The sequence below is a fragment of the Lytechinus pictus genome, chromosome 15, assembly GCF_037042905.1.
Source record: "Lytechinus pictus isolate F3 Inbred chromosome 15, Lp3.0, whole genome shotgun sequence".
In the NCBI taxonomy this organism is placed as follows: Eukaryota; Metazoa; Echinodermata; class Echinoidea; order Temnopleuroida; family Toxopneustidae; genus Lytechinus; species Lytechinus pictus.
The window spans coordinates 24397173-24541351 of NC_087259.1; the positions used below are offsets into that span (position 1 = coordinate 24397173).

At 37.3% G+C, this 144179-nt stretch overlaps 3 protein-coding genes across 8 annotated transcripts; all 3 read right to left on the reverse strand.

Annotated features, from left to right (window-relative positions):
- Positions 1 to 38296: 38296 nt before the first annotated feature.
- On the reverse strand, positions 38297 to 49023 carry LOC129277600 (sulfotransferase 1A1-like). 5 transcript variants are annotated; one of them, XM_064110327.1, is made up of 7 exons: positions 48836 to 49023; positions 45533 to 45708; positions 44642 to 44904; positions 43305 to 43428; positions 42294 to 42394; positions 41718 to 41901; positions 38297 to 40508 (listed from the first exon to the last, which is right to left on the reverse strand). In XM_064110327.1, the coding sequence occupies exons 2-7, from the start codon at positions 45687 to 45689 to the stop codon at positions 40399 to 40401; spliced, it is 939 nt and encodes a 312-aa protein (XP_063966397.1). In that variant the 5' UTR covers positions 45690 to 45708; positions 48836 to 49023; the 3' UTR covers positions 38297 to 40398. The 5 variants fall into 5 exon arrangements, with proteins under 5 accessions (XP_063966397.1, XP_063966399.1, XP_063966398.1 ...); XM_064110329.1 differs by having other exon boundaries at positions 45533 to 45724; XM_064110328.1 differs by having other exon boundaries at positions 45533 to 45696; positions 48836 to 48995.
- Positions 49024 to 55182: 6159 nt separating this feature from the next.
- Positions 55183 to 80896, reverse strand: LOC129277480 (cyclic AMP-dependent transcription factor ATF-6 beta-like). Of its 2 annotated transcripts, none has more exons than XM_064109978.1 (15): positions 80749 to 80896; positions 77032 to 77129; positions 73815 to 73947; positions 69926 to 70017; positions 68722 to 69052; positions 67946 to 68127; positions 66204 to 66281; positions 64909 to 65016; positions 62831 to 62940; positions 62174 to 62470; positions 60376 to 60460; positions 59842 to 60024; positions 59187 to 59271; positions 58253 to 58535; positions 55183 to 57554 (listed from the first exon to the last, which is right to left on the reverse strand). In XM_064109978.1, the coding sequence occupies exons 1-14, from the start codon at positions 80819 to 80821 to the stop codon at positions 58258 to 58260; spliced, it is 2133 nt and encodes a 710-aa protein (XP_063966048.1). In that variant the 5' UTR covers positions 80822 to 80896; the 3' UTR covers positions 55183 to 57554; positions 58253 to 58257. The 2 variants fall into 2 exon arrangements, with proteins under 2 accessions (XP_063966048.1, XP_063966050.1); XM_064109980.1 differs by having other exon boundaries at positions 55637 to 57554; positions 59842 to 60021.
- Positions 80897 to 92388: 11492 nt separating this feature from the next.
- Positions 92389 to 114040, reverse strand: LOC129277483 (cholinesterase 1-like). Its single transcript, XM_054913653.2, has 8 exons — positions 113394 to 114040; positions 112196 to 112358; positions 104325 to 104402; positions 103205 to 103323; positions 96496 to 96660; positions 95501 to 96111; positions 94887 to 95056; positions 92389 to 93710 (listed from the first exon to the last, which is right to left on the reverse strand). The coding sequence occupies exons 1-8, from the start codon at positions 113814 to 113816 to the stop codon at positions 93574 to 93576; spliced, it is 1866 nt and encodes a 621-aa protein (XP_054769628.2). The 5' UTR covers positions 113817 to 114040; the 3' UTR covers positions 92389 to 93573.
- Positions 114041 to 144179: the final 30139 nt, after the last annotated feature.

Below are 144179 nucleotides of genomic sequence, written 5' to 3' on the forward strand. Positions count from 1 at the left end.
AGCAAGCGTACGCCAGAGATGAGCTGGCGAACAATGTCTCTGTCATGATCTTACGTGTAAACGATGATCAAGAGATGTCGGTCAAGATGTTCTGAACCAACAGACAACGCCAGACATGATACCTCAACAGTTACGTTCCCGACGGAATCGAGTGAGGTAACAACGGCCCTGTCCTATCAAGGTTAGGGACGGAAACTGGCTAGGAGTGTCTAAGTCCTCGCTTGACGAAACAAGCGGAGGAGAAAGGCGACTTGAGGAAAATAATCACCAATATTTCCCTCGTCTGCGATGAGAACCAGTTGTTTACGAAAACAGCCACAAGGCCTGGTTTCTCTGGTGATCGCAAGGGCAAGCACCGCCGGCGCCGGTTGCAACAGCATGGAACAGTCCGATATCGGTAAGATAAGGAGTTCCGAGAAACTGCGGGGGGCGGCGAAAATGACGCCCTAAGCAGCGGGGGATGAGAATCTATGCTTCTAAAAAGAAGAACTCCAGTGAAGTAAATCACTTTCATGGAGAGACTCATCCACAGTCGGCCCGAGAGAAAGCGGGTCGTGGTGATCGTGGTTAGACAGGCATAAGTATGCATACACACAGTATACATTTTATACATAAATGTATATCCACCACGATTACATCATCCTCGGTCACATACATAGCATGGAAGGAGGATGAAAGCAGCCTGCGAGGCATCTCAAGTGTGCCGATTGAAAAAGCTTCTAAAAAGAAGACAACTCGACACACGGGCACGGTAAATGCATCGACCGTAGCCCACTCCACACGAGGAAGCGGCGGAGACGCCCGCAAGCTTGACCCACATAGAGGGCAGTCTATCGGATAGACTGTTCGAGCTCGACCGATGGCCTGGTGGCGGACAGTTTGGTGTGAACTCGCCGACCCGGCACGGTGGGTGCGTCCAGGAAGTAGGCATAGAAATGCCGACAGAAAAAACCTGGGGCTTGAAACAAGCCTGAACGCACGCACACAGCCGACAATCTAAAGAGATATATGGCTGTTTCTTTCCACCGAGATGATGCTTACCCGACCGGGAAAGACTCGGGGAACAAGTTGTGAATGTCAACAGGAGGGGTATCTGGCGTATAAATAGCCGATTCCCTCCGGGCGTTCGGTGCGGGTGCTGCCGGCGGGGTCCGGGGGGACGACCGATGATGGCAGCTCGGGCAGGGCTCGCACGAGTCGCCCGAATACGAGACAAATAGGTTACAAAATAACCATAATGCACCGGGTGGTGAAGGCATAGCGATTATTAAGTATAGGAGAACTATTAATCGCCGTGACATTCAGATCCGATATTTATGCTCATAAGCTCGGCAGAGCTACGAGATAGTGAGACATACCGCTGAGCGGTGATGGTGCTAATATCGGAGTCGCCCTCACTACAGCGGCGATCGCTGGAGGACGGGTGTCTGTACTAGCCCTGACTCTAACCTTGCAAGGAAGAGAAGGAGTTAAAAGTAAAGACAGGGCACCCTTACTTTCGTATAGAAAGTGAGGTTCAGGCCAAAAGCTGACGGTCCCGTCGCCTGGGCGGACGGTCCGCGGGCGTGATAGGTTGCCCTCTCAAAAACAGCCAAACATTCTCATGAGAGAAGGAAGGCATGCGGTATGTTAGAAAATCTTACCTCCAATCTACAGGCCCGCCTAGGGGGTAGAATGGAGAGAGTTACCGCTGAAAGAGCCGTTGCCGAAAGCGATGCCCGGTCAAACTGTGAGGCTTGACGTAGAGGGCGAATTCGGGAGTACCTGCATATTAATGGGGGATACCCATGCAGGTGAACTCGCCGACGGCTCCCCGGAGTGCGGGCTGGCGGGAGGAACTCAATCCGCTCAATGCCCGTCACCGGCAGTAAGACCGACAGAAAACAGTCAAGCGGCTGCAGCGACCAACCAGCGACATACGGGGGCTTGCCGACTTGCTGGGTGAGACCCATACGTCAGCAGCACCTGTGCATATCATGAAAACACCCGTGCGGGTGAAAAGGGGCCGGCAATTTCAAAGAAAAGGGCCGGTGGCTGGTGCGAGGCTGTTGATAAGCCCAGCCGTCGCGTAGCGGCGGTCTGTAATGACGGAGAACACGAGGGTAAGAACCCGTGATGCTCGGGACGTGTTGATGCAACCTGTAAGGATGCAACGTCCAGCCGTCGGTCATCGAGAGCTTGCCGACATGTTGGCTTGAAACCCGTATGTTGGAAGCACCTGCATGGAACGGGGTCACCGTGTAGGTGAACAGCGTTTCAATAAAAGCCCGGCGTGAGAGGGCAGGTGACTGCTTGAACCGCACGGTGCTTAGCACGGCGGCTAAAGCTGACATGAAGCGGGAGTCTGGTGACATAATGGGGACGATGCCCGTATGTCGATAACACCTGTGTATTAGCGGGAATTTCCCTTGCAGGTGCGTGAGCCGGCGAATCATGAAATTGCCGGTGACTCTCCGAGGTATGAGATGGCGAATGTCTGCTTGGCCTGCCCGGTGCTTGACACGGCGGCTGAAGCTGACATGAAGCGTGGGGGAATTTACCCGCACTGCTCGAGGGCGTGTGAAGCAACATGAGAGTTGCGACGCGTGACCAACAATTATCGGGAGTCTGGTGACATAATGGGGGGCGATGCCCGTATGTCGATAACACCTGTGTATTAGCGGGAATTTCCCTTGCAGGTGCGTGCGCCGGCGAATCATGAAATTGCCGGTGACTCTCCGAGGTGTGAGATGGCGAATGTCTGCTTGACCTGCCTGGTGTTTGACACGGCGGTTTTAGCTGACAGAGAGCATGAGGATAAAAATCCGTGATGCTCGAGGGCGTTCTGTTGTAACATGAAGTTACGACGCCTGACCATCGGCACAAGAATTAGAAAGAAAGGGTCTGCCCGCGAAGCGGGGTTAGCAACCTAGAATTTCTTCTTCTTCCTCTTCTATGCGGCCCCCGCTGGGGGGCAGAATAGGGCACAAGAGACAGGGGGGACGTGATATCTCGCATGAGAAAAATCACCCAAATCTGATCAAGCCGTTTAGGCACATGAACGCTAATTCCACGGTTCCACCTTTAAGGGCACGTGGACGCGATTCCACAGTTCCACCCTGATCAGATAATCGTGAGAATGACGGAGTCGAGCTCACGTGTCTCTAGCGACTAGGGGCTGGTAGCCCTTTGCTAATGCTCCCTGAAGGAGACTGACAAAGCATCGAGCCTAGTCTGTGCCGGGAAAAGAGTCCCATGCTCTTAACCCGGACTTGATGGACCCGATAGCCGGTGGGTAAAGCAGCCCTGGAGGAGTGAAGTTTTCTATACTAGTACCACACTCCCCAAAATAGGTTCAGGTCCCGTCGAGGGAGCCTTGGCTATCACCTTTCAGGCACGTGGCCGCTGCGCCACGGTTCCACCCTAAAACGCTCGGGTACGTGGGCGCGGTTCCACGGTTCCACCCTCTTGGGCACGTGGACGCAACTCCACGGTTCCACCCTCCTTTTTCCAAGGCACGTGGACGCAACTCCACGGTTCCACCCTTTATAGAGCCCATCGCAAAGGGTCTCACTCTCTTGCCCTCATACTCACCGCCGCTGATCACGGGAACAATAATACCATGTCTGGTTCTCTCACAGCGGCAGGTTTGGAGTCATCAGGAGATGAGTCAAAAGAGCTCATCTACCTGGTAAGTTCTTAGCTGAAAGAACAAAAGGAGGGTCGAAAACAGAGAGGGGGCGGAGGGGTGGGTGGACAAGAAAGGTGACAAGCAAGATCCTTATCAGAAATATTAATAATAAAATTAATAACTTCGGAAGAACAGGATCGACTTCTTAAACATGAGATCAAACAAAGTTAAGAAGCTGAAGTGAGAAAAAAAAACTAAGTTTTTTTTTTTTTTTTTTTTTTTTTTTTTTTTTTTTTTAATCAATTACACGTAAACATGACGTTAATTAATTAAAAACAGAAACGTCTAAGTCCAAGGACGAAGAGCAGGATCAGCTAAGAAAAAAAAACACATGTTTTTTTTTTTTTTTTTTTTTTTGACAAGGGTCAAAAGAAAAAGTAAAGGAGCTGATCTGAAAGGAAGAAGTAAAAACTTACTTCCCTTAAACTGGAAAGCCGAAAACTCATTAGCGAAAACTTTTTTAAAGGACGCTAATAGAAAACAGGGGGGCTTCCCAAAAAATTTTAAGAGAAAAATTTTTTTTTAAGACAATAAGTCTAAAAGAAAAAATTTCAATACAAAAATAATTATTAAAATTAATTAATAATTAAACAATTAACCAATTGGTTAATTAACAATTAATTAATTCATTAATTAATCAATCAATCAATTAATCAAACAAAAACAAAAGATTGATTGAGACAATCAACCAACTCACAAAGGAACAAGTTGAAAACAAGTTTGAGAACAAACAAGGGCGACGCTCCTATCTGTCCCATAGCCTAAGCTGTGGGGAGGAAATAAAATCAATTCAATTCAAGACGAGGCAAAGGTGCAAGTCAAGAATAATAAAGAATTAAAACGATTTGGCGTCGTATCAATGCCTGCGGCACGCAGGAATAGTGCGCGGAGCTACGGGTAAGGGAAGCGGAAGCAACCCGTCTGTGAGAAAACGAAACTGACGTTCGGAACTCACAAGTTTATTTAAAGAAAAACGTGAATAATAACACGAATGCTCCATGCACTATGATATAAATGACATCAATCTATAGCCGAAAGGCAAGGATTGAAATAGGCTGTAAATACATAGATAAATATGTAAACAACGGACACTTTTTATAGAAAAGTGGGAGTGTACTTAGCTAACGTCTGCTCACGGCGGCAGGCGAAAGTAAAAGAGGAAATGGACGCCTTTTTGCGTGATGATCTTGGGATAGTGCGTGCGTAGGGAGATGCTGCGCGCGCGCAGGAAAAATTGTGTACTTTTATTCGGCGTGCAAGTTAATCGTAATGAACTAGCAAATCAAATGAGTATATCCCAGTTATTGATGTAAATTATTATAGCCAACACTTGTACACTCCCGCACTGCTTTAATTTGTTTTCTTTTAATCAACTAAATGTCCGATGGCAGTTTTTCCTAAGAAAATTCTGAACCACATCATAACCGATAAAAAACAAAACAATGACTAAAGCAAAACTGAAGTGAAAAGACGGCGCTTGCTTCGCACCCACTGGTAGTCTTACTGCATCAGACACATTGCTTCCATTTAGCATAATGCAAAGATAAAGCTGTATCCTTCATCTACTACACCTTGATCATAGGCTAGTTTGACTGCTGCTTATTATTACTTTGAAAAAAGACTGATACAGGTATTGCCTATTCTGCAAATTAACAATAACTTATACCTCAGTCACATTTCCCCTACGGCGGCCGTACGGCGAGTCGAAAACAGCCGTTATATTAATTTTTATTCAAACCACCTACTAGTATACTATATTAGTACAAAAAATCTTAAAATGTACATGTAGGGGAAATGTGACTGAGGTATATACTTTAATCAATTGAACATAATAATTCAGAAAGTACACTCTTAATTGCTTGGATTTAACATAAATCCAGGTGGAGTGTAGATAGTGACCAATCAAAGTTTGGATTTAGTTATAATTCTAAAGATTCATTTTTAAATCTCAAAGGATTTGAATTCAATTCTCTAGAAATATAAAATTGAATCTTTATGATTAAAACTATAGGTTTGTTTTTAAAGCTCAAAGGATTTGAATTCAAATCTCTTGAATTTAGAAATTAATCTTTAGGATTAAAACAAAATTAACGGTTCAATCAATAGACCAGTTCGTAGTTACTTCATGGACAATTTTGGTCAAATGACCTTTCATTTCTTTCATTATGATAGGCAGATTTCAAAGCAAGATATTACGTAAGCTTGCCTTACATAGCAGGATGAAGAAATTGAATAGACCAGGTGACTAGAATAGCACACCAATGAACACTTTATGAAGGTATTTGTTGCATTCCTACTTTGAATGCATATCATAGCATGTTGCACAATGTACTTGGCAAACTGTGAAATACAAGTCGTTCGTAGACGCATTGTTGTTTTTTTGTGGATGTAAATGAAAACCACAATTCAAAAGAATATATGAATAATCAAGACATCAAAGTTGGTGCTTATCTCATTAGATTTTAAACCACCATGTCACTTTGGTACAACTGACCTTCCTCTGATCATGCGTAGAATCTTTTGATCATGCGCAGAAAGGAACTACGAACTGGCTTATACTACAGTCCATCTGGATTTATTTTAAATCCCTGCAATTTAGAGTGTACATTTTGGATATTGGCTTCTGATAGAATGTATTGTACTTTCTGTTTGTGATATAAACAAAAGGCATTTATTTGGTTTGGATATGATGTCTGAAGTGACAATCATAATAATGTTAGAAAATCCACAAAGGAATCTTGCATAGGTTCATTAATCAATGAATATCACTGGTAATAAATGATAAATGAAAACTCACATATTTTTTTTAACAGGGACATGGCATAATCGTTCGATCAATATTAATGTGAACAAAAAATGAGGGAAAATACATGTATTAAAATTGAAATGCTTACCTCCTCCCCTAGTGCACCGCTGGGGCAATCTTTCATGAAATCTCTATGCCTGTAATATGGAAAGAGGGGTAAAAGGAAATGTTGAGGAGAAAGATGAGGAAAGAAGAGGAGGTGATAAGGAAAGATGAATGGAGGAGGGAAGGAAAGGAAGCAGAAGAGGATGAGAGGGGATGTTGAGGAGAAAGATGAGGGAAGAAGAGGGAAAGTAGAAATAAATAAAGGAGAAGATGAAGAGGAGAAGGGGAAGAGGAATGATAGAATGAAAGAAATGAAAGGAAAGTGGGATAGGGAGAATAAGAAAGAGGACGAATTAAAAAAAAATCAAACATCAACAATATGAAATGTATCACAAACGATTCATAAAAGTCATCAGCAGTCACCAAAATCATCTTTAATATCGCGAAACGACAGTGCGAAACCCATTTCAGAGAAAATCGACTTCAAAGTTTACTATAATTTGCATTTTTTCTCCCAAGCTGTGTAAGATTTTAATTGCTAAAAATACATGGGAGAAAAGACAAGTGCTTAAAGGAGAATGAAACCCTTGAAACCAGCTGAATCCATCTCAAAGAGAGAAAAAAAAAAAAACATATTGTTGAAAGTTTGAGGAAGATTGAATGATAATAAGAAAGTTGTGAGCATTTGAATATTGAGATCACTAATGCCATGTAGATCCTCCCATTGGCAATGCGACCAAGATCTGTGATGTCACACACGTACAACTCCCTAATTACTTTAGTACTTATTTCACTTATATTCTCATTTTTATAGAGTCTATCACAAGGTGAGGTGTTCTCTTTATGAGAGGACAAGTACAGAGGTTTCACAACATTATATCATTGATGAATCGTTTGTCATATGATAAGAATGAGCAAAAAGAGATGTTTTGGGGTATATTTTCAGTGTCCAAAAGGGGAGAGTTGTTCATCTGTGACATCATAGATCTTGGTCGCATTGCCAATTGGAGGATCTCCATAGCATTAGTGATCTCGACATTCAAATGCTCATAACTCTTCTATTGCTAGTCCTATTTTACTCAAACTTTTGTTGATCTTATTATTTGATTTTTCTGCTTTCACAAAAGCTAACTTGCTCCAAGAGTTTCATTCTCCTTTAACATTGATATCTTTATTTTTACACACAACCAAGAATTAGAGTTCTAAGATATCGCAAAAGAGGTACATGCTTGTAAATTCGGTTTGAGCGGTTAAGATTTTCTCTGTCCAAAAATACCATACACTGTAGGGCATACAACAGCCCTGACAGCGATTTAAATGTGCACGATCAAGCAAAACAGTGAATCGCTTTTTTACAAGCAAAGTCAATGCAGTGCCAATACGACAGTTTGGCCGAAAGCGCATGCATATTCAGTGCGCGCAGCTGTTGTTTGCTTTGCTTCAGTACACGTTTCCAACGGGATTTCCGCATTTTATTAAAAATTTGTATGGCATTCCCTTGAAAATCCCCTCATATCTAAAACAAATAAAATAAATTGAAGCCTAAAACTTTACTTACGTTTAGATAAGGACTTGTAATTTCATTTTCTGCAAAAATCTAAAAATCAATTTGTATTTTACCATAATTGACTGATATGACGATTTGGATGAACGCTGATTAATTAATAAAATTTACATAAATATTACTCAAGACTCGAACAAGAGAGATCCTACTTATAAAAGGGTGATAATTCACATAATAAAGACAAGCACATACATGTGATTGACTTTTTTTACCATGGAAACACAATCTCTACTTTTGTATTAGGCTTACATTTATAGTACATTTCCCAGCACAACGTAAAGTGCAGGCCTGCTGGAATAGCAGTTTCCTGAAGTGAAAGTTGATTTGAATGAAAAGAGAATAATCCAACAAGCAAAACACTGAAAATTTCATCAAAATCGGATGTAAAAGACATTTTTCAGTTTTGCTTCATTTCACAAAACAGTTTTATAACATTAGAATATGAAATATTCTAATTTTCTCCTCATTGTCCTGTAGACAAAGTTTTATCCCTCACTGAACATGTGGAATTAATATTGTGTTAACTTTTTATGGTTCAGTCAAGTTGGTCATTATTATCAAATCTGTCAAATCTGTAAAAATATATAAATGTTGTATAATTCAAACAATAAAAAACAAAAGAAACAGTAAGTGAAGGACACCATAAACTTTCTCATTTGCATGTCACTGAATTGTGCATAGACTGTTTTGTGAAAATAAGCAAAACTTGACCTTTAAGGAAGAACAGACATCTAAACAAGTGGAATGCCTCTGGCCGTCTCACCTGCATCACGCGATTCAATATAGCAGCAGTGCTGATTTTGAAAACTACTATAACTCGCACAAGATGTTCAGTGATACTTGGTTACTCTTATTTCCACGTTTTATGAACTAGACCAATACACTTATAGAGATTAGATATGATGGCAATTCAACAAATACCCCCAACGTGGCCAAAGTTCTTTGACCTTACATGACCTTTGACCTTGATCATGTGACCTGAAACTCGCACAGGATGTTCAGTGATACTTGATTACTATTATGTCCAAGTTTTATGAACTAGACCAACACACTTTCAAATTTATGGCTGTAATTCAACAAATACCCCAATTTGGCCAAAGTTCATTGACCCTAAATGACCTTTGACCTTGATCATGTGACCTGAAACTTGCACAGGATGTTCAGTAATACTTGATTACTATTATGTCCAAGTTTCATGAATCAGATCCATAAACTTTCAAAGTTATGATGGTAATTCAACAGATACCCCCAATTCGGCCAAAGTTCATTGACCCTAAATGACCTTTGACCTTGGTCATGTGACGTGAAACTCATGCAGGATGTTCAGTGATACTTGATTAACCTTATGTATAAGTTTCATGAACTAGGTCCATATATTTTCTAAGTTATGATGACATTTCAAAAACTTAACCTTAGGTTAAGATTTTGATGTTGATTCCCCCAACATGGTCTAAGTTCATTGACCCTAAATGACCTTTGACCTTGGTCATGTGACATGAAACTCAGGCAGGATGTTCAGTAATACTTGATTAACCTTATGGCCAAGTTTCATGAACTAGGTCCATATACTTTCTAAGTTATGCTGTCATTTCAAAAACTTAACCTCAGGTTAAGATTTGGTGTTGACGCCGCCGCCGCCGTCGCCGTCGCCGTCGGAAAAGCGGCGCCTATAGTCTCACTCTGCTATGCAGGTGAGACAAAAAGCATATAGATTTTGCCCAGCTCAGGTCAATACTACACTTCCAATTTCCATCACTGTCTTTGCAAACTACATTCTGATGATGGAAATGCAGGATTTTTCTGCAGGCTTCATTCAAGAAGACATTTTTTTCGAGACATATCAAGGATAATTTATCTAAAACAATTAAAGAAAAGGGAATGATACTTTGAGCCACTCGATCTGATTTGGACAGTGGAGCTTATTTAAAAGGATGGTCCGGCTGAAAATATCTATATCTTAATAAATAGAGTAAAATTCACAGAGCAAAATGCTGAAAATTTCAAAAAGTTTAAAATTTTTAAAATTATCAATATTTTATGAAAACAGTTATATGCACATTGTCATGAATATCCATTAGGTGGGCTGATGATGTCACATCCCCACTTTCCTTTTTATGTTATTACATGAAATCATAAATGTTTCATTTTTCATACATGTGTAAATGTGTCTCCATTATGATGAAATAAGTTGAGGCAATAAATACATGTAACTAATGCACTTAATCAGTTATCAATCCAATTGTTTTAATTTTTGAATAAACCTATTTTTATGTAATGAAATACAAAAGAACAAGTGGGGATATGACATCATCAGCCCACCTAATGAATATTCATAAAGGCATGCCAAGAGTTGTTTCACCAGAATAATGCAAATCTTTAAAATTCAATAACTTCGTTAGTTATGATATTTGTGATCCAATTTTTGTCAAATTTTCGGCATTTTGCTCTGTGAATTTTACTGTATTTATTGAGATATAAATATGTGCAGCCTGGACCATCATTTAAAAAAGCTGTACTAAGAATTTGTATAAGTTGGAAAATCATGTAGAATGGGCACTTTCGTACAAAAGGTAGCAATTCTCACCCCATATTAATTTTTCTGAAAATGCATCTCTGCTAAAATAACAGAATCACTAAAAATAGATAGGGGAGATTACAAGAAAAATTTAAGAATTTTGTGAATAATTCAATTTGATAAATTTTTCATTTACTTATCAATTATTGATTCATCTTCAATAAATTCTTGAAAACGTATTCATTCGTTGCTTTATTGCTTATTTTTTCATTCATTCATTGATCCCTTTAATCCCTCACACAACACATACACTTTCTCCAGTCCCTGTAATTCCAACAAGATATACCGGTAATGGAAAATGGTATCCCAAGATACCCCCTCCCCTTCCTCACCCCTTCTGATATTCCAGGAATCACCCCAGCCGACGGCTGACCGAGAACATGGTTCAATGGTTCAACGCAGCGTCCACGAGACTGACTTTCAAAGTCGACCTCCTACTGGTTCATGCCATTAGCGAATCAATGCAGGGTTCCCGCAAGCATGGGTATGGCACGTTCATGTACAGAGACAGTAGCGGAGGCTATGTATGAATTGATATCTTCGGGTCTCTTGCACCTCAAATCCTTCCAATCATTAGCAAAATTTAGAAAAGGCACGCTTGACGTTCATGCTACAGTACTACAATCTTTTCTCTCAGATCTCTGTCAAGACCAAATCATGTGGGGATCGGGCTTTCAAGAAAGCTTCAACGGCACAATGGAATTCTCTCCCACCAACTTTAAGAAATTGTACCCAACTTGACTGATTCAAAGCAATAATTAAAAACACACCTAGTGAAATAAACATTTAATATTCTATTATCTTTGTAATGTTTAATATATGTTTATTTAATCTTCATTAAACATAATTTTGCTGTTTTTCCACTATACCTCTTGCATAGAAGATATTTTGTGTTCCTAAAAGATCTGTACTACATGATATCACTATAGTCATACCAATGAAACTGACTTTAAACTGAACCGTAATGTCATTGGATAAATAGGTTTACTTGGTCTGGGGTTGGCTTCTTGGTGTGACTAAAAGTTTGAAGGAAACACATTCAGTCAATTTTCAAGCCACTCTTGTTACATGTCTAGAACAAAAGAATGTTCAGAAACTGGATCTTATCCTAACATTTTCTGAAATAACATCATGGACAAAAAAGCCACAGAAGCATGTCCAAATTTAATTTCTGGTTCAAAGTCATCATACAACAGCTCCCTTCTTTCCAATTTCCCTTCAGACATGGGTTCCGTTGATATTTTTAGAAGTAGGGTGCAAGTACAAGTTCTTAGGTATGCCCATTTACACCAGGTAATTTTGCGATGTTTAATTTTTTGTCACATCATTTCAGCATGTCCTTGAATGATGATATGAGATCAAGCATGAAACTTCCCCTTTAACTTTACATTGGTACATTGTAAAGTCACAATTAACTTGCGCAGTTTATCAATGTCATCTGACAATATCATATTTTAATTTACATACTTGAAATTTGCAAAGGAATTCAAACAATATTACTGAAACATCTAACTCAAGTTTTGGGTGCCTAGGTGGTACATGTATAATTAAAAACTAAGAAACTCCCCCTGCACTAGTTCATGTACTGTACATACTACAGAGTACCGTTTCATACAGACTTCAGTAGCTTTTAACTGTCATTGCAAATCTATTATTGTAACAAGTTCTATGAAATGGGCCCCTGCCTTGTGATTTTTATTCAAGTGTAAATGATCCTCTGTTACCATATTGTCTGGAACTCTGGATAAATTTCAAGGAGATGGGGGATCATATTGATCAATATTGGCTTTCATGAAAATGTGATTGGTCTCGTCATCATATTCAAACTGATGAACAGTGAACACATTGCAAAAAAATCCATATGTGAAGGTCATAACTCAATTCAATAGCAATGTAATAATGTTAAAGGGATTGATTTCAAACTTGTTAGATATTGCAAATATCATGCAACTGCATGGAAAGCCCCTACTGCGCTATTAAAGCCCATTTTGCTACAATTTAGCAAACCTAAAGACTGAGCAAGACCATGGGAAGATTTATCTATAATCGTCAAAATTCATGCTTGAATTATTTTTTCTCAATCTGTGACTATATGAAGAAATATTGACATGATGTATTGCTAATTTGCTATATAGTGTATACCGGTTTATTTTCAATTGGTCTAATGCCAATTCATCCAATTTCCAACTCATGCACTATCATTTGGTCTACCATCAGTTTGTCCACTATCCACATGGTCTAATTGCCATTTCGTCCACTCACCATTTTGTCTAATAACCAGTTGGTCCAATAGCTATTTAGTCCATATACCAATGATTTGAACCAAATAAAATAAATGTTTAATTTGGCAAAATGAATGATATTATAATGGATATTAGACCAACTGGTTATGAGTTGAAATTGTCATGGACGAACAGGTGATTAGACAAAGTGATGATTGGACTAAATGATTATTGGACCAAATGGTTGTTATACGAAATGCTGATGAATAGAATGGCATTAGACTAAAATGAAGGTAGACCATGTGATGAGTGGACGAAGTGACAATAGACGAATTGGCATTTACCGTGTATAATTTACCCATTTAAGGACGTTCCACAGTTATATTTGTGCGCATTATGATCTGCGCATAGTTTACACTCTGCGCGCTGACGTCACAATGGATGAACAGGTGATTAATTAGCTGCGGGTATGAGCTGATTTTTCTCATTTTCTGCACTTTAACTGCAGATCCGATGCGTTATTTCATGAAGCTAAAAAATTGAATTATTCCATGGACCATTCAAAAAAATATTCTCTACAATTTCAAAATACTTAACTCTGCAGTGCTGCCAAGAATCACGAATATTAGCCCGAGTTTGAATAAATGGTAGAGTGGTTTTGATTTTTTCTTCACATAGATACTAAGCATTCGCCCGTTTTTGGTGTTTTAAAAAGCACATTTGCTCTAATTAAAATGCTGATAGTTTAAAAACAAGCACATGAACCCCTATTTTTTAATGTTTGTACCTCTTAGGTATACCTTCCTCTACAACTCTGCAAATTTTGGTGAAAATGACATGGATTTTGAATAAAGTGCAGCATTTATTGTACGTTTGTAGTTTGTTACTGAAATTTTACATTTTTTAGATTGGGATTTTGTTATCTTTTACGCCATTTTTAAGAACTGACTGTGCTGTTAAACTTAAAATTGCAAACAAATAGCACTATTAATAGATTCTCCATTCTAACGATACAATTATTAACTCTCTTGCGAAATTTGATGACTTTTTCATGTATTTTGAATGATCAATGGAGGTTTAAACTCATTGTAGTAATCTTGGGCGGTCTAAAAATGCCAAATTCTTTTGAATGCGCAATTCTTAAGAACATCAATTTGGGTGAACTTTGAAGCTCTATAGCAAAAAATCAAGCACATGGACCTATGTTAATTTTTGCATATTTCGAATATTAAGGTTCTAAAGTATCTATGTGCAAAGTTTGGTGAAAATGACATGGATTTCACTTTAACTGTGGAACGTCCTTAAGACTTTGTTACATAAAAATTCTGCAGACAAGAAACAAACAAAAAATACCATGCATTGTCAATTACAGTATATACATGTATCAAACATTGACATTTTCATTCCACTTTGTTATGGCAAGATAGGTTTTTTGCTACACAAATGGATATCTATAGACACATTCAACAAACAAAAAGTCCTTTTTTAGACTAGTTACGAACAAGTAATTGCTATTTTCATTTCAGTAATTTTGCACCAAGCACATACATGTATATGACTCTTCATGAAACATGTACATGAAAACTAAAAGTTACACATTTGTGATAAATTATAAGGTTTCCCTACTACAGTATTACATTTCTTCAAGTGAAATGCATAAAGTGTGTGATTTCATCTACCTGTATTTGGCTTACTAATTTGCATACATCTACATTCTGCATTATCATGAAAAATAAAAGGTTTAGAAATAGAAATGTAACTTTCTTATTATGAGGCCTCCATTAATTTCAAGCTCCAAGCTTAAGATGGAAGTCTCCCACATTTCAATTTACAATATTGCATAATACAAGTTTTTTTTAAAGGAGAACATTTTCCAAGTATATTTTCTATTTGACTCTGAACAATACTTTGTTAATCATTATGTTAATAATTATCATTATTATGTTTATTGTTATGTATTAAATGTTTGTTTGAAATGTGGAAATAATCATATCAAATCAAATTAAACATTAATCTGTCCATGCTTTTTTATTCAAAGTGTTTGAACGTTTAACTTTCTCTATTCATTCATATAAAATCTTCAATGGCATTGATTTGACTTTAAAATCTACCCCCACCTTTTTAAGAGCAGCAAAGCAAGGAAAATATGGATGAAATTTGAAAAAAAAAAATTTCCTCCATTTTTCCACTCCCAATGCTGCGGTGTCTGAGACAAATTTTCTGACATGATATACACTCTAGTACGGTATCCCTGGCAGGTGTTTCAATGAAATTTGACAAATTCACATCCGGCTCTCTGGGGACTTTGCGAAGTCATATCCCGGTCCATTTGTATGCATGCTACAGACATGATTGATTGATTTCTTTTCCAATGAATATATATTCATTTGTGGCAACATACTACATTGTATAAACTTTGGTGTATTTTCAGTTGTGCATGTACATGATTTCAGTTCTTGCATAGCGCAAGGACAATGATTTCAGTTCTTGTATAGAGCACATCATACACATTTCAAGGAATAAATTCCTGCCAGGTACCTATTTCCATATACCTCACCTGGTTGAGTGCAGCACAATCTGGATCAATTTCACAGACACAGAAGAAATATGACACCTTTTGCAGCTCAAAATTTTAAAGTAAAATTAACTTTAACCAACACCATTATTAAAATTAAACTGAATCAAATATCCTTTTTTTTTGTAGTTTTGTATTATCAAAGTCAATGTTATCTACCACTTTGCTCTACTATCTTTAACATGTTAATTCATTTTCAATGGAATAATACATATCGAAATACAGTGTAAACTTTTGTGAATGTGTAAAAGCAATTTAGGCTGTCAAGTCATGGCAAAATTTGAAAGTTAATGAAACTGTCACTGAAGTGAGATGAAGTGTATTACAGTAGGACAGATATGTAATGTTAAACCATGGTTTGATCCACACCTGAACTAGAGAGTCCCCATTTTTTTTCTATGGGAAACAGAAGAAATCACAAACTTCAGGAAGAACACAATTTTACAGAAAACACAATTTTTCAGCCCCCCCACAAAAAATACAGTACAAATCAGGAAAATGAAAGCAAAATCCAATAAAACAAATCTGTCCATAAGTGAGAAATCTGCTTATCAAACCACATCACTGTGTTAAGCATGTGTTATCTGCATGAACATTTATTGTGTTTTTCTAAGATTTTTATATTTTAAATTTAAAGACATGTGGTAACGACCTCAAAATGAGTTCGAACAGAATCCAGTAAATTTACCGACCACGTATTTGTATATATAAATGAAAAAATATGTGGCAAATGGCTCTGGAAGAAAATGCGAAACTGCTGAGAAATTAAAACGGAATTTCATCAAATGTCAGGTATTTTTCCAAGCAATATTTATACACTGTCCCGCATATGCTTTTCTGTGAATAGTGATCATCAGAATTATCGGCTTCAAGTTAAGATATCATGATTTCACAAAGATAAGTTCATTAAAGTTTATTAATGTACCTGATCTACTTGTAGATATGATATGGTGACAATCAACCTTGATTTAAAAGACATTCTCATGAATAAGTAATTGTTTGCTGCAACTGCTTTCATTTACTTTTTAAGCATGTTTTTCTTATCTTAATCTACATGAACTTTTATTGTATTTTTCTAAGATTTTTCTATAATTTACATTATGCTACACTGTATATGTTGTGTTCACATCAGAATAACATTGAACATGGTAACCAAAATACCACAAAAAAAAAATGGGAAAAGGAAAATCATTTCCTTACTTTATCATCTTTCAAGAGCCAGATGTGCAAATGCAATAGACATGGAAAAGTTGGTAGGCCTACATATTGAAAAGAACTTCAACTCGATGAGGACTGCTGGAAGATGGACTAGTTATACATGTATGTCATTCATACGTGTCAGATGCTGACATTGGAAAACTTGAATGGGAAACCAGGAACATGGCATGTATTCCAAAGACGAACATGTTTCCAGCCATGAGAGAATCTGTAGATACTGTAACAGGCAAACATGATCACTCTTCTTCTTCTTCAAATGTGTTTTAATTTAATTTTAATTAGGCACCAGATTAATATAAATTTTTCATCTAACCTTGCAGATGATATCCTCTAAAACACATTTTCATTTCATATCTTCCATATCATGGTCTAGTAATCAATTTGAATAGTGATTGATGCATAGGGGATGATTTCCAAAGCTTAAGATAATTGGACTGGCTTTAAAGGGTGCAAAAATCACCATTACAAGCTTACAATCAATAAAGCTAAAAGCTTTATAGGATTTAGCCTAAAAACTTGAGAAATACTCTTCAAACTACTGAACTATAATGTACACTGTACTGAAACTTCAATTAACTTTGAAAAAAAAAATCCTATTCATATTTTACTATTAAACAGAGGTATTTTGGTATGCAGCATTTATGATAATTATATACATGTATACAAAGACAATTCCTCAAAATAAATGTATGTATGCAAAATCATGTCATTCACAATGCAATAGAAGTAATCAAGTATAATGAATTCTGCTCGTCTGAATGCAACCATCTATGATGAACAAGTAGCACTCTCCTGGGCACCTGCATGTTCTCCCTGGCTTTTAGATGCAGCTGCTCAGCATCCAAGCTGACAGATAGAAGCACTTAAGAATGACAAAACAGCTCTTTGACTCACCTCATATCAAGTAGTATTTACTATGTCAGTATTTTTTATGTTTAGCATTATGAAATAGAATTATCATAAAAAAGCCTCAGGCCACTATAGCCTAAAACGTGTATCTGAGCAGTAAAATGGTGTATTCAAATTGCTTTTATCACCAGAAATACTCATTGGACTGAAATACCCATCAAGGACTTGTTAGGTCTTAAAAATACCAGATTATTATTTTCTTACAACCTTACAAAAAAAAGACAATTCCTCAACATAAATGTATGTACGCAAAATCATGTCGTTCACAATGCAATAGAAGTATAATGAATTCTGCTCGTCTGAATGCAACCATCTATAGATGAAAATACCCATCAAGACCTAACAAGGACTTGCTAGGTCTTAAAAATACCAGATTATTATTTTCTGCATTCATATCGAAGCAGAACCTTTCAGGGTAAGTTCTTGAAGTTACCAGCATGCACTTATCATCTGATTAAAGCAGGCAAGGCCCACAATTCAAAATTGCGAGCTCAGCAGCCCTGTCTGAGCCACCTACTCACTGGGTTGAGATAAATCTTGTAGTTTGCTTTCACTCTACCAAAACACGTACGAATTTGGAAAAAAAAATTCCTGCAAAATTTCAGCAAGTACCGAGTATTTTAGCGAGAATTTTCTTTCAGGGATATTACAGGTATTTTGCTTTCACACTGGGTAAATCATGGCAAATTTCCCAATCAGAGAATGGGTACCTGGAACTCACAAACTTTGAGGCAATCCAAATTTATTCGCCTAATAGTTATCTGCAAAAATATGGGTATCTGCCAAATGTAAAGGGCAGGTCATGGCTGAGGATGACATGTGGACTGGTCATTAAATGCCCCTCCTACTGGCATAGGAGACACTGTGCCCTTTATTATTTTCCCATTTGTGCTGTTACATGTAATGATGTCTTGTGAAAACTTGGCCCTGCCCTAAAAATATTTGAATTTAAGACCTGTAATTAGTCTGAAATACATATACATGTAACTTCAAATGTTGAGGTTACAAGAATATGGAAGAAATTCTATATTCTTTTTTAAATTACCAGAAATGCACATGTACAAGAAGTAAAAATTTTCTAATATTTTACAATCTTCATAATTTTACATCCACTACGTCTACATCTACAGCTGATAGCAATGTACTATAATCAACCCTAAAATAGACCGTTTCTGTAAAAATCCTACAAAATTCAGAAGTCAACTGCGTTCTTCCTTTTTTACAGAACTGAATAAATTAAAACTGTGAAACAAAGTAAAACTCATACCAAATAATGAGTAATTTTTTTTTCATATCTTTAGTACCCTAAAGATTACTAAAAACAGGAAAGCTCTCTGAATCTTTAACCAACGATCAGAACAACCATGCAGATGTTTTTGCGCTCCTAGAGCAAGCAGGCCGGAGGACACCAGGCCCCATCGGGATGTAGCTGGGAATTCCAGTGAATGATGCAAAAAGTTTATTCTCAGTACCTTTTGCATTTTAAGGTCTAGATGTATGTAAATTTTGTTTTCATTTTTAGTTTGCCTAAAGAGGGCCTACATGTATATGTGAGCGTCTTCAGACGGTGTGTGCACTTAATAAAACAATACCATTATTACTAATAAAGAAGAAACATGCATACATGTAGCTCCCACAAGACCAAGATAATATGTCTTTGAGCTCCCAAAGGAGATCTTGAAACTCATCCTACAATACTGTAGGACAAACATACATGTCTTAATAGCTCTGAGGGATGTCTTTGTGGTGATTTGACTAGAGGATGCTTCACATCATGAAGCATGCGCTACAGCAGAAGAGATGAATTCTCAAGAGAATGATTTGTTTTAACCAATGTGCTAGTCCTTTCGCCTGCATGCACATGGCTTGAATAATGCATGGATTTATTCACAGCTAGGAGGTTGGATTGTGCTATGGTTCAAGCGTTTGCAGACTTGACAGACCAATCTTCCTTTATCTGACCTCTTTTTTCCTTCTCCTACATTTCTTGCTCATTTCTCTATAAACAGTTTTTTGCAGATCCATGGTTGTAGAAAATCAGACATGATTGGTTGAGCACTGGCTTGGCAGAAGCCGTACTGGATAATTATCATTGCATTGAGCATAGTTATATATGGCTCATTTGTCATTACTAATACAAACATAGCCATGGGCATTTTAAGAAAAGACTTCTCAACAAAATTATAATGCAGCTTGGAGAGACCATGAATCTATAGTGCTGTCTATGGCGTTATATAAATGCCTATTATTATTATTATTATATATATATATATATATATATATATATATATATATATATATATATATATATATATTATTATTATCATTATTACAAGTTTTGGTTAAACTTACACTGTATGCTTTTATCCTTTTAATCAAAATCGTGTCATAATTTCCTTCAGCAACAAATTGATCAAAATTCCATTAATATGGCATTGTGCTGCACTCAGCCCTGGTAAGGTAAAGTGGTAACATGGCAGGATGTTATTCCCTGAAATTCGTTCCTCCAGACCTTATAGATTGCCTTTCGCTTTCACAAACAATAATCATTTGCTTCAGAAATTAATGATATCTGAGTTGATTTCATCATTAACTGAATCAACAGGTTAAATTTTCATTAAAATTTTTTTTTTTAAATAGGGAACACAGGTCAAAGATAGGAGTACATCATTCCTTTCAAGAGCATGAAAAAAGGTGATTATCAATACTTATTATCAAGCAATAATTTGCTGATCCAATAAAAAGGGGGAACAAAATAATTTTCTCTTTCCTCTCATAATTTTGAATGATTTTTAAGTGACAGCATCAAAATTGATTAGCCCAATTTAGTACTAAAACTTTTACCATTAAGGAGGGCTCCACACTATGACACTATTAACCCTTTATTTTTTACTGGTCCGAACCTAAAATTTACTGGTCCCCCCAAATAAAGAAAAACATCACAAAATACTTATTTTGCTGTCTTTTATTGCCCCCCCCCCTCAAAAAAAAACGTTCTAACACACATACACACACACAACATAGGTCATAAGAACCATTTCTCAATTTTGGAAAGCCATTTTTAAGATGCCAAAGCCATTTTTATTATTTACTAAAGAGGAGAAAATATCATTTATATTAGTTTGATATATTTTTTGCTGGTCTTGTCAGACCAGTAAATCCGGCTATTTCTGAAAAGTGACTGGTCCGACAGCAATTTTTACTGGTCTGGGACCGTCGGACCAGTGCCAGTGTCGCGCGCTGCCATTGAACAGGTAAAAATATGGACAATGCTACATGTACTCACCATTGTTGTATCTCCTTCTTGTCAACTGCAAAAAAAAAGTGAGAAAGAGAAAGGGAAAGACTTCAGATTAGCATACTTTTTATTCTCTGTGTTCATCTAAATGTCAAATGGATAACAAGAGGTAAATAAATAAATAAAAAAATTAATTCAATTCACTTTCACATGAAACAATATCTGCAACCTTTGAAAAAAACTACCTGCAAAAATTACCAACTTACTGTTATGCAGACATTTTTTTCTGGGGACTGTTTGATAAATCTGAGTGTTTTTAAAGGTCAAGTCCACCCCAGAAAAATGTTAATAAATAGAGAAAATCATACAAGCATAATACTGAAAAGTTGATTAAAATCGGATGTAAAATATGAAAGTTATGACATTTTAAAGTTTCGCTTATTTTTCACAAAACAGTTATATGCAAAACTGAGTGGCATGCAAATGAGAGTCGATGATTTCCATTACTCACTATTCCTTATGTTTTTTTATTGTTTGAATTATAAAATATTTTAATTTTTACCAATTTGAAATCACGGACCAACTTTAAGCTGAACCATAAAATGTTATAACAATAGTAATGTCACATGTTCAGGGAGGAATAAAACTTTGTTTCACAGGACAATGAGGAGAAAATTAGAATATTTCATATTTCATATAATAAAATACAAAGAAATAGTGAGTGAGTGAAGTCATCAGTCCCCTCATTTGCATACTGACCAGGATAACTGTTTTGTGAAATTAAGCGAAACTTTATGTCATAACTTTCTTATTTTACATCCATTTTGATGGAATTTTCTGTATTATGCTTGTAGGAATTTTTATCTTTTTATTCAAATCAACTTGTTATTGAGGTGGACTTGTCCTTTAAATTATGAATGACATCACACATAACCGGTAATCCTTTCTTGTGCTTAATGGTATCCCTATTTAAAACCAACTTAGCACTATATCTTCTGGCCATAAATAAATTTATGTGTAAAGTCATCCTTAAAGGGGAATTTCACCCTGACAAAAAGTTTGTTGTAAAAATAGCAGAAAAAATAATAATATAAACTATTGACAAAGGTTTGAGGAAAATCCATAAAAGAATAAAAAAGTAATTAGAATTTTAATTATTTGATTTGCGACGTCATATGCAAGCAGCATTCCTACATATCATAGGCCTATGCTTTAAAAAATCAATGAAATGTAATTTTCTCATAAAATTGAAAATGGTTTATATTGTACATGTACTGTACCTTCAGTATCAATACACAAATCATTTCACACACGCTCCTAAAAAGAAAATGAAAATAAAAAATAAGTCATCATGAACCATTAGAAAATGTAATTTATGCATTTTATATTACATAGCATATGGGGAAGCTGCTCGTTTATGACGTCACAAATCCACACCTTCAAATTCTAATAACTTTCTTAATATTTAATGGATTTTCCTCAAACCTGAACACCAATATTTTTCTGCTATTTTTACACAAGCTTTTCTTCAGGGGGAACTTCCCCTTTAAGTTTACAAGCAGCTTTACAAAATTTAATCCTGGAATATTAAAATTAATTTGCTTTTGCACTGTCAAAACAAATGTTATTTCTGATCAGGGTAGATCTGAGTATTTGGTGATCTGGATCCCGTAACACAAAGGTTAGCGATTGATCGTACGCTTGATTTCTATGATTGATTGTACATTGTAGTCTATGGAATCAATCGTAGAAAAATGTTCTACGATCATTGCTAAGTTTTGTGTTACGGGCCCCAGGTCTTTAGTCGGTCTGAAATCAAGTAGATACATCCTTGCAGCAAAACCATGTTTACAATCTCTCAAGCCATCTCAATTTTCTACTCTAACACAAATAATTCCCTAGGCATGAATTTGACCTTTGCATCCTCATCATTCTTTTAAAGGGTAAAAGTGGTTATTTTCACCATATAATCACCTTGTGAGCCCTTTGAGGACTTAAGCACTGTGCATTTTGACTAACTTTAGATTCCGAGCTACAGAAATAATATCCATTATACATGTACTATTCATGAAAAGAAGGGAAAAGGATCTCTGGACACGATATCTGAGAGGTCACTCACAGATGAACTACATGTAGTAGGCCTACAAGTTTACAGAACAGGGCTGTTCTCTACATTCTTCACGCTAAATTTTGTCAGCTGCCTTGGGATTCAGGGAAAAAATTGCATACCTTATTCCAAATTCGAAAAATGTATAAAGTGCAATCACATTATAGCCCTTTAAAATCATGCCATAATAAGATTTTAAGGTCAAAACTCATACATATTTGTACACATTTCCATATCTGCCAATATTCAGATTAACATTTCTTTGTATCATTATAAAATTGATTTTAAAATAGAATAATTTGAAGACAATATAATTCAAATCGTATTAACATGTACACATCATACTACTGTGCATACATGTATGCATGGAGGATTGTCTATAAATAATTGATTGGATAGCATTGTTCTCAAGCAAAATACTCGGCTGGTAAGTACTTGGTAAAAATGCATCTACATGTAGGCCTATGCCTAAACCTTGCATTGCTGTGTAAACAATATAGGGCCTATAATATAAGCTTTCAAATAAAATGATCCATGGATCTGTCATTTTATCTTTTGGGTACTGTCAAGGTCTTAAAACAACTCAGTCCGCAATATTTGCAGGTGAATCCAATAAAGGGGTCCATAATAAATAGCTTGGACACAAGACTTGAAAGTGAAACTTTTACATAATTACATCCGTCATATCTCTGCAGGTTTTCTAATTCAGGAATTTTTCGGGGTGGCACAAAGGCATTCTAATAGCAGTTACTTTCTACACAGAAATATCAAACAAATCCTGAAATGCAAAATGAAGGAGAATTCTCTGTAAAATAGACCAACACATGCTGGTTTCAGGTTATTGTTGAAGAGTAGTGGGAGTCTGGGAGAGTAGGTGCTTTGGATATATCGGTATTGAAAAGGTATATCAACTGGTCTACATAACATTACACCCACTTCTTCCACTTTTGCATGTGGGAAAAAATATGAGGAATGGGGAGAAAGAGCCCGCCCCCCCCCCCCCCAACCCATGTCTGAAAGAGCTCTGGAAAACTTGAAAAGGAGCCCTGGAAATTCCCATATAAGCCAATGTACACATGTATGCAAACTGTAATAAAATACAAAGTTTTTAAGCTAGTGAGCTCAAAAAGCATTATCCCTGGAAAGGTTTTTTTCTTTTTAATATTTATCTCCTCTGAACTTTCATCCCCCCCCCCCCCCCACACACACAAACACTACTCCCCATAAGCTATCATTTTTGGATGGATGCCTTGTTTACCCCATATCTTGTTCAACAAGACTTGTTGAGCATTTTGCTGATCATTGTTGCATCAACTTTGACCATGGAAACAAAGGGTCCATGGTCTGGAAACTCTGGATGACCTCTCCCTTTAAAATTACAGCTTTCAAAACCCTTTTTATAATGCAGGGGGCATTTAACAGATATGAAGCCTGACAAAAATGAGTAATATGTACGACAGTGGTCTGTCAGCTACATGTACGGGTCTAGACAACAACATGAAGGAGGAAGCTTTGATTGGTCTCTTTCATTCCCCACTGATTCCATCAAAGACAAAACTCACTCAACACATTAATGGCAGTGTTCATACATGTAGAGGAATATCTACTAAACTCATCAACAACAGTGTTCATACCTAAAACATTTACATGTACAGGAATACCTACCCAACTCATACATGTGTAAATAGCTGTGTTCATACGGAAATATATTCTAAACGCATCAAATGCAGTGTTCATACAGGAATAGCTACTCAATTAATTGCAATGTTCATTAATCATACGATAATGTTTTTTTATTTCAGATATTAAAAGTATTGTTCCTACACTACATACATGTACAGGGTTATTTCTTACTGAATCATACTAGTATATGTATCCACTATCCAGAGGATTACAATAGTTAAAGCTAAATGAAAGTATTTCAGTAAACACTGATTTCATGAGAAAGTCTGTAAAACCAAGATTAATTGTCACTATATCATCCTCAATCTGGATCTGGTACAGTTACATAAATTGAACTTTGTGAAATCATGAAATCTAAGCTGAAAAACGATCAAACTGAAGATCGTGAACACAAATAAGCACACGTGGGACAGTGTCTTATTATTGCTGTGAAAAAGACCCGACAAATATGCCTGAATCCGCGCTTATTTTGCTTATTTCTCAGCAATTACACAATTTCTCCCAGAATCCTTTGGCACATACTTTTCATTCATACAAAGAGACACTTGGGTGGTCATTTTATTGGATTCTGTAAAAACTCATTTTGAGATCGTTACCACAACTGGCATTTATCTTTAAAATGATAAACTCCAGTTTGGGGAAATGATCATAAAAGAACAGAATGACAGTATAATGACAGTATCTAGAGTAATTACAGTGGTGCTCAAAGCGTCAAAAGTTAGTGAACCCACTAGAAAATGAACATATTTAAAGTGTTTATGTTCTGCCATTTTTTTTAGATACCTGGTAATTAATTGTGAAGTCGGATGATAAAATATCACATTCAATAAAGTTTGTTTCTCAAGGCTTGCCCGACATTGTTGTGTTGTTGTCTACATTTCATGTAGCATGAAGGAGTGCAAACTTTTAAGCACAAATGTACATTATCCATCAAAATTTGTGTGTGTATGTACACGTACCTCTTTTATGCCTTTCATATCAAGCTCTTCCCCTCAACCCTTGGAGTTCACCACTCGAAACTTTACGAAAGCGAATGAGCGCACTGTGCGTGCACATCAAAATAGAAAGGCTATTCTGATATAATTGAGACCAGACAATCCAAATTATCAAGACTTCATCACCAGGACTGCAGTCAGTGTGAGCCTCGTATTTATCTTTCTAATGGTAAATTGCCAATTCGTCTACTGCCAACTCATCCACTCACCACATGGTCTACCTTCATTTAGTCTAATGCCATTCCGTCAACATTTCGTCTAACATTAACAACCACCTGGTCCACTAACCATTTGGTCCAATCATCACTTCGTCTGATCACCAGTTCATCTATGACCATTTCATCTCATAACCAGTTTGTCTAATATTTGTTTTATTTTCATTCATTTTGCCCAATTTGTCAGTGATTTTATGAACTGGCTCAAACCTTGGCTGGTCTCCAAAACATGATTTCAAGATAATCGCGTTTAAAGTTTGAATGTTTTTCAGACCCTCATAACTTTGCACTTTGAAAGAAACCAGATCAATTATTTATATACTATTACCAACAATATACAAAATTTTGTCTGCAATTTGTATTCATTCTCTCAATATTTGAAATTTCAAAGCACATTTATGCATTTCAGAAGCTGTTAATTTTTACCCAATACAGGTGGTTTGAGCCAGTTCGTATATTCATACGCACCATGCCCACTGTTAGCAACACAAACCACGGTTTTAGCCAGTTCGTAAAATCATTCATGCCACGCGCATGATTTTTTAGAGGCACAAAACCTGCGCCAACCACATACGCACAGCATCTACATGTAGGTCGGGCCTTTGACTTGTGCGCGCCATTCCAGAGACTTTATAGTACACAAAGTATGGTTTGAGCCCGTTTGTAAAAAAAAAAAAAATATGCTCTTATTCTTCAAACTCAAATTTTGATCTAAAATTTAGCAAATCAATGAAGTGAATCATGGGCTCTCGGAATATGCATAAAAATGAATTTCGAAAATTTGACTTTGAGTCGGTTCATAAAATCACTGATGAATTAAAAGTCTAATTAGACCAATTGGTACGTGGACTAAATGGCTATTTGACCAACTGGTTATTAGACAAAATGGTGAGCGGATGAAATGGCAATTAGACCATTTGGAAATTGGACAAACTGATGGTAGACCAAATGATAGGAGACGAGTTGGCAATTGCACGAATTGGCATTGGACCAAATGAAAATAAACCCTTCTAACCACATGAATCATACAGGTGATTGGTCAAAACACTGTCCATCTCTTCCCTTCACAAATCAAAGGCCAACCATACAAGTAACAAAAATAGAGAAAAATCAAACAAAACATCAAACTGAAGTCCATCTCTAAATCATGAATTATGATGATTAAAGGTCTACCTTCAAACTAAGTTACAGTACGTTTGAAAGAAAGAATGTGTATACCACCTAAGATAATAGACCTGGGACCAGAATGTCATTTTTACCATTCCATTATTTCAATCAATCGAATAATTTGATTGTTCACTGGGAATCACGTCTTCTATTAGTCACAATAGTTGACCTACTAATAACCTCCCAAATGCAGAAATTATCCAGCAAACTGGGCAAAACCACATGTTACAAGAGTATTGTCTGTTCCTGTTTTTACAAATTACCTCGGTAACATCATGTGTCAAGTATTTCAAAACAATTGTTATCATTGTTATCTTGTCATTTTGTTTTTATTATTACTTTGTGTATTCGAGTTATCTCATATGTCAAATTGGGATCTGCCCAATAATCAAGCAGTATAAATTCTGCTAATCGATTAGTGATTGGCGGTAAGCCATTCCATCAATCAAATTTTACTCTGGGGCCTACCACTTGTTCACTGCAACCCTGCCTGTGGGGAATCTACAGGTTGGACTATGGCATGCCAATGCTGTACAGAGCACACACTTTAAAAAATGATTAAAATATCACTTTTGTGACCAAAATTACTAATTTCCATACAATTGCAATTTATTTTTCATTAGTAACTTGGGAATATTTTTTGTATTCACTAGAGCGCTCAAAAACTTGAATTTTGGGCATATTTTTGTGTACGCCCTCTATTGGTGGAAAATAATATGGCAAGAAAATTTTCATTTTTTATCTCTATTTTTAATTAAGAAAAAAATAATTTAAAGAATCAAATTTACTTAAGGGCCAAGTTGTATGAAAAATAGGTGTAATGGAAACCGTCAGTGTAAAAAAATTAAGCATTTGTCCCAAAGAAAAAGAGAAAATTATCCAAACATTGTCAACCTTATTTTGCCACACATGGAGATATAACAGAGAACAAGGTTATATATATCATAACCTTGTTCATTGAATGAGTGGGGCCTACCAGATATACATGTGAAATTATGTAATAATTATTATTTACAATCAATATTTGAATATTATTATTTAGTAAATGATAATTCTAATCTGTGAATTGTTTCCCAAAACGGCACTTCATAATATAGCTCATCGAAGGCGTAGCTTCCTGAACGTCATATCGAAGCGCTTCATGAGTCAAGTGTTTACGAATGGATACACGAGATCGGTCTGGTAAGAAACCTCTCATTTTTCTTTTTTTTGTGTGTGAAATAGTAGTACCTTTAAATATGCATATAGACCAAAAGCTTCGGTCTCTGTTATGTTGGTTGTTCAGCTGAACTCCTTTGGCTTCACTCACCAAATACAGAGACCGAAGTTCTAGCGCGATCTGTACAGGGGACTCAATGGCCATATGTTTATGTGTATTAAGTTCGGATAAAACAGGGCAGTGAAGTTGCGCAACAGCCGAGGTAAGTCACTGTTTTTGTTCCTTTTAACTTGATTTTCCCTGTTTTTTGGCAATTAATGCCAAGAGGGAATATTAATTTGCATTTCGGTCGCGTTAATTTTCAAAAGTTTGATTCATTAAAGACAAAAATTGAAGAGACCCGACGGGGGGATTTTGCATTGTAAGTCCCCTAATGGTGGCTGCACGATAGCGAGCCGTCTGTGTACGAGGAGAAATTTAAAAAAAAAAAAAAATGTTAAAAAACTCCTCGAAACAGACGGCTGCCAGCTGTCTAATACACATTAGGTGTAACTTTTTATAGATTCTAAAGGTATGTAATTCAATAAAATTTTAATGTTAGTCTTACGTTCAATTTTTTTTTAAATGTGGTTGCAATTAAAATAAAATACAAACAAAAATAGAATTAGAATAGGCCTACAGAGTACAGTACATGTTAGATATGAAGGGAATTCCCTTCTTCTTGACTTGTGAGTTGTGTATTAAGTTCGCTAGGCACAGTCCCATATGCGTATCTCGGCTCCGTAATGTAATGACGAAATCATTACATCAATACAAAATCATAAAACTACTAACAAGTTACATCATCTACACTACGCCGTGATCTTGGTGATGAGGCCATTTTGTTACGATTTTTAACAAAAATGGCCGATCGAGACGGGGTAGAAGGAGAGAACTTTTCGTTTTTTTGAGGTTCCAGACTGTGCCCAGATGTTGTAGTAAGTCACCCCACCCCCCATATAGGTCTTCCACCGGGAGATGGCGCTGGACCCCTTTTAGACGCTGGAGGACGTTGGATCCCTTGGATCATTGTATTTGAAGCTGAACTCACACGGAATAAACAGGATCTAAGGACATCACTCCAGAAAACTACTGGTAGGTGATTTATTCCTTATATCCTTAGCTTCAGGTATCAACCTAGTGGTCAAGCTGGGGGCGCGACCGCTACAGTGGCGCTGCGAGCCTGACTGTGCCTGCTTTTGTGGGCATTTTAGGCCAAATTATTGAAATTAATTGGGGTATAATTGTCTCGCGGCGAGCTAACGGCCCCCTATTGCGCATCGGACGAGCAAATCCCTATGCCCCGCTGCGTGGGGGGAAATGGTCGCCGCTCGAGTACGAGAAATCAGTTTTAGATTGGGCTAATTACAGTTGATAAGGCTAGATTCAGAGCCTTGTCGTATTGCGTATATTCTATGAATATTGTCCCTTGTTTCATGTTTGCGATTGTCCTGAATTGAGAGGTTAAATCTTGATTTGGGACATATTTAGGCAATCGTCCCCTGTCTTTTTTGGCAAGGTTTTCGTCGCGGGGACTGATGGTAGTTCCGGTCCCGTGACGGAAATTTCCAGAAAGGGGGGGAGAACACACGTGTTGTTGTGTTGTGAGTTTGTTTTAGTTTTGTGCTTTAATATCCGTTTTTAGTTGTGGACTGTGTTTCACGTTGGTGTGATTGTGTGATTTGCTTGTGATTTTGGGTGTTTGGATGATTTTTGTGTCGTTTTGCGAGTGATTTGTGAGTGAACTATTTTTGTTGGGGTGAGAGGTGCGTAAGAGTGTGTGTGTTCCGGCTAGGTAAAAGCGCGCGGCCCGATCCAAGATTTCACGGCGATCTATTGGCGGAGAGATATTATTGGTTCTCTCTGCCACCGACCGGCGCCATCTTGTTTTACATCGTCGGCTCAACGTTTGGGTCTAGTTTGAGATCCGAACTGACGTCAGGCCGGACCAATCCATCGCACGTATACGGGTAAACAACGGCGATTATTTGGGCGAGTAGGACGGGAAGCCAGACTGACCAACAAAGGTAGGGCATTATCCCAATCCTCTCTCGCCTGCCTATTTCGGATATTTTGAATTTTGTGTGGTGTTTTAGGGTGTTTTGTCCAAATTTTGGGGGAACGTTTTGTACTCGAAGCTGGGTAGAATTCACGGTAATTATCGAGATCTAACCAGTTAGACCGCCCGATCATTTCCGGGTTTGACGTTAGATCCAGTGCAACTGTGCACGGCCATTGGTTGTGTATTGCATACCTAATAGGTTGGTTTTGGGTGCCTGTGTGTAGCGTTGTGTTGCGTGTGGACCCACCCACTCGTTGTAGCGGGGAGTCCGTTGCCAAATAAATAAAAGAAAGAAATTTTTTTTTTGGAGAGAGTGTGGGGTGACTGTGTATATGAATAAGTACATGTAATTTGTCTGTGGTGTGAGCGGGCACTAGTCACTAGCGTGATTGAGGACAGAACCAGCTTCGAGGATTAATAAAATAAATAGGTAAATTAATAATAAAAGACAAGTTAGGCTTAGAGGTTAATATAAATATTTTTAGAGCTACAATTATTCTTTTTGGCAGTGCTAGTGCAAACTATTAGCAACAACTAAACTAATCTAATTAATAATAAAAGCTAGACTTTTATACCATAAATTGGGTTCGCATTTGGACCTAATTTTTTGGGATAGTTTTTTGGATAACTTTAGCAGGTTTTTTGGTCGGGCTAATTACTGTGCCTAACCATTAACTGTTAAAGGTATATTTTTGGACTTATACCGGTTTTATAATTTTAGTTGCTAAAAATAAAAGAATTGTTATAAAATAAATTGGGTCTGCATTTGGACCTAATTTTTTGGGATAGCTTTTTTGGATAACTTTAGCAGGTTTTGGTCGGGCTTATCACTGTGCCTAACCATTGACTGTTAAAGGTATAATTTTGGACTCTTTACCGGTTTTTTATAATTTTAGTTGCTAAAAAATAAAAGAATTTATTGGGACCACTTTCAGATAAATTTAAGTAGGTTTTTGGTCGGGCTTATTATTGTGCCTAACCATAAACTGATTGGGGTATACATTTGGACCTTTTTGTAATTTAGTTGCCAAAAGGAAATAAAAGAAAGAATTTAATAAGATAGGTTGAGACCTAGTTTTAGAATAGCTTTTGGATAATTTTAACAGGTTTTTGGTTGGGTTTATCAGTATTGGGCCTAACTGAACCTTGCTAGGATAACACCAATTAGGGTAAACACAACATGGACGGGGAAGAGAAAATCCCTATCAATGTGTGCTCCTTTGAGGAGTTCAGGTCGCTAGGGCTAAGTTCAGCCCTAGCTGGGATAATTCAGGGGATTCGAATGGATCAGGGGGAGATAACCCCTGAGCTATTTGAGAGCAGCCCAGCGCTATGCAGCAATAGGGAGCTAGCACGAAGAGTAGATTTTTGGGAGGGCACCCAAGGGGTAGAGGGCAGTATTTTTATTACCCCTAGGGGACGCCTCACTGCGAGCACCCCGCATAGCGAGTCTGACCAAAATGGGGTGGCAGGTTCCGGGGGTGTTTACTCCTATGACCAACATCAGCCCCCTAGGTCAAGTCAAAGTAACCAGTCTAGTGGGTCCTGGGGCACCAGCTCATCTCACTTTCGGGAGGAGCGGGGGCCCGAGCCCCCAAACACCCGAGGGGCAAGTATGAGAGTTGGTGTAGAGCCGAGGGTCAGACCCAGGCACCTAATAGGCGAAGAGTCTAATGGGGCCTATGCAAATAGAGGCATGCAGGTAAGTGGTGATTCAAGCGAATGGTCCGGAGGTGATGATCTCCCCGCTAGGCATCCCTCCCAAGGGGGGAGGCAAGGGGCAGGTATAAGTACCAGGGTAGGAGACGGGAGGGGCTCCTCAGCCCCACCCCCTACCCCAGATTACAGCGCAAGGAATGTGCGGGCGGGTATGACACGCCCAGCCCAGTACAGTTCATCTTCGCCGCCTAGTAGCCCGGCTGCGTCACCTGCGAATTCTAGTGGTTCCTCAGGAAGGGGGACTGGTGGTGGATTACCATATTACACGCTGCCAAAGTCCCTCACTTTCGACGGCAAGGGTAACTGGAGGGCTTTCTTTAGGAAGTTCTCCGCCTTTGCTGATCACCATAATTGGAATGCCACAGAGCGCGTTAGCCAGCTATACTGGGGCCTGAAAGGGAAGGCAGAAGATTATCTGTTAATGGTCCTAGACCAAGAGCCCAATATGCCATATTCAGGTCTAGTGGCCCGGCTGCAGCACAGGTTCGGGGAGGAAGGGCTCTCTGAATCTGCTCAGCTGGAGTTTGTGGCAGCAAAGCAGGGACCCACTGAATCCCTGCCAGACTGGGCCGACCGGGTGCTCCGGCTAGCGACGCGTGCTTTCCCAGGGGTCGATGGCCCTTACCCGAATAGACAGGCGGTCCTTCGCTTGTGCCAGGGCGCCCTCAACCGAGAGGCGGGGTGCCATGCGCTTACGCGTAATCCATCTACTGTTAATGAGGCGCTTAAGTATATTGAGTGGCACCAACACGTGCACCGCGCAATGTACGGGCGTCCCAAGGCAGTGTCTAAGGCTAATGAAGGGGAGGTCCGCAAAGTGGAACTGCCCCAATCCTCTTGTAAGCCTGAAGGGGAGGCGAACAATGCAGCCCTTGAGCGAAGGTTGGTGAACCTAGAACGCAAGACCGATGAACGCTTGGGCCACATCGAGCGGGATCTGCAGCGTCTGGGTGGTTTGGAACGGGACCTCAAGAAGGTCCTGGAGGCTATCCAGACTAGGCCCCAACCAGCGCGTGAACGCGGGAGGTCACCCGGTCGGGACCGGTGCTATGAGTGCGGCGGGATTGGCCACTACAGGAACAATTGTCCTTCGGTCCAGGAAAACAGGGCCAAGGTACAAGTTTCCTTTGTAGGGGACCAGGAGGAGGAAAACTCCAGCGGGTCGGAGGAGCTGGCCAGCCCCCGGCCCCCACCGCCAGAGGCCAAATAGAGGGTTCCAAGCTAGCAAGCAGCTCAGAGGGGCCATCTGTAGGCTCATCTGAAGGAATAACAGAGGGCGTGTCAGAGCGCCTGATAGTCCCAGGGAATAATGTAACCGGAATAGCTACTTATGTAGAGGCTGCGGCGAGGGATCCAGTTGGTCCCTCGAACACCCGAATATCAGACCTGGGTGAAGCCATTCTGGAATCAGTTCCAGATGCTCTCCCTGGGCTTGGGTGTGCAAGCGAGATTAAGGAGGTAGTGGTGTGTAGGTTGGAGTCGCGCTCTACTCTCAAGGTCTCAGTTGTTATAGGGGGGCAGCCAGTAAGCGCAGTTGTCGATACCGCAGCCGAGGTGTCCATCATCTCGGATAGGCTCCTGCAGTCACTGGACCCCCAGCCCCCTAAACTGAGAGAAGTGATCCTACATGCAGCGGGAAGGAATATGAAGATGAGAGGGATAATTGTCGGTCCCCTTTCCATAGAGCTTGGGAACCAGACGTTCTCGGAGGAAGTATATGTAGCCCCTATAGCTGATCATATGCTCCTGGGGTTAGATTTCCTCAGCAAGCGCAAGGCTGCGATTCATCTCCAAGATCCGCATATGCAGTTGGGAGGTCAGAGAATTCCGCTTTGGTATAGTGATGACCCGGGGCGGCAGATCGCCCGGGTTCATTTGCACAAGCGAGTAATTGTTCCTCCGAATGCAGTCAAGCGGATCACCGGCATTATAGACCAACGTTTAGGGGATTTCATGTTTAACCCTTAGGATGGCTTACTGCTCCTAGTTCCCGGTTCGGTTTACAGGGCTGGGAAAACAGAACCCATCTGATAGGCACCTTAAGGTAACCTGCTCTGAGGTGCTGGGGGAAACTGAAAAAAAATTGGAGGGAAGGGAGATGGGATCGCTCCCTGTTGAAAAATGGGTTCACCTGGATCGCGGTTCCTCTACCGAATTACAGGCAAGCAGCCGTACTATTGGGGCTAATGGTTCAGCTTGTAGATGGAGCCAGTCCAGTACAAGTCGGTCAGGGTGAGGCCAGTGGGCGTTACCGATGGGCAGCTGCCCATCGACCCGTTACGGGTGGAACAGGAGAAGGATCCTACCCTGGGTTCACTAGCGGGGTGGGAGAGCTTGTCACCTCAGCCCGGCGGATAAGGTTTCTCACCCTCATGGAGCGAGCTAGGATTAACCATCTGGCACTCTATGGGGTGTAGTGAGGAAAAAAGGGACTGGAGGAGATTCTGTCCTCCATTTGTCACGAAGGGATTTCGATTCCCTTTGCATTCTTGGGTTAGCTTAGCGCGTTTAGGACCCTATATGTTTTTCTGTACGGGAGGGACCAGCCGAGTCGCCTCCTCTTTGTGTCTGTTGTGTTCGTTGTTTTCGTCTATCTTTTTTGTATATTTAGGCCATGTAGGAAATGCTTCATGGTCCGCTTTGGAGGGGAGTGTTTTAAATGGCCCTTTTCGCATAATGGCAGCGCTGACGCCCCCTTCCTGCACCTGGGGGACCTAGGTTGGGTACTGGTGCTCCAGTCTCTCAACCGAACGGGAATGCTATGTGTTGCACAGCCCGGGTAAGATGGTGCCTCGACAGGGGAGGGCCAGCGGCAGCCCACTGCTATGGGAAAGTGGAGCTTTCTGGGAAGGGGGGACCCTCCTGGGATATGGGTTTTTGTATGGGTTTTATATTTTTATATATATATACCATTCTTCTATATGTTTTGTATGGGTTTTTTAAAGAACCTCAAAACTCTAGGTTTTTAGGTGTTATTACGGGTTTTTACCGTTTTCATGTTACGGGTTTTTAAAGTTTAAAGTGTTGAACAAGTTTTTAGCACAGTTGTGCCAAGTGTTTTGGATAGTTTTGGAGTTTTTATTTATAAAAGAACGGAATATGTTTATGGCTGATTACGGGTAGCAAATTATAATTAATTTTGGGAATGCAGACTTGGGACAGAACAATGCTGCATAAGTACTTTTTGCCAAATTTTAAGGAGCATTGTGTACATAAAAGACCAAAGGGAATTTTTAAATGGGCTTGTATTTACTCATGCCCAGCCGGGAGATAAGGTCTCCTGGTTGGGGTGCCTAGGGAGTGGAAAATTTTTTCCTCCCTCTGCCTGGTGTCTGGTTTGGATAGCGTCCATTTGGGTTGGAAACTCGAGGGACCGAGTTTTATAGAACGGGGGGGACTGTTGTAGTAAGTCACCCCACCCCCCATATAGGTCTTCCACCGGGAGATGGCGCTGGACCCCTTTTAGACGCTGGAGGACGTTGGATCCCTTGGATCATTGTATTTGAAGCTGAACTCACACGGAATAAACAGGATCTAAGGACATCACTCCAGAAAACTACTGGTAGGTGATTTATTCCTTATATCCTTAGCTTCAGGTATCAACCTAGTGGTCAAGCTGGGGGCGCGACCGCTACACAGATGTCAGGAATCTGCCACTCGTTAGACCTTCATCCATATAATCGTGGTAATTGTATACTTTCTGTTTTCACAATTCATTTGGAGAAATATTTAGACCATAAATCACCCTAGTCCGGTGACAATGGTAAAATACACGGTAAGCTTCTGGGCTCCCGCCCGCTGCGCGGGCGGGAGCTCTCTGGGTTAAGCATGGCCATGAGCCTCGGCCAATACAAAATGCAGGAAGAGGAAACACACATCTGCATGCGTGGGACTGAAGTTGAAAGTCTACTCACAATAAGTTGCCTTTTGAAGCTCTTTTATTTCTTCTGCACTCAGTTTACTTGATCCTTTACCCATTTTGGATTTGCAGACACTCAAATATGACACAATTCCAGCTTTTCGAGTATCCTAATTCCAAAAATGAAGGGGAAACCAACTATCTGAGAAAGCCGTGGGCAGTTTCGGTGGTTTGTTTGGCCGCCGTGCGTGATCAAAATTTTGTTGTTGAATGATTCGCATCGGCGATTTTCCACTAAATAAAGTAAGCAGACATTTCTCGTTTCGATTGTCTCCTCTCATCTCCTCCTTCTCTCCTCCAATCTCCTCTCCTCACAGTGGGGTACAGATGGGGGATGTAGGGGGCTCTTCCCCCCTCAAATTTTTCATGACCAAGGAAAAAAAAAAGAAGAGAAAAGAAAAGAAAAGAGAGAAGGGTGAAATATGATATTATTTTTCGAATATTAATATGCCAAAATCTTGATTTTGTAATAAAAAAATGTCAAAATTGTTGCTCGCTCGCTTTACTCGCTCGCAACTTTTAATGATTTTATGCGATACGCCATACATGTATCTAACGTTAGACCACTCCAAATTTTTGGCTTATTACGTCATTGCTCCTCCTCTCTTCTTTTGTCTTTTTTATATATTTTTTCTTTTCTTGTCTTTTCTCTTCTCTTTTATTTTCTTTTCTCATCTTTTTTTTCTTTTCTTTTTTTTCTCTTTTCTTTTCTTTTCTTATTTTTTTTTCATTTCTTTTCTTTTCTTTTCTTCTTTCCGGCTCTTCTTTTCTTTCCTTTTCTTTTCTTTTCTTTTTTTTTTTTTTTTTTTTCTTTTCTTTTCTTTCTTTTTTTCTCTTTCTTTTCTTTTCTTATTTTTTTCATTCCTTTTCTTTTCTTTTCTTCTTTCCGGCTCTTCTTTTCTTTTCTTTTTTTTTTCTTCTGTTCTTTTCTTTCTTTTTTTTTCTTTTCTTTTTTTTTTTTTCTTTTCTTTTCTTTTCTTTTCTTTTTTTTCTTTTCTTTTCTTTTCTTTTCTTGCAAACGTGGATCACAAAGATGTAGTTTTTGGACTCAAATGGAAAATATATAAACGCTATGGATCATATAGCCACTATCATTTTAATCATATTTAAAGTCGCTTGCGAAAACACCCGGATGAAAAGATAAGGGAGGGCTTGTGACAATTGACCCCCAATAAAATTTCATGACCAAAAAAGTAATAATGGAAAGGGAAAGAACACTAGCAGTAGCAGGGACGGGAAAGGGTCACGATAACTGGTATTGATTCCTCAATTATGTGTTAAATCTATTGCAAAATGAGGTTTTTTTAACTTAAAAGGTCAAAATTAAGTGCTCGTTCACTGCGCTCGGTCACAACATGCCTTTTGCCCTACCATGTCTGGCCCCCTATGATTGGCTCATGATTGTGCTGCTCAAACGGATGTTAAAAAGAAAAGATAATTCCATGAACATGTGGATACTATTTCTTTTCTTATAGTGCTTTGAAACTTTTGTAAAAAGTGCTTTATAAATTTCATGTATTATTATCATTACTATTATTATTATTTCTACTACTACTAGAATATTTAGATAAAACTCATGACATATGAAGAAATATTATAATCATGTGATATATTTTTCACAATTGATCAGTTCGAGAGAGAGCGATCAGGCAGAACCCAAATCAAACTTCAAAACTTCATAATTCTCTTTTTCTTTGTTGGATATTTGTGACGAATATTTTCTCAAATTCTTTTCTGCTTTTGAAAACTAATTTATCGGCAGGGTGAACTTCCCCTCTAAGAATCTGGAACAAGGATTATGTTAAGGCAGAAAAAAAGATGCTGTTTTATCTCTTTGTTCGTTTGTGTTTTTTTCTTCATAGTATTGTAATGCATGGAAAGAAAAACAAAAACAATCGAAAAAAAAGGAGTATTACTTTTGTTACCATGTGATGGCAGTATTGCTCTTTTGGAACAGGTTGAGATTGATTATTGATAAAAAATCGCGACATTGCACCATCACGGTAGACCACGGTGACGTGATTCCTATATTAGCTGGTAACCCGAAAAACGGACGCTTCTTGTCATAATGAACATTGCGGAGAATACTAGAGGTTTGCTTGAAAAGGGCCCTTTTAAGGAAATGTCAAAAACATACAGAAAAGCGGCGGGAAGGGCGGAAAGGAAGAGCTGGCTTCACATGGACGTTTAAAAAAAAGAATAGGCAGCGTTCGTTTCACGGCGAAGATGCCCGAAGATGGCAACCGGAGGGGGGGGGGGGGGTAAGGCCGAATTCTTATAAATTGCTTAGAAAATATAGGGAGAGACATAATAGAGGTTCAATGGCTATCTGAGGCATGACACTATCAGTTACAATAGAGCTTAGTCATTGTTAGAACCGTTGTAATCTTAATGCATAAAAGTTTGTTTGAAGAACATAAAGCAAATTTATTGGTATAAAAAGTTGGCACCAAAATTAATAAATCGAACCCTTATGAAGATTTGCTGTTTTTTTTAATAGTGTCAATGTGCACCTCGGAGATACAATGAATAGAAAAAATGAAGGATGTACAAAGCCTATAATTATAATCGAAATAATCATTATATCTTGTTTAAAACGGGTGGAATGAAAAGTTTAAGTATCTGAGAGATCTAGCACAATATTAGCTTGTTAATATTATTATAATGCTAATTGATTGTCCTCATAAAAGAAACTCGTATCGTGTTATGAGTGATCATTTTGCCAGTCATCTGGTTTGTTTGTTGTTTGCTTGACTTTATTTATTCACTGATAGAAAAACCAAACATAATATTTAGTTGCCCGCAATCAGCATAAAGCTGTTTTCAGAGAGGCGAGGCCAAGATAATTACAAGAAAACGATTAAAAATCAAAACATTCAAATGATTTATTTAAAAAGATATATATATACGATATAAATGACAAAAACATGACGATTTAAAAAAACATCAGCATAAATGAAAATACATAAACATTATAAAACAAAAGTGGAAACCATTCATATCAATATAAAAGAAAAACGTAAAACATCACAATGTTTAAAATAATAGAAATAAAGAAGTATAATGTTTTTAAGTAATTGATCTGGTATAGACATAACATACTTGTTCAGAAAAAATGTTTTATCGTTCAGAAAGTCTTGAAATATCAACTTGGATGCTTTTGTGGCATTTTTTTTTATCCAGTGTGATGAAAATTTTGCCCATTTAAAAGTAATTGCTGCTTATTTTTTAACCTTACTGGACAATATGCTTCCCGCATTGGGTAAAATACTGCCCAAAATTGGTTGGACACATAATTACCCTCATGGTGGTAAAAAAATTTACCCAATATTTTTTTACAGTGTAGTGAACAAGCGCATACCGTTAAAGACTTTAGGAGTAAAGAAAAAAAAAACAAGCCGCTTTGATGAACATTGATGAAGCACAGTTAATATAAAGCCAAGAGGAGAAATAGTGATGACTTAGAAACTATATAAACGTACTAAATACAGTAACTTTTAGATAAGGAAATCCATACGTAAATAATCCGACATATTAATTGAAATAGAAACAAGTTTTCGAAAACACTCATAAAACATAGCTTAAAAAATACTGTGTACACGCTGGTAAAAGTTTTAAGCACATTGTTTAAGCCCGTCACTATAAAATGTACTATGGTTTAAAGTTTTAAACATTGTCCATTTGTTTAAATAAAATCGTTCGAAAGTTTAAACAACTTGTTGTTAGAGTAACACTTTGCCACTCTCGACCCAGGTGCTAAATGGGTACCCGGTAGGATGTGAAAGTCATTGCAGCTTGTCCAGTACTGTGTGCGCCTCACTTGCGACTGACTGGAATACTCCCCAGGGAGTGGAGGATGTGCACACATTGTGTGCGGGAATGACTGGTTGAATCCGATGACCGGGGTAATAATATATCTGTAAAGCGCTTAGACACGTCGTATTAAGCGCTATATAAAAGCGGATTATTATTATTATTATTAACGTGCTTTAAAAACGTGCTTGAAAATTTAAACAGCGTTTTTACAACCGAATTCACAGGGTATACTGTGACTCCAAACAGGATTTTTTTTTACGATTAACGAATCATTATAGGACAAAAACTAATGGAAAACCGCAAAACAATACCTGTCCAAATACACAACGCATGCATATTCTCCATTAAATAACAGGAGGAAGATTTGGGGTACTTTCTACAGCTACGATTTCATCTATTTAATTCGCTCCTACATAACAAATTAAGTTAAATTCATTTTCTATGAGTGTACAACATATTAGATTTTTTATTTAATAATGCATGCTAAAATAAATACCAATTGTTAGTTAGTGTATAACAAAAATGAAAGTCTGAACCCTTCTTATGAAAGGAATTCCTTTCTTTCCACAAAGTTTTAATAAGTAGGTTCTACACAGATGAAGTATAAGATACAAAGGATGTGTTTTCCTCCTCCCCTTGCATAAAATAATGGATGCATAAAACGATTAGATAAATGTTTTCAAGATTTGATCCTTCTACTCGAAATCGAATCGGATGTCTGTATCCTTCATCTTTTTACCAAACCATTCGTCGAAATCTTCATTTAAAGCAACTGTAAAACGTTCTTTCCACTGCCCGCTTGTACCTGGAATAGAAATCAAATAATAATAATCTTATAGTTTTTTTTATAGCGGCTTTTCTTAAAATGATTCATTGAAGCGCGTTACATAAATTTGTGGTGCAGTGGTATAGGATTTTGGGGACCGAAGACCGTCACAATATCCACAAATGTTATTGTTTTATGAAACATTCTTTATTATGCATCGATCTGGCTAATAATGATAATAATTATATCTTTGCAAGGCGCTTGATACCGCTGTTTCTGCCTATAATAACCACTGATAACTATAAATTTCAGGGGTAAATGAAAATGTAGTCTTATCAAGAAAAAAAGTAAAAGAAACAAACGAAGCAAAACTAAGATGTGCCGAAATATCTAAACATTGAAAAGGTCGGTCTTTAGCAAGATTTTAAATTGAATTGTATTACATTGAATAATAATGTATGACGGAGTTTTGAAAATAATGTCAATTCTTAAATCCTTCGCTTCGCTCGCTCGGCAATTTTCGAAATTAGTGCGCTGTATACAAAACTCATCCTCTACCATAACTTTTGGCACACTACACTACTGTATAAAATGGCCACTCAATCGGTATTGTAAGCAAAATAAAGGGAAGGTAATTGTCCCTTATAAACCCAGGTATTAAAAATCCTCTGATTGCAAGCTGGTCATGAACATAAACCTTACCATGCAGTGGTGGATCTAAGAGGGGCAGGAGTTAGGGGTTTACCTCGGGCTCCCTAAAAACTACCGGTCGCAGCTCATCGTTATAGGGTACCGAAGTGATGACGTCTCAACTGTTTTTGGTTTTTATTTTGCATTTCAGTAAATTTGATACCACATTTTGGTAGAGAATAAGTGAAATACCCCAAATTCAAAAATTTGGTGAGAATCGGTCCATGTGGGCCTGAGATATAACTACATGAATACACAATTAGCCCCATTGAAGTCAATGTATTATTGGCCTGGTTCTAAACGTTGGGAACCAGGCCAATCAATGGGGCTAATTATGAATTCATGAGGTCATATCTGACAGACCCATGGACCGATTCCCACCATATTTGGGTTGTGGGGGGGGGGGGGGTTCATCATGCTCTACCAAAATTATATGGTATAAATGCAAAAATCGAAAATTGATGACGTCACACTTCGGTACTCTAATTGTCAACCCCCTCTTACAGAAAAAAGCTAGATCCGCCACTGCGAACATAACCTCTTCTTCTTTTTTTAAACCTTTTTTCATCACGTCGAGAACTGTAAAGTCTGCTTCTCCGTTCTTTGTTGCCTTTTCTTTCGCTTCCCTGTATGTTTTTGTCATTCCCTTGAAAGAGCTCTTTTCAAGTACTCTCTGCAATGTTTCTTCTGAAAGAGGGCGTCCAAGAAATTCGGCCACTTTCTCAATGGATTTCACTGGTTCCTAAAACACAATCAAAGTTAGAGAAAGGGGTGGGAAGTTAGGGTAGAGAAATCAGAGAAAGTGAGAGAGAGAGAGAGAGAGGGGGGCAGAGAAAGAGAGAGAGAAGAGTAAAAAGTAGGGATGTATAATCTAAACTGGGTTCCAAAAATTACATTATATGATTTGCCAACATGCCAATTATTGATTAACCTTTTATAATTATTTCAAAATACTTTTACATCCTTCAAAGACACCGTTTCATTTAGTGTCTTCGTCACATTGGCATAATGGCGTGGGGGGATCATGAAGAGCTGTCAGTGATACATGTTATAAGCTACTAAAAACCTTGCATGTGATTGGCTGAGAGCCTATTAGTCAGTGATATTATCACTGGCAACGCTACCACGACCTACCTTTTGTATGTCTTCATAGAACATGAAGAGAATGTTGTCTTCATCTCGAAGCTCCCAAGCAGCCATCACGTGATCAAACCAAGAACCATAACGGAAGTTATCTAATATACAGTGCGTATAAAAAATGGGATAGTTTCGCAAAGTTTGTCAAACTTTTCTTTCAAATAATGTTTATATTTTGAGGTTTATAGATGCTCTGAAGTCTTAAAAAATAAGTTTTGTTCATATTTGAGCGAACAAGGAAATTATTTCTTAGTTCAAAAATTGCAGAAAATGATAAATATGATCATCAGACTTGGTAGTCAGCAGGCGTACTCCTCTTAACCTTTTCATTATCTTTGCCATTATTTTTAATGTTTTCAAAATAGCCTTTGTTGCACACAACGAAATGACCTGAATAAATTACAAGCTCTCCAATTAATACATGTAATGCATATCCCCCTACCTGGGTTGACATAAAAAGTTTTTGTCTTCTTAATATGAAGGAATATATTCAATGCATGCTGATAGCTCGTGAACCACGAGTCTCGCCTGATTTCACGATCAATAAAATATTCAATATGATTTTTGACTCCTGGATGACCTTTGAACTTATCATCCTCATGAATACACATGTGGTGTTATACCCATGGATCATTAATTTTGTACCATGTGTGATCATAACTGATGCAGAAATAAAGAAAAGAGAGCAAGTTGAACATAAAAAAAAGGACGGAAACGACCTCATATCATTTGATCTTTTAACATCCCATCAACCTCATGGACAGACACATGGTATACACAAGGATGTGCCAAGTGTGAACATAATTGATGCAGAAATTAAGAAATGAGAGGAAGTTGAATAAAAAGTTGACCTTTGACCTTATCATCCTCAACAACACATACATGTGGTATTCCCCAAGGATCTGCTGTCGCCTCACCCTCCCCCCCCCCAAAAAAAAAAAAAAATCTGGAAAGTGAACCTTACAATATTCATGATTATGTAATATTAAATGGATATAAACCACTTACATTCCTGGTGTATAAAGGCTTTAACGACTTGGTCATATGAAGCGTTACCAAAGGCTCGAGTATGCCCTAAGAAATTAAAGAAGGAGTTCACAACATCTTTGGGGTTCCGAGCTACATACACCACCTGTATTATGTCAAGGGAAACTAAAATCAAATATGTGGCATAAAAATAATGATAATTGATTAAGAAAGAAAGGTATTAGCTAGCAAAGGAAGCTTTAGCACTCTTATTTAGATGTTTGAACTAGCCCAAATTTCCCTCTTGTTTATTCAGGTCTCAGTTAATAATGACGTTCATTTTTTTCCCCAAAGAACATATTAGCTGATGAAAGATCAATTTGAAGCCATGACGAAAATAAAATGGAAGCGGCATGAATTATGCGAAATAGAAATGATAATGTGTGCGATTTATAAAAATAAATTAAAAAAAGTGTCAAATATTTTCGTTGAAATACCTTATAAATGCGTCATCATATATCTATAAAACTGCAATTCAGGGCATACATCGACTTGTTTGTCATAACTCCTTCAAAATGTAAAAGTTTAAAGCTGAAAGTTTGCTTTAGAAAAAACTACCGCATCAATGATGTGGAGCTCATCCGGCATCTTGCAACGAAATTTAACACAGTTTTTAATTTCAGCCCAGTTTACACTATAGTGAATTATATTGGTGGTATAAATTGGGGAAACAGAATTGAAATTGATACAGAAATGACAGAGAAGAAGCATTTTTTGTGATTTATGAATAAATTTCGTATAAATTATTAGCATAAACAATTTTCTACTTGAAATTTCAAAATTCGGTGTACAACTTTGGTAAACCTCATGCAGCTCTACCAGATGGAAGAAACGAATCAAAATCGGTCAACAAACAAAGAAGGAGAAGCATTTTATGTGAATTTTAAAAACACGCATAAATAAATTTCGCATATTAATCAGCATTAACATTTTTCTAGTCAAAATTTCAAAATTCTGTGTAGAAGTTTGGTGAACCTCATGAAGCTCTACCAGAAGGAAGCAAAACAATCAAAATCGGTCAACAAATAAAGGAGAACTTCGTTTTTTGTTAATTTTGAAAAAAAATGAGCATAAATTAGCATATTTAATGAGTTTCAAAATTCTGTGTATATAGAAGTATTGAATCCCCACCTAGTGTTATCATATAAAGCAAACAGAATTGAAATCAGACTTGAAATGGCGAAGAAGAAGCATTTTGAAATTGTGGACCGACGACAGACGACGAACGCCGCACCACTGCATAAGCTCATCTAGCCCTTCGGGCCGGATGAGGTAGGTAAAAAAGTTGGTTTTGCCATCTTGGACTTTTTGATAATCACTTTGGCTCGTTGAAGAATATCAGGCGGCAGAAGATTCCACGGCAAGTGAGTTTGCATAACTCTCGGAGAGGGCGCTCTCTCCACAACGTCCAGAAATGGCGTCATGATCATCGGGTTGGCCAATTCTTCTTTTCTCGTCTTGGGTATCTTATTGATACCTAAATCGATCATCTCAATGCAAGATGACCAAGCGGTTCGGTTTATTCTTTCCGGGTAACCGTCATTTAGGATGAGACCGACGATCTCCAACATCCAGTGCGTACCTGCCATGAATATGATGAATATAAAAATAAAATTTATGTAGCACTGGGAACCTGACAGACATCTCGAAGATTGATAAATATCATAATGTCTTACGTACATATCATATAAAAAAAATTATCATAGTATACATCCGATATTAAAATAATTAATTAGAACTAATTAATAAGGGTCAGTAACACCTGACTTAGATGTAGAGAATTCACGAAGATATATGCACTGATAAGTTTTAATTTAATGATGTGAAACCCTTATTTGTTTATTGTCCGAAGAAATCAAAATTACACTGACCAACTGTCAGAAAGTAACAACTGATTGGTGACAAAAACAGCACACCTATTGCAACTGCCATTAAATGATCTCAGTGCTTTTTGAACATTCAAATCTGCGTATGTTATGCGCATTTTGTCAAAATATCCAAACTCTGTAGAAATACTTTTGTGAACAGTAGGCCTATAGGATACTACATAATTATTCGAACTTTAATAATTGTGATAACAAAAACCGAGAAATCCCCTTGGCTTGCCCTATTCAAGCCCTTGGTAAAGTTATGACTAAAATCAGAATAATGATCAATCGCAGATAGGTCGTTATACGATCGTAAGTTGCACGCTAAATTAGCCACTATACCTGATTTTGGATATGTGTTGACGTATACATCATCGTGGCGAACTTGAAACGTTTCCATGGCATCTATACTTAATTCTAAAACCCAGTTGGGGAGAGATAGACCCTTCACCATACGATTTCCCGTGATGAGCGGCAGGTCGTCTATGTTAGTACCCATTTTCTCTCTAAAAAAAATACTTGAAGATAATGACACTACTTAGTGTTGTTATGATAATGATGATTACTATCATTTTTATCATCACCATTAAGAATATCATCATCATCATCATCATCATCACCACGACCACCACCACATTAAGCTGAAGTCTGTCTGATTTTCCGAATTCTATAGAAAATCCAACATGTCTCAGTGTTTAAAAAGCAGGAAATTGACCTCTTTGTCGAACCATATATGAAAGTTGATTTGTGACATCATATTTTTTTTTCAAAAAACGGAGATTATAAATAAATTAATGTTTTTTTTACCTCCGCATTTTATGAAATGTTCACTATTTTGCTTGTTCCGTTTTACCTAATTTTATTCGAATCCACTTGATCATTGGGATTGGGTTAAGTACCATTTGAATACCCAGATATACTTTTGAAAATATCTACATCATCATCATCATCATCATCAAAGTTTGAACATTGAGTTGATAAGCCCAAGTGATTAGCATTCAGGTATTAATCAATAATCCAGATTACATTGAGTGACAGGTGAATACAATGTATTAGAGTGCATGGGGACCTCGCTATTAATGATCATTAATTGCCAAAGTGCCTTTTATAAAGGTCATTAAATGTAATATCTCTAATAGGAAAAGGAATTATGCATTTTTAAAAATGTCGTCCTGTAGAAATTTATTGTTATAATCAGAAAACTATACATTTTTGTGACATTTTGTAGCAATCTTTAAAAGGGTATCAAGACAGCTGTATAAGTTCAATAACAGCCACAAAATGTAGAAAGGGTTCATCTGGTGATCATCATCATCATCATCATCATCATCATCATCACCATCATCACAAACATCATCATCATCATCATCATCATCACCATCATCACAAACATCATCATCATCATCATCATCATCACCATCATCACAAACATCATGATCATCATCATCATCACCATCATCACAAACATCATCATCATCAGATCATCATCATCATCATCGTGTCACCACCATCATCATCATCATCATCATGATTAGTAACCCTATTATGATATATCATCACCGTCATAACCATTATTATGATAATTATTATATTTGATTAATATCCCTCCAAGTCAGTGGTGTAATTAGCTAAACATTTTGAGGGGGCTCGATAGGATGTATCGCGTAAAATCAATAAGAATTGCAAGCGAGCAAAAATGTCGACATTTTTCGAAAATCCAAGTTTATGATAGATTTTGACATAATATTCGCAATTCACCCTTAACCCTTTCCGTTTTCTTTTCTTTCCTTTCCTTTCCTCTTTTAATCTTTTTTTTTTTTTTTTTTTTTGTTGGGGGGGGGGGGGGGAGGGGGGGGGGGCAAGAGCCACCCCAAGCCTACCCCCCCCCCCCTCTATACGCCAGTGCTCCAAAAGGGTCTTGAACAGTACTATTCTTCATGTTCATATTTTCTAAATGTTAATGATAACGATGGAAATATATGAAAACAAAACTAATCTGGAATAATAATAAGAAGGGTAGCATATTGGCATAGAGGCCTAGTACTAGGGTGTGTTTATGCGCCACTTTTTTACCCTAGAATCATGATCAGAATCATGATTCAAATCATGATTCTGCAGAATCACGATTGCGTTTAGTCAAAATTGAAAATAAACGTCTTTCAAATCACAAACATGAAACACGGAAAAAGTGGCGTTTGGAAAGACGTTTCTATAGAATCACGAACGAAAAATGTCGTATGACGCAAACGTGATTTGAATCATGATTCTTATGACGTCACTGTGTCGGATTACTTCCGGGGGGGGGGCACTTACATTGACGAGTGGATACCATGCGCGACCAAAAAAAACACGTAAAAAGGATGTCTTTTTCAAGATAGGGCACGACCGGCACGTTACGTACGTAACGTGATAAGGGTGTCAAAAACACAAAAATAATGAAAAAAGGGTATCTATTTCGTTAGGAAAGCTACGTGTTTAGGGTCAAATTTGCGGGGATGATAAAACAAAATTAAAATGTTTTATAAAGGATGTCCTTTTTGCCCCAACACTACGTGTTTAGAGTACGATTTGCGCGACGTGTGGAAGGTAGGGCCGTTCTAAACCAAGTGATGTGTAAAAGTAACCGACGGCCGACGGACCCGTGACATATCGCTGTACTTGTTTAGGGGTTCATTCAGGGAATACTGTACTTGTCAAGAGTATCGTTTTGTTTCCAATACTTGTTAAGGGTAGGGTTTCACACGCCAATACTTGTTAAGGGGTGCATTTTCAGAATATGGAAAATACGTGTTTAGGGTGCTTTTCGAGACCCCATGGTCGCGCATGGTATCCACTCGTCAATGGAAGTGGCCCCCCGGGGATTACTTTCGGTTTGACTCTTGCCAAGCTGAACTTGCGTGCTCTACTCAGTGTATGTACATGTACATATGTGTTACGCATGCATTTCTTGTCACGTGCTTTTAACTTCAAGTTCTGTGTTGGTCACATAGAGATTAGTATACATCTCTATGGTTGGTCATCACATCGTGTTTTTTTTTTTGGTCATATTATCTTCAACTTCAACTTCTAGTAAATGAACTAACTGGACAGACAATGATATCTTGTTGTTGAGTTAACAATGTCAAAATTAAATTGGAGCTAAGCTAAAATTCACTTCCGAACACCATTTTCGATAAACCTAATACAAGATAATAAAAGAAAAAAAAGAGGTATTATAGACTGAATTATAGAAGCAAAAGATTGATATTTCGAGAGCCGACAAGACAGTGTGCAAAACTTCCGCTGTCAAACTGCGTACTGTGTGATGCGCACTGGATTGGCCCGAATCCGACCGTACAGCATTGGAATGAAGATCGTCTTAACGCTGATTCTGTGGTATTGTGATTCATGTTTGTGTTTTGAATCATGATTCAAATCATGATTCAAATCATGATTTTGGCTTGAGGTCGCATAAACGCAGCCCTAGTCACATCCGCCCCCCTCAGTAGATTTATGTTTAGAATCGACACCAGGAAACATTGGTATTCGGTGATTTTTTTTAACAATATCTCATTACATGACCACTGATTCAATACTTCAACTTGATATTTTGTCACATTCACTCAAAATAACTTCTAAGATATGTACATTTCACAAATATCTTACCACAATGGATGGTATCTTGCAGTTTGAACAGCTGGAGAAAGATGAGAGCGCTTTACAATTATACTTTGTATTCATGGGTTATGAACGTCTATGCCTTTATCAGAGAACACATCACCACATTATAGTGGTATACGAGAATGATTTTATGGGACTTTATTGTGACTCTCATTACGTAACTCAGACAGACTGCGTATTGAACAGAGATTAGTTATCACTAGCGCAATAGCCGATTGGCCTTTGCTCGATCTAAATAAAATGATATTTTGCTTTTTATTTCAAATTGCTATAAAATTTGCAAGTTTACGCTTGACGAGTTTGTGTGTATATTACTATCATATTTTACCACTATCAAGCGAAAATTCATAGTTGCCGTTCGGTGGTAAAAAAAAATATATAGAGCACTTTTCGATGTTCGCATCCCGACCTATGTTCAATGTCTGCAGCAGGTTTGTGAAGAGTGCAAAATGGCAAATGAAACATCAGGCGCAGCTCGCTTGATCGCGGGTTGCCCTCATTTGGGGGCGACTTTATAAAAAGAAGTTGCCCCGGATAATATGATTTTTGAGAATTTCGACGGCTGTTTCGATCATTTCGGGGCGGATCCGCCCTCCACCCCGTGTATTTTTTGCTATAACCGATGAAATTAAAGAATAAAGAAGAACAAACTGAAATGTAGTAATCCCATTTATAATATAAACCAATGAGAAAATAAGATGAAAGTGATAAACCGCCCTTTCACACGGTAAAAAAAACCTCGTAATATGAATGATGATTCCAGTGAAGACAATTTTTTAGCACGTGTGAAACCAAACTGGAATCTCGAATGCTTATCACAATCGCGAATTCAAATTCTACTCCGGGGGTGAATTCCAGTTGAGTTTCACTCAAATTACGGTACGAATTTTACGTGTGAATTAAAGGCTTGACCTCCAAAAATCTTTTGGGGCCGGGCGGAGCTTAAAGGTCAAGTCCACCCCAGGAAAATGCCGACTTGAATAAATAGAGAAAAAGCATATCGTGCTGAAAATTTCATCAAAATCGGATGTAAAATAAGAAAGTTATGACATTTTAAAGTTTCGCTTATTTTTCACAAAACAATGATATGCACAACTAGGTGAGTCAGTCAATGATGTCCATCACTCATTATTTCTTTTGTTTTTTTATTGTTTGAATTATACAATATTTCATTTTTTATAGATTTGACAATAAGGACCAACTTGACTGAACCATGTAGTATTAAACAATGCTAATTCCACATGTTCAGGGAGTATTTAATCGTTGTATCACTTGACAATGAGGAGAAAATTAGAATATTTCATATTTCATATAATAAAATACAAAAGAAATAGTGAGTGGATGACGTCATAGTCTCCTCATTTGCATACCAGCCAGGATGTGCATATAACTGTTTTGTGAAATTAAGCGAAACTTTAAAATGTCATAACTTTCTTATTTTACATCCGATTTTGATGAAATTTTAAGTGTTATGCTTGGATTTTTCTCTTTTTATTCAAATCAACTTATCGTTGGGGTGGACTTGTCCTTTAAGTATCCTTTCAAGCACTTCCATAGATAGTACAATTTTCATGCACTCATCGTATCCTCTTTGATTGACAAGTCACCGAGAACATACTGGCGCCATCGCCCGGGAATTCAAATCACAGTTTTTGAGTGAGCGTGTGAAAGGTCCCGTGATTCTAAAGACGAATTACAATCATCAATACAATGATTCAAGAATCACGTGTAAAAAGGCAGAAAGAGATCTGTGTGATTTTTTTAATGAGAATAGAAACTAAGGAGTCAGGTTAGAGATGGAATTCAATGTGGAGAGGGATATAATTAAACTCGTATAACCTAAGTTCAGATGCTGAAAAGAAATGCAAATGAAACTCAAGTCTAGCCGCCCCGTTTCACACGGTAAAAAAAATCGTAATTTGAATGAAGATTCCAGTGAAAAATATGGCAGCACGCGTGAAACCAAACTAGAATCACAATCACGAATTCAAATTATACTCTGGAGGTGAATTCAAAGGCCTTTTCACACGTGAATATTGAATCATCATTGTAATGATTGCAATACGTCTTTAGAATAATCGGACCTTTCACACGTTCACTCGAAAACTGATTTGAATTCGAATTCCCGAGAGAAGGCAGTATGTGTCCTTGGTGACTTGTCAATCGAAGCACTGCATCAATACAAACTACAATGAGTGCACTCAGTGCATGACAAATTGTATCATCTACGGAAGTGTTTGAAAGGTCACGTAACCTCCGCCCCCAAAGATGTTTTGCAATTCGTCTTTAGAATCATCGGAGATAGATTTCACAATTATTAGATATGTTTTCTATTATAAATTTGATACTCATGGCAAGAATGGAATCTCATCTCTAATTTGAAACCAACAGCTTAGCAAATCCTTCACGCATGGCAGATTACAAACAATAAACACTGAAGCATAAAAAACAATTGGCGCAGAAACTTACGTGTGAATCTGAATCCTTTTTCATTTCAAGGATCAGTGAGAGAATCTTAACAAAGAATACAAAAAATGCTCATGAGCCAACCGTCGAATAAGCAAGGTCGTCGTATCACGAACCAATCTTGTCCAATATATCTGCGCAACCTGGGTTTGACATTAAAATTTCAAACTCATTTTGCTCATTAATGCGTAAGCACGGTATTCGTCACATGTTGGGTATCAAAATAAAGAGGAATATTTGAATTATATGATTATGTATATTAAATATCAGAATTTATTTGCCTTTGAAGAAAAAAGACATGGGAATCCCCGTTCCTTTTATCTGGGACACACAGTAATTTTCATTAAAGGTACCACATATATTCAAACTCTAAAAATGTGAATGCAACACAAACCCATTTTTATCTGGTGCATTTTGCTTTTATTCAAAAGATCTTTTGATATATAAATACATACAAGGTTTTGAAAACATTTAAAGACATAAACTTTCAATGAATGTGACCAAGATACATGAGATTATTCAAACTAATCCTACTCTGGGTATCTAGATTTACACATAACAAAAGTATACCATTGCACTGAGTAAACCTAATACTCATTTTTTTCTCACTTATCACAATTAAACTGAGTAATAAAAAATGACACTTTCAGGTCACTCTTTGTGCAATACTTACAAAAATAATAAAAGTAAAATCATTGTAATGATCTTGACTAAAAATACCAATTAACAAAACAAAATCATAAAATAGATATTGGAACATACAAAAGTGAGATTTCGCCATAGGAATGCCAAAATGGACATTTCAAAGATTAATCATGGCTGTGGATGTGATCATGAAATGAATTATCACAGATTAAAAACAAATAACCACTGATTGTTTAAGCAATGATATACCAAGTGATTTGTGCAAAAACACTAGTCAATTTGTAATTCCAAAATAAGCAACACATTCTACCATCATATAGGTTTTTTCTGAGTGAATTATAAATGTACAAACCAATGTATATTTTACCAATGTCAGCAATGAAAAAGAAGAAGCTATTTATCATAATTTAAGTGATTCACTTACTTTTAATTATATTTCATTATGATACACATGCAATGACAATTCACCTTGATTTCAAAAACTTTACATTCAAATTATTGTTCATTCCATAGCTTAGCTTTGATACAAATGTGAGATTTACATATCAAAAGACACACCAAATTAATTACAAGACAGCAACTGTCACAGTTCACAGACCATCCCCTGCAATATGAAACCACTAAATATGCAAAATAATTCATATGAGCCAAGATCTCCACTCAATTTCCATTTCTTTGAAAGTACTGAGATAAATTAACCTAACATTTTGAATATTCATCCTTCCATTAGGATTGACATAAACCAAAGATAGCAAACACGAACAACCAAGCTGATCTGCCCAGCACTTGAAATACAGACAACTCTGCCTATTAAAGTCAAATCTCTTGGGATCAGACATCTGTTCGACTTGGGCAAAATTCGACTTAAAAGAGGCTGTATAACACATTTGAATAATCTGGTCTAAAAAATTGCTTCGACTTGGGCAATTATTTGACTTATGGAAGGTCAACATGTAGACTTGATAATTAATTCAGCCAGCATGTCCAAATGTCATTTCAAATGACTGTGGGTTTCAAGGCCTGTCGGTCTTTAGTGCGATTCTCTTGATTTCCACTGTTATTATAACATCTTTCATACAGATTATCTTCTTAGCACTTTACAATGATCATAAGCAGTTGAGGAGACTGATATAATTATGTGCAACATAATTATACCATGTATACACAGTGACTCCGCTTGGGGGGTTCGACACGCGAGTCGTGCTCAACACAGCAATATTATGCTGTGTAAAAGTGATCAGTGTGATTTGCGAGCCATGTAAAACACGACCTTTTTTTATCCACCACAATCGTAGGTTTCAACCGCAAGCTGAGTCAGACTGGCCTATTTTTTTCATGTGTTAACAGAAAGCCGTGTTGGACCCGCATGACCTAGGTCAAACATGGCATATATTTGTAACGTCTATTCTACTTTTGTTCGTGATCCACGGGACTTGTCGATCTCACCTTTTTTGTTTCAGTATAAATGCGATCACAGATTCCCTCTTTTTAGCGGTTGACCCTGCTTGAGGATTCTACACTCGAGCCGAGTCGTGTGTAAACACGGTAATATAGTCTCATCTGCCGTCTATGTAGTTTACTCAACAATACTCTCTTCCATCGAAAGTTCACATTCAAAAGCAACAAGAGATTTCCAAACAAAAGGTCTTAATTGGTTGGTGATTGAGTTGTGTAGGTAATTTTTCAGTTGCATTTGAACAAAAACTCTCCTGAACATATTATCAATATTAAAATTATCATTACATATAGTTAAATGAAGAGAACACACCCACTGCCCTCACCATTTCAATAAAAACTTAAGAAATCATTGAAAAAGATTATACGTACCTCAAATACCCAACATTAACCTCACCCAAATCACAATTACATTCGCAGTCCACTTAATCTGAATTAGATTATATACATCAATATACTACTATATACTACTACATCCTAGAAATACACGTAGTTTTATGATATACATATACACAGCTTCACTTTGCTTTACTAAGTGTGTCTACACATGTGGAAAGTAATGATGAATAGGGTCGGCACTTGTGTGTGGAAGATATGAATACATTGAACACAAAGACACAATATTGAGCTTCTACACCATCTATCTACAACATCATTGGCACATTCCACAAAATGACAAAGAGAGAGAGAGAGAAAAAAAAGACTTGCTTTCCCCATTTAACTCTGCCTAAATTAAGTAGCATAATCATTATCAAAGCATCTGAATGTCCATCAAAATTAATCATAACAGAGCAATATTCCTTTTATCTGAGAAGGTAATCTGACTGAGCTTCCGAAGTATTCCCCAAATTAATTAAAAAAGGAAGTCTTTACAAAGGGAACATAACCTGCATGGCAATAATAATCTACCTGAAATGACATAAACATGTACAGCCATTGTGCTCAACAAGTTCACCAGTCAACAAAACATTTAACGTAGCACTAATTTAGCAAATTGTTTGGAAATCATATCATTTAATACCTTTTTTCAATAATAAAGGTATTGGTGGTGATTTTTTACCTGATTGCTAAGAAAGCATGAATGCTTGTAAGCAAGCAACCAGAGGACCGACGGCTTAAGGTCCTCTCCGTAGGACCTGGTACTGAGGATTAATGCCTTACCAAAGGGCACTAGCGCACCAAGTGGGAATCGAACCCGGGTCATTGGAATACGAGTCCCCCGCTCTACCGACTGAGTACCCAGGCCAAAGTAATATTATTCAGCATTACAACAAACACTCAGCTGAATAAACAATTGAAGAAAATCTTATTTCATTTTTTTATACTTATAATCATACATTTGGGTTTCACATCCCCCAAACAGAAAGGCTCCTTAATTAAACTACTGGTCAATGGTATCAAATTGCATAAGTTAAAAAATTCAAGGCTTTCAAAGAGACGAGTAGTTTGAAAAACTTAAATTCTTATTTAGCATAAATCAAAATGGTGCTAGGTTAACATTCCTCACTCCCTTGATATGGCAATAATTTATCAATTCCTTAGATGGTCCTATTGAATATTTATTTCAAAGGGATATTATTTGTGTTAACTCTGGAAGTCCTCTATAAATTATTTTTCATTTTTCCGCCTTCTACAGTTGATAGTTTTTTTTGTATTCTTTTTCAACATACATTTTATATTGATTTTTTTAATGTGCTTTATTGCATTATATTGTACATATTTTATATAGTTTATAATGTCTGCATTTTATATGCAGCATTTTCAGGAATAATTGAATTGAGTTAAATAGATTATTATTTTCACAGTATAGTCTTCCAAAAACATATATTTCGAATTTGTTTAACTCTTAACCCTCAAGCTCCCGGGGTATTTTGATTCTTGTCATTCCCGGGGGGGGGGGGCCATTATGGCCCCCCCTTAAGATCTCGGCCGCCGATCGCGCGAGCGACGCAAAAATTTGCACGCTGGTAGTGTGTGATGTAATCTACAAGGCTGTATGGTAAAATTTTCCAAAATATTGAGATTTTATTTTATATGAATTATTTATGCTAATTTATGCATAAATCATACTTTTTGCTCTAATTCACTAAATAAAGCTCCTAGAATGCTAATTTTTGGTAAAAATATTCTTTGTAGCATTCTTAACAATCGCAATTAAAAAAAACTTCGGTTTGGAAATCAATTTCTTATGTATTTTATTGTTTTATGAATTTCTTATGTATTTCTTTGTTTTTTTACTTTTGGTTTTTTATTGTTTTTTCAATGGAAATCGTTCCAGACTTAATTCTGATCATAAACAAGGCAAAATTAATTAAGTTTAATCAGTAAAAGTAGAAATAATGATACATTTATGAATTTTGGCTAAATACACTATTTGCATTGGATTTGTACATGAAATCACGTTTAAGAGCAATTGTGGGTCTGACATGCACTTATATAATGTTGCGTATTGTCGTAACCGCGTACCCGCGCGTCACAAATTTGGTCTCAAAATTTGCGCGAGACTTGAAAGTAAAAAGTCAGTGAGCGGCGAGGTAAAAAAAATTCGCGAAGCAGATATATCGCGAAAATTGTCGAGGGGGGGGGCCATTATGGCCCCCCCCCCCCCCCCCCCCCGGGAGAATTAGGGTTAAATCCAAATGGTGATTATCATGATATTATAAATAACATATTTCATCATATAAATAAATTAGAATGGAAAAAACATTCAAACAGATTAGGCATGAAATGCAGTGAAACTGTGAATTGTAGAGATGTAATTTGGGGGATTTTGAGGAGAGTTTTGCAGAGAAAAAGACTGAATATTAACACTACTTTATTTCTATACATGATATTTTCCATTCAGAGGATGTTCTGTCAGTGGTTCTCCATATTTACTATTATTATAACATGTACTTATACTTTGCTTCTCCAACTCGGCCAAAGGTTTATTTTTGCATATATCAAAGGAATACTATACTAAATATTGTTACCTATTTGCAAAAATGCATCTTCAAGAAATTATCAATGTGTGAACTGTCTGTCAATACACTAGACTATAGTGGGAATTTCAAGATACCATCACTGACGCATGCTCAAGTGTCTCGATTTATATTCAAACATGTATCAGTTCTAACAGCCAAATATCAATTTCTACATTAACATGTGAAGCTTCTTGATCGCATTCCATGAAAATATCAAGAGTGATATATAAGTGAAAGCTTACACTTTGCACAAATTTGTTTAAAAAAAGATGAATACTTGGGAGGAACAAATAACTGGGGAAACTCTTCCAAACATATTTAAAGATGAACCCACTGCCTCCTGGAACCAAGCGGGCCCTGTACAAGGTCTAAGGGAATAAGAGATTCAATGGTTTATTTGGCTAATCTATATCTACTGTGATTTCATAATGCTTATTTTATGAACATTTTTGCAAAAAAAAAGTAATTACATGATGGAATTGTCAAATTGCAATCAGACATAGTAACACCCTCTTATAATGTATGCTTTACTAATAATCTTACGAGAAATATTTCAGAACTAAAAACATTTTCATATACAAAATAATTACAATGTACAATAGGCTTCCATCAGTCAGATCTGTATCCAATCCCAACAAACAATTTACAATAAAATATTGTAACATATAATATACAACTTGCTTGAAGGCAATTTAGTGTATTAAGGCAACACTAAATTTAACATATTTTTCTAACTTTTGATTTTAAAATATTTTTTTTAACATCACAAAGTGAAGCTCTCGTCATTTATCATTCCACATTCATGTACCAAAACATGCTAGATATCTTAACCCAGAAAGCTAATTTAACAAAACAAGTTTAAACCTCTTTACTTCTGAAATACTTGAATATTAATTTAAAAAACACAATTCATTATTACTTTCACCTATTTTTAACTGAGAAAAAGAACAAAAAACAAGTGAGTGTGTTGGAGTCTCATCATAAAAAGAACTATGTAAATATATCATAGTTTAAAAAGTTTTAATGATCTATCTTTAGTGATGTGATGTGCCGCATAAATAAACACAAAGTACAACAAAAACTGAAAGAAACCAATTGAATGGGTGACATACTTGTTTGTATACCTCTTCTTAAACACCAAGATTGCACTCTCTCCGGATACAAAACTTCATATACTGCATGGGGGTGAAAAAGATGGGAAAGAGATTTTAAAAGGAACATAAGTAGTAGTGTCTATCAAAATAACACTTGTTCTTCAACATTGAACAAAGGCAAATGTATTTTCCTTCAATCTAATTCCACCAATATCTTATTGCTTTTTGTACTCTGAATCCATTACAAAAAGCTCTCAGATATCAAAGAAACAGTTCGATTAAAGCAAATCAAGGAGTAAATATAACATTTTCTTTTATAAATAAAGGTATTAAAAAGGAAAAAGTGAAAGCCATCCATAAATAATAAAATTATTTTCTAAACTTTTCAAACCTATCCATGCATCTGTACTTCGGATCACTTGAAATGTTCAACTACATGTAATTAATTTTCAATTTTCAATTATAATACTGATAATTTACATCAGGGACCGGTATCACAAATCTAAGCGATTGAGCGTACAATTGACTTGTAAACATACTTGCACATAATGATCAATGTAACTATGCAAAAAATAGGCTCTATGACCAAGCACAAAGCTATGCGTTACCGGGCCTTAGTGTGGGGGTTAACATTTCTTGTCACTACGTGTAAAAAGAAATCTGTTATGCTGTCAAGAACAACCTGAGCTTTAAAACCACAGCCCTATCAATCAATTTCTTAAGTCATCACATGCAAAAAGCTCTTAATCATTTTATATTACCAGCATGATGTAACTTACTTTGGCTATGGTGTATTGACTGCTGTGAGGTTCCTAGGGTGGTATCCAATTCCATCGGTAGCTGTGTAGCTTGGTGCGGTCCTTGAGATGGGTTGCCTACTGGCCGCATCGCTACGCTGAGGGCTGGCAGGGACAGATGGCTGGTGGTAGGCGGTCTTGTTATGGTCGTCGACGGGAGAAGGGGTGGAGGCGTGGTCCTTGACGTGTACTACCTTAGTGTCTATGACCTCACAGTCAATTTGCATCATGGAGATGTGATCCTTGGGAGTGTTCCACATCGACTCTAAAGACATCAAATAAATTATCATAATATTCCACATTTTCAAATCTCTTATAAAGCTAATGGCCTTGGATGCCCACATTGACTGGCCTCACTGCCCCTGTCATTGGCCTTGGTGATTTTTTGTGACCTTTAAACAAAATAATTTCCATCTGCACTATAGAAATGTATTCTTTATAGTAAAACAACCTTGCCCTGAAAATATAGAATTGTGGGCTTGCTATCATATTGGAATGATTTATCTATGCAGTTTACAGATTGTATACCTAGGTCATAGAGTATGCTCAATCTCAACTCAAAGTCACTGAAAAACTGAAAGCCAACAATATTGACTCTTTCATCCTACTGGTATCCATATAAACTAAAAAGGACAGGGCTATTTCGGGGCATTGACATGTAAGCAAGGGGGATTAAGATGTCTGCCTACTGCATGGCCAAGCCCAAATTTGGACAAGAAATTTTAATAAGCACCAATATTGTTTCACCGTGCATAGTGAAACGAAACAGCAATTACACAAGTCAGCATCGATTAACACACATACTCATTTTTCACTTTCGTGCCTAAACATTCTCTTACTCCACCTATTTTTTTCAATGACCAAGTTTGGGCAAACCACACTTGTTACAAGTTATATGAAAATAGAAGGTTCTTACCATTAGCAGTGACTGTAGGCATAACAAGAGACATCTTAGGTCTGTGTGTGTTGTTATGAGCAGTAGCTGGCAACAGCAAATGATCCTGAAAATACACATTGATAAATAACATAAGTATGCGGTTATGAGAAGTGGCAAAATGTACAACCATTCAAAGAAATAAATCTAATAGTCATAGTCAACAATGGCATCAACAAAAATCTGCATCATACTTCATTTATCATTAAAAGACATCTTTCGATATTTGTGAAATTAAAATGACAATTTCTTCTTAATATCCAAATGAAACGTGCAACAGATGATGTTGTTTGAAATTTGTGAAATTAAAATGACAATTTCTTCTTAATATCCAAATGAAATGCGTAACAGATCATGTTTGAAATTTGTGAAATTAAAATGACAATTTCTTCTTAATATCCAAATGAAATGCGTAACAGATGACGTTGTTTGAAAAATGACTATTTAATTAGTTTCCTGACAATTGTAAGTATTGTCCTCATCCAACAGTTACCATAGTAACAGTCACATGTCTGTACACCTCAGCGAATCAAAACTAAGGAAAGTTGTCAGATCTAACAATTTGTCAGATGGCAGTTATTGATGAAACACCAAACTAAAGATAGTAAAGGAACTTTAAATTTATGAGAATAATTACATTTCTGAAAGACACCACATAGAACGTATCATCCCTCCTATTGAGGGCCTCCAGCAGATTGTCGTACGTTCTCTGGAAAAAATTATCGTATAGTTGAAGCGCCCTCTCGTCTGACTCCACATGAAGCGCTGGGCCTGAGCGGAAGCGGCCGTGCTGGGGCTGACGACGCTTCTTCTTTTTCTTCTGAAACAGAGTAAAAATGGTAATACTAAGAAATGTAGCATCATAAATACTAATAATGAAAAATCATTGATTTAGACTGCACAATATCTATATACTGAACTGCACACTGCACCATACTGTATAGTAAAACCAGGAGAAACTAAAATATTAATAAGACAAACAAATATAAGTCATAAGAACCAGGGAAGACTACAAAGGATTCAAGACTAACAAAACCAACATGATAAATTTGAAAAACTTTCATTTTGATTGATATAGTACTACTTAATTGCTACAATAGAAAGCCAAAAAGATATTTTCAAACATGATACAAGTTCTAAGCCTTGACCTTTATACAAAGCTTGTATATACCTTCTTTTGTATTTCTTCCTCTTTTTTAGATTTCTTCTGCTCCACGCTTTGTTTTTTAGCCCAGAACTGAAGAACATCTGTCAGCCTGTAATAAAACAAGTGAAAAGGGAGAAGTAACTGTACATGAATGATTGATTGATAACATATGCCACCAGAGAAAGAATAATAGAGATTTTGGATTTCCATTTGTATTGTAAAGATACCTTACAAAAGTGCGAGTGACAAATATCCCTTTTGGAATATTAACTGAAGTCTGTATACATAGGAGTAACCTTGTACTTTAATCTGAATAAAAGCAACAGAAAAGCTTGAGAGGAAAAAATCCATTCATCAATCAACAATACATGCTTGTTAATGATTTTGACTAGATTGAAATGAGCTATTAATCAGTATTGAGTCCTACAAACATATTTCATTTCATACTAATATATACGGTACTTGCTGGTGGGTGCTTCAACGGCGTATGCATCCATACCACTTCTCATTATATCATGTCTAAAATGGAAAGGACTTGTAAATCAATATGTTCTGTGACAGTTTCTTTGTTCTGGCTTGAAGAAAAAAAAAAATCAAAATCATTAACCGGTGTCACTATACCATAATGTCAGTAATTGTTCTTTTCAGCGATAAGTGTCAATAGCGTAACAAGATTTTTGCTTGCAGTATGTATTAAGCGAAATAGATCCCGTTCTCATTACGCTTTCTAAAACTAGTTTACTGGAAACCAGTTCAGGAAACCAGTTTGGAAGATCGCTTTGCTAGCGTTCCCATTTGATCACCTGAAAGTGGTTTACAAAATCACTTCACATAAAGCGATCTTGTTGCTATGGGAACACTCTCAGTGGGGTGACATGTTTCGCGCGAAATTTGAAACTGCAGCATAGGCATTCTACACCTGAAATGTGGAGTAGCGCGCTCAAAATGTGCGAAGATCGCTTCCTGAAAAATGGTTCTGTCCTCACTTACGCTAAAACCAGTTCGACGCAAAGCGATATTCAAAACTACATCGCGAGGTGGTTTTCTAAACCGGCATGGAAGATTGCTTCCAAGACCGCTTCGCCCGTTCTCATTACACGTTAAACTAGTTTTAGGACGGTAGTGAGAACGGTGTCAATGTCCGGAAAAGGAATGTTGGGTAGTCGTTCGGATTATAGCTCTGAAAAGAACTGTTGGGATATAATTTTTTTCAATGTATTGTTCCTTGTACAATTTTTTTAATGTATAATTGTTATCTGTTCTTATAAAATGATATTACCAGTCAAGTTATTCCCTTCAGTACATTCAGAAATATTCTGAAACATTTGAAGGATTTGAATTTTGTTCACAAAGTTCCGCAGACAAACTCATGACTCTCGATAAGTATATCACGTCATGGTTTCAATATGATGCTGTATGCCATTCTATGATATCATGTATTTGTTAACAAGACCATGTACAAAACATATATTGCACAAACTTTTTATAGATTCCATTCTATTCAACTTCTATTCTATATCAGCCAAGAGACAATTGGAAGGGTCTCCCATCCCTGCAACAATTCATGTCGCTTCAAATCTCATAGACTTTTTTGTATGGAAAACGCAATTGCTAAGCTTTGTTAGCAGATGCCTGGGTCCAATTTCATAAAGACTTGTTATAATAACAAATGCACAATTTCTATATCAAATTTACTATCAGCCAATCCGATTGAAGGATTTCAGTAGCATGTAACTGTTAACATGCAAATTTGTTACTATAACAATTTATTTAATCGGCCCTCCGAACTAGCCTTCAATATCAAAATGTCAATCTCATTTACCTGATGGTGTCTGTAACATTCATCTGATGCAGGCAAAACCGGTTACCCTGTGGCAGAAGATAACGGATCTCCTTCATGGTTGCTATAGCAACGTCTGAAGCCGACTGGTTGGCGATGCTCTCCCATAGGTGGACATCTTCCATGATGTCATGAATGGAGGCGTGTCTAGGGATGGATTGATTTGATTTGCTATGGAGCTTGGAGTCGTTGGGCATCTCCGAGAAGCCGAGGAGTGCACGACCCGCGTGGTTACCCGTATTATACTCTGAGGCTAAACCCCCATCTTGATTGAAGAGGCTAGATGAGAAAAATAGTTGTAGTATATTAGTACTATTACATAAGATGTCTTCATTTCCCAAGAGCAAAATGAGAGGAATAATTAAATAAAATTGTAATATGATGTAACATTCAATGATATCTGAAAATTTATTTCCAATTTTGAATATAGATCAGCATCTATTTTTCACAAAGAGTGTTCAAAATAATCTCTCAGTATACATCACACAAATGACTCATTTTCTAAACAAAAAAAATGATGAATTCAACAATTACCCTAACAAAATCAAGTTAACTACAAATAAGATTATCTCCCCCCCTGCCTGCAGCCCAGTTTACAAATGTATACAACATAATATAAACTAATGATGTTTATATTACCTCAATGGTGAAAGGTTGAATCCAATAATTAAAACTATTCCTAATAGAAACGTGGCTGTCCTCCCAGGAGACGACAAAACAGATGAATGCATTTTCTTTAGAGTTGTATTCTGTAAAAAATAAACATTACAGAAATGGAATTGGTGTTAGGCATTGAAAGGTTAAACAGGGTGCTACATAACTTTTTTGAAGCACTTGCCCAGTCGGGCAAGTAAATTTTCAAATAGTTGGAAAATACTTGCCCGAATATAGATTTCACTTGCCCGAAAAAATCCTTCAAAACAAAGTTTTATTGCTTTAAAACAAGTTATATGCTTACTGTTTTACATACCATACCATTGACGGCTTTAATATATTTTTCAACATGACTACTGATGTACATGTACCTTGTATTTATTTTTTTAATGATTTTTATATATATGGTCAATATGCTCTTTAATCTATTTCCTAATCTCATATATTTTAGAGGGGACTAGGACGCACAATAAAAAAAGGGGAATTCACTGAAAATAACGAGGTATACAAAGGTTGGATGGAAGGAAGAAAGAAAAAAAGATAGAAAGAAAAGAAAGACAGCTATAGTAACAGAAAACATGAACGAAAGAAGGAAGGAAATTTAAAGAAATAAAGAGAGATTGAAAAGAAAAGGAAAGATAGGCAGAAAGAAAGAAAACAGTAAGGAAGAAAGCTCAGACTAGACAGTCATAAATAAAGAACAAAATTTATCAATTTCCTTGGCTAAAAAAAAAATTGTTACGAAAGAAACCACGTTTATCAACATACACACAAATGCATATGTGGGACTGTCAAACAATGTATTTCAGTGTGTGCGATACTAGACGATCATTCGAAACCCGATCTTTTTGAAGCATAACAGAAGTGAAAATTTCTCCTTTTACTGCCTACAAATGATAGAGCTACCCCAATTTTTAGGAAATGTGGACATAACAAGAGTTTTCATTGGTAAGAAATGTGAAGTTTGACAGTTCTGTGGGAGATTTCTTCCAGAGCAAACTTTGTTCGTGCAGCACCGTAGAAACCATGGGCTGCGTGGACTAGGCGCTAGCTAGCTAGGTATGCTAGACTGCCATTGATTCTGTGTGTGTGTGTACGTGTCTGAGCTGTGTGTTTATTGCAGAAAATGGCGCAAATTTTGCAATTCAAATCATGACTTATAAACTTTTTTGAAAGAAATTAATGATATGGCTATTTTTCTCTCTTTTTCTTTTCTATATTTTTGATGATGAAATATGGGGAATCTTTCTAAAATATAATTTCTATATGAGAATTTTGCTTGCCCGATTCGGGCAATTACTTTTTGTCTTTGCTTCAAAACACTTGCCTGGCTCTAACTTTTACTTGCCCCGGGCAATCGGGCAAGCGCTTATGTCGCACCCTGTATTAAAGAATGATGAGAAAGAATTGGCTTCGAGGGCAGGAGAGATATATAGTCAAAAGTTAATGAGAATAATTCTTTTGCATATATGTCAGTATGTCACAAAGTGACATATGCAGACCTAAATACTTTTTTTCATTACCAAATACAATTTAAATGCAAAGTATAAAGGTTTGCAGGGAATAATTTCTCTGGTATTGCATCACTTTTTGCACCATTTTTATAAAGTTTGCTTCACAAAAGGTCTTTTTGTGTAGCAGAATTTTACATAGGACTGTACAGAACATAGTTGAGAGCTTTTCTCTTAGGAACAAAAGTGCTATTCACCGTTAGGTAATACCGTAAGCAAAATTATTCCCTTGTTTGCTACAATTCAACTATTGAAGCGCTACAATTCAACTATTGAAGCGCTACAATTCAACTATTGAAGCTCGACAAAATCAAGGTCGGTGAAAACAAATTAAAATATAGCTTTTTCACAATCATAATTATTCTATGAATCCATACTTGCGAAAGCTTCATGAAACAAACCCTAGAAAGTATACTATGAATAAATGTAGATATTTAATTCATGAAAAAAAATATACTATCTATCTGACATATGAAGATACAGAACTCTCTCTAAAAGTTACATCACAGCATATTCATTCATTACAACATCATAATATATAATACATCTTACCTCCTTGACCAGTGTTTCCATCTTACTTCTAAGTGATAGATTTTCTGATCTTAACCTCTGGATTTCTTTCTCCATGCTCTGTGCTTTACATTCCAACTCTTGTACATACTGAAACAAACATAGGTCAAGAGAGAAAATAGAAGGTCAGAGAGAGTGGAAGAGAGCGCTTAGCCTAATGACTGTTTAAAAAAAAGATTCATTTCAATTTTCTGGGGGTACTTTTCACAACCTACTGCTTAGAGGGGAATGAAACCTTAGGAGCAAGTGGGCTTGGGTGGAAACAGAAAATTCAAAGAAAGTTTGAGAAAAATTTGACAAATACTAAGAAAGTTATGAGCATTTCAATATTGTGATCACTAATGCTATGGAGATCCTCCCATTGGCAATGCGACAAAAATGTGTGATGTCACATGTGAAAAACTTTTCCTATGATGGACTATAAATACCCCCAAAATGCTTTTTCTTATGGTGATACAAACTCTTTGTCCATAATGTAATCTTTGGAAATCTGTATTACATGCCTTCCTATAAATAGAATACATGATCTACTGATAGATGTGATAAAAGAGGTCGTTTAAGTGAAATATATGAAAAAGTAATGGGAAAGTTGTTCACATGTGACATCAAACATCCTTGTCGAATTGCCAACGGGAGGATCTACTGTACATTACAATAATGATCTAAACTTCAAACGATCATAACTTTCTTATTATTTGTTCAATTTTTCTCAAACTTTCGTTGATCTGTTTCTTTGATTGTTCTATATTTACACAAGCTATCCTGTTCCAAAGGTTTAATTCTTCCTTTAAATCAGCTCCATTGGATAAGCTTCAACATTGCAGTGAATGGGGGTTTTCCAGAACTTTTTTTTCTTTTAATTTCCAGTGCTCTTATGAGCATTTAGGGGACGAAATCGCCCCCAGCCCCCACGTAATTTGTTCCCTGCCTACATGTATAATAAAGAGATTAATATGTAACCATCCTATCTACAGACAGTATCCCTATTGTGGCCTGATCATTTTGCATCTGATCATTAAAGAACAAAATAAAAGAAAATTCATCATTCAAAGTAAACAGTGTATTGGTAATAGATGGTTAAATCCTTTCATTTGAGATAGGGTTAAAGAAACCACAATTTCTAACAATCCTGTTTTCAAGATAAAGAATAACTTTGTAAAAACTTTTTTAGTACACAAATGATAGAATTTCTTCTTATTTTTGAGACCCAACAATCACAAGATATTCATGTCACATGTTTACATTACCAATATAAAAAGATTGGTCATCATTCTTACCTCCTTTTTCTTCTTTCTTGATAAACACGCAGATTCTCTATTTTTGATCATTCTTTGTTGCCTCTTCCATGCCTTTACCTACAAAATGAAATTAAAGGTAAAAGAAAGTAGTTGCAGCAAGCAATTATTTCATGAGAAAGTCTTTTAAATCAAGGTTAATTGTCACCATATTATCATACATCTAGATCTGGTACATCAATGTAAACTTGTGTTTGTAAAATCATGAAATCTTAGCTTAAAACCGATAATTCTGATGATCACTAACACAGAAAAGCATATGTGGGACAGTGTATCAATTTTGCTTGGAAAAATACCTGACAATTGATGAAATTCCGTGCTTATTTTGCTCATTTCTCAGCAATTACGCATTTTCTTCCAGAGCCATTTTTGAAAACCAACCATGAACCAAGGGTTTATGCAGATTTCCTGCATAAATTACGAATTTACCGCATATACATTGTATTAAGAAATGTTAAATGGTGGTGCGCGATTTTGTCACAATGCACCAAACTCAGCCCGTTGCAATGGTTAGGCATGCTATTTTATTCATGAGTCTAGTGTTTGAAGAGTGGACTCATTAATTCAAAACAGTTGATTCATGAATAAAATAGCATGCTTAACCATGGCAACAGGTGTTAATTTGGCACACTGGGATAAAAGCACACATCAGTATTGGACATTTTTCAGTATACGCGGTAAATTAAGTGTCAATTATAAATGAAATCTGCATAAAATATGGTTTCAACTGATTTTTTTTTTTTTAAACCACCTTTGTAAATTCAGGCCAGGGTGTTTTCTAAAACCCCACATTACAGAATGAAATTGATCTCAACAATAAAATGTATGTCAGAACATTATGTTCTCATGTCATGATGTCAGGATGCAACTGTTTACGACAAGCTTGAACAATCATGTTAACATCAACTATGACTAGCTACCCCAAAACCATCAATAAGTCAACCAAAAATGAAATTTTGAGTTTCAAAGGCACATCCTAAGCTTTCAAATTACACATAACTTGCCAAAATTGACCAATGATAACCCACACTAGTACTTGATTGAATTTCAGTGAGAGCCTAAAAGAATAAGGGGAAAACATTTGAAGTTCAGGGTTCACTCAAGCATGAGATGTGCACACTGTTCAATCTCGTGAAACTTCCAAGCAGTTTGCAAAAAACTTGTGTCCAAGAAACTCTTGCATCTCTTTTTTTCCATTCAACTTTACAACTTGATATTTAATGGTATGAAGGAGAAGAATTACTCCTTCAGATGAGCAATTTTTTATTTTATTTTGCTATTTGAAGACCAAATTACTATTTTGATTATTTACAGACAACCTTCCCTAGCAAATTGTTGGTTTGGGGGTGGCTGGTTACAAATATGAATACCCATTGATCAAATTAACCAGTGGTTTTATTGTGTATAAGTTTACATTGTCTATAGTAGCACTGCCAAACATATAAATTTAAGATTAGAAGAAAATCTCTTTCTTCCTTTGTTCTGATGGAAGAAGGATGCAAAATCAGAAAAAAGGGGTTAAATCTGCAAAAATGCAGACAAATTTCCAGGCATTTTGTTTACAAAGGGACTCTGGGTACAATTTGTAGCAGATGAATTAATGTAATGCTCTCTAAAATAAATCACATAACTTTGGACAATTCTGTGAATCAACTGCAATTCTGTAAAAGATGAGTCTTTGACTGACATCAGTTCACCTAATACCAATAATATCTAAGACTTACATCAATATCAGGAGGGCAAGGCTGAGTGACTACTGCTAATGGTTGTGTGGTAGGAGATGGAATGTTGGTGTGAGAAGATACCGGTATAATCTTGGCTTGTTTGGCTGGTGGAGGGGCAGAAGAACCACGCCCTGTTGGTGTTGGAGCACTGTGCTTGACAACAATTGCTGGTCTCACAGCAGCTTGTTGGATGAAATAAGAATAAAAACAATAATGCAAATCAATATTTTATTGTTCGAAAAAGAAACACTCTGAAAATTCATTCTGCCCAATTGATCATGAGCCCGGAAGCCACTATCCCTTACATCGTTGAACGCCAAACAGCTGGAACTCCCTCCTTTTAACGTCTTTTGGTCTGACGCAGCCAGTACTTGAACTCCCGACCTCCCTGTTGTGAGATGGACGCTCTACCAACTAAGCCAACACACTGGTAAATAATAGGCTTTTACACAGTGCCATATATCTAATATAATCTCTTCCACTCCACACTAATATCATCATGTTTGAACTCTAGCTGCCGTATCCAGTGCACAGTCAAGGAATTAATCCCACCAGGTACCCATTCACCTCATCTGAGTTGAGTGCAGCAAAATAAATTTTTTAGTATCAGACTGGATACTTGGATTTTCAATATTCTCCAACTATAATAAAACATGGATCTTAAAATGTAAAAAAAAAAAAATGGGAATGACAGGCAGAAAATGGGAAGGGGATATGAGAAATGAAAGATGAAGATTTAGAAAGGACAAAGTAAATGAACATTGGTAGGTCATTACCTGGAATTTGTTTAATAGTAACTGTTGGCTTGGTAGGTGAGTGCATGGATGTTTTTGTAGACACCGGTTCTAGCTTAGGAGCTAGGGGTAACTTCATAGCCCCATTGATAGGCTTGGGTGCGATGGCTACACCCTTCTTGGCACCATTGATTACCCCACTGGCGAGAGACTTGGTGACTTTGTTTGGCAAGTTTCCGTTGGCAATAGTGAAGAAAGTTTGTTGACCCCCGATGGGAGGTGATGGTGAATCTATGCTGGAATCACGGGGTGGTGTAAGGGGCGGAGACTCCAGCTTGATGTGGACATTGGATGGGTCACCAGTCTGTACGATCTATCAAAGATAAGGACAAATATCAGAATGGATGGATGGATTGTATACAAAGAGGTGATTCAAAGTTGGTTTAGTCCAAGCTTTCATGATACCATGAAAACGCAAAAAGTTTGACTTTACAAGGTAAACCATCATTAATCAAGTGTACATGTAATGCTATTTCGTATCACAGTCAAGTATGTACACCCTATACAAGCCTACTCTATTCTATACTTTGATGATCAAGAATATAAAGTAGGCATAAATCTATGTAATAATAATACAGGGATGGATGCTCAAAGTTACATAACCAAGATTTTTGTGAAAAAGGAAATATTGGGGCACTGCCTTAACCCATGCTGCTAACCTTTGGACAATTGAATGCAAAGTTCACAGCTTGACTATGATACCTAATGATCGAAGATATTCCGAAAAAATAGGAAGATCTTCAACATCATTATTTCAGATCTCACTTTTATCTTCTTTATCATTCCCATTCCCATTCATATTTAGCTCATAAGTTGCCCCCTTCCTTCCTTCCTCCCTCCCTCCCTTCCTTCCTTCCTTCGTCTATTCATCCATCCAGCTATATGTAGTCTGCAGGCACAAACTCATATTTGACACTAACCAATTATAACATGTCTGGAATGAAGACTAGACACCAAACTCTCCCTTTATGTCAAGACAGACACAGTGCATCATAGGAGTGAATTAGTCTAACTACTTCAGACTCTGCATTATGCACAATACGAATTGTGAACACCAAGGGTCTGTCCCTCCCTCCCTCCCTCCACCCCCCCCCCCGGCCGTCCATCCATCCACTCATTTATAAATCAAATTTACATTCATTCCCTTATTCATCCATATATACATTATTAAAGTGAGAGGAGTTACCTGTGATGATTGGCTGGATTCACTGGAGGAATCTGAAGAGTCTGAAGAGGGAGGGGGTGAGAGGGGCTCACTTTTAATCGGAAATCCATTATCTGAAAGAGAAGACATAAAGAGGTATGGTGAACAAGGGTTTTCCTTTACACCAGATACAAACAAAGACAATAAAAGAGAAGTAAGAAGTTGAAGTTGAATATCTGACATGATGTGTGTAAATACTTAACACGTTAATAGTTTGTAGGGCATGAATGCTTCCACTTGATATTTAAAAGCATTAAGTTATTTGGTGTAAATGGAGAAAAAGTCAAGATTTTTCTGGTTGCCAGGCTGAACCCTACATGTACGTGCATGTACAACGTGTATGAGCTGAAACCTTTAAACCTTGACTTACAGATTTGAATTCAAACCTGACCTGCAGTTTAGTGAGATATACCAAAATATCAGAGCTTTAAATTTTGTGAAATATGTTTCACATGAACATACATACAGACAGAAGTGTGCAATGCTCAATGTTGCTTCCAGACTTTGTCTGTTACTTTGGATTGAACAAAACAATTGTGGTTTCCTCATGCATGAAACACACAATTATTAGCCTAGATATGGTAGATGAAAATCAATAATTCACTACAATGTAAATATTTACAGAGTGGTGGTAATAATACTACACCCAATATGCATTGTAAATTGACTCTGTCAGCCCAAGATTATTAGCTTACCACCCTTCAGTAAATGCTACCAGATTAGAATAAACAGATCAGAGGCATTTTGTGTACAATGAAATCAGATAATATACTGGCCTCACATGAATGCAATTTTAGTGTACATTTCACATAGAGAACTGCACATATATGTAGCACAATTATGAACCAGAGAATCAAGCTCCCAAGGCCACAGACCAGCATGAGATTTTAAGCAAGTACCCTTAAACTTGGCGTGGGAATGCCAGTTACTCTGTACGATGTACAGTGTATAAAGAATTGACTGTGATATGGCTATGAGAATGGCATTGTTAGTATGTAGGAGTATACATGTAGGTGCCCATAACTCATGTCTCTCTCTTCATACTTGATATTTGGCATGTCAGTGAATGTGATCAGTAATCATTTGTACATGTATCTTGTGCCTTAAATTGTCTCTCATAACAAAATTGCTTGTTAAGAAGTATGGCATGTTTAAATGGGGGAGATCTCCCTGATAAATGACATTTGATATAAAGAAAATCAACAAAATTTTTGAAAATGAAATTATATTGCCTTTTTCATTTTCACATGATCCAATTTTTTTTATAGGTAACATACATGTACATCTGTAGGTAGCGTGGCTTTCAATACTCGTCGAATAATAATAGAAGAGCGTGTGGTCACCATAGATACTAAAAGCACTGCTGATTATATTGAAGATTATGGGAGGAGGGGGGGGGGTGGCTACTTTAAAAATGCATGAAGTACTAAAATGAACACTAAAAGAGCTAGGAGGTAAAATACATTTACATGTATGCATAGTTCATAATCATTTAAATAATTTTTTGCTACAATGACTACTACATGTAAATCTATGTACACAAAGATTCCATGGTAAAAGACAAGCAATATTGGTTCATGACAGGGAAAGTGAGAGAACCACATGACAGCCCTGTCTTACAAAGAGTTGTGATTGATCCAATTGACTTCAACTATGGAAAGCCAGCAATATCAACTTCTGAACTGCATGTTTGTTAAACGCTCAGTGCGTTCAAGGAATTCATCTTGCCGGGTAACCATTCACCTCACCTAGGTCAAGTGCAATTTTAACTCTTTAAGGCCGTCTGCACCATCCCGAGTTTTCAAATTAGCGCGCTATTTCTGATCCGGCAAATTATCCCGATCAGAAAAATCTCGAGATTGTTTGCAGTGCAGACGCAATTATCGCGCTAGTTCGTAGGATTAATCTCGAGATTGCAATCCCAAGTCAACTCGGGTTCATTTGCAAAATAGCGCGCTATTTCACGAATTATCCCGCTAATTCGTCGGTGCAGACGCACTCGAGATTGGACTCGGGGTAATTTATTCATGACGTCAGTCCATAATGCAATTCACGTTCCACTTCCGCCTTGGTCAAAACATAAACATGTGCGAAAGTCAACTTTATACATGCGAATAGCGTTCATCAATTCCCCAATCAGCAACGATGGTGTCCCACCAGTGAAGGATAGTTGGGAGAGACCAGACCGATGGGGGAGGCGCTCATTATCGACGATGGTCATAGTAACACTGACAGCAGTGTCGTCTTATTCCTTCGCAAAATGTGAGCAAATAGCATTTCTTTCCCCCCCCTCTCTCTCTCTCTAGCTCTCTCTCTCTCTCTGTGTCGTTGCCTCCTTCTCCGCCATCGGGGCCATCATATCATTACTTCATCACTTCTCCACACGCTGAGCGCGGCTGAGCTGAGAGGATTGTTGCATAACACCGATCGAATTCGGCGAAAGTGCTAGTGAAATCGCGGGAAGTTATTCAAAAGCGCGGGCCGTTGAAACTCCAAGATCCGAAAGTGCGCATGCTCTGAATATTGGGCTTGTTGCCTCGCTCGAGCAGGAATCTCTCTTATTGCGATGGTGGAGACGGGGTTTCTTGAATCTCGAGATTAATCGCGAAGAGGGCTGATCGGGCTAAAATCTCGAGATTGAGCAAACTCGGGATGGTGCAGCACCGCCTTTTGTAAGATGGGCCCCAGGTGTCAAATCACCAGGCATGGGTGTTGGCATTGGTGTTGGAAGCTTAATGTAAATTTAATTCCAAAGCTCTAGCCTCCAATGCCTAATCTAAGTTTACAAAATGAACCAGATCACATACAAGTACTATAGCTCAATAACATACATGTATCAGCACAATACCATTCAAGATAAATACCAATGTCTTAACTTAATCAATAAATAAAATTGAACGAATGAAAATATGAACAAAAATAATTAGTGAATAAAGAAATCATAGTAAAAATAAAGATAGTAAAAACTATATTTCTACTACTACTACTACTACTACTTCTACTACTACTACTGCTAATAATAATAATAACTAAATAACAATAATATAAGTAGAAAGTCAAAAAAGGGCCTAAGCTTTCGATCCTAGCAGAATCTTCGTCAGAGGCAAAATGACAAACATATAAAGTGGAACAACCATAATATAGACCACAAACAAGCTACAGCAACACTAGAAACAAGGAGACAAAAGGGGCATTAGTGAGTAGAGAAGACCAATCAGGTTAGTGAAGGGGATGAAAGAAAATGAGTAGGCAGACACAAAGGGAAGTTAGTGTAAGTAAGGCCAAGAGGGATTAAGATAATGAGGCAGGCAACATCAAACAGGATCTGGAACAAAACAGTGATAGAGGGGTGAATAACTAGAGAATTAGTGAGAGGTGGGTCAAACAGGTTACAAAGAAAGGCATAATAAACTGGTGCGTAAGAGTGGGGGAAAAAAGGAAAAGAATGGGGAACAACTGATAATGTGCAAAAGACATATAAGTATATATGATAAAGCATTAAATCCCTCTTAATCCCTCTTGGCCTTACTTACACTAACTTCCCTTTGTGTCTGCCTACTCCTTTTCTTTCATCCCCTTCACTAACCTGATTGGTCTTCTCTACTCACTAATGCTCCTTTTGTCTCCTTGTTTCTAGTGTTGCTGTAGCTTGTTTGTGGTCTATATTATGGTTGTTCCACTTTGTATATTTGTCATTTTGCCTCCGACGAAGATTCTGCTAGGATCGAAAGCTTAGGCCCTTTTTTGACTTTCTAATTTACTCCATTGGCTCTCTTTTATTAGATAAGCAGTTTTCAGCAGCTTCTTTTTGCCAATAATATAAGTATACAAATAAAAAAAATAAAAAAACAATCTTGATGGCTAAACTTACTTTCTGTGTGATGCTCCTCATCAGTTAAGCCAAGCCAAGTTTTAGTCAGATCAACAACATTAATATCACCAGAGCTCAAACCTCCCGCAAAGCTTATACCAGATAAGAACTCACTAGATCTTGACAAAGCATCCTGGGGAGGGCACACATAGAAAAGGGAGAAGATAATGTAATGATGATTGCATTATTAAATCAATTCAATTCAATTTCATTTTATTGTCCACATGGAAATTTGTCTTGCTCACATTATAAACATTTGTAATAAAACATTACATATATCAAATGTATAGATACAACAGGCCTCTACAAAAAAAAAAAAAATCATCACTTGCCTGACAGGGCAAGTGATAAAAAAATCTGCTTGCCCGATAGAAAAAACTGCTTGCCCGATTTTTTTTCAAAAATTCTTTTGCTCTTAATTATTCTTTTCTGTCCTGGCTGAACTTGATTTACTGGCGCTGCCCTTGGCATTTCTTTTTCTTGACTCTTGTTCAAGTTGTTCTGGTCGCCGATCACGACGACAAAAGTCGCCTATTTTAGTCTGACGACTCATGACCAGATTTCACAAAATGAAATACAGGACAATCGACAAAAAAAAAGATCAAGAAAGAAGGCTACACAGTGTTAGACTTGTGAAAAAATATACAGAATTGGAAGGGAGGGTGAACGAAAGAATGAAGGAGAGAAAGAAAAGAGATGAATTGAGAAGAAAGAAAAAATGAAGGGGAAAATGAAAGAAATAATAAAAAATATAAGAAAGTTCCAATAAAAGAAGGATGAGAGAGAGAATAAAAATAGATAAAAAGGTTTCCGTCATTCTTTGAATTGAATATAGAAAGAAAAAAGAAAAGAAAAGAAGGGAAAATGAATAAATGTGTGAAAGTCAAAATAAAGAAGAGAAAGACAAAAAGAAAGTAAGAAAAAAGGAGGAAAGAAAGAATGAAGGAAAGAAAATGTTTCCTTCATTCTTAGAAGAAAGAAACAAAGAAAGAAGAAAACAGGAAGGAGGGAAGGAATGAAGGAAGAAAGGGAAAAAGTATAAGGGAAAATAATAAGGACAAAATGAAATAAATAATGAAAGAAAGAAAGGAGGAAAGAGAGGGAGGAAAGAATGAAGGGAGGCCAGAATGAAAAAAAAAGAAGAAAATAATGGAAGGAGAGAAAGAACGAAAATAAAAACGAGTGGAAGGGAGAAGGAATGAAGGAAATAAAAAAAGGAAATGTAATAAAGAAGGCAAGTGAGAGAAAGAAGGAAAGAAAGAAAATGAACAGAGAGAGAGAGAAAGGATCAGGAAATAAAAATAGATATGTAACAAAAAAGGGCAAGAAGGAAGGATAGAAAAGAAAGAAAGAGGAAAAAGGAAAAAGTTCAAACTTCAAGCAAATAAAAACAATCAAATCATATAACAAAAATCCTAATGATATTTGGTGGTTTTTTTATATATAAAAAAAAAAAAAAACTAAAATGTTTTAGAAATGAATGGCCGAGTCAGTCCGAAGCTTGCATGCATTCAGCGCAATCTAGCTCGAGTCAACTGGTTCGCGATCGCTCGTGTACGTCCGTACATGTAGAGCATGCGCTCAGAGGGCGAGAGAGGGGTTTCCCCAGCTAGCTCCTTCGTCGATTAGTAGCGCATGCGCACAGTGTAGTTTAGAAAGTAAGATGGCAGCCCCCATCGAACGGGACTGCTGGCGATAAATTGTCGGTAAATTGGCGCTGATTTGACATGTTTCCACTGTTTTTTTACTGGTATGACATTGTATGAGAGATATTGGCCGATAATTGCAATTTATCAAAAATTATTAAACTTTACTGTCAATTTATCTTTTTCATTTTCAAAACAACCACTTGCCCGATCAGGCAATTGACTTTGAAAAATGCTTGCCCGCACGTCAATTTCACTTGCCCCGGGCAAGCGGGTTTGTCGCGCCCTGGATACAATTATACAAAATTGCATTAGAAAGCAACAAATACCAGGGAAATTCTTTAGGATAATGTTAATGATTTTCCAATAAAGAAGTAAAGTAAAGACGAAAGGTAAAAAATATCGTCCGGTGGGAAAGAGAGATAAAAAAATATTAAGCAAATCGTGTCTATCGACATCCCATTCCTGATCATTTATTCCAATTCTGCATATACATGTACATATACCATTACAACAACCACGAACATGAACATCATCATCACCACCATCACCACCACCAATGCAATCATCATCTTTATCCTCATCCACATCATCATCATCATCACCACCATCACCACCACCACCACCAATGCAATCATCATCTTTATCCTCATCCACATCATCATCACCACCATCACTACCACCACCACCAATGCAATCATCATCTTTATCCTCATCCACATCATCATCATCATCACCACCATCACCACCACCACCAATGCAATCATCATCTTTATCCTCATCCACATCATCATCACCACCATCACTACCACCACCACCAATGCAATCATCATCTTTATCCTCATCCACATCATCATCATCATCACCACCATCACTACCACCACCAATGCAATCATCATCTTTATCCTCATCCACATCATCATCACCACCATCACCACCACCACCACCAATGCAATCATCATCTTTATCCTCATCCACATCATCATCATCATCATCATCATCATCACCACCACCACCACCACCAATGCAATCATCATCTTTATCCTCATCCACATCATTATCATCATCACCACCACCACCACCAATGCAATCATCATCTTTATCCTCATCCACATCATTATCATCATCATCACCAAAATCACCACCACCACCACCACCAATGCAATCATCATCTTTATCCTCATCCACATCATCATCATCACCACCACCACCACCACCAATGCAATCATCATCTTTATCCTCATCCACATCATCATCATCATCACCAAAATCACCATTATCAAATATAAAAAAGCTCACAATAAAAATGAATAATACATTTCTGTTCTCTATAAAATTTGCTAATGCCACATGTAGGTTATTGTGTGAACAAGCATCCTGCCCATGAAGATCTCTTTTAAAAGCCTTCCTTCAGCAGCCTTTATACCCAGGTTTCACTAATTTGTCAAGTGAAAAACTAAAGGAAACCTGTCCACAAAGACAACTGACCTAAAATAAATATCATAATTTGTCATCCTACTGTTTTTTCTTTAATATAAATAAATAAGGTTTCAATGATATATAAAGCTTACCTCTTCATCCAATCCAGAATTAAAGGCTATATCTTCAGCATCATTCAAATCGTCTGATAAATCCTGAATATGATTTCTATTGTAGAACCCAGGATCACCTGAATTTGTTCAAAAAAAAAGAAAAGAAAAGAAAACTGAGTATATACATGTAATAACATAGAAGATACAATTTTAAAATTAACTTAATAAAAAAAAAATTATTTCAAATATCATACTATTTGATTGATCCCGATAACCGCAATGCCAAAATAATACTCTCAATATCGTATCGCTTAATTTTTCACAAAATTTGACAGTTGAAACACTTGGCAGTCATTTCTGCTGCTACAAATGTTGCATGTGGAAGCATGGTCCAGTTGCTGGCAATAGATGACAGAAATTACATGTACTGTCTGCCATTTTTGCTTCAAGTGGAGATCATGGCTAAGCAGGGATTTGAACTCACAACATCACAATCTTGAGTTCAATGCTCTAAGCACTATATATTGGGCACTCCAAGGTAAAAGGGTACATTGAATAGATGAAAAAGTGTAAAATCAAACATGAAACCTCTAGGAAAACATTTATCTCACATATTGTCGAACAAGTACTTGTAATATATTCATGCATGAGAACTGAGAAGATTACAATGTTTTCTCACTTCTTGAATCAGGCACTGGCCTCAAGTGGACGTATGTTACATTGGACTGACATCTGTATGTTCATAGTACCCCATAAATATTTAACCAATACGTTCATTTCTATGACTGCGGCTACTATATACTCCAACAAAGTACATTTTAAATGGGTAAAGTCACTATTCAATTACAGTGGTTTTATGGTATGATGTGCCAATCACAATACTTAACTGCATTTTTTTTTTTTTTTAACTGTGACATTTTCATATCGAATACTTCCATAGTCTTAGTTCGTAAGTTAAAGTAAACTTGTTATCAAACATGACTTTAGTTTATTTCACTAAGTGTAAATGGAAACAGAGATTATCAGCAAGAAAGACCTCCAATATTTGTTTGATACTTCATTTACGATGATCAGCTCACTTGTCAGGTACATGAATGTACATTACACCAGGGCCCCGTCTTACGAGAAGTTGCGATTGATCTGATCAATCGCAACTATGGATGGCCAGCAACGTCAACATCTACATAATGCATGTTTGTTCAAAATATTTTCTAACTATGATGTATATTGCATTCATTGTTTTCTTGAAAATTCACTGTGCTTCTCTTTGTTTACAAAGGACATTGGGCAAATTTCCTGTAGAAAAAATTATGACATTCATGGATTTCCATAGAGTTACAATTGATTGGATCAATCGTAACTCTTTGTAAGATGGGGCCCAGGACAGACACGTACCTGAATGTATGTTACACTTGGACACTCAAACGTATCAAAACGTGAGCTCAGGATGGAAATGGAAACCAACAAGAACTTATCTCCATGATCGCGAGAACTATCAATTTAGGGATTTTTCACTGCACTTAAGATTTAGCCGACAGCCGTACTTGCACGCTAGAAATATTCAAATGAAGATGCCGTAACGTATGTTCGCTTGTTGGACTGACCTTGACTTTGGGCTAAATACATGTACATACATGAAGGACACTGCATGGCTCTTCCTCCCCCATGTTCCACACAATTAAAATTTACTTATCACACCTGGCCTGATGAACAGCAAGACACTATTGCGGATCTAGTCTGCCACGTGATGGCAGGAAAAAAAGACACTTGAACGTACGTTAATGCAACTGCAAGCAACTGCACAACAACAAGTGGACAACTTTGCCATTCGGCTGAGTTGTCCTCTGGGATAGCCAGGACTGCCCAGGAGGCTCCTAGAGAGTGAAAATCATTCACTAATGTGTGCTTACTCTCCATGGAGTCAGGATTGTGCCCCATCCATGTGCGTATACCACGGTAAAAATTTAAATTTTCACCCCCCCCCCCCGAGATTTCTACTTTCCTTGTAAAGATCTAGCGCTACATGTAAATAGAGTCTGCCGCCCTCTATATGCATCTAGTTGCTTAGTTACTAACAAAGAGAACAAGATGGCCATGTAGACATCGTCAAGTTTTTTCCCCATCTTCTCATAATATTTGTTGTTTTTTATGTTTGTTTAAAAATGAAATCAATATTTAATAAATATCGGAAATGAAGTTGTAGCCCATTTACATGATTTTGGGCTAGATTTTTTCAGGGAAAGTAGAAATCTCGGGGGCGAAAATTGCATCTTTGACCGCGTTATACGCACATGAATGGGGCACAATCTCTGGCTCCGTAGGAGCCCCTGGCTACTCTGGGACAAGTTAGCCCGATTAGCCAGGAGGCTCCTAGAGAGTAAACATCATTCAATAAATATGCTAGTATCCACCACTTTTGAAGTTCTAACAAGTCACATTTTACAGTGAACTCCATTTTGAATTAGTCACGCTCTTTCTTGGAGCTCCCCGGCAAGAGTTTTGAAGTTGAAATATAATCATGATGTAAAATCGTCATACAAAAATAAATAAGTTTATCTTTCGAAAGATACGAGCAACACTTGGATTGTGAAGCGTCCCGGCTTGATAGGGAGGTATAAATGATAGTCTTAAAATTGTTGAAGATTCATAACATATTTGTAAAGAATTTTTATGTGATATCGACATGATTTATGATATAAAATCATTCTTTGAAAAGCAAAATGAAGCCCACAGCCAAAGCAAGTGATACCTCCTTCGTCATATGGTACATTGCGTCATACCTTGGGTGACCCAGCTGGGCCAGGTCTGTCATCAAGACATCCGACAACAAATTGAGATAATCTGCCGAGATTCCCTGAACCATTAAATCAGGTAAACATGAGATATAAATTGTTTCTCTAAGGCAGCCACTAAGGTGATTTTGAAACATGAGCCATGCGAGCAATTGCTTTGGGTGGTGATGGACATTACATTTATTTCTTTTTTAATCAGCGACTAAAGTCTAAAGTTACAAATGAAAAAATTAATTCAAATTCTAATAACTTTATAAATCTTTGATGGATTTTCTTCAAACTTTCACCAATACTTTTCATTATTTTTTCTGCTAAGTGCTATCTTTACAATAAACTTTTTGTCAGGGTGAACTCCCCCTTTAGTGTTTGGTCACTAGAAAATGACACCTACATGTACATACCGTGAACGTGTTGTTTTCTGTAGGGGAAATTTGGAAATATATACAAAATCACTTATCAGTTATTTTTACCATGTTTTAATTTTATCAAGATAAAGACAAAATATCCCACGAATCAGTGGAATATTTTCCCAAACTCTTACTTAGAATATTTTTGGTATTTTCTGAGCCATCCAATATGCTGTTTGACCTGCGACCGTTCGCATGCGATGTTTTGAAATCGGCCGTGAATAATACGTGTGAGGAAATACATGTAGATACTGGCCCAAAATCACCAATTTTGAGGATAACCGGAGGATGGACACGGAGTGAAATATGGGTGAAGACTGGTCGGTATACGTATAGCCACTCAACAGTCACATCACATTCACATTGCATTGACTCTCGGCTATAGCCTATACTACTCTAGTATAGGCTATACTGTTGCTGAGCTGTATACTATAGGCTATACAGCTCATCAGCAACAGTGCAGTACCGTACACATGAAACACACAACTCACAAGGAAATATTACAGTAATTCAAATATTTACGAATAGTATGGGTTTTAAATATGCATCATACTCACCCCAATCCTCAGAGGACAGAAGATTGTCTTCTATAAATTTATCATCTGCATCAGACATTAAATGTAAAGCCATTTTTTAACGAAAATAATTTTAAAGAGGGCAACAAATGCTATGACACGCCGTGTTATCAGCGAGACTATTCCACATATGGCATAGGTACAAGGTATAGTATGTTTATATCTGACATGGCTACTACTATAGCCCACTATGACATTATTTTAGAAAATGAATATTTTTGACTAATCTATATGGAATGAATTAATTTTAAATTAATTCATTAATAAAATGATTAACTAAAATATAACAGTTTATGTTGGAACATTTGTGCAATAATACTCTTACCCCCATATATCAAAGTGGTCGTTTCCATATTTCCAATTTTCTAATGCCAATCACAAGAGGGCACCAAACCATTTTTGCCCAGAGTGAGTTCGACTTTTGAAGAGTGTATGTAACAACATGTTATACACAGTTCATTTATTTCCTGAAATTCAATTGGAGATATAGGGACAATAGGGTCACTGCAAGCCAAATTTCAGTTGATTCCCATTGATGCTGTAAAGTAACCATATGTTTCATAGACTTTAAAGGGACCTTTGAAACTGCAGTCACGGAGCAGTTCAAACAATTCTCTCTCTCCCTCTCCGTTTTAATCTTTCCTTGTATTTTGTCTTCCTTTTATTTTTTCTTTTGTTTTCCTCTTCCTCTTTCGTCCCTTTCTTCGTTTTTTTATCTGTCCTAATTTCCCCCTTTTCTCCCCCTCCCCCATCCCTTCCATTTTCTCCTCTCGCCCATCCATTTAACGACGAAATACAGAACCCGCGTAGTTCTTTTCTCCCACTTTCCCTTGCTGGCGTTGCTAGGGGCTTAGGCGCAGCATCAGCCCCTACTTAATTCCCCCTATTCCCATAACTTTACCTTTTCTAATCTATTCATTTGGTACGAGAGGAGACGAGGACTTGGCTTCTCAATTCACAATTTTGTTGAAAAAAAATAATTGATTTGTTACATAGAGTTCCGAACTTCCCTTTTCAGTGGGCCTTTTCACCCCGTTTTAATTTCCCCTTCCCCTTATCTTTTAGGCTCCTCTTTTTTCCTCTCTCAATTCCGGCACTCTCTTCCCTTTTTTTGTTGTTGATATATCATTTTGTTCTCCCCCTCTCCCTTTCCTTTCTTCTTTTCCTCTCTTTCCTTCCCCCAGTCCCATTTTTATTCTCCCTTTCTTTTTTTTCTCCTCATTTCTCATTGTTCCCCTTCCCCATCTTTTCCCCTCTCTCTCGTGTCCTTTTCGCTTTTCTTATATCCCCTCTCCATTTCCTTTGGCTTCTCCGTTTCTTTCTTTCCCCTTCACTTTCTCCCCACTATTTTCTTTTTTCTCTTTATTCCTTTTCTTTTCTTTTCCCCTTTACCTTTCTTAAGTTTCTTTCCTTCCTTTTTTCTCTTTTCCCCCGTTTCCTTTTGTTTCCTTTCTCCCTTTCTTTCTTTCTTTCTTTCTTTCCGTTTCTTTATTTCTTTCTTTTTCTCTTTTTCTCTTTTCCTCCCCCTCTTTTTTGTTGTTGGGGGGGGGGGGGGCAATGCCCCCTCGGCCCCCTTAAGTCCGCGCATGTGAGGGGGGAGGGGGGCTACGATCAAGAAAAAAGACGATAAAAAGGAAGGAAGGAAGGAGAAAGGGTAAAATGCAATACGATTCTATTTGTTGGATATTATTTCACTGAATTTACTTCACGCAATTATTTTCATTTTAAAAAGGCAAATTTTTTTGTGGCCGTTTTGAGCAGCGCCCCCTGGCTGCTACGTGCCTATACAAGAAGAATATTTAAACTATACTTTTTCCGTCTTTTCAACAAACTTCAAGACTTTCAATAATTTATATAAGGCCCACGTCAGCATGGGCGGAAATCTCTCCCCAAAGGTAAGGGGTGACCAGGGGCGAAAAAATTGACAAGCAAAAAAAAAGGAAACGGTTATCACCCAAAATGTAAGGTCATTTTGTCCAAAATAAATTTCAAAAGCAAAAAAAAAAAGTTATCACTATTAAAGGGGCTCTCAAAAGGGATGGGGGCACGAGCCGGCTTTCTTACGTCATAAGAGACCACAAATAGTATGGGGGACATTTTATATTGTGTCCCCCCTTTCCAAATGGTAGGGGGACGCGTTCCCCCTGGGATTTCCGCCCATGCACATCAGTGACGGATACATTTTTTCCATAAGGGGGGGGGGGGATTTTTGTTCAGAATAATTTGACAAGCAGAAAACAATATTCATTCCCAATTTAAAATGAACTAGGTCACCGTATACGCTGGTTTCGCCCCCACCCCAAAAAAAAAAGAAATCCAAAGTGTTCATAGTCCAATAAGGTTCGTTATTCCCAAGGTTCTTTCGTATGGAAAAAAATGTTCCGTTATTTCATACAAAGTATACATACATACACAGAAAAATGTGTCTTGAACATCGTTACCTCACGGCGAATGTGTGTGAGGATTGGTTGAAATTTGATGAAGTAGTTCGACCCAAGAAAGACGTTTTCCTAATTTTTGCCATAATATACCGTTACCATGGCAACATAATTTCCAGTATGCGAAAAATGTGTCTTGCACATATTTACCCCAAGACCAATGTTTGTTCCGAATATCATGAAAATTGATTTACAAATGAGGATCTGTTTATCTGACGGTCAATCGGATCGGGGTCGCCCTTGCCAGTTGCCACGAACCCGTCTCTGTGGTCTAGTGGTCTGTGGTCTAGTGGTTAAGGCACCGGCACCCGCGCCGCGGCGCGGGTTCGATTCCCGGCAAAGACATTTTTTCAGCAACACCAATTTTTCCAAAGGCAGATAGCTCTGGGACACCTTTAAGCTACGCCTGCCATTGTTCTCTTCATCCATTTCTTTCACAATAACGATATAGTCTAGATGATCGGTGCAAAAAATAGCAAGAATTGTTCAGATTATGGTAAAAGCATGAAATTTGGCTGACAGGTAGAGTAAATAGTGCTGAACATTTTTAGCAGGGGGTGCCAACCTGATCTCTTCTCGGTTGCTAGGTAACATATCTACCTTGGCAACCACAATTTTTGGGTTGTTATCTACATTTCAAAAACTATATTTTGACTTCTAAGCTCCCATTTTACAATCACATATCAAGAAACATTCTGACCATGTATAGCAACAGTTGCTAAACAACATATTTTCCATAGCAACTATAGATAATATTACTTAATACAACATCTATACATAATGTTTGAATGAAAGTGGGTAGTAGGTCAAGGTATGACTCTGGAGTAAAAAAATATATCAGATCCCTAAAAAGTTCAGGAGCAATCCAAATAGTTATAATAATGCCTGCATAGTAGGCCTGATTGTATCTAGGTAACAAACCTAATTCGATATACATAATTTTATTATTTTTTCATACTTTTTACTCACACATGACGAAGCTAACACACATACAAAAATCATCACTGGGTCATTGAATGTGCATTTATTAGATAGGATCTCTCTTGTTATGAAACTGAGACAGGGTATTGTAGTGGATGTAGCATGGAACACTCGGAAAGACACCGAACCTTGAGGGAAAAGGGAAGCTGAAATTTTATTGATATTAACTCGCTCCCAATTAAATGACAAACCTTCTTTGGAAGTAATTGCGAGTAGTGCGAAAGATATTGTATGTTTGATTTTGCCAGCGCCATAATGAGGCTGCAATGAATGGAAGGAATGCTCCCCAGGGAGTGGATATTGTGCACTTTTCGTGCGGGATTGAAATGAATCCAATGACTGGGGTAATAATATGCTGTAACGCGCTTTGAGCCATTCTGGGGAAAAGCGCTTTATAAAAATTGGCTATTATTATTATTATTATAAATGAACACGCACTTGTCTGTAATATTTTGATATTTTGTTGACTGACTTGAATATACATGTACAGTAGACATGAAACAGCCTCAAGAATCATTTCCTGTATATGCACTTTATAGCAAGGACAGTACACCTGAAACATCCTCAAGCATCATTGAATGTACGTGCACTACTTTTGAATAGGTAACGAAGCATGTACATTTGGTGATTATACAACAAAAATTTCTTGAGAGAAATCGTTATCTCTGTAATTGATGCTAATAACTAACGCTGCATCCTACAAATAAAAAAAGATGAGGTGGTAGAATGCAAGATATGTTGTTGTACCAAATCATCAAAAAGTATGGTTGGAAAATAGAAAGCAATGTAAAGGTGTTGGATACAATTTTAGCGAATGAATAGAACGTACATTTAATGTGTCGCAAATGCCTTCTCAGAGTTTGGCATATATTTAGACCAAAATTTAGGTCAAGACTGTCTGGATTAATTTAAAGGAAAAAACAAAACCACTGTGAAGCATGCATTATGCTCGACAAAGAATATTAGAGGCAACAGAGGAATACATCAAGAAAGTTATCATCATCTTCGGTGTAACAATGAATTGTTCATCAATCAGAGTGTAAGAGACATTTCTCCTTATATAGGACATTATATAAGGTGATAGCGCAATCAGCAAATTCATTTCCATCAGAGTTCTGAGTTGGACATGCAAAGATGTATTGGAGGTATATGGAAGGAAGAAGCATATCAGAACACCTTACTTAATGCTACTGTTCTGTGCCGGGGTTCTGTGGACGAGTATGGATCACGTCCAGCCAACCTGATATCACAAGTGCCTCACATATACGTAGGTGACAAAGTCAGCTGCACATATAGTACATCCTGCAAGATCTTTCAAGTAATGATCGATGAAGCTGCAGGATCCCTGCCAAAACACCTGCAATCGGAACTGACTGGTCAAAATCAACTTATGTAAGAGCTTTCAAGTCATGATAATTCCCGGAGCTGCAGGATCCAGGTCAACAAACCTGGAAACAGAACTGATGGTCGGTCCAAATCAACTCTTAGGAGATCTTTCACGTGATGATAAATCCTGGAGCTGAAGGATTGATCCAGGTCAAAAAACCTGGAAACAGAACGGACAGGTCAAAATCAACTTCTGCAGGACCGAGTCATGAGATAGATCAATAATATAGCTGCAGGATCCAGCCAACATGCCTAGAAACGGAACTGACCGGTCAAAATCAACTCTAGCAGGATCTTTCGCGTCATGATAGATCACAGAGCTGCAGGATTGATCCAAGTCAAAACACCTGGAGACGGTATGGACAAGTCAAAATCAACTCCTAATATAATCTTCATTGCAGGCTACGAATGGAGTGGGTAAACTAAGGCAAAGTGTGTTGGCTTTCAAGAGAACGGCTACTGTTAGCTAGAGATAAAGTGGCGAGATTTCGGTGTTTGAAATAATTTCAAACTTAGTTGACTCATTCAATTCTTGGTGGTCATTTTTTCATCTCTCCAAGATTAGAGATATTCAATTTGTAGCACCCATTACCTCCTGGTGAACTCTTGTAACTGTTCCTCTAACTGTTTTTCTCTTGTTTAATGTTGGTTTTGTGGAATTCTTTCCAAGGGCATTTTATAGAGTGTCCTAAAGGAGATTCATTGGGCAAATACATAGCCACAAATTTCTAGAATGTCAACGGTTTCTAGACTTTTAATTCTCGATAATACAAATTCGATCAATCCTACCTCCAATCACTCAGATAAGTAAACATGAGGTCTATTATCATTCAATGATAAATGTGTAACTAAATTATATAGTAATAACAGATATTAACAAAGTACCCTTTGCTATGAAAGACACCAAATCTAAATCGATGGTCGATCTTTTACATGTGTTTATGTTAATCCATAATAATTATGGTTTTCAAATGGGAAATATTGGTGTTAAGGCGAGTTTTTTAACATGCAGAAAGTATGGAAATATAAACCATATCATGAGGTAGTTTAATTTGTACAATATTTTACGTTTTTAAGCATCTATAGTACCTCTATGATTTACACACATCAATAATCTTACCATTCGGTTGCAACAGAAAACGTGTTACTTATATCATCTGGTATTTCGCATGATACATTGTTCCTGGGTTGTTGTGATTAATGTAGTAATGCCTTAATAGAAAAGATATGGTTCATATAAATTATGATCGTGAAAAATACCCTATAAGAATTGGTTACTGTGAAAAAATGTTACCTAGCAACTGTTGCTATGGTGCTTATTGGGTCTACCATAGGAAATATTCATGACATGATGAACTATGGGCCAGATTTAATTTCTGAGCTATTCTGAGTAAATCATATTGATCATATTCATCTGAGCAATGATAAACACTTTGTTGCAATGGAAAATAGTCTCTTAGCAACCGTTGGTATGAATAAATGGATTAAAACTGTTGTGATACAAAGGAACGTGCTTTAGGTTAAAATTCATGCAACACGTCGCTCATGAAAATGTTACTAAAGCCCAATAAAGCTCAGTTACTAAGGTAATTATGTTACCTAGCAACCGTTGCTATATTTGGCAAATTCACGTTGGCACCCCCTGCTAAAAATGTTTAGTACAACTTACTCTACCTTTGTGCCAATTTTCATGCTTTTACCATTTTCTGATCATTTTTTTCACCAATCACCTAGACTAATATTACATTTCGCGTGTTGGACACAGATGAGATAAAAGAGACAAAGAGGTAATGCATTGTAGTCCCAACAAGGTTTATTTCCAAGTCCAAATTTTCGACGCAAATCTCACGTCTTCGTCTGGGATACAAAGCTTACAGTGACAAGATATTGAAATAATAGATGCAGTCATGATTATGGTAGTCATGGAAACGCGCATGTTAAAAAAAGCATCACGTGTCGTCTTTAAAATACATTATTTTCGGCGAACAAAATGACAAAACAAAATAATATGTAATTATGTCGTGGCTTTATTAAATAGAAATGAACGCTTTTCCGAATCTGGTGTCACAATCACATAAGTATAAAAATGGATATGAATACCTCTGATTAGAGACTATTATATATATATATATATATATAATATATATATATATATATATATATATATATATATATATATATACTGTATATATGTATGTATATATATAACGATATTATATTCCGCGTGTTGGACACAGATGAGATAAAAGAGACAAAGAGGTAATGCATTAGTTCAACAAAGTTTATTTTCAAGTCCAAATTTTCGACGCAAACCTGACATCTTCGTCAGAGATACAAAGCTCACAGTGACAAGATATTGAAATAATATATGCATTCATGATTATGGTAGTCATGGGAACGCACAGGTTAAAAAAGCATCACCATCATAATGAAAGCATACTTGAGGCGCAGGCTGCAAATATTATTGCGTGAGGACATCATTTATGTCCTAATCACTTGCTAATGACGCAACCACAATCATGAAAGTACATGAAAAGAATAAGATAATGGATAAAGGCCTATATATCATGAAACTTTTGACAAGCCAAAAAAAAGGTTTTCAATTACAAATTAAGAATATTTCGTACCCGAAAAAATTTGACAAGCAAAAAAAAAAGAAAAAAAAAAAGAGGTTTTCAACCACAATTAAAAGATATTTCGTACCCGAAAAAAATTGACAAGCAAAAAAAAAAAGGTCTTCAATTTCAAAAGAGGTGGTACTCCTCTGTTTTAATGGCATTTTTACATTATAAAGGGGGGGGGCACGTGCCCCCCCCCCCCCTGGGTCCGCGCCTGAACTTCTCCAACCACACCTGCGATTCAAGCATTATTCTTTATTGCTTCCTCTGTAGCAAATGCCCACATGTAACATACATTGGAGAAACCAGTACTAAATTTAGGACAAGATTCAATAATCACAGGTCTACTATCCGACAACACGTACGCAATGGTTTCCCGGTAGCTGAGCACTTCAACTAAGAAAATCACTATCGATGATCTCAAAATAGTTCTTTTTGGAGGAGGTTATAAATCCGCGGAAAAAAGGAACTCGCTGAACATCGAGCCATTAGTCATAGCCGAAGTTTTCAGTATGGCCTAAACAAGGATCTGTCTTGGCTGGACAAAGTATTTTTATAAATAATTTCAGGAATATTAATATAAGTTTATTATTCTTGCTCTGCTCTCCTCCGTACATGTTAACACTTGATTTCAAGTGATTTTAGAGGTCATTGTCACCTCCTTTTATCGTAAATTAGTTTCATGATATATAGGCCTTTATCCATTATCTTATTCTTTTCATGCACTTTCATGATTGTGGTTGCGTCATTAGCAAGTGATTATGACATAACAATGGTGTCCTCACTTACGCAAAATATTTGCAGCCTGCGCCTCAAGTATGCTTTCATTATGATGGTGATGTTTTTAACCTGTGCGTTTCCATGACTACCATAATCATGAATGCATATATTATTTCAATATCTTGTCACTGTGAGCTTTGTATCCCTGACGAAGACTTCAGGTTTGCGTCGAAAATTTGGACTTGGAAATAAACTTTGTTGAACTACAATACATTACCTCTTTGTCTCTTTTATCTCATCTGTGTCCAACACGCGGAATGTAATATCGTTATATATATACATACATATATGACTATATACATATTTGACTACATACATATTTGACTACTATATTTGACTATATTTGACTATATTTGACTATATTTGACTACTATATACATATTTGACTACATACATATTTGACTATATACATACATATATATATATATATATTTTTGTGAAATTATACATGTACAACAGCTTTGGCAACTCTTTTATTTAAATATTTTGTGAAAGAAATGGATGAAGAGAACAATGGTAGGCGTAGCTTAAATCAAGGTTCCCCAGAGCTATCTACCCTTTGGAAAAATTGGTGATGCCGAAAAAATGTCTCTGCTAGGAATCGAACCCGGGCCCCCAGCTTATATATATATATATATATATATATATATATATATATATACACATATATACATATTCATATATATATATATGCATATATATATATATATGTACATATATATAACAAAATAATGCTGAAGATAATGCTTTGATTGCCAATAAATGTTTTATTGTTCACTCGAATTTTCGACCGTCGAAAATTCGAGTGAACAATAAAACATTTATTGGCAATCAAAGCATTATCTTCAGCATTATTTTGTTACCTTACAGAAGCCAATACGTGAAACTTTAAGATGTTTGTACATATATATATATATATATATATATGTACAAACATTATATATAATAGTCTCTAATCAGAGGTATTCATATCCATTTTTTATATTTATGTGATTGTGACACCAGATTCGGAAAAGTGTCCATTTCTATGTAATAAAGCCACGACAAAATTACTTTGTTTTGTCATTCTGTTCGCCGAAAATAATGTATTTTGAAGACGACACGGCGATTTAAAATGATTAGTCGGCGGAAAAAGCCTGGTCATGAAGGTGTTTTTAATTTGGAATGGCGCGGTTGGCGAGGTGATATACGTCACATGGCGCGCCAGACTGTATGTTTTATGCGCACAATGACAATTATTTGTACTGGGCGCAAGGAGCGTGCATGTTTTGGCAACCTGACGTAATTCGCTCTCTTTAGTCTCTTACCAGCATAGGCGGCGGAAGCGGGGGGACGGGGGGGGGGGGGGAGACCTGTCCCCCCTAAATTTGAGGTGGGGGTTTGTGTCGATAACCTTTTTTTTTTTTTTTTTTGCTTGTCAAATTTTTTTGTCGTCCCCCCTAAAATTTTTGGCTTCCGCCGCCAATGCTTACCAGGCATTATACCACAACTACTTTCATCCACCATGTCCACGGTACACATTCAGATCCAATTTATTAATAACGCGTCTGCCCGTCGAACCAAAGATCGTGGGTTCGAGTCCACCCCGGGCGGATGACTGAAGCCAGTGCGTTGTGTGTAAACGTCTCTCCCATGTTTCATAGATGCAGGCTATGTTACAATGGAAAACACTCCGTCCCTCGGATAGGACGTTAAATGGAGGCCCCGTGTAGAGGAGAGTCACCACCTTTGCACGTAAAGAACCCACTGCACTATTCGTATAAGAGTAGGGGGAAACCCCGGTGTAGTGGTCCACCTGCATTCCCCCCAATCAGTTATATCGGGAGGAGAGACCTGCGGGTCATAGTGATTCAGTTCGCTTTTCGCCTCCCAGGCACAGGTGACGCCAAACAAAATAATAATAATAATAATAATAATAATATATTTCAGTTTAATGAAACAATGTTGTCATTCTCCATTCAAATCCAGTGAACCTGCTATCCTTGAGAGCCCTGCATTCACTTAAAATTTATAATGAATTTAGAATATTCAAAAAACAATTTTAAAAATATGGCATTCTAATATTCCAATCCAATAGTTTAACTTTAAACACCAATAATAAAAGAAATACATATTAAGCATATTACATGATAGGGGTGAAGTGTGGGTGCATGCATTCGCTAAAAATATAAAAGAAAACAAAGATATGCCTTTTAAAACTATCGGAAGATCTAAAGTTTTAAAATCTCAGTCAGATTATTGAACAATTTTGGCGTCTGAAACTGAGTTTTTCATTTTGAAATCTGTTTTGCATCTGTTTTGCATTTGGAACAAACAATGGGCTGTTAAATGCCCAACTTATATGCATAGCAATACAGCATTACAAAATACGAACTCTTGGCTGATTCAAAGAATGAACCTGAAACATATTGAATTTCGATAGTTATCATCGGGGGCAGCCAATTTCGATGGAGGGGATGGGGGAGGCGACCTAATACTGTAACGCCATATTCCACTCAAATGAAAAATTCTCCCTCTTTTACTTTTACCTCCTTTATTCCCCGACTTTAAAAGAATCATATAGAGGTCGTCCCTGCCCCCCACCCTTTGCACCATCCCTGGTTAAAGTTTTACTTAATCATTAAGGTTGTTTACTTATTCAATTGAATATGAATCATTTTACGCGTATCAGACATCTGAGCTGGTAATACAAAACTGTATTGCCCTAGATTTCGTGAATATTGGGAAGATTGTTTGGTCTCTACTATGCGCGTAATTGACGCATGCAAAGACGATCTCGGTCATGTCGGCGATGAGTTGACCCATTATCCACGTCTTCGAATTTATCATGTTAATTGGGGCAATATTTTCCTGAAGGTCAGTCAATATTATAAAAGCAAAGCAAAGTATCCACTTTTTTCAAAGGCTGCACACAAAAATTCACCCCATAGAAATAAACAATTTTGTACACAGGTATGGTGCAATATCCATTAGTAATCACATACCCAACAGGAAGTGATTATCTTTATTACAAAGAAATAAAATGACATGTACAGCATCTTGGTCACTGAATCAAAAGTCACAAAATGTAACAGAATGAGCTGTCCAGGTTTTACACAAAAGTCAATGTCAAAGGATGAAATAAACCAGACACAAACAACAATGTTCAATAATGTGTATGTCCTCCTCGCATGTCCTCTCTGACGCATGCTTTGGACAAGTTGTCTGGCGTAGTCCTGGGGAAGTTCTGTCCATTCCTCCTGCAGAGCTTGGATCAATGTTTGCCGATTAGAAGGAGGCTGTTCCCTTGATCTCATCCGTCTGCCAAGTTCATCCCACAGATGCTCAATGGGATTGAGGTCAGGAGAGCATGCACACCATGGGATGACGTCAATGTCCTGCTCCTGAAGGAAGTTGGTGGTGAACCATGCTGTATGGGGTCTTGCATTGTCCTGTTGAAACAATGTGATGCTAGGATGTGCCTGCAGGAAAGGGAGCAGATGGGGTCTCAATACTTCATCAACATAGCGCTGAGCTGTCAGATTACCTGCCAGGATAACCAGATGATTCATATGGTTGGCTGATATGCCTGCCCACACCATCACAGAAGGTCCACCCCACCGATCAACTTCACGAATGCAACATTCTGCATATCCAGCGGCTATGCTCTCTGCACCACCTCAGTCTATTCCTTCTATGGATAGCGGTCAACTCCTGACCTCTGCAAGGCCGTCTTGATACCAGGTCCTGCTCCCTCAAGCGACGTCTCACAGTGTCAGCACTGATAGGGTTATCATTTTGGCCCACTGTTTCTGCACTGTTTGGGTAGCTGGACGAAAACGATCTCGAAGATGTCGAAGGAGAATCCACCTGTCCTGATTAGGGGTTGTGACCCGAGGCCTTCCCCTTCTTTGTCTGTCACTTACAGTTCCAGTTTCCTGATACCGCGTGGCCAGTTGAGAAATTGCTCTGTGCGAACAACCGACTTTCACCTGCCTCAAACATCCCAATGGCCCTTAATCGTTGTTCATGTGTCAGACGTGGCATGATTTTCCTGATGGAAGCTTGCTTAGACCAGAGTAAAGTACTGTCAAGTCTAAAAGAGCTAACTGATTTCATTCTGAGAATTTGCATAATCAGGAAGGAGAGCATCCCTACATGCAGAGCACACTCATGAACGTCATTTTTTACCAAACAGCTGTTCACTTTGACATATTGGTTGTTAAAAAATGTTGTCCATTCAGTGGCCATTTTTGCTTGGTGGAAAGTGCTTTTGTGTGGGACTTTTGATTCAGAGACAAATATGCTATGCATGTCAAGTTCTTCTTTGTTATGAAAATATTCAATTCACTTTGACATATTGGTTGTTAAAAAATGTTGTCCATTCAGTGGCCATTTTTGCTTGGTGGAAAGTGCTTTTGTGTGGGACTTTTGATTCAGAGACAAAGATGCTATGCATGTCAAGTTCTTCTTTGTTATGAAGATATTCAATTTCTTATGTGCATGTGATTAGTAAGGGGTATTGTAGCACACCTGTGTACAAAAATTGTTTATATTTATGTCGTGAATTTTTGTGTGCGGCCTTTGACAGGGGTGGGTACTTTCTTTTGCTGTCCAGTTTATAATTAAGGAGATGTAGAAGCCGTAGGACATGTGTTTTCTTCTTTATATTTGTCGAATTCCTCCGTCCAACTTGGCATGTCAGTATTTTTCCATAGTTCGTAGTGCTTCATCCAATCTTCGTATATGTCTTCGATTGGAGCTGCAAAAAGAAATAAAAATAATTTTGAATCACTTGAAAGAAGGAAACCATGCAATAACGAGATTCTAAATACACGGTATAAAGTAACAATATTGGGGGAAAAACGTAAAGACGTCAGTGGATGCTATACAGACAGTGATATAAGGTCACTAATCACTTCGCAGACGGTTTCTTTTGTCAAAACTAAAAGCTCATCATTAACAAAGCAGTCTTTGTCGAAAATAGGTGAGTCAAAACAGCAGTGTCGTCCTGGACTCTGGGCAAACGACATAAATTTGCAATTATTCGTCCGGTCCGAATCTTAAGACGATGTGCTCTCCCGGTCCACCAACTTTCGACAATGACCTCTAACATGTCCATTGTGATTTGAATTGCATTTTCAAAGGAATTGCTGCGTTGTAGATAGCGTCTGCAAAGTGGATGCTGAAATACACTACTTTTATCAATAACAGGCCTGCTGCGATACGAATCTTCTCCGAGAGTAGAACATGACCTCTGTTCTTATTTTTCTTTATACACAATCACTGTTATTTTTTTAAGCACTTTAACGCATCGAATGTAAGATGCTGATGATAATAATAATGTTTAATTTATCGAGGGTGGCCTCTGCCTGTGACCCCTGCATATCATACCCTTCTCCTTTCTCAAGGCATGAGCACCTCGCAAGTCGCAAGAAGACAGGTGGTCCCATATTTTGTTAGTCTTTTATAGGTATATAATTGTCGGGGATCAATCCCACGGTCTCCTGTTCATGAAGCCGATGTTATTCCAATAAGCTACAATCAGCGTTCTAATAAACAAAAACTGTATAGGCCAACTGAATTCGACATTTTTATTGAGCCATAACGAGGGGGGGGGGGGGACTTCCAAAGAAGATCAAAGACACATTCAATGGATTATGTTATAATGTCAGTGCATTATCTTTTGTTAGGCATGGGACAACTTTTATAAAGTCTCATTTGAAGCTCTTTACTAATTAAAAATATCATTCGAACCGAATTAGTTCGGAATATTGTCAGGATATGGTAAAGGTCGTTTAATGATACAGTCACATTAACGAAACCAAACTCCAGACCGATGAATGCTACGTGGTTTTGAATGACATATCGGACGATTAGGAGTCGGGTTTGTTGGTGTGATTGTATAGTATGTCCCACGACTGCCAGTTACCAGTACCTGTTTGAAGATGCAAACCCGGCATGTAGTTGAGCCAGAAAGAACAAGATGCTGCCCTCATCGCCCTACCATTTGTCATGTTAAGAGAGAGCTTTTTGTATTCTTGCCTGGGCATGGTATACCTTGGCCACTCTGGGTACTTGCTGCTCGAGATAGGTTCGTTTGGATTTCTAAGATCGAATGTATTCAAGAATTAATGAACAATGGGTTACATTTTACAGATACTCGTAAGAGACTTCCAGTATTTATACATCTTCAATCTTCCGAATACAATAAGTACAAGCTACCCTACTCAATATCATGTTGAAAACTGATAACGAATAAAATGTGAAAGGCAATTGCAACGATTTATTTAATGGGAATATTATTTCCAATGGAAGTACATTGGTGACTTGTGAGGTTACTGAAAATTAACCTCATCCCCCTGAAACCAAGTTACTCCCTGCTAAAAGTCTGAAACACAAGGCGATTTCGTTATTAACACTGGAAGAAACTTTAATTCACAATTTAAAAAAAAATCATTTTAAGCTGGAAAAGCTATATTACCTGGGTTTCTTCTGAAGAAGTAAAACGGTTCATAACAGATTCGCTGTTTTACTCGTTTCATATCTTACCCTGATTTCACAAAGTTGGTCCAGTACCGTATGAACTCAATCGACATGAACTTCTCCGCATCAGTCTGTCCAACAACTCCATTCAACGGAGGATTTAATCCCCATGCAAAAACATACTGTAGATCCTCAGCGTGGGAAGCTCCTGTCCACTTTGGGACTCCCGCGTAAACCGACCATGAAGGGTCATGGGTCATCTCGTACCGGTACACTACCGCTCCCGCTGCCTCCAGTGCGCGTGCGTAGTATTCTGTAGGGCAAGCGAAAGTCTGATCTGTAGAAAGTCGTATCAACCCATCTAACTGACTCGCCGAGGCGTCGTCTGCAATTTTCCAATTGACATAGTGCTGTTCAACTGCAGATATTTCTAAGTCTGATTTGGCATTGTTAGTGAGTCTTGGAAGAAGTGACGTGAAGAGAGAGAGATTGACGATGGGAGGTTCGAATAAGGAATCAGGAAGATCAAAAAATGCGAAATTAATGGCCGACTCGTCCTCGTTGCTTCCGAGTAAGCTTGGTAAAACTTTGAATTGTCGTCGTTTGACCATTTCAACGGGATCTTCGGGGAAGAAGTGTCCGTCTACGACTGGAGACGAGATGGCTCCATTACCTTCCTAATGATGAAAATATATGAGGCATGAGATGGCATGTGTCATAGTCTATTCTGTTGGAATTATAAAGTTTTACTAGTCAGATTTCTACATCTAAGTTTACCGGATCCTTTTTTCCCATTACATTTTTTGAGAATATTTGAAAAGAAATGTAGGTTACACGTCAGTGAAGGGTGGGGGTATGGAACATGGGACAAGACTATAAAGGCATGCATGAGACTACCCTGCAATATTTCAGCAATATTTATATTTATCTTACATGACTATACCTATTCAATATTATACAAAAACAATTTAGTAATGTGAATGTAAATCTATTGTATGATTGAAAATACTACCTTTATGATGGTAAAATCCTTAGACAGGTGTTTTTTAATGTATACTAACCATGATGGCAAGCCTGGTGAGGTCGTTTTCATCAACATCACGCATACAGGATACCATGAGTTTAGTATCATCGATAGGACACCCAGCTGCTTCTGCAAGCTGACGATGTCCCTCTGTGGCACGCTTCATGGTCGCCCACGCCCAGGGACACACGGCATTACCACTCTGTACGCAATTGGAATAGAAAATACTCAAGGCTTAACACCTGTCTAATAGGGAGTTTTCGTCCCAAGACGCACGTCGGACTCAAGAACATAGAAAATGTATTGCCCTTCATGACAAAGAACAACCAATAAAGCCTTTGTCGAAAATTGGTGAATCAATATAGCGGTTCACTTTTAGGGTCCGAATACATAACAAGTGGAGCGCCTCAGGCAGTCTTGCCTGCATTGCGCGATTCAATATACCGCAGCAGTGCTGATTTTAAAAACTGCTATGAGATAATTATTCACAAAACACATCATTCATAATCATAATGATTATGATACTACGTTCATTGACAATAAATGATATTTGACCTTGATCATGTGACCTAAGACTTGTCAGTGATATTTGATGACCCTTATGTCCTTATTTCATAAACTATATCCATAAACTTACAAAGTTATGATGGCGATTCAACAATTACCCCTAACGTGGCTAAAGTTCATTGACCTGAAATGACCTCTGACTTTGGTCATGTGACCTGAAACTTGCACAGGATGTTCAATGACACTTGATTACTCTTATGTCCAAGTTTTATCCATAAAATTTCAAACTTATGATGGTAAATCCACAAATACCCCCAACTTGGCCAAAGTTCATTCACCGTAAATGACCTTTGACCTTGGTCATGTGACCTGGCACTCGGGCAGAATGTTTAGTAATACTTGATTAACCGTATGGCTTGGTTTCATGAACTAGGTTCATTTACTTTCTAAGTTCTGATGTCATTAAAAAAACTTAACCTTCGGTTAAGACTTGATGTTGACGCCGCCGTCGCCGTCTGAAAAGCGGCGCCTCTCGCTCTGCTATGCAGAAGAGACAAAAAGAACTTGCTCTCGCATTTATGATTTAAGCGGCTGATCGTGTAAACTGTGGATGACATTTTGTTCTGGACTTCCCTATTGGCGAAAACCGGATCCGTCCTTGGGAGTAACCGAACTGATCATGAACTAGTGAGGTTCACTCTTTATATAATTCGGAACCCCCTCATAGAAAATTCTGGATACGGACTTGTGATTAGCTTTTCAATTTGCTATTATGAGCGCTTTTCCAGTATTGTCTTTCTTGTTGCTGAGATATGAAATAAAAAAAGAGGTAGAGGAAGGCTGTCAATGTGTGAGACTGTACATCCAGAGTCATCTGATAATCTGCACTGCAAAAACTGCGGTGTTAATTTAACACCAGTCCGGAAGGACCACATCAGAGAAGTGTCGAAACAACACCGGTTTGAAATTAAATCGATGCTGTTTTAACACTGATTGGTGTTGTATAAACTCTGGAGTGAGTTCAAAACCAAACCGGTGTTGTTTTAATACTTCTCTGGTGTGGTCATATATAGATTCCAGACTGGTTTTAAATTAACACAGCAGTTTTTGCAGTGTGGTAGAATTTGGTTTGCAGCAGAGCTCGTTGCTTAGAGCCACCGAAAATGCGAACTCCATCCAAACTTTAACCATGGTTGGAATTCTTGGTTTAATTGCGGAGAGCTAAATGTGAGACAAACCTTTAACACTTATTCAAAAATAACATGAACTTGTGCTCCAAGAATTGAGAATTGTCTTATGTAGATATCTACCAACATTTTTGTTCACCATTGAAGCATATAAAATGAATTATGAAAGTCATCACAAATTTAACAAAATGTTGACATGCTTTATTTCCTACATAGTAACCACTATTTTGAATAGATTTAGGCCATGGGTTTGGGTTTTGAATTCACACATCTTTATTTGGGACATCTGGGATCTTTGAGTGAATAAAGAATTGGTTTATATTAAAAAAATAATAGAACAATCATCAGCTCACAGGCTGAGAAGGTTTCAATTTACAAACATGAATTCGTATATAAAAACGATTAAAATCAAACTCCCCAAAATGATAACGAAAATACCAGCTTACATGCTAAAAATATTCAATTTACAAACAAAAATCCGTATACAAAAATGATTATAATCATACAAACGTGCAGGGACCAGGGAACGATTTTTTCAGTGGGGGTGCTGAAATTTCTCCTCAAAGGTGGGGGGGGGGGGCACAATTGAGTTTTCCATAATTACACACACACACACATCTAAGGGCACCACATACACACACACCCACACACCCTCACACACACCCACATATATAAATATATATAAATTTATATATATACATATAATTATATGACAGTCACTTCTTAGCTTTCTTCTCATAAAAGAACATAGATATATAATTAGATAACTCGAGCGCGAAGCGCGAGTTATTATTTTTTTTGGGGGGGGGGTGGGGAATTGCATGTATTTTGTCCTGAAAATTGAACATTTTGAGCAATGTTTGTGGTCCTGAACAAGATGCGTATATAACAAATAATAATTGCGAACGTGGTCAGCGCGAGCAGATATTTTTATGTACGCTCTGGCCTGATCGAAAGGGACGTGTTATAAGGACTGTTTGCAGTTACCCATTAAGACGATACATATATCAACAATCAAATAATTCGAGCGCCAAGCGCGAGCTGAAAAATTTGACATTCCGACCTAAATACTGGACATTCTAAGCACTTTTTGTAATTATGAACAGGATAGGTATATAAATATACAATTGATGCGAGCGCGAAGCGCGAGCGGAAACAAAATTGAGATTTCAGACAAAAAAACGAGACATTCTAAGCACTTTTCTAATCATGAACAGGATAGGTATATAACTATACAATCGATGCGAGCGCGAAGCGCGAGCGGAAATAAAAATGAGATTTCAGACCTAAAACGGGACATCTTAAGCACTTTTCTAATCATGAACAGGATAGGTATATAACTATACAATTGATGCGAGCGCGAGCGGAAATAAAAATGAGATTTAGACCAAAAAACGAGACATTCTATTCATGTTTTGTAAAACAAGAAAATGATGGGTAATTGGATATATTCTGACATTAATAATGTGAGCGCGAAGCGCGAGCAGAAATTTTTTGATATTCTGATCTGAAACTCCGCACTGAATGTAATATGGTTTGAACAGATAAAGAAGAATAAGAATAAAGATTTGATCAAAATCCGACAATGAATATCAAATTAATTGCATTTTAAAGATTAGCATTGTTCATGTGAAACAGTTTTAAGCATGTCTTCATTAATATTCAATGAGCAAACTGATGATGTCATATCCCCTCTTGTTCTTTGTATTTTATTATATAGAATTAGGTTTATTCAATATTTTCCCTTCAAGAACCAAAAAAAGTTTGGCCATTAATTTCTCCCAACTCCCAATTTTACACAATGCATATTTGACATCATTTAAAAGATCATTTAATTTTCTTTGAAATGATACCATGATTGTTATGATCATGTCATCACGAAAAGAGCAGGATTCAAAAGTGTTGGATGATGTCTGAATTGAAAAGCTGCAAACGAGCAAAAAAAGTTGGGAAATCTGAGTTTGGCCATTAATTTCTCCCAACTCCAAATTTTACAGATTGCATATTCGATATCATTTTAAAGATCATTTAATTCTCTTTAAAATGATACCATGCTTGTTATAATCATACCATCACGAAAAGAAAAGGATTCAAAAGTGATGGATGAGGTCTGAATTGAAAAGCTGCAAAACGAGCAGAAATAGTCATGGAGGGTCAATACAGAACATGATTCTTTTGTCTGTGTCAATAGAGATGAAAATCCATTCAAATCAAGCCCCTGCTTCTTCATTTTGTATGTTTTGCTGTGGTTTATGTAGTGATGGTTTGTTTGTTTGTTATGTGTTTGCTTGTGCAGAGGTGTGTTTGATTCCGTGTTAATGTTGATGTTAAGGTGCATGAAAACAATTAAAAGAAACCGCGGAGAAACTCACTCATCACCACGGAAAAAAGAACAGTGACTTTCAATATTGTGTCATTTTGCAACTTTTGAATTTCGACCTTGCCCCACATTTCAAGGCACTGCACCTCCACGTGAACCATAATCATATCATATAGGTATCATTTTAAAGAGAATTAAATGATCTATTCATTGATATTAATAGCACATCGATATTTACTAAAACCGAGGAGGGATTATCGATCAAAGTCAAAAGAAACCGCTGAGAAACTCACCCATCACCACGGAGAAAAGAACAGTGACTCTTAATATTGTGTCATTTTGCAACCTTTGAATTTTGACCTTGCCCTACATTTCAAGGCACTGCACCTCCATGTGAACCATAATCATATCATGTAGGGTATCATTTTAAAGAGAATTAAATGATTTATTCATTGAAATTAATATCACATTGATATTTACTAAAACTGAGGAGGAATTATCGATCAAAGTCAGATTTCCAAACTTTTTTTGAGGAGTTTATATTCTTTGCTACATCTTATTTCGTTATGAGGGAGACATATCATTCACACTGGTATGAAAAAATGAAACAATTTTGATTCCCTGTAATAACACAAGAAACAGGATAGTGGGTTGGACATCTTCAACCCACATGGGTGGAATTCCAAGAGGGGACAGGGCGACGTGTTCCCCTACCACAAATAGTAGGGGGACACAGTATCAAATGTCCCCCCTACTATTTTTGGTCTTTCATGATGGAGAAAAATACATCACTTCACAATCGAAATAATACATGTATTTTGGACTAAATGACCTTACATTTTGGGTGAAAAGCTTCTTTTTTTTTTTTGGAGGGGGGGGGGCTTGTCAATTTTTTTAGGGTTAAAATTTTACAGGCCCTGGTCTCCCTACCGTTGGGGACAGATTTCCGCCCATGTCAACCCACCTATTAAATATTCATGACGACATCATCATTTTCATAAAATATTGCTAAACTGTAGAATCAAATAATTTAACTATTTGTTATCAGATTTTCATAAAATTTATTTATTTTGATAAAATGTATTTGATATAAATATTTCAGCCCGGAGTACCCCCTAAACAAGAAGGGGGGGGGCAGACTGCCCCCCCCTGACGAGTCACAACACATGCAAGGGAAGTATCTCTGCCCCCCCCCCTGACGAGTCAAAACTGATCTCTGACGAGCTAAGTGGGCCCCTCCTATGAACTTGAAGACCTTTTTTTTTTTTTTTTGCTTGTCAATTTTATTCTGGTGCAAAATGTCCTTTATTTGTGGTTGAAGACCTTTTTTTTTTTGCGGACGAATTTGCCCCCCCCTTTGGAAAATCCTAGGTACGCCACTGAAGCTGCGTATCTGAATAAACATGCATGCGCGTGTTTAGAGTTAGACCTAGTATCTGGGCATTTTAAATACATTTTTTTTATTATAAAAATTAATAATGCAAGCGCGAAGCGCGAGCAAAAAATATTTGATATTCCAGTCTGAAAAAGGGTGAATTTAAACACTATTTTAAGTACAGTGTCGGAAAATTCTGAAGGGGGGTTCTACAAAACGTTTATTTTGATTACATTTCTGTCATTTATCATACCTACCACTAGCTTTCCAGGAGGTGCTGCTTATGGAAAATAACACATGCAGCACCCCCCAATTGGGGGGGGGGGGTGCTTCACCCCCAGCACCCCTGCTTCCCAGGGCCATGGGGCAGGGCGAAAAAGACTGTGAAATTTGATTTCTATTGTCTGACCTGTAATTGTTTATACAAAACACGGGCGGTCGGGCGCGCGCACACTTGATTCGACGTAAAACCTGGAAGTTTCAAGTCCAACCACACCCACATCCCATATGTCCCTCCGTGCTATCGAGTAGTGTGGTGTAAACTGTGGTTATCACGTATCGCGCACCCCCGCCTCCCAGGTCCATGCAAACGTGGTAGTGGGAATAATATTGTGACATTGGCAAAAATAGCAAGCTACTGGAAAACAACTTATGCAAGGGATTCAATGACCTTCCATGGTTTTCACAAAACAAAATCGATTACAGAAATAAATACGGAAGTACATATAATGCAGTTCATTTATACTCTTATAGTTGGGCAAAAAATGCCCAACTTTTAACCAACCCTGGTCAACTTACTGTCCACAAAACTATTGGTTAAAATCTGCCCAAATTTGGTAATAAAAACTAATAATTGGGTAATAGATTTGCTAGATTGGATAATAATCACCGAGGAAAAAATATTTTTTTTTACAAAAAAACGTTACAACACAGTGGACAGTATGTTGCCCAACATTTTAAGTGTGTGGCAAACAGTTCACAACGATTACGGCCGTTCTCACGAACGTGCCTTTGAGCTCAATTCTGGCTTTGTTGCACTTTTTGGGGGTGTTTTCTGTGTGATGATACGATCACACCAAAGAAACGGACTCCAAACCGACACAGTAAAAAAAAATAGCACGTTGTTTAAGCCTGTCACTCTAACAACGGGTTGTTCAAACTTTTTTGTAATTGTTTAAACTTTTTAAACAACTTGTTTAAAAAGTTTAAACAGCTGTTTAAAAAGTTTGAACAGTAGTTGTTAGAGTGACAGGCTTAAACAACGTGCTTAAAATTTTAAACAGCGTTTTTACAGTGGACGGATGGTTAAACTGTGATCGGCCTGGGGTCGGTAACATGGGAGTGATAGTGACATTACCTGCATAATGGTTTGATGAAAGAGACCCTCCGTAAGTGGAGATAACATATGTAGGCTTACACTCCCTCCACCAGCACTCTCCCCTGCGATCGTGACTTGGTTCGGGTCACCTCCAAAAACTTAAGAAGAAAAAAAATGAATCCAAAATAACAACTAGAGCAGCAAGGTGTTTTAGAGGATGTGGAGTGGGCCTGTAATACTCGTATATATAGTGACATGATGAATTTACAAATGATTTTTAGATCCGTGACGGTGGCGTCGGTCCCGGACAGTGCTTAGCGCTCGTGTTAATCATGAATAATTATAAGGATCTATTTCATGTCTACACAAGCTGCTCAGAATGTTCAATTTTTAGGTCTAAATAAACAAAATGTCTAGAGATTTAAGCTCGCGCTTCGCGCTTGCAATATTTTTTTTTTTAGCAAAATCTCTCAGGGCGACAGTCCAGGCCTGTACCTATGTGACTTTTAGCAAAAGCTTGATCATGTTGATTTACCCCTGCATAGTTTATGTTTTCTTAAAATGATGCAAAATTATCGACGGTCACTTTCTATTCAACAAACGAAATAATTGCAAGAGGAAGAAAGCCCTTTTAACAGTAATTAGCGCCAGACTTGACCACAAAGCGAGTGCTATGACTTTAAATTTCAAAATATTATTCTCATAACTGTTCGCACAATACTCTTAATTATCATGAAACACAAAGCTATTTAAGGCAGAGACGTGATCTGATGATGTAGATATCTATTTGCACCCAAAATGTCCACTTTCACATGCATGGTATTAGTGCCTTTTTGGCTTTGCCCCCAAACAAACATACGTTCCGCCGCCCCTGTTATCATCATCATAATCATGACTATTTTGAACAAATGCCTTGATACACTGCATTACATCGTATCGGAGAGGCATATAATAATGATCAACCTACGAAAATTTTGCCTTATTCTTCAAAGGAAAAGTTTCCAAGCGTCTGGGGGAGTGCACTCCTGATTCAACAACATGGATAACACGAATATAAAAAAAAAACATTTCGCGTACCTTCGTAGTTCAATAAATCCAAGATGTCATATGCCATGAATACAGTATGCAAAAGGACGAATTTCTTGACGTATTTACAAACCTTGTATGTTATCATGAACCCATTGAAGAGCGAGTACCTGGTCCATCATACCATAATTGCCCGTTGCTTCATCGTCACCTATCACGAAAAAAAAATTATCATAAAAGAGTTGTTATTCGATAGCATTACATTTTGACATTTCTTAAAAGCTGCACAAAAGATTATGAAGATTGATCGGTGAAACAGAATTTAGTATAAAGCCTATGCCATACCATGCTGATCTTCATACATTTTAGACGATATTTGAACCAACAGCTCCTAGCTGTAACATGGTAGGGTGATTGAAGTCACATGATCATACATGAGTCAGAATTTTGTACTTGAAGTGGATAATACTCGTACAAGCCACCTTCACAACTTCCTGGCTTTCACCAGCAGTGGCGCAATGAGCCCAACATTTTTGAGGGGGCCAGATATGGCGTATCGGGTAAAATTAATAAAAAGTTGCCTGCAGTGAGCGAGCAAAGAGCAAAATTTTTGACATTTCTTATTACAAACACCAAATTTTGTTATTGATTTTGGCATAATTTATTCAGAAAATGGCATCATATTTCAGCTTCTCTCTTTCATCTACTCATTTTTTTTCCGGGGGGGGGGGCAAGTGCCCTAAGCCCCCCCCCCCCTCTGAACGACAGTGTTAACCAATGAAAAACAATACGAAATTCATATGGAAGGTTAAACTCGTATTTTGGGGAGAACATTTCGTCAACATTTGTCGTTCGACAAGTCAAAATTTCTTGGTATTCATTGCGGCGCTGAGGTGCCTGATTGTTACATGGAAACTGCTGGATAAAATATCCGACAAGTCCTTTCATAAGACGCTCCCCAGTGATACGAGGCTAGAAGATAAGATTCAGTTGATCATTAAATCAACTTGGACAGGATAATTTAACTTATGCACTTCTCATTAACGCACCGATACTATATGATCCGTTTTTTTAAACTGATTTGGGACATATTTATAAGCATATGATATAAGCACTTTAAAGGAGAATGAAACTCTTGGAGCAAGTTAGCTTTTGTGAAAGCAGAAAAATCAAAGAATAAGATCAACAAAAGTTTGAGTAAAATAGGACTAGCAATAGAAGAGTTATGAGCATTTGAATGTCGAGATCACTAATGCTATGGAGATTCTCCCATTGGCAATGCGACCAAGATCTATGATGTCACAGATGAACAACTCTCCCCTTTTGGACACTGAAAATATACCCCAAACATCTCTTTTTGCTCATTCTAATCATATGACAAACGATTCATCAATGATATAATGTTGTGAAACCTCTGCACTTGTCCTCTCATATAAAGAGAACACCTCACCTTGTGATAGACTCTATAAAAGTGAGAATATAAGTGAAATAAGTACTAAAGTAATGAGGGAGTTGTACGTGTGTGACATCACAGATCTTGGTCGCATTGCCAATAGGAAGATCTACATGGCATTAGTGATCTCAATATTCAAATGCTCATAACTTTCTTATTATTCATTCAATCTTCCTCAAACTTTCAACAATATGTTTCTTAGATTTTCTCTTTGATATGGATTCAGCTGGTTTCAAGGGTTTCATTCTCCTTTAACAGGTAAAATCTTAACGATTGGAGTTTCGAATGAACGTCTAAATATTAACATATAATTTCTAGGCTATGTTTAAGCATCTTTGTAGTATTAAAAGTGAATTCAATTCTAGATTATAATGACGTCATAGCAATCCTGCCATCGGCTGCGATTTTGAGATGATTTCGGACTTCACTCTGACCAAAAATAATTGCAGATATTCATAAGTTTGATCCAAACATTTCTGTCATCATTGCGAACCTCAATGTACTTTTTTATCTTTCATATTTAATGCAAAATGTGATTAAACAAAAACTCCTGCAATATGTGGCTCGTTTTAGGTTGAAATTAAGAAATTCAGGATTTATCTTCCATTTCATTTTTTTATTCTAATTTCATTTTGACGAGATTACAAATATTTTCCCTTGTCTTCTGTAGCACTTTCAAGCTTCCATGCTATAAATCTTTTACAGAATATATAATGATTTTGCTCATATAAACTGTTTTGACCATGAGATGTATGCTATAGAGATTGATGAAATTATAGAACCTGTTTTAGCTAATCTGTTTTTCTTTTATAGCTTCTGCATATTGACCTTTTATCATGTTTATAAGATACGGTCCTACATCGAAGTCTGTCCAATTACTGATATGTACTGAAAGAGAATGGCAATTACTCTGATATAATGATAACTTGTGATATGAAGACCAATTAAGTTCATCAAAATATTAGTATAAATGATTAAATAGTCTACTGATATCTTCCACGATGTTTATTTTACGTTAACGATGATTGCACTTTGTATCTTTTCAAGTGTCAAAACCGTCCTTCACAAAAGAAAATGCAAAATTGATTTGGTTTAATCATTTGAGTCTACCCTTTTTAGTTGTTGCTAATCTTCACCTACGTACTTTATATTGCACTGTAAAAAGGTAGAAAAGAAGAGTAAGCTGGGCATGGTAGTGCCCCCTTAGTATTTTTAGATAGGTATGTTGCCTAAGGGATAGGGTCGCCCCGCCAATTGAGAAAGGGTCTAATCACCGTCCATGTATCTAGGAGCCTGTCAGCAGAGTTATTTTGTTCTAACAATATTATTTGGTAAGATTTCATTCAAGGAAGTAGAGAATCGAATTCTCAATATCATACATGTCTCACTTAGTATTCATTAGTCAACGAAATAACAACGGATTTCATTGACCCGTGTCGAAAACGTCAACCCCCTCCTAAAACAAACTTACACACAGATACGCACCCCCACTCCTCCAAGGGGGATCACAACCTTGATGAGGTCTTGGCGCTTGTGTGTCTCAGTGACCCCAAGAGCTATGCTGGCTGGAGCTTCGGCTCCTGTGAGGGTCACCCAAGCCAGACAGGTCAAAGGGTAGAGTACAGACTAAGAGTGATCCCTGGCCCTCCAGGTTGGGGGTTGGGCACAGGGCTAACAACCCTATCCCATAAAAAACAGTGTGTTACGGAAACAGCAACGAATATAACCAACACTTCTTGGCGTGATGGGCTTCCAAAGTCATCAACAGATGCATCTATGATTGGCAATGGTGAAAGCCGGAAGGAAGCCATTGACAGGAAACCGGAAGTCCTAAATGCCAAACATAGAACTAAGATTTTGGAATGTAAGGACAATTTTTGAAACAGGGAAGCTTGCACAGGTTACTTCAGAAATGAGAAACTATCAGATTGATCTTCTTGGAATAAGCGAAAGAAGGTGGACAGGATCTGGAAAGAATATCACTAACACCGGAGAGACTGTCTTGTTCTATGGGAGAGATGACAACCAGCATCATAAAGGAGTTGCAATCATATTGAGGAAAGGATCGAGTAGAAAAAAGCTTGATGGAATGGGAACCTATCAACAGTAGGCTGATCAAAGTCAGGTTGAAGGGAAAGCATGTAAATACCACAATTCTACAATGTTATGCTCCAACAAATTAAAGTGACGATGTTAATAAAGATAATTTTTATGAGCAAGTACAAGCTGAACTAAGTAAAATCCCAGAACATGACATGAAAATTATAATGGGAGACTTGAGTGCAAAAGTCGGGAATGATAACACAAGCCATGAAAGAGTAATGGGAAAACATGGCTGCGGAAGTATGAATGACAACGGTGAAAGGCTGATCGACCTTTGTGCGGCCAATGACTTGGTCATAGGAGGAACAATTTTCCCACATAAAGACATTCACAAACTTACTTGGACTTCGCCTAACAACAGAGATAAAAACCAGATTGACCATATCATGATAAATGACACGTGGAGACGTTTACTCCTTGATGTAAAGGTGATGAGAGGGGCTGATGTCAGCAGTGACCACTATCTGGTTATAGCATCGTTTAAAGTGAAACTAAGAAAATCAGGAAACAAAAAGTCAGGAAGGAGACAGTTTGATGTTGAAAAACTGAAAGACCCCAATGTCAGAAGCTCCTTTATACTCCAACTACAGAACAGGTTCCAGACCAGTGGCGTACCTAGGATTTTCCACAGGGGGGGCCAATTCGTCCGCCAAAAAATTTGACAAGCAAAAAAAAAAAGGTCTTCAACCAAAAATAAAGGATTTCATACCAGAAAAAAAATTGACAAGGGAAAAAAAAAAAAAAAAAAAAGGTCTTCAACCACAAACAAAGGATTTCGTACCAGAAAAAAAATTGACAAGCAAAAAAAAAAAAAAAAAAGACTCAAGACTCGTCAGAGTTGTGACTCGTCAGGGGGGGGGCAGTCTGTCCCCTCTGCCCCCTCTGCCCCCCCCCGTAGGTACGCTAGTGTTCCAGACCCTTGCTGATCTTGATGACACTATGCAAGAAGTAAACGATATATGGGATAGAATCGAGACAAGCACTACCGTACCTACGGGGGGGGGGGCAAAGGGGGCAGTCTGCCCCCCCCCCTGACGAGCCACAACCCATGCAAAACACGTATCCCTGCCCCCCCTGACGAGCTTGAAGACCTTTATTGCCCCCCCCCCCCCCCTGACGAGCTTGAAGACCTTTTTTTTTTTTTTTGTCAAATTTTTTGGCGGACGGTTTTGCCCCCCCCCCCTGTGAAAAATCCCAGGTACGCCACTGGAGACAAGTAAAACATGTCTGGGGTACATAGTGAAGGAGAAGAAGGATTGGATATCGGCTGACACATGGGAAACAATAAAGAAACGAAAATAAATAAAGAAACTTGTCATAAACTCAAAGTCTGAAAGGCTAAAACAGAGATACAGCCGACAGTATCAGGAAGCTAACAAGCAAGTAAAGAAAAAAGCAAGAACTGACAAAAGGAAGTACTTGGATAGTCTCGCAGATGAAGCAGAAGCTGAAGCAATGAAAGGAGAACAAGGAAAAGTGTATAAACTTACCAAGATAATCAGCGGAAGGAACAAAGGAGCAACAGATGCACCAATTCTTAGTAAACAAGGAATTATTCTTACAACAGAAGCAGAAAGAGATGCTAGATGGGCAGAGCATTTCAGTGAAGTGCAGCTGAATAGGCAACCACCATTAACCGATGCAGACATCCAAGAGGCAGAAGAGGAACTAAACATAAACATTGACCCTCCATCTTAATGGGAAATAGTATCTGCCATTAAATCTTTGCGAAATGGTAAATCTCCTGGACATGACAACTTAAACGCAGAATTATTCAAAGCACACCCAGAGGCTACCGCAGAATTTTTCGAACCACTGTTTAAAGCAGTGTGGAGTAAAAAACAAATTCCAGATGACTGGTCACAAGGTATTATTGTCAAAATTCCAAACAAAGGGAACTTGAGAAACTGCAATAACTGGCGTGGAATCACCCTCTTATCGATTCCTAGTAAGATTTTTTCGAAGATAATTGTGACCCGTATAACAAGTGCAGTAGACCAGCATCTCAGAGAAGAGCAAGCAGGGTTCCGCAGAGGAAGAGGATGCATAGACTTAATATTTGCACTGCGTAACATCATAGAACAGTGTACAGAATGGCAGAGACAAATGTATATCAACTTTGTCGATTTTGAGAAAGTATTCGACAGCATCCATAGAGAGAGCTTGTGGCGAATACTTCGTTCATACGGGATACCAAAGGACATTGTCCAAGTTATTAAGAGATTTTACTCTAACTTTACATGCAACGTTGGAAATAGTGACATAAACTTTGAAGTAAAATCAGGAGTTAGACAGGAATGTGTCATGTCTGCAATCCTCTTCATAATCACCATTGACTGGGTAATGAGAAGAACTGCCGAAGATCACCAGAGAGGTATCAGATGGTCCATATTTTTCACCCTGGAAGACCTCGACTATGCCGATGATCTTGCCTTATTTTCACATACACACCAGCATATGCGAACAAAGACGACACGGCTGAGTGAATATGCCCAACAAGTTGGCCTTAAAATTAACGAAAACAAAACAGAGATAATGACATTGAATAACACAAATCCGTTACCAATACAAGTGAATGGGGAAGATGTTTCTACAGCAGAGGAGTTCAAGTACCTTGGTAGCGTTGACACAAGTGATGGTGGGGCAGAAAATGACATCAGAAACCGTCTGAATAAAACATATATATCATTTAGAATGTTGAACAAAATTTGGAGATCACAGCAGTATAGCACAAGAACAAAGCTGAGACTGTATCAAAGTTTTGGTTTTTTATTTACCAATATAAAAACAATACATATAAAATCACAACATAATATAATACATGATAAAATAACATTGGATGGATCGCCCTACTCAGCTGAGCCATTACAGCACAACTGTTCTGCCGAGGGGTCCAGCTATATTAAATAAACAACATGAAATTCATAATACAAAAATAAATTCATTAACAAATTTGTGTAACATAAAGGCAATATCAGCTAAAGAGAGACAGAACAGCAATCCCACCCCAACCTACTGTAAAAACCGAGTACCAAACCCCTCCCACCACCCACCCAAAAGTGCCCCAAGTTATATGTTTGAACTTTGGTTTAAAGGGAAATAGTTTTCAGGATTTGGTCATTAAGTGTCCTAATAAATGTATTATAATTGGGAGATAATTTTATAGAAGGAGATAAAGAATTAAATAGCGAGACCCCACGGTATGAAAACATTCGACGACACGATTCAGTACGTGGCTTAGGTAAAGATAAGTTTCCAATTGAGCGTAAGGAATAGTTGTAATAAATAGTATGAAAATAATCTTTTAAGTAAGGGGCACTGAGATCATGAATGATTTTTAAAAAAAAAATAAAAAAAAGTTGTGTCCTCTCCACCCTACTACATGGATCTGAGTGCTGGAGAATGACGGAGAAAGACCTCCATAAACTGTCAGTCTTTCATACAAAAAGCCTCAGAAAGATCCTTCAAATTTTCTGGTCAAATAAAATCACAAACGAAGAACTACTTACGCGATGTAAACAAGAGAACATGGGAACCATAATCCTCAGAAGACGATTGAAATGGATTGGACATATTCTTAGAATGGATGCCCAGAACATCACCCGTGTAGCTCTCCACTGGACCCCTGAAGGGAGAAGAAAGAGGGGGCGGCCCAAGATCACATGGCGTAGAACAGTAGAGGGAGAACTGAAACACTTAAGGCACACATGGAGAACTATACAGAACTTGGCCCAGGACCGACAGAAGTGGAGGACATTCGTTGCTGCCAATGGAGGCATAGCAGGCAGTAAGTCAGGTCACACCACTCTCGCAGCCCGAGCTCTTCATCCGGAGACGAAAGTGGAGCGGAACAAAAGGCATCCTCGCCTGCGAAGGCCAGCAAAAAAAAAAAAAAAAAGGGATAGGGTCGCCCCGCCAATTGAGAGAGGGTCTAATCGCCGTCCATGTAACTAGGAGTCTGTCAGTAGAGTTATTTTGTTCTAACAATATTATTTGGTAAGATTTCATTCAAGGAAGTAGAGAATCGAATTCTCAATATCATACATGTCTCACTTAGTATTCATTAGTCAACGAAATAACAACGGATTTCATTGACCCGTGTCGAAAACGTCAACCCCCCTCCTAAAACAAACTTACACACAGATACGCACCCCCCACACACACCATCACAGCCTCCCTCACACACACACATACACAACTGTTACATCATGAAGTGGGAGTTAGAGTCACATCAATAAGAATATGTTACTGCATTTCTCATTGCTTTATCAATACTACAGGATGAAAAATAAAAGTTACAAAATGAATAATCTCAAAGACGGGTCATGCGAAATCACAAGGACATATCAGGTAACAGATTTCGTACATCAGTTTTTTATTTTGACGATTCTATGACTTTTGTTGATTATTAACGAGCTAATTAAATAAGATTTCATTATCATCCTTACCAGTGGTAAAGAAACCAAACACACCCAATCGATAGTTTACGTTGACGACGATGATGTCGGCATAGGCCACGATAGGTATGGGATCGTAGATGATCTCGGAGCCACCTCCGACCGCATATCCTCCACCGTGAATCCATACCAGGACAGGCACCAGGCTGGATGGCTATAATAAGATAGAGGAGAGAGGGTGCGGGCATGATATGTGAGAAATTATGTAGAACAGCTTTGGCGACTCATTTTTTTACTATTAACAATTTCTCACATAATTATGATTGCGAGTCGTGTGTGTGGTTAGAGCATTGGACTCATAAGTGAGTTCGATTCCCCACTCTGTCATTCTTTCCACTTTGATAAAAAGGCCCGATAGTAGTATCTGTCGTCTATAAGGTCAGTCATTATAAGTGATTAACCTAGACTTAAAATGTTTTTTGGTTATATACCAGCTTGGCGTTTACCAGCAAAATGCTGTGCTGCCGAGTTCCTACGGGAGTTACCATAAACAGAAACAGATTATATATAGTGTGAACGTGTTGTGACAATTGTTTTTTAACGCTATTACAATCTTCTATTTTAATTACAGCGCTACTCAAAAAGACTGCCCCGATGTCCAGAACCCCAGCTAATCACCTCACTAGACTCCCTTTCTCTAATTTAAGTTACCAAATCGTTTCCCATTATACACAATAATTAATGTCGTTCTGTCCACGACCCCTTCTTTTGTTAATTTTTTTTACCCTTCTGTTCAATACTTTTTTTTGTTTCCTTTATATTAATTTTTTTACCATGAGCTTATTTGCATATGTTTTGTTATGTTTGCTCCCATGAATATAGACCTGATGAAGGCCCGATGAACGGCCGAAAGCTCGTCGAATAAAATCCGATCTGAAATCTTAGTCTCGCATCAATCTCATTATTTTACGTATAGACCCCATGAACATGATCAACCCTAATTTTTTATTGCGCAATTAGAATGGCATTAAGCATCTGAGAGAAGAAAAAATTCAAGTATGGAAGTAAGTGCTACTGAGACAGATAGCACAACTCCTCTTCTATATAGTCACGTCCTAGAATTCATGTTTTTGGAATGAAATAATCACCCTTAAAATAATCCTTTGATTAAAAACAGGGTAATAGGTGATACGATTAAACTGCATGAATCAACGTCATTGTGTGTGTTGTTCGATCTGTTTTCCTATACCTTGGGTGAGGGTGTGTAGATACTGAGATACAAACAATCTTCGCTAATGGTTCGAGTCGGGATCGGCCCAGGTAATGTTGGGATAAGGTGAGGCAATGATGGTGGTGTCCAGTCATCCAGAGGACTCATCTGCGGACACTCTGCCTTGTCTTCTGTCGCGTTGTACTCCCCTTGAAGAACTAACGGTTCAGGGTCGGTAAATCTACGCTCTCCTACCGGAGGCTCTGCGAACGGTACCCCAAGGTACGCATCTATGGATTTGTTAACCTCCATGAACAAGGGATTATCAAAACGAACTGTTATACCGGTAAGAGTGGCATCTCCGAGCTCTATAGCTGGGTTGCCAATCACCTCCACAGCTAAGGCACAGGAGCCCCACAAACACAGAGCAGCAATACATAGGTCTACGTGAAACGAATTCATGGCTAACACTATGAAATTCAATCGTCCACAGAAGAGATATTGCTGATATTTTTAACCTCGAGGAGATATTAGTTCTCTTTATCATTGTTAAGTCAATAGCGATGCATCATTTTCGGTTTCCGCCCTAGTTCTGAAATGATAAGTTAAGAAGTTTATCACTATATTCAATTCGAAAGCTTGTAAGTTTGTATTTGTTTCTACGATATTTCAATGTCAGTGAGCTAATGACAAGATTCAACCATGTCAGCACTGATATCAAGACCAGGGTCCCTTAACACAAAGGTTAGCGATTAATCATACGCTTAATTTTCACGATTGATTGTGTACATTGTAGTGAATACAATAAATCGTAAAAAAGAGATAATGTTCTACGGTGATTGCTAAGCTTTGTGTTACGGGCCCCATCAGGGGGCCGTTGCAGAAAGAATTGTGATTAACGCAACTAACGAAATCGAACGCAACTTATTTACAACCAAGAAATGAATTGCGCGTATTAGGAAGTTGCGATTGATGTTTTGAGTTGTGATTGAACGTAACCATTAACTTGCAACGGGTCCGTTATACGGGTCAAGCATTTCAAAGTCTCATCTTGGAGCCTGCTGATAACAAAACGCAGTTCGTAATGCATAAATTGACTCGAAATTGCCTTTAAATAGAACGGTTTAAAAATCATATGTTATAGTTCACATAATGTATAAAAATTCTATGTTCATGGTAAAAATTTATAACATGTATAATCTATGTGAGATATGGCATTCTACATTTCACACAGTTTATCTTTGATTACCCAAAAGTTTAGAGAGCATTGATTCGAAAAAAGGAACAATTTTTGTCAAAGTGAAGATTCATTCTCTCTAAAAGACCGCGCTCCAACATTTGACCTATTACCATGTTTCAACTTCGAGGGATGGTAGCAAGGGGGGGGGGACCTACAGGGGCCGCGGAACGGTTTTCAAATTGGGGGGCTGAGCCAAAAGTGGGGGGGCTGACCATGCTAAAAATCACAATCATATGGTCATTTTTACGTTTTTGTACACGGTTTTGGAAAAAAGTGGGGGGGGGGGCCCCCCCGGTTCCGCGGTCCCTGACCTAGATGGAACAGTGCTCATCGCATTGTCCAAGTTGTTCCTCTGAATTGTCTGATGGCTTGTGAGAATAGTGTAGTCTGCAGGCACAGACCCTTGGTTGTCGCATAGAGCAAAATGCAGAGTCTGAAGTATTGAGACTAGTTTCACTATGTACTGTGGCTGGCTGACCCAGACAGAGAGTTTGGCGTCTAGTCTTCACTCTAGACACGGTATAACTGGTTAAAGTGTCAAATATGAGTCTGTGCTTGCAGACTACGGATAGTCCGCGTTCGCAGGGCGTTGGAGTGGCCCCATCCTTTCGTGACAAGGGGGGGGGTGCTTTCTCGAAAGGGTGGTTTTAGGGAGGAGAGTCGAATTAATGCACCCTTTCATCCTGTCTTTATTTTTTTAAGTGCCAAATCAGAGATCCATGATTTCCTTTCATTTCATTTTAGTGATTTCTGCAACCGTTCACATGAACAAATTAACAAAGAAAAAAAAGAGTATGAAGGAAAATATATCAAAGAGATTTGAAAAGCGTCTTTGATTACAAGAAAAACAATGAAGAGAGTCGTATTTTCTATGACATATCGATTAAAAAGTTGACAGGGGTTTCCACTAGAAGGCAGCCCTAATCGTGTATTCGTTTTTAAAACATTATATACATAATCTTCTTTACTCCTAGAACACACCTGATTTAATCCTATTTTTGACATTTATTTATTTTTAACCATAATCGACGCAGAAATGTTTCTTTTCATGTAATTTTACCGTATACTTTACCAATTCATTGATATCTATATACACACACACACCTACACCAACACACACACAGAAATTTGTGCATCTAATAAAACTAAGATATGTTGGAACAAAGTATGAACATGTCATTCTTGTTCATATATATATATATATATATTTATATATCAGAAACAAGAATGACATGTTCATGCTTTGTTCCAACATATTTTAGTTTTATTAGATGCACAAATTTGCGATGATATCCACATCGTCTTTCTCAAGTGAATTACATAAGTGATATCAATCTTACATTTTGAGATCACTTATGTAATTCACTTGAGAAAGACGATGTGGATATCTTCGAAAATTTATGCATCTATAAAACTAGGATATGTTGGAATAAAGCATGAACGTGTCATTCTTGGTTTTTTTTTATATTATATTATAATAAATACTTCATCCAATGTAAATAGTGAACATAATCATAATTTTAATGCATATATTGAACACTGAAATTCTGGTTTTATATTGAAAATAACTGGAATTTATTGGAGGTTTTTACGGTAAACACCATGTATGTAGTCCTGAAAAGGACTGCTTGTTATTCTTTCTTGATTGTATGTTCGCTCTGAAAAGAACTGTTTACGACGTTTCGCCATTGAAAGGAGGTAGACTCAAGACATGTAAGCAGTAGATCGTGGATTTGGTGGGGCGACATGGAGGTACGGTCTGCTAGGGAGGAGTCCTCTTGGAGTTTCTTCTTTATGAGGTCACATGCTTCTCGGACTGGGACGCTGGTGAACAGTGACTCTACATCAAAGCTGACAAGAATGTCTTCAGGAGTGATGGAGACCTCTTTGAGCTTGTTGATAAAGTGGGAGGAGTTCATGACATGATGCATTGTTTTCCCCAGTGCACCAGTGGTTGTAGGATGGTTGCAAGGTGACGAGCTACGTTGTAGGTTGGTGACCCCCTGGTAGAAACGATTGGTCGAAGTGGATTCCCTTCCTTATGGATTTTTTAAGCTGACCAAAGAAGATCGGGCAAGTTGAAGAAGATCAACTTGAAAGATCAACTTGAATTTAATAGAATGTAAAATATACAATTTACTGTATCTAGTTATGTATTTTTTTATGTTTAAATAGTTTTATCCAAGTTCCATGATTTTTTACAAATATGAATCTAGCCACAGTGACTGTACAGAGCCGCTAATGTGAAATGACATGTGTTTTTCCTCCTAAGTCGTTCCTACGATTTAATCCCGACCTTTCGTTGGAAGAACGCGAACGCTTATTTACGACGTTAGTTGATTTTGGAAGAAACTTTTAGGCCCGTCGTTATGGTCGTAAAACTCTGTCCTGCAATGCAAATTGTGTGACATGAGATTTTTTTTTCGTTTCGCATCTGGAACGGAAACATTCGATTTGTGTTTCGTGTGCCAAATTCTGGTTGCTACTATGGTAACAGCGATATATCCGATTTAGGACGACTTTCCAAATCCACATTTGGTTCCTCCCAGAGCTCGAGAGGCCGCCCGGGGGGCCCACTTCCATTGAAGAGTGGATACCAGGCGCAACCACGCGTAAAAAGGGAAAGAGTGGGTAAGTACGTTACGTATAGGCCTATGTAACGTTATAAAGGTGTCAAAAACGATGATTAAAATACTGAACAAAGGGATATATTTCCAATATTCGGCTGGAGAGGTGATCTGACCCATGGAATCAATTGCCAGTCATCCACCAATAATCCACATTAAATGCAATATCGATTCGATGGACTGTAATGATCTATATCTAAGCCTTAATTCAGTAAGTTTTTCCTCACTCAATATTTACTCGATTTGTTTGAAAAACCACTTTCTTATCCATGTCATATTCTATTTTAGGTCCTGCATTTCGAATATCTCCAGCCATCAGTCGTAATACATGCATGTATGGTGCAGGTGTCGCGGGAAAGAATTTTGCACACGAAAAGCAGATATGTAGGGCCTGTAACCCCCCTGTAACACAAATCTTAGCATTGATTGTAGAGCAGTTTTCTACGTTTGATTCTATTGACTATAATGTACAACCCAAATATTAGCGTCCGTGAGGATTGCGAAAGGTGGCAAATAACTCGTTCCTTTGAATTATAAGTCGTCCTCAGGACGACGTCGGGGAACGACTTAAGAAGGAAAAAAATGTATTGTCACCTTATAGACTCAGTAGACTAGACTTAAGTTGGTTTTGAAAAAAAAACATGAAAAATAGAAAAAATAAAAAAAATGATCTAAAAGGCAAAATAAATTGGTTTACTCTTCTATGACGTAGGTTGTTTTGACGCTAAAGTATCTTTGATTGGGAGACAATCATTGCAAATTGCCTCTAAACTTGATTTCATAACGTCCCCAGACATGCCAGACTCGGCAAGAGACTTGTAATGAATCGACGATTACAGACCTGAATTACAAACTAAAGATGTTTTTTCTTTCCCCCACATACTTAGATTCTCACAAAATTGAAGGTAAACTTGTGATTTCCTGTATCATTATCAGGACCTCTGAAAGCAAAAGGTATGATGATGTTTTTAAGTGTATACAATGTAGGCGCGTGTGAGTGTGTATGGGGTGTGTCCAGTCGTTTTTGTTGTGTTTGTGCGAGGGTATTGTGGGTTCGCTTGTTTTGTGAATATATTTATACCTCCAAGCCGGTACCTACGATGAGGAGTTGGTGATGTCGTGCGCTTTAAGATCATCGTAAGATCAAATAATCCATTAAACAACAACAACAAATCATGATAACGTTAGGAACATCTAAACAGCATGCATAGTTCGTGTTTCTTGTCGCCCTGGAAAAGGCCGAGTGATCTTTAAAGTTTCACATTCAGGGACAAGTACAAAATGATGTCACTGTTTAAGTGTTGGTGAGGGACGAAAAGAAATTTAGGAGTTTTCTACCTTCACTCCAGTATTCAGCCATGTTCAACATTTATCTTCCTGATTCATCTACATATGGAAAGGGTGAGTTAGAAAGAAAAATCGATTTATTTGTTTATCGTGAACCATACACGGTGTATGATGATTATATAAAGTATAATGCATTCTTATTTTACAACAGTCTATGTCTCAGGTTAGGATACTGTGGCACAAGGGCCGCATGCGGCCGGTGAGACAATTTTAATTAGTGCCGCCCGCAAACCATTTCAAGTGAAGCAAACAAATTAAGTAGGCAAAAGAACAGAATCCAATAAAATTACCACTCAAGTGTTTGTATGTATAAATAAAAAGTATGTGCCGAATGTTTCTGGAGGAAAAAGTGTAATTGATTAGAAATGAGTAAAATAAGCACGGAATTCCATCAAGATGTCGGGTATTTTCCCAGGCAATATTAATACAGTGGCCCATGTATAATTTCACAATGATATGCTAACATTGATGTACCTGACAGATATATGGTATTATGATGACAATTAACCTTGATTTTAAAAGAATTTCCCCCATGAAATAATTTTGCTGCAACTACTCTCTTTTACTTAATTCTTAAACTGTATACCCATCACGCCCCTGGATGCTATGATATTTTTTTAAATATTTGTCGCCTGTAAACATGCGTGCAGTGTTTCCACTTTGAAGGAAATTACCCGAATTCAGGTAATCCCGACGATTTTCAGGTAATTTTTGGGTATGTCTAATGAAAAAAATCCAGGAAATTTCGGGAAATCCAAAAAATTATAATTAAATTTTATTATAGCAACATTCAATATTCATGTTTTATTTTAAGAATTGTTTGCCTCATAGGTAGCTCAATTTTTTCTGCTCGCGCTCGCATTTCATAATTTTGTTCCTATTTTTAATGTGCGTGACCAAAAAAGGTAAAATTTCTTGATTTTGGTCAACAAACTGGAAAATTCCAGGAAATGTCTATAAATTTCGGGAAATCTGGGATTCAGTTTCGGGAAATTTGTTTAGGATCTGTGGAAACACTGCATGCGCGTGAATGAATTAATGCTTTATACACTGTTAGAAATAATCTAAACAACGCTGTTTACTATTTGAATCGCACAGTAGTTGTTTAAACAGTTTAAACAAGTGTTTAAAATCTTAAACAACCGTGCTTAAATTATTGATAATTGAATATTTTAATTTAAACTTTGTTGTTTAAGAATTTAAGCACATGTTTATCATGTTTAAACAACTACTGTGCGATTCACATAGTAGACAGCGTTGTTTAAATTATTTGTAACAGTGTATCTCATTCCTGATGACGAAAACCTTAGGGGAAAACCTGAAATAAATTGAAGAAGGTAATGAACGTGCGTACGTAAGCATTAAACTCAGTGCTAGGCAACAGGCAAGAGCAACTGAAAATATCACAATACGAAGTAATTGAAATGGTAGTGATCGTAAGCTGTGAAATGTGTTCAATTCTGCAGAAACATCTACTGAATGCAACAGTGCAGTCATTCCAGTATGTAAAGATGTCGAATTCATTGCCTGGTATGCCTTTAAATTAGCAGTTAAGAAAATACAGAAAAGAATTGAAGCTTAAGATATTCACTTAAACATGCACATGGCTTTGTAAAAATTTACTATTCACTTGCCACCTTTCGGGAAAGTAAACTTAAAACAAAACAGGATCAGCTGGGTGTAACTTGTAGTTTGACTATTGTCCAATTGCATATAAGTGGTAGACAATTGATATCCTGCTACAGAAGTCCACCCAAACAAAAAATTGATTTGAATAAAAGGAAAAAAATCCAACAAGCATAACACTGAAAATTTCATAAAAATCGATAAGAAAGTTATGACATTTTAAAGTTTCACTTAATTTCACAAAACAGTTATAAGCATATCCTTGTCGGTATGCAAATGAGCAGACTGATGATGTCACCCTCTCAATATTTCCTTTTTTTTTTATTATATGAAATATTAAAATTCTAATTTTCTTTTAATTGTCATGTGAAACAAAATTTTATTCCTTTGGAATTACCATATATGGTTAAGTCAAGTAGGTCCTTATTGGCGAATCTGTAACATTCGAAATATTGTATAATTCAAACAATAAAAAAACAAAAGAAAAGGTGAGTGAGGGACATCATCGACTCTCTCATTTGCATATCACTGAGCTCTATCGATTCAAATCAACAAGTTAGATTACTTAATAAAAAAAATCCGGGGTGTACTTGACCTTTTACTGCACACAAACTAGTTACTAATCCACTGGCGTAAATCAGGTCCGAACAGTGTGGGGGGGGGGGATGATAGCAATATATTCACCTGAAAATTCAAGACTTTGGGGACACCCTACACCACGGGTTTGTTATATACGGGGGTGTATTAGGATTATATTAGGAAATGATGCAACATTAAAATTTTTGAGCCAATTTCATATTTGAAATATTTATTAGAGTGTTATGGAATTAGTGTAATTTAAAGTCTTCTATGAACGGATGAAATGTAAAGTGTGTGGGAAATTATGCTGTCATAACTTGCCTCTGTGTTTCATTTAAATTTGCTCAATGTCATCAGCAACCCATCGTACACTTAACTGTAAGTATATACATGCCTATATATCCCACACATTCACGCGAGTGTTTTCAAGAGATGTTTTGATTAAAAAACATATTTAAAAGTCATTGATATCATGCAATATTTATAAATGGACGTATTATAACCATACCCTCATGACGCAGCGGATATAACCTTTGCAATAAGCTAAACGTAGAAATTTGTCTTGTAAGATATAAGATTGAGCGCGCTAAAAAAAATTATTTTAGAATGCATAATTGGGCCAATTTAAGCACTTCAATTGCATTTAAGGATGAATCCACGCATTAACAGTAATATTTATCATTTGATGATTAAAGAAAATATCGTTTCTGTCTTAAAAAAGTGTGGGGGATGATTGTACATGCCAGCCTCCTCCCCCTCTCCGAAAAGTTGAGGGGATGTATCCCCCATCCCCCGGGATTTACGCCCGTGTAATAATCTAATCACTTAAATAATATGTTTTGAGTAGGTCTATCGCCCCTTATAACGTTCATTGATAGATTGCAATGTTAATGTGGAGACAAATATTTTAACAACTGGATTGAACAACTCTCTCAAAATTATGTGTACTTAATCATTATTGGGGTCTGAAAACAATTTTCTAATAGAGGATGCTTGTTTCTTCAGAAAATTTGACAAGCAAATACAAAAAATCACTCCCGAATGAAGGTGATTTTCGTCAAGAAAAAATTGACGAGCCCCCCCCCCCAAAAAAAAAAAGGTTTTCACACCCAATAAAAGTACATTTTGGTCAAGAAAATGTTGTTAGCTAAAGAAAAAAATATATTTTCGTTTTCACTTCCGAACGAAGGTGATTTTTGTTATTATAAGTACAGTCTACAAACATGAAGTGAAATGTGACAATAATGGCCTTGCGCCTTTTCCTTGAATCAATATCAAACTGCATCTTAAAGAGATATTCTTCAGTCTTTCAGTCAATATTTTGAAGGAGGAAAAAGCATTATTTATTATTATTATTAGTATCATTTATTTGTCCAATATGTAATAAAGTACAAATACATCAAATCAGAAAAAATAATTACAGTCTACAAACATGAAGCTGGGGCAAAAAGTTGAAGTCATGAAATTACCTTATAGTAAAGAGGCCATTTGCATTTACCTTCATTCATTCGGATCGACTTGTTACAGCCAAAAGTATAAATTATTTGTCGATTTGTTTTCTCATTAAAACTAGTAGGTGTGAGATGAGCTTTCCGATAGACGTAATAACGTATTCAAATTTCACGTACAGTATACGTAAAGTGACTTGTTAGGACAATCTTTTCTTTTTAATTGAAGGCAAGAATCCACGGTTGATCAACATCTTAAAGGGATGGTTCGGGCTGAAAATATTTATATCCTAATACATAGAGTAGAATTCACTGAGCAAAATGCCGAAAATTTCATCAAAATCGGATAACAAATAATAAAGTTATTGAAGTTTAAAGTTTAGCAATATTCTGTGAAAACAGTAGTCATGAGTATTCATTGGGTGGGCTGATGATGTCTCATCTCCACTTTCCGTTTTCTTATGTTATTACATAAAATCATATTTTTTTCATTATTTCATACTTGTGTGAATAATATGTCTCCCTTATAATGAAATAAGTTGCAGCAATAAATATCTAATGCACTAAATCATTTGTCAATCCAATTTTTCTAGTTCTTGGAGGAAAAAATTTGAATAAACCTAATTTCATATAATAAAATACAAAAGAACAAGTGGGGATGTGACATCATCAGTCCACCTAATGAATATTCATGACGACTATTTTCACAAAATATTGCTAAACTTTAAAATTCAATAACTTTGTTATTTGTTATCCGATTTTGATGAAATTTTCAGCATTTTGCTCAGTGAATTCTACTCTATTTATTAAGCTATAAATACTTTCAGCCCGGACCATCCCTTTAAAAATACATATTTTTCCCTAATCCACTGGCGAAAATTCATGACGTCACAATATTCCCCCTCTCCCTCTTGAAAAGGCCCTTAGAAATAGGTTCACCGCCTGGCTTTACGCCAGTGGACTACAGTCAATTACTGATATTGTTGTTTCTGCTCTTAATATTTTGATTGAAAATGTAATCATTGCTAATATTATCATTTTCATTTACAATTGTTGATATCCTTAACATTTGTAGTTTTATTATGAATAGTTTTTATGACAGTTATAAATTTCGCTATATCTTCATGAACATTGTCGTCATCATTATTGACAAACTGATGTTTTACTGAGAAGACGAGGCGTGTGTAATATCATGGTTTTAAAAAATAGCGAGTCGACTAATATCTATCAAGTTATTGAGCTGAAATATTTACATTTGTGTATGTGTAAGCATGCAAGAGAGACTGTGAAACTTAAAACAAACTGAGTGTGTGTGTGGTTTTTTTAATGCCTGTCATATAGCATTGTCCACAGTTGTATAATCTTGTGTTAGTCGATACTAAGAACTATAAGGCCTCGGGTAAAACATCATTATGATCGGTGATATCAGTGTTACACAAGCTGTCTGGAATCAGTGACACTGTATCTTTGAACTGTATATAGCTTGAACCGATTCTTTTTGAACCGATTGTATAGACATGACTAGTGGCACACGTTTCAATGCTCAGAAGCAGGCAAAATCTGCCTCGTGGGCGTTGGTGTCCGTGGACAGAGGGAATGATAAAGAAAAAGCCCATGCCATTTGTTTGATGGATGAAATATCATATTGCACGGTACCTTGCCCTCATTTATTACAGGGATGTTCGTTGTAAGAGAGAAAACAACGGTTAGGTTCAAAATTCTGTATGAGTGTTTCATTTCATCACAAGGTTTCGGTGAATAAGTCACAAAATTAAAATGTCAAAACTTTATATCTTTTGAAAAAAATCCTTGATTTTTTTTATATCCCCAAGACCACTCATGATATTTTCCTTTCATTTTGCTGATTTGTTTTTCTTTAAATTTGACATTTTGATGGACTTACCCGAATACAAACAAAATATATTTTCTGAGGACTTTAATAGGAAGCAAAAATTTAATGAACATCATGATTAATTGAACGAAACACGTCCCTACTTGTATACAGTATTCTGATTGTCAAATAATTATAGATATCAGTATGGCTAGATTTCGTATTTTTGCGTGCGTTCCCTACCTGCCAAACACTGGCCCGTATTCTGAAGTCGGGTTTAACTTAGACCGCTGTCTAACTCTGTGCTAAAATTATGGGGAGCCAAAAATTCAAAAATTGTGTTTGTATGGCATATTTCTCATGTTTACTATTTTGTTTCGTTTTGCTTTTATAAGGAAGAAAAATACTTCAGTTATCATTCCCAGACAATTATGAACAATTTAGATGGCATATGAGTTAATCACTTGAATGTGTACTGTTAGGGCTTCGTTCCCCAATTGGCTTTCCATAGTTAAATCACAACTTTAAACCAGGGTTTAATTTAAACCAGAGTTCAGAATACAGGCCTCTATCTCGGTGTCTCACTGCCTGTCTGTTTGTCCAGGCGCGCATCCAGGATTTTGCAACCCGGGGGGCCCGATCTAATTTTTGGCGCCCCTGTGAACTTTTGGAAAATGCCCCCCCCCCCTCTCCTGCCAGCGAAATTGTTTTTCCCACCAGAGCTCCGGACCCAATATGAATATTCATGACTTGCGTCTTCGGAATAAGAGTACAAAATTGTGGTCGTTTTGAATTTAGGTCCAGTGCAGCGGCGAATCCGGTGACTGGCAGATACGGTACTAGGCACACAATCCGCCGGCGGATCGTGTTCCAACTCCGGCGGATTCAGTACCAATTTTTCCCGCAATTTCTCTTCGGCAGATATCGTTCTTACTATCGTTAATGCGCGTACTGTATATACGTATACGTCAAGTGGTACTTGACATATTTAAAAATCTGATCTAAAGCAGTCTATTAAAGGCCAATAAGGATACCCGGGGTAAGGGTACCGGCAATTTGAGGGTGCTGATTCATTCATCATGTTCATGGCCCGGGGGGGGGGGGGCACTCACATACATTGATGGTACGGGGACGTGCCTCTTTGATGACCACCTTCTTCAGACCTAATTTTCAGTTCTCTAGATACTTCGAAGTCCGAATGACAAAAATTATATTCAGAAGCCGCCCCACCCCGCTCGCAAGACGCAAACATAGGTGCCTTAAATGCTTGTTGAATTATTTTATTTCATAATCACGTGAAAACGGCAATCGAAGACCACTTTTTCATGTGTTTATGAAAAAAAAAATATCCATGAATATGTTGTCATGCCATGCACTGTTAAAAAATGATGTGACCAGGTTGGTGTTTCATAAAGCTGTTCGTAAAGTTACGAACGACTTTACGCACGACTGGAACATGTTCTTAGGTCATAAATCAATTACATAGGGATACCACTTAGCACAAGAAAGGATTACCAGTCGTGCGTAAAGTCATTCGTATCTTACGAACAGCTTTATGAAACACCACCCAGGTGGGTGTTTCATAAAGCTGTTCGTAAGTTAAGAGGGACTTTAAGATGGGTATCTTTATATGCGAGCGTAAAGAGCGAACTGAAAATTTTAAATATTCTGACCTAAAATTTTAAGCACTATTGGTAATCATGAACAGGATTAGTATCTAACAAATCATTAAAATCTTTGATATTCCGACACAAAATTTGACTAAACAATTGATACGAGCGCGAAGCGCGAGCTGAAAAATTGTGATATTCTTACCTCAAATTTGGACATTCTAAGCACTATTGGTGATTATGAACAGAATGGATATCTAAAAAATAATTTTATGCGAGCGCGAAGCGCCAGCTTATTTTTTTTATATTCCGACCCAAAATTGGACATTCTAAGCACTATTGGTAATCATGAAAGGATGGGAATCTAACAAAACATTTTATAAGAGCGCGAAGCGCGAGCTTAAAATTTTTGATATTTCTGACCCAAAATTTGACATTATAAGCACGTTTTGTAACGATGAACAGGATGGGTATCTTCATAATTGATGCGAGCGTGAAGCGCGAGCTGAAAATTGTAATATTCTTACCTTAAATTTGGACATTCTAAGCACTATTGGTGATTATGAACAGAATGAGTATCTAAAAAATAATTTTATGCGACCGCGAAGCGCCAGCTTAAATTTTTTGAAATATTCCGACCCAAAACTGGACATTCTAAGCACTATTGGTAATCATGAAAGGATGAGAATTTAACAAAACATTTTATGAGAGCGCGAAGCGCGAGCTTAAAATTTTTGATATTTCGACCCAAAGTTGGACATTCTAAGCATTTATCTATCCATGAACAGGATCAATCGTCACCTTACTAAACTTGGTGCGGACGCGAAGAGCGAGATGAAAATTTTTGATATCCTGACCTAAAATTTAGACTTTATACGCACATTGGTAATCATGAACAGGATGGGCATCTTACTGTGCATTTGATGTGAGCGCGAGCACCAAATTCATTTGAAACATACATTTGGCGCCCCCTCCCGTGGTTGAACATGAATTTGGCGCCCCAGGACAAACATCAAATTGGCGCCCCGAAGGTCGAATATGAATTTGGCGCCCCCTCCTTAGGTTAAACATGAATTTGGCTCCTTAGGATAAACATCAAATTGGTGCTCCTATTTGGGCGCCCCTATAGGTCGAACATCTATTCGGCGCCCCACTATGTCAAACATAAATTCGGCACGCCCCTAGGTCGGTCATCAATCCGGCGCCCCTAAATTTGCTCAATTGGATAATAATTGCCCAGAATATATATATTCTTTTAACAACATACATTACCCAATACAGTGGACAGTATGTTGCCCAACATTTCCAAGCTTTAACATGCCATCGACTTGTCGAGATGGCGACATGTACGCTATCTCGCCAAGTCGACATTTAAAAAGTTGTCAACGTGGCGAGATACGTTATCGCCAAGTTGACATACATATATAAAAAGTAAATGCCGAGATTTATTTATTTTTTATATCGCACCACATCTAGTTGGAAACGAATCCAGACCGTGGCGTAGATGGCCAAAGATCAACATCCACGTGCGCGCACGCTGTGGATATAAAATTATTTCTCGCCATTTACATTTTGTACGTCAACTGGTCGAGATTTCCATATGTTGACAAACAACTTTTCATAATAAAATGTCGAATTGCCGAATCTCCTCATGTTTAGATACGAATGTCCATAAATCAACTTGTCAAGATAGCGATCTCCCTATGTTGACATACAAATTTCCATAAGTCGACAAGGTGAGATAGCGTATATCTCCACGGTGGTATACAACTTTTCATTTGTCGACTTGGCGAGATAACATTATTATCTCCCCATGATGAGATACGAATTTACATATATCAACTTGGCGAGATACCGTATCTTCATTATGTTGACATACAACTTTTCATATGTCGACTTGGCGAGATAAAGTATCTCGCCAAGTTGACATACGAATTTACAGAAATCAACTTGGCGAGATAACGTACACGCCATTTCTACGTGTCGATGGCACTTAAAAGCTTCCGTACTCTCTATCCTCGCCTAACATGAAAAAAACGAGGCCTATTTGAATCAACCTCCGTGTAGAGGGGATCGTCTCAGCTTACTAGGAATCTCCAATGCAACATGCAATTTTAAAGTGATAAAGCCTTGACATCTTTTGCAACCTTATTCGTTTCTCATCAATTTTAAGTTATGCGCACAATACTTGATTGGCGGATCCATTGTGGATGTTTTCCCTCCGGATGGCGGTTGGGCTCTTAGCTGAGTCAGTTAACTCACTACAGAGAATACAACCCCCAGAGGCACTCATCGCTAAGCACTCACGTGGCCATCTCGATAATGAATTAACTCCAGAGACTGATGGGACACCTGGCTATTAAACACGTGACCATACACACCCACACACGTACGCACACGCATATACCCCGCACATTATGCCACACATACACCCAGCACGCGCGCGCCCCCATACACACTCAGGCACACACAAGGAATAAAAAAAAATGTTTGCCGTTTTCCATATTATCAAAAGCCCTGTTTTAATAGACAGTGCCCTGGTAGAGGGCGGGTAGAAAAAGGGGATGAAATTCCTCAATGAGGCAATAAAACCACAGGTAGTAGCCTCTTTGCGCCGTCTTACAGACACTCACTTAAAAATCCTACCCTGGTAAATTTTCTATGGTAATGAATGCCCCCCTACGAAACAAAGAGAGAGAGACAGAAGGAGAACTAAAGGAAGGAAAAGGGGAAAAGTAAAAGAAAGAAGAGGAGAGGGGGGAAAGGAAAGAGGAAAAAGAAAAAAATGAAGGAAAAGAAAGGAAGGGGAGAGGAGAGGGCAAAGGAAAGGGGGATAAAGAAAGAGAGAAGGAAAAGGAAGATGGAAAAGAAAAGGAAGGAAAAAGAGAAAATGAGAATAAAGACATGAAAAGGGAGGGAAAAGAAAGGAAGATAAGAGAGAGTGAGAAAAAGAGAAGAGAAAGGGAGAGATAGAAAAAAATGCAAAGGAGGGGGAGAGAAAAGAAAGGGGAGAGGGAGAGAAAAAATAGAGAAAAGGAGAAAGGAATGGGAGAGGAAGAGTTTTTCAGCCAGACTGCACCCTGATCGCGTCTTAACAGAACATGCGTCCGGGCGGCGCGTTTCCGTTTTACACCCTGGCGAAGGCATTTTCCGCAAAAATAGCCACAAAGCGACTAGTGAAGAGTCTACACACGTCGCTGGTTGCAGCGTGCGACACAGGCGAGCCCCACACCACCGCATGCAATCTAGCCTCTTGTCGAGGCCCTGCTGGCTGCTTCCCGAGCGAAGCGAGGGGTTCCCTAATTCGCGAAGCGAATTAGGCCTGGCGCGAGCCAGGGCCTCTTGACATCTGAACTGAATTATATATTCATGAGGAACGTCTTCCTAATGAATATACATGAGTCATGATATTACCGGTCACCGAGTAAGCCAATGAAATGTCAGAGCTGTTTCGTTTTGGGTTCGGAATACTATATAGTATAGTAGTCCATTATTCTGCAGGGGATTAATTTAATTGCGGGACACTAAAGGGGATATAACCAGCAAAATGCTACAAGTAGTGGTACTACTACTACTACTACTACTACTACTACTACTACTGGCCGTAACAGACCCATCACCGCCCCGAAACTTCCCGGGAGATACTGCTCAGCCGCTGGTCAGACTATAGTCAACTCCACCCCAGCTTCCCTCACTGCACTGCACAGCGGAGATCGATAATCGACGCCCCGGTTCGACCGGTGGAATCGCATGAAATATTATATTTTTTTCCATATCCTGTGGGTAGATTTACAAAGACATCTCGTCCTTTCAGTGCAGAGTTAATTTCATCGACTTGCAAATCCTTAAATCGGTCAATATTCATCATTTTAGAGTCATATTCAGCGCTCTTTGATATTTCGTCGTCACTCTTCGCCAAGAATCCAAGGGTCGCCATTCAAGATGAGCTCATGAATATTTAATATGACGTCATAGCAGCTCGCGCTCTCATTGGATGATTTTCACCGACCAGTTTTTGGTCGGTGAATTGGTAAAAACAATAAAAAACAAAAGAAAGTCGGTGAAATTCGGGTCAGATGTCCAGAGGCCCTGTCTCGCGGCGCTCTGCTTCGCTCTCTCCCTTGATTTGCCATGTTCGCTCGGAAAGCAGCCGACAGGGCCTCGACAAGAGGCTACATGCAATCTTGCACAGTTACTGATCAGAGCATAGAGTTCCTCGGCACTTCATGTTCAGAGAGCAGTCATTTGAGTGAAATCCGAACATGCTTTTGCAGTTACGTTTTTTTTATGAAAAGTTATGAAAAAGTGTTTTTTTCTAAATATAAAATATTAACTAAATGAATAGAATGACAAAATAAAAATAAACAGATACATATAATAGAAAGAAAATTGAAGTTTGATGGATTGATACACTTAGATGCCGAAAGATAGATATAGAAGACTGATAAATAGATAGAGAGAGACATAGATAGATAGAAGTAGAGAGAGAGAGAGAAAGACAGAGAGATGGATAGATAGATAGATAGATAGATGGGGGGGGGGGGAGAGAACTTGAGAGATGGAGAGATGTTATAGATAGATGTTATAGATAGATAGATAGATATATGGACGGATAAAAATAAATAGAGAGAGAGAAAAAAAGACAGACAGATGGATAGATAGAGAGAGAAAGAGAGAGAGAGATAGAGAGAATCTGAGAGATAAATAGAAACTGTAGTTACATAGATAGCTAGATGAATAGATAGATAGAAGATAGATAGAGAGAAATAGAGAAAGACAGACAGATGGATAGATAGATAGAGAGGGGGGAGAGATATAGAATTTGAGAGATAGGTACATGTTAGATAGATAGATAGATAGATAGATAGATAGATAGATAGATAGATAGATAGATAGATAGATAGATAGATAAAGAATGAGAGAGACAGAGAAGATAGATAAATTAACAGATAGATATATACTGTAGTTACATATAGATAGATAGATAGATAGATAGATAGATAGATAGATAGATAGATAGATAGATAGATAGATAGATAGATAGAAGATAGATAGATAGATTGATAGAGAGAGAGAGAACTAGATAAATACAGATGGATAGATAGAGAGAGAGAGAGAGAGACAGAGAAGATTAATAGATAGATACTGTAGTCACATAAATAGATAGATAGATAGATATATAATTTGAGAGATAGATACATAGACGGATAGAGAGAAAAAGACAGACAGATGGATAGATAGATAGAGAGATAGAATTTGAGAGACAGACAGACAGATGGATAGAGAGAATTCGAGAGATAGATAGACGGATAGAGAGAAACAGAGAGAGAGAAAAAGACAGACAGATGGATAGATAGAGAGAATTTGAGATATATATATATATAGATATATATATATATATATTGGATTTTATTGCAATAAAAACTATCAAAATACAATCACAAGCAGTCAAAGACTGAAATAAGTGAATGTTTACATACAAATAGAATCATAACAAAATATAAAGTAAACATTATAAATAAATATCAAATACAATACAAATTCATACAGATAAAAAAGAAATGTATCATAAATAAATACAAAAGGCCAAAAGTAAAGTGTCACCAAAGAAGAAAAAAGCGGAATGAAAGATTAAGAAGAAAGAGGTGAGAGAGAAGGGAAAGAAATTGGGATAAGACAAAGAGAAGGGAAAGCAAGAGGTGGAATTTGAAAGAGAATAGGAGGCAACCTTCAGAAGAAAAAAAAACTCATTATGCAATACAAGACATTTAACAATGGTAACAAGTAAATAAAGTAGGAATTGAATCGAATTGAGCACAAAAAAAGGAAAAGTAGAGCTGAGGAAATAGACTCCCGAAGGAAGTCGAAGCAGTGTTGATATTGCACATGAGTAGATTAACAGATGGATAGAGAGAAATAAAAGAGAGACAGATGGATAGATAGAGAATTTGAGAGATAGATGTTAGATGGATAGATAGGTAGATAGAGAATGAGAGAGACAGAGTAGATAGACAAATTAACAGATAGATATACCATGTAGTACCATAGATTGATTTATAACATAGATAGTGGATAGACAGATATGATAGATATAAGGATAGATATAATATGAAAAAAAGTAATTATGTGTTTTATTTTTCAATATTTTAGCTATAATTCGTTTTCATTCATATAAACGATCATGTGCGATAAAGTAAAAAAAATCATGAAGCCAACGTATATAGTTCAGCGGAACAACCAAAATACAGAGACTGAAGCTTTTGGTCTATAAGCTCAGCTGCATTTGCACGTATGTTCTGCGGATATCTTCGGTGCGGACTTTTGGATCGCGCCCAGCTGATTATGTAAACAAACGTAGACGTAGACTCTTCACTAGTCGCTTTGTGGCTATTTTTCCGGAAAATGCCTTCGCCAGGGTGTAAAACGGAAACGCGCGTCCGGGCGTTAGCGGGGTAGAGTTGTTTTTCTACCTCGCTTCCACCCTGGTCTGAGCAGGCCGAAATTTGGAAAAATCGTTCCCGACACTGTCCTGCTTTTCTCCCAGTGGGAGCGTCTTAACAGAAAGGGGGGATTTCCTTCGCCCTGCTTTTATCGGGGTAGGGCAGTAAGAAAAGTGTCTGTTAAGACGGGGTAAAAGAGAGATCACGTTCTTGAGAGGACATTTTTGTAATAAAAGTCTTTTCTGTATAACTGTCTAGACATTTTTCTGAAATGGTAGACTTTATTAATCTCTCGGTTATCTTGGTTTCAGTAACTAGAAACCACCTCACCATGAAAATAGACCGCTTGCACGCACAAACTTAAATATTTCATGTAGCAATCGTATAGCATTAGAATTTAGTATGGCAGTGAGCTTTTAGAGTGAAAAAAAATATAAAGTGCAAATGAATTTTTACTTTTAATTGAGATTTTAGTAATCATGATAATGAAAATAATATAAATGATGATGATGATGATGATGATGCACAGCATATGTATAGCGCCATACATATGTCAAAGACATTCAAAGGCGCATTTGAGGAGCCAGCCAATCTGGGTCTCCAAGAAGGGCGCGCACACAGAACTGTGACCCGCAGGTCTCTCCTCCCGATAACTGGTTGGGGGAATGCAGGTGGACCACTACACCGGGGTTTCCCCCTACTCTTGAAATTAAATGACATTATCATTATTTTTCCTACTGATATCATTATAAACATTATAATTCAATTTCATAATTATTCGATTCGTTGAAATGAATTTTAGAGTGTTGAAATAGCAATGGTAGAACAATACATCATACATGGCGAAAATGATTAAAGGGTCTGAAGAAGCAAAGACCTGAAATTTGCTCCGGTGACAACTGCTCAGATGGAAAATCTGCACATTAAGCCAAATCCTAATATACCTACACAACTGAATAAACCCTAATCATTCTTAACTAAAAACTCAACGAAAATCCTAACGATAGCCCTATGCCCTCTGAAATATTAAAGGGACAGTTCACCCTGTTTAGTGTAAAAATACCTGGAAAAATAACAAAAACAACTATTTGTGAAGGTTTGAGAAAATCCATCAAAGATTTTAAACTTTATTAGAATTCTAATTATGAGCTTTGTTCGATACCTGCTGTAAGCAATTTGCAATCAAACACGGCTCAGGCGAATTTTGTCCTGCTACCCCCAATCAATCACGGCTCAGGCCACATGAAAGATTTCAGTTTGTGTGTGCAAGCGGTCTCTAAGTGGTTTCTAAAAAAAAAAAAAAAAAAAAAAAAAAAAAAAAAAAAAAAATGTGACGTCATATGCAAACAGCTTCCCATGTTTGTAAATCAGAATGTCATTTTCTCAAAAAAGTTGAAAATGGGTTTTATTGTACCTTTAGTATATCAACAGACAAACTATTTCTCACCTGCTGCTTCAGAAAGAAGACGATTTTTCAGTCATCAAACCTTAAAAAAATGGAATTTATGCATTTTTTTTAAATTACATAACATATGAGGCGGCTAATCGTATATGACATCACAAATCGAAGTCTGGAAATTCAAAATGTATCTACAAATATTCCCCCTACAAACACCCCCATTAAACAGGTTGATCGTTCCCAATATCATTGCACAGATCTATTGAAGACATATAAAACAGAAATTGATTTCTATTCTAAAATGACTTGCTTTTGCGAAACCATTTTTTTATTCTTTGGGAATTATTAGTAAGGGTCTTTCCAAATTGCTGGATGATGAAATGCTTTGTTTGACCAACTTACATGGTTTAGTACTAATAAGGTATAGAAAATAGCTTAGAGCCTAGCAGAGCTGTTTTTTTTTCATTTTTAACTAATAGGATAAATCTTAGATTTATCATAGATGAATTGGAAATCCTTACAATATGTGCCTTTTGTTATTTCCTTATATTCACCTCTTCAAGATAAAGCTCCCATACTGAGCCGTGTTTGATTGCAAAGGCTTACAGCTGGCATCTAACAAAGCTCAATGATTTAAGTTGCATAATTTATTTCTAAATTAGATTGTATAGTTGCAATAATTCTTGAGAAAATAAATTGTGCAAACGAACCGGGGGGGGGGGGGGGGGGCTGGACGTTTTTGTACACGATTTTAGAAAAGAGTAGGAGGGCTGAAACCCCCCCCTACTTTTTTTTTCCAAAATCGTGTCAAAAACGTAAAAATTACCATCTGATTGTGATTTTTTGCATGGTCAGTCCCCCCCCCCCCCACACTTTCAACACCGTTCCGCGGCCCCTGTAAGGGGCCCTGGTGTTGTAGATCCTGATGCCACGGATACCATACACGAGTCCTTTATGATGTTGACTTCACCAGACTTGCTTTGGACGGCCCCTGGATGGGATGAGTTTGTATATTAACGCGAGGGGGGGGGGGCAATAAAAATCCTTAACTACTAACACCTCTAACATCCTACCCACGCACGCATAATGACAGGGTATAGGTGACATTGAAATTCGTATGAAAAGGTACACCAGTGTTCTTAGGTTATTCGTCTGGCAAAGAATCCCTCATCACTCAGGTCCCATCTTAGTGGATGAATTTAAAACGAAAAGGGTTTTAGTTTGGGTGTCGAACTTCAGCAAATCATTGCATGTGAGATGCCCCAGGAGAGAGAAAGAGGGGTGAGAGTGAACAAGACCAAAGCAAAACAAATTAACAAGCAAGATGAATAGCAATAGAAAATGGGAGATAGGGAGAGAGAAAGAGATAGATAGAAAAGGGAGAAGGGAGGGAGATGAAGAGAGTCAGAGATTTAGAAAGAGAAAGAAAGAGGGGGAGGAGAGCACACAAGAAATTGTGAAAGGGGAATAGTAAGGCTATCGGAGTGATACTAAAATAAGAGGAGAAAATAATTTTGAGTAGAGACACACTGAGTTAGTGAGAGAGAAAGAGACAGAGAGGGAGAGACAGACAAGGAGAGAGAGAGACAGAAAAATAGTAAGACACAGGAAGACACAGAGAGATTTAAAGTTATACGAACAGTGCTTTGTTCAAGATATATCACAATGTATAAGCAGTTCAGAGTTTTCAGTGTAATCAAAATGTATAATTGCATGGGAATTAGATAACAGAATCACTGAAGCAGTAACACAAAACACATTCAACGTTTCTACTTCTCTGCTTTGACACTAATTCATTGCAATTATAATCGATGCAACGTCTACTTTGAATAATGCAGACATAATGAGGATGTTCAGCGGTTACCATGGTTACGAGTGAGTTGACTTTTCATTACATGATTGAGAGTAAAGCAAACCTTGCTAAAAAAAAATAGTGTGCATGAGAGGCGAAAAATAAGAAAAACAAGATCATGATGAAAATATGAAAGAAATCATACCAGCATTAAGATAGCTGTGTCCGCTTATTTTTAATTGGCACTTCTTCGGTGAATAAAATTTGTAATGACAAGTGTTCGGGACGGCTATCCCTGATTATCGAGAATTCGTGGTTTTATCATAGGTATCTATTCCCCTTGGTCAGTAATCTAAATATAACGCTGATAGAATATTGTTTTATGTCCTCTCTAAGTATGTCCCCATTAAGTATCATTCGAGGTAGAACTTTTAAGAAAAAATAGCAATTTTGTGTATTTTAGTATTCCCTACCCAACATCACAACGACATAACCAATACAGCCAATTTGAAGTCTCTATAGCTACAGTGATCACATTTTTTAACATAAAAATAATATTCTTATTGTGAGTCAGAAAATTATTCAAACTTTCATCAATATGCTTGTCTGATTTTTTTCCCCTCTAAAATAAATTTCAATTTGGGTTGGACTCCCCTTTAAGGAACTATTGCATAACTCGCCAAGACACTTTTCTTAATTTGCTACTCACTATACAGGCGTCGATCCTGGATGCAGGGGGGGGGGTGGGTCCCATGAAAATATTAGGCAAACATATCGATTTTCTCCCACCAATAATTTTGACACGTAAAATTTACAATATGCAATGCAAATATATGTTTTAAAATGAGTAGTGAAAGCACTATAATACCATTAAACTAGGCATTAAAAAATGTTATTGAACACACAATTTTTTTCAATTTTCGGCGCGCGAAGTACTGGTCTCCGACTGTTCGTAGGGCCAGCGTTTGAGAGTGACTACCTATCAGTGACAAAAACTGTCATGAAACTATGGGCAAGTAATGGTAATACTCCCTATCCCTACCGGGAATCGAATGTGAATTGCATGAATTATTCATACGGTTAAAACAAAATTCTGAGTAATTTCATCCAGCAATATAATATCCTCTTCTTTTTTTTTACAATTAATGTTTAGTGCTTTGTCGATTTTTCTTCTTATTGCGCTCGGTGAAGAGTCAAATAAATTAGATGTAATCAAACCGGTTTTTATCAACAATAAAATGACAAACAAGGTCACAGGTAAACAAGTACATGGGACTGTCGAACGAGTTAAAAGTCAAGTGAGTGTCTGTCCTCTAATGGATGTAAGAATACAGAATTAGTTTCCCTGTAAGACAGGTAACCTTAGACTGACGTATTTTGTCGTCGAACATCAACGTACCAGGGGCCTGTGCTAGACTTTGTTTGACCAAGGAGGTTTTAAATGAGATGGAGTAACGGCATATAAAATCTCTTGAACAAGGTTAAAAGCCGCCAGCAGAAAGTATGTCGGGCATGCACTTTGTTCAACATCTCTTGCAATTGTGTAGACAAATGATTCCCGCATGACTCGCAGCTATAGGTCATACATAAAGGAAATATGCTTTTGTGATGATAATTACTTTTTCGCGGCATCTTCATGATCTTGGTCTGGTTATATGCGTAGTACATACTTCGGAGGCATGCGAAAATAAACTATGCAATATGTGAAATACAACTCAAATTTGCTCGACTGGGCATGTGCATGCGGGCACTCATCTGGCATATACAGTAATGAACAACAATATTCCACCGACCACATTTGAAATTTTTATTCGTCGCAAACGATTGTAAAAGTGTTGTTAAAATCTGGTTTCAGTAAAGGTCAAATTCTTTCTTTTTTCACCAATTAAAGGTTAATTGATATAGTCTTGGCAAATATCTCGTCGTAATAGTGCTTGGTTATTGATGTTTTGTCATGCATTCAGATTTCAGTTTGTTTATTAATATGAAAGATGGAAAATTGATACAAATGAATATTCGTAAAATTTCACCCCTCAGATTTCTTCAACGAAACTGGCGGCTTCGAAGCTGGACATTAAAAGGGTCCTTAATGCCGTTCTTTCTTTTGTGCTTCTTTAGCAATGAACAGCTGCTTGAATAAATTTGTTGACTGTTGGAACTCCAGTCATAGAATCTTCTTGGTTTGAGTAATTAAAGAGGATCCTTATTCGAGAAAAGAAGGGCAGTTCTCCCTCCTGGACTTTACACGCACCCTAAGATCTAAATTATCCATTGTAATTATTATTGAACATTGCACCAGGCAGACCCTAATTACCCCTCAGCATGTCACAGAATACGTAACAATTTAAACATTCTGACTATTCCATCGTTTTTCATGATAGAATCATCACAACAATAATAAGATTACTAAAATAAATGCTAAATTTAGAATTCCGGCAGATTTTTCAAATTCATTTTGTAAGTTTTGATTCGTATCAAACCCGATAATAAAGCATTATGGCCACTCAATACGTTTATTGACAACATTTTCATCCCTTCATAATGAAATAATTTGAGTTTGTGAGTGTGAAGGGGGGGGGTCTGGTAAAGTAAAAAATAATAATGATAATAATAGTCGAATGTAAATAATGTAATATGCAACATCTTTTCGAAAATTCACAACTTATGTATATTCTAGAGTGCTGCCATTAAACATGCCTTTGTCCTTAAATGCAAAACAATACGCTATGAATGTTTGGCATTTACAGGTGCTTTCCAACAACAACAAAATCCAGTGTAAATACCAAAGGCAATGCTACAGTTTAAGGGGCAAATGAAATGATACAATAACCTTGTAAATCATCACCTAATCAAGTTGAATTGGAAAATAGCATTGTATCTTAGAAAGAAAAAAATATTATTAAGCATATCAGTGTAAAAAGATAAACATGAATTATAGTATATCATAATAATTCAAAAATACTATATGTATTTGATTCTCATTGACAAATAATTATAAACATGTCGTTCCGTCATAATACCATGTTTAAAGTTAGAAGAGTTTTTTTAATGGTGTTGATTCATGAATGGTTTGTGAATATATAGTCCTACAATAAAAAAAAAACATAACTGTGATATACAAAACTTATACACTAATATACTTGTAGTGTGTTGCCATAATCATATTCAATCAGTTGTATTATTTTGTTGCTATATTTGCGGGTGATCGGAGTAGCCCTTTGGAAAGTATAAAAGTAGAGTTTTTAGATGATCGGGGCGATACACTTTAGATTATGAATATGAATTAATGAATAATAATGAAGTACACCTGCTATAGAACAGCAGGTGCAGATGGGGTGTATTTTTCACGGAAAATCATGTACATTGTTCACCTAAAACAGCAATTATTAAAAAAAAGTGATATGATAGGCTGTAAGTTTATTAAAACTACGCCAAGGATGTTTCGGCCCAAAGCAATCCTCGATTCACCCTTGAAGTGTTTAAAGTAGATGATAATTGCATGTAGAAACGTAGTGCCCGACGTTTGACAAGCTACGTGTGCGACGGACCACTCTCGAAGATGAGAGACAAGATGAGAGACAAAAACAAGGGGAAATAAGTAGAAGTCAAATGCACTTATTGTTAGATTGCATTCAGTCTGCTTCTTTCATCCAAGCAAGCTCGAGGACTTGATCAAGAATCCTCCAACAGCATGACAAGACAAAGCCGTAGTTAGTTCCATTATCTGCTATCTACAGAGAGTTTACGGCATTCTTCATCATGATTGCTGATTAAAATCGCAATGATTTATACATGGACAGCAGTGAATGGTAAGCCGTTAACATGGTTAAGAAGAATACTGATTTGTGCTGCTTACATTAATTCAACATGACTGGATAAAAGTTTGAAATGGATGCGATTGATATTTTAGTCACTCTTTACTTATTTCTACTCGCATTTGACCAATATAAACAGTATTTTCTGACATTTTCTGAATGTGTAGTACGACTATACAGACATTATTACCCAGCCGACGAATATAGCATTAAAGGTAAATTTGTTTCTCTCTTTTTTTTTCATTTGGCCATAAAAGCATACAAATCGTACAATATAAATGCAAAAATACAATTTGAATAATTAAATATAAATATTGAAGTAAAACTGACAGAAAACTGAGATTTCTCTCCCCCTCTCTCTCCTCTCTCTCTCTCTCTCTCTCTCTCCCTCTCTCTATCTCTATATATATATATGTATGAGGGTGTGTGTGTTAGTGTGTGGGGAGGGGGTGTGAGAGGGGGTGGGTTTGAGTGTGCTTCTTCTGTATATCGCCACCCTATTCCCCCTCTCACTCTCTTTCTATCCCTCTCTCTACTTTATTTATTTCAAGGATTAAAAATAAATTAAAATCGACTATGAACAGTGACCATGGTGACCAGGAGAACATTGAATTTGTATTTGATCCTAGGGATTTACTTTTAAATCTCAAAAGATAAGAAATTAAAATCTGTCGGATTTAAATTAGAACGTACCTGCAAGGTTTAAATCTAAATCTTGTGTTCGTCTGCTCATTATTCACAGCCTACTTTGATGCATTCCAAATCCTTAAAATTTAAAGTGTAGAGATCTCTTTCTGAGCTATAAGATCTGAGCGTGATTAATTACAATTCACAATTCTAATGAATGGATTGATTGATTAATTAATTAATTAAATAATTAATTTTGTTTTGTAATCAATTATATTTTATAATTTCATTTATTAATTCATTATTACTATATATATTTTTTTTTGGGGGGGGGATTTAGTCCATCAAAAATGTTTGTGTTGGATCACTACATTAATTTACATATTTTGCATCGAATTCTCTAAAAAGTCTAGCTGATCGAACAAGTTTATTATCATGTTATAGTCCAGTCAATCTAGCCAGAATAGGGGGGTAACCCACCACTAATTGCAACACGAGATATTCCACTGAAATGCTTTCCAAGAAGCTCCCCTTAACAACATACTAAAAGTCCCAAGAAATCCAAGCAGTGGAAATTTATGAAATTTGCATATTATGCAAATTAGCCATGAAAAAATAGAAAAAGAAAGGAAATAATCCAAAGATTACAAATCAAATGTCCACAACAATTTACTTTCAATGGAAATTAATGATAAATAACTGAATTCAACGTTTTTAATCAAAAGTGCAAAAATTTCTACCTCATTTGCATATTATGCAAATAAGCATCCTTTAAATGGAAAAAATGTCAAGATATTGTAATTTTCTCATATAGACTGCTTGAAAACATTTCATTAATGTTGACATTAATATGCTACTATATAACTAAGCATGATAATTCATCCCAATATCTGAAAATTAATTTGCATATTATGCAAATTAGCCATTAAAGAAAATAGAAAATGAGGAAATTCATCCAAAGATTACACATTAAATGTCCACAGCAAGTAATTTTGAACAAAAGTTCGTGATGAATAAATAAGTTCAATGTCTTTATTTAAAAAGCTAGCAAATCTGCCTCATTTACATATTATGCAAATAAGTATCATTATATGGAAAATGTCAAGAAATTTAGATTTTTATCACATTGACTGCAGTGAAAACATTTCAGTTTTTCAAATTAATATGCTGCTATCACTAAGCATTCAAATCCTAATATGATTTATATTCAAGGAAAAGTACTAGATGTGTTCTTCACTTCCTAAGCCGCATTGTTAGTCTGACAAGATGATGGGATGGGCAAGAACAAAGCACAGTATTTGAATTGGTGTGTAGTTTGTGAGAGTTGACAACCCTTTCTTATATGGATGGGAACGACTTAGACTTTCTTGAAATTTCACCGTATAAACATGATAAAGGGAAGCCAGGAAAAGCACACTTATGGCAGGTAAGATCTGATGAGTAGTCTCATTAAGTAGTGTTGTAGAGATTCCGTCTGGCCTAGTAGCTTCATGCAGGTTTTTTTTCTTTAACAATTTCTTCAGTAGTCTTGCTACACCTGCTTGACTAAACAATATGTTATCTCGCCATCTGGGCCAGGACTGGGTCCCAGAACTTGTAGATCAGCGTCATCATCATTATGATCAGTGGTGAATACTAAGACTAAAAATATTTGCCTTCCTTTAATAATGCTATTCCAATGTAGTCATAGCTATTGATATTAAGGGCTCCCAACATGATAATTGTTACAGCCTGGATCATTGTCAATCCGGTCAACAAATTATGTATTATAGGCTTGTCTACAAACCCTCTTATGGTCCTCTTTAATGCATTGTAGCGATTCTGAGCTTTACCTTACTGATGCTTTTGGAGCTCTAAAATGTGCAAGCCCTCCTAGCCTTTCTCTAAAACTATTGACATCTTCCGACACAACTTATGTCAATTGTCTCATTGAGGCAACTTGTGTCGGAAGAAGACCTGGTTAACGGTGTGTTCTTGTTAAAGTCCTCTTGATTGGCATTCAGTCTCCCATGATCGACTTGTCGGATTCAGTACAGAGAGTTGTATGATTGTCCAAAGTACATCTGCATGACACTATTAAAGTCAGCATTCCTCCAGAAGAACATCCTTAGTCGTACCATAATTACTAAAAGGTTTATTCCTCTGGATAACCTCACAGTATACCCATGAATAACACATTGTGGCAAATAAATCCTGGAAGTGGTACACACTGCCTAATCCATGTTGGATGGTATTTGATGGTGATGTTAAGGGTGTTCCATTATGTTGTGTCCTCTTGTTGGAAAGGCAATAATCCGGCTTAGTCCTCCATCTGGTTTCTTCATTGTCTCACTGACGAATTTCTGTTTACCATAAATATCAGGAAATTAATATTATTATTTGCATACGACTTACTTTGAAACTATAGCTTTAATATTTGGAGATGGTTGCCATAGGAGATTTATCAAAGAGGAAAGAACAGACATTGGATGCTTCATCATGATGCATGAAGCAGCAACTGGATTCAGCAAGAACGTCATCACGATTCCTGTATCTGAGAAAGATGCCTATAATGCAATTTAAGCCTTCATCATGAATTTATGAATGGTTTTCATGTCGATTGTATAGGCAAATGCCCATTGTTACTCTTAATAAGCATGCCCAGAGATCTTGTGATCCAAGCAAGTACTCATATTCACACCAAGACAAGTGATGATGATGATGATGATGGGTTCTTAAAAAGCGCCGGTATCCACCTCAGCTGGGCGCTCATGGCGCTCGCTCAAAAATAGGAAATATCTCACAAATTTCAATGTCTTCATGGTCTTCAAACAGTGCTTAGGATCGTCATTCAGTTCAAGTACTGTCATAGTAATGCTACAATTTAGTTATTCTTGGGATAATGTTGGAGTGGGGAACAGAAAGGTCTTCAGGTAAGAATCAAAAGTTGATTGGGCCTCCGTCTGCTCCCCTGATAAATTGGGGAATGCTATTCCACAGCTTTGGCCCAGAGATGTTGAAGGCTCTGTCATCCCAGGTTGTGTGGCTGAGAGATTCCCTCAGCAATGCTTGATCTGCTGATCTGAGACTGCGTGTTGGTCTATGCTGAGAGAAGAGCTGTGATATGTAGGGTGGAGATTTATTGTTAAGCGCTTTAAATACAAGGACCCCCAAGTTTATAAGCTAAGTGGTGTGCTACAAGGACCAAATATTCGAAGCTAATGGGCTTTTATTTGTACGGGTGTGACATCTTGTGCAATCCAGGAGCCTGCTAGCGAGGACTATACTCGCAAGAAACGCAAAGTCTCTACAAAGTCAAGAAGAGAGCAAGATTTGGATGGAAATAATGAAGCATTCAAGCAGTGGGATCCATGTAGAATGGACAATATGAGTGGGGTAACTGCTCGTGACAAATGTCAATATCAACCAAGCAAGAAGTGTAGGAAAGTCATCATGGTTAATACAAATAATCTACATGGACTTTTCGAGGAAAGTATCACGTATGTGTTTCCTTGAATATCTATAACATGTCGGATGCTTATTTGCATAATATGTAAATTACACTTCAGATATTAAGCCGATTACTAATGCATTTGCCATTCTTAGTGATCACATCATATTGATCTAGACTGAAATGTTTTCATAACTGTTTTTGTGAGAAAAATCAAAATTTCTGGATTTTTTTTCCATACAAAGATGCTCATATACATGTATATGCAAATGAGGCAGACTTATTTACGATTTTTTATTTAGAAAATAAATGTGTGAAACTTATCATGGGCTTCAGTTCAATTCGTATTGTTTTCTGCACTTGATTTCCAATATTTGGATTATTTTCCTTATTTGTAATTTATTATGGCTAATTTGCATAAAATGCAAATTTTGTGATTTTCCTATATGCTTGTATATTCAAGGACTTTTAATATGGTGTTAAGGAAACCTTCCTGTAAGGTATTGCCATATTCCAATTTCAATAGATAATCTACTTGCAATATTTGAGGAATGTATCACCATGGTGTTTTCTTGAATATTCATAACATGCTAGATACTTTTATTTGCATAATATGCAAATTACACTACAAACACTAAGCTGAATACAAATGTATTCAACGTCCTTATTGATAGCAGCATGTAAATTTTAACATTAATGAAATTTTCAAGCAGTTAATGAGAGAAAAATCACAAACCTTGACATTTTCCATATAAGGATGCTTATTTGCATATTATGCAAATGAGGTAGATTTTTTTGCTTTTTTGACAAAAAAACATTGAATACAGTTATTTTTCATGAATTTTCGCTCAAATTAAATTGTTGTGGACACTCAATTTGTAATCTTTGGGCTTTTTTCCTTATTTTTCTAACTTTTTATGGCTAATTTGCATAATATGCAAATTTCATAAATGTCCACTGCTTGGATTTCTTGTATTTATTGGGACTTTTAGTATATTGTTTAGGGGATCTTCC

What these genes read in the sequence shown, in the direction of transcription:
- LOC129277600 (XM_064110330.1), bottom strand. Translation starts at nt 48,910, where the DNA reads ATGAATACAAAGTATAATTGTAAAGCGCTCTCATCTTTCTCCAGCTGT. An exon ending in GCAAGATACCATCCATTGTG is followed by an intron (nt 45,636 to 48,835) that starts GTAAGATATTTG and finishes CGTATGGTGAAG; the next exon opens with GGTCTATCTCTCCCCAACTG. An exon ending in AGCCTTTATACACCAGGAAT is followed by an intron (nt 42,395 to 43,304) that starts GTAAGTGGTTTA and finishes ACTGTATATTAG; the next exon opens with ATAACTTCCGTTATGGTTCT.
- LOC129277480 (XM_064109978.1), bottom strand. Translation starts at nt 80,821, where the DNA reads ATGGCTTTACATTTAATGTCTGATGCAGATGATAAATTTATAGAAGAC. An exon ending in ATTCTGGATTGGATGAAGAG is followed by an intron (nt 73,948 to 77,031) that starts GTAAGCTTTATA and finishes TGCCCTCCCCAG; the next exon opens with GATGCTTTGTCAAGATCTAG. An exon ending in AGGAAGAAATACAAAAGAAG is followed by an intron (nt 60,025 to 60,375) that starts GTATATACAAGC and finishes ACTCTGTTTCAG; the next exon opens with AAGAAAAAGAAGAAGCGTCG.
- LOC129277483 (XM_054913653.2), bottom strand. Translation starts at nt 113,816, where the DNA reads ATGAATTCGTTTCACGTAGACCTATGTATTGCTGCTCTGTGTTTGTGG. An exon ending in GGTTCATGATAACATACAAG is followed by an intron (nt 103,324 to 104,324) that starts GTTTGTAAATAC and finishes TTTCTTCTTAAG; the next exon opens with TTTTTGGAGGTGACCCGAAC. An exon ending in TCACCAGGCTTGCCATCATG is followed by an intron (nt 96,112 to 96,495) that starts GTTAGTATACAT and finishes TTTCATCATTAG; the next exon opens with GAAGGTAATGGAGCCATCTC.